The sequence below is a fragment of the Prinia subflava genome, chromosome Z (assembly GCF_021018805.1).
Source record: "Prinia subflava isolate CZ2003 ecotype Zambia chromosome Z, Cam_Psub_1.2, whole genome shotgun sequence".
Lineage (NCBI taxonomy): Eukaryota > Metazoa > Chordata > Aves > Passeriformes > Cisticolidae > Prinia > Prinia subflava.
Genome location: NC_086283.1, coordinates 65,528,253 through 65,672,431, shown reverse-complemented (window position 1 = coordinate 65,672,431; position 144,179 = coordinate 65,528,253). Strand labels below are relative to the sequence as shown.

Sequence of the window (144,179 nt, the reverse complement as noted above, 5' to 3'; positions counted from 1 at the left end):
TTGCATGCCCTGCATAATAAATTGCAAAACCAACAAAAAACGGGCTAAAGGTCACAAATGTCAAAATATCATTTCCAGTCTTCCCTTTCTACTTGATTTCCCTGTGTTCAGGAAAATAAGTAGCTGATTATTATGTTACAAGACAAGAGTCCAGGAAACATTCCTCACAGGCAGTCGTATCTCATCAGATGGAATTGCTTGGAGGTAATCTCCAACTGTTGCAGCACATTATCCTTGCAGCTGGATGGAAGCTTTTCCTGTTGTTTGTGTTATAATAACTTTTTATAATATATTTTAGATATACTTGGAGTCCTAGCTGACATAAGATCCTTACCATATTGTTTGCATGGCTGGGGGGAGAATATCCTGTGTTGTTTAAAGCCTGTATATAAACAATTCAAAATATATTACTCAGAGATCCACAATCTCTTCCCACAGTATGCTGATAGCAGTGGTTTCATGTGATCTCTTGGGTGCAATTATATGGAATTACATCAATAAGAATTTTTAACCTACCCCATTACCTCTGTGAATAGTATCATCCGTAAGCACCACAATCTGACTTGAAACTTGTGATGAATTTTCCTGAGAAGAAAACAACTATTGACTGAAATTTAATTCTTTCTGCTTGGGTTTCTAAAAAAAAAAAAACAAACCCTAAAACCAGAAAAAACCATCAACCAAAGTTTTGTTGCAAAATTTAAATACTCAAATCAAAAATTGTACTGGTTTAGACTGAAAATAAGGTTTGTCAGGGGCTTCATTTCACCCTTATATTTTATGAGAGCCGGGGAAAAAATAATTTTATGGTTTCTACAAAGTTAACAATATTTTTTAAAGCTGTGGGTCTGTTCTGTACATTAACCTGTCCCTGGTACTTTCAGAAAATGCCCATCTGCAATATGTTTCCTGGTGGAACTTACAGCCTGTCCGGAGGGGGGAAGGGAGGGGATGGTGGGAAGGGAGCACAAGGAGAGCGGGCATACCCTCCTCCAGTGCTTGGCCCTGTTTGCAGTCCCAGCGCTCAGTGTCAGCCCTGCCTTGCTCCAGCCTTGCCGTGTGCTGCAGCAGAGCTCCCAGCTCCCCCACCAAGGGCTGCCACAGCTCGTCCCCATCTGTTGTCGATTACCGCGCAAAACGTGCCAGCCTCCTGTCGGCAGGGGCCAGCACCCTGGAGCTTCTCTGCTCAACAAAAATACTGAGCAATCCCCAGAGCTGGATGGCATCCAGCCTCCAAGAGGGCTTGGGGGACTATCCCCTTTGAAGATTCTATAGCTTGGATGATGGATCCTTGAGAACAGCACTGTCAAACTTACTGGTTTCTAATGGGGAGTCATTACATCCAGTGGAAGCTTTATAGCGTCATCAAATGAACAAATATTATCAAAATGGCAATATCAAACAATGTTAGAGGAATGAAGACAAAGGGGAGCTTGAAGTCTACCTGCAGCATGGCAATGCATTTTGAGGACCCCATCTACACCAGTTTTGAGTCATTTACTGTGGAATGGAGTTACTTGGCAGAAGGACAAGGACAAGGACAAGGACAAGGACAAGGACAAGGACAAGGACAAGGACAAGGACAGGACAAGGACAAGGACAAGGACAAGGAAAAGGAAAAAAGGGAGTGTTTCGGACTTTGGAAAACTTATCTTTTTTACCTGTTTTGAACCAAATTATCAGGGATATAAAATATTAATATGGGTTAAAAGGTCTTAGAGTCTTGCTTAAACAGTTACCTTTACTTGATGGGGTCTGGCAGAATGAAAATGTTTAGTGACAGCTGATTCTGCTATCAGATGAGAATCTGGGGCATGACTGTAATAGTCTCAACCCTTCTAACTCACAACACAGTCTCTCTTGTAAGCTAACCTGCCTGTGCCTCTAAGTCCTGTTTTTGTAGCTGATGAATTATAAGCAATGGCTGGCTTTGCATAAAGCAGCTGGAAATTGCACTGAGCCAGATACAAGCACATTACACCCAAACTTCACTCCTTGAATTCCTGACTCCCCATGGTGACTGCAGTAGCATTTGTCAGCAGAATGATTGTGATGCTTCATAGAGCCAAAAGAGAGTTAATACTAGAGAGGCTGGGCTACAAAAACAAATTAACTTTCCAATTCTGCTAAATGAAAGAAAGCAGATCATTAAGAAAGACAGACTGATGTATTTTGTCTGACAACGACATAAGTAACCAGAGCATCATCTCTTCCATTAAATGCCTTCATTTCCATTTCTGCTACTTTTCTCTTTTTTCATCAGTAGGTGCTCTAGTTTTGGTAATGTTAATTGTTCGTAGAGATCTGTCAAATATAAATACAAAAGTCACAGATCATCCTAATCATAAGAGTTGTTACAATACAGCTAAAGCAAGGTGAGGACACTACAAATGTAAATTCCCAATAGCCTTTGAGCCCATAGAAAAATTAGAAGAATTTGACACTTTTCACTATATTCTATAGTTAGCTATATGAGCTCTATAACAGAGCTCTATAACAGTTAGCTATATGAGCAGAGAATTTCCAACTAAGATTTAAAACCTTGAGTGTCATAAAGGAATGCCCAGTTGACACAGAAATGCACTTTGTCTAGCATGATCTCCAGCAACTCATGTTGACCTGATTTTTAATATTGGTATTTCTGGTCACATCCAATTTGCCTCAAGGTTTAACCTTCTGCTGTTATCAGGTGCAGAATCTCTTCCTTCGGTGTGAAGGAAGTAGCTCATAAGCACTAGGACTAATTGCCAGTATCCTGCCTTTCAGATGATTTCCACTTTGCACATTTTGACTTTATGACTAAATACTATCAGAACTATTGTGCAGCTCATGCTGAACGGAATTCTAACATCCATGTGAAAGACAAGTAGTGTGCATAACCTGTCTTCAGGGAAGCCTAAATCTAAGCATGAGTCTTATGACTCCAGGTAAGAAAGAACCCTTGAAAAACAGGACATGGCCTCTGTTTAGTTTTTGCAAGTATATGGATACTCAGAACCACCACTCGCTGATGACTCCCCTCTGTCTGAGGGGCCAGTATAAGAGGGCAAATTGAGTTGCACCTTTTCCCTTTAAGAAGGAATGAGTATAGTTCTTTTTCTTCCACAAGCTGCCTCTTTCCACCAAACCAGCTGAAATGGAGGGCTACCTTCTGTTTAATTCAGGTGAGAATGGATGACAGACTTTAAAGCTGCTGGGGAACAGTCATCTAACTGTTCCCATCATGTACAGGAGGAATGTGATCACATACACTGAAACAAACAAACAAGATATGCATTTCTGATAATGTCTTTTATTTGTGCCAGGGTTGAAATGTTGGAAGATTGAACTGGTTTTACCTCTGCCCATGAGACCTTTATAGTATGGGAACATACTTGCTTCCCCCTTCTGCACAAAAAATAAGTACACACAAAGAAACATTTGTTATTATACTTAATAGGACAACATTTGGCTCTTGTTCCTTCCTATTCATGCTTAACATTGTAGTTTTAGGCCAAAATTTGAGAACACAGTATAACAGAAGTTCCTCAAGCATTCAGATTTTAAAACAAATTCTCTTTTATTGTCTCCAGCTCCCTATTGTATTAGCAAATATTTTAAGCCCAGCTTTGGCACAGGATGTGGGACAAGCCTAAAGCAAGGAGTATGTTTACTTCCTAGTATCTCCAATGCTTTTAAAACTAAACAAGTTTACCATTAAGTATAGGCATGAATCTTCTACAAGTGAGTGGTGTAGAACTTGTTCCAAACCCTTGTGGAGTCAACAAAAAGGGTTACCTTAATATTCGTGGTTTCAAAACAGACCCTTAAAAGAGAAAGCCTTGCTACTTCAGTGTGGAAATTTACCAGAAAGGAACTTCAAGCTGCAAAGCAAAAAGCAGAATCTCTGATGTTCTCTGGAGATCTAGGTTTGTAGTGAGGATAGGACTGTCTTAAGGCACTTTTCTGCTTGATTTTGGTGTCTTCACAGTCCTCGAGAAGTGAAGCTAAAACAGAGTCCAGCATTTCTGGAAATTCAGTCTTTATAGCCCACAAGTCAACAAATGGATTACACTTTCCTATAGAGACAATCCACTAGAGTGCAGGCTTTATCCGCTACTAAAAGAAAAGAAGTAGGTAGTCAGAACCTCTTCATGCTCCTCTGTTGCATGAAGAACAGCCAATGATTACCAAATGACTCCACAGCAGAGAGGAGTGCAGTGCACAGAAGTGCAGTGCACTTCTATTTCCAGGAAGATGCTGCTGCTGGCAGATCCTTTGGCTGCATGCCAAAGCACAGATGAACATCCCTCTCCCACAATGTCCTCTCTGATTTTAGGATGTTATTGCAAGTTTCACTAGGAGTCCTCCTCTGAGTCCAGCTCATTCCTAATTCCTCTACTTTTGTCCCCCTTGCTACAGGTCATGTTAGCTATGGGTGTTGGAAGTCTGTGTTTCTACTAAATTTTATGAATACCTTTTATCCAAAAGCATTTTTGAAAAATGCAGCTTTGCCAAAACTCCTTGTTTAATGAAAGAACTTCAAATTCACGAAAAGATTCCCTTTTCCCATTTTAGAAAAGACTAAAGGCTACATTGTAGCCTTTCATTTCTCTTAACTTTGTTGGGTTTGGGTTTTTTAAAGAAAAATCTGCTTTTCATCTTTGTTCTGCTTCTACTTCTTGATTTTTTAAGTGCACTTGTCTCAGAAAGTGAGGAAAGAGCATTGAAAACCTGGGAGAGGGATGGGAGTAAACAAAGAAAACAGGGAGGCAACCCTCTCTCCTTTCACTTTCCTCTTCCTCATGTTTTTTTTTCTGACCTGTATTCCCTCTTGGAAAAGAAGTATAGCCTCCAACATGTTTATAATTTAAGTCAGCTTCAAAGAAGTGGATGCAGGGTCCTTCAGATCTCCCTGCCCAGATGTGCAGAAGAGGGCTGCACAGCTGTATAGCCCCCTGCCAGCCCACTCAAAGTCTCCCAGAGCAGTGACCTGGGAGTGTCAGCAGCCCCAGTGTCTCATGTACCTCCCAGGCCCATCAGGATGTTAACTCCCCAGAGTGATCACAGTTTCCTCTGCCATAGCTCTCTTGCTGCCCCATATTCTTTCTTCCTCAGCTAGGCAGAATTAAGCCCACCAGGTTTTATGTAATCCTATTAGACACATATGTAGGGTAAGTTTCCTGTCCTTGAGAAAAGTATGAGTGGTTTTGGATTGTGTGCCCACAAGCTGAATTTAATTTACAGGTCTTCTGGACACTCTTGTCTGGCAATAGAGTAGCCATAGAAAGAATACGATATTTTGTGAAGCAAAAGTCTATGTTTCACCTACAAGAGCTTCCTGCCTTGGTAAATGTCAGGGTGATCAGGGAGTTTGGTTTAATAGAAGACCATAAGCTCAAGGCAATGAAATTTCATTTTTCAAATAACAACAGAAAAAGTACAAAAAACAGTTAGTGAAGTATTAGAACAGGTCACCATGACATGGCAAAGCTACCTCTATGTTTATGAAAGCAGTGGAAAATGAACTTTCATCACTGCTAGTTTATGAGGCTACCATTAAAAAGTAATTGCAAAGTAATTTCATCTGGTAGTGTAGATGTTTAACCCTAGCGTGCAACCAAGTACGGTGGAGTCACTTGCTCACTAGACCCAGCTTATTGGGAGGATGGGGAGAAGAATCAGGAAAAAGGCAGAACCTGTGGACTGAGATAAGAGCAGTCAATTCTGATAAGAGCAACACTTAATTATTGAAATAAAATAAAACTTGTAATGAAAAGGGCTCACTCTGGTGAGGAAGAGGTTAACTTTCAAGAGGAAAATGTGGCTGCAGATATGGGCTAATAAAATACTAGCAGTTAGCTTTTCCTATCATTAATTTCTCTACTTTTTTTTTTTTTTCATCTGCAACCCTTTAGTGCATGCAGCTGGTACCACTCACACACCATCCTGCTGATTCCTGTGATTGTGAAGCTCAGTGGATGGTATCATTTAGATGTGTAGCAGGCCAATTTGTGGGTGTGGAGCTGGCAGCAAGCTGTGAAGTGCTACCATTTGGCAGTCCTCTTGTGGAAACCCCATCATTAACAATCATGAGTGCACATCTATTGTGTTAGGAACATTCCTCGGAGCCTTTTGCTAATTTCACACCTTTGTTCTTTGTAATGATTAAGGTGCCTTTCACATTTTGTAAGGTGTAGACTCTGGTGGTGCCACTGCTCATTTCAGTCCAGGTAGATAGATTTGGAATAGGGCCATTACTTTCAGTTTTGACAAAATTAATTCCCACCATTAACATTCATAGACCACATCTGTTGGGTTTTTTCTCAATTTCTTTCTGGATTTCCATCATCTGGTTTTCAAGATCATAACTTTATGTTTGATTGTCAGTTATTCTTTTTTGTTTATATTTTATTTTATTCTTCTACACAATTACTGGACTGCCACAGTTTGGGCTTGATGTCTCTGCTGAAGTCTCCTTGGTTTGGAACTTGACACAAGACAGAGAGAAAAGGTTCTTCCACTGACTAGAAGATAATGCAATGAAAATTGAGTACCCACAGTGATAGGAAAAGACTATACTGAAAATTGTCTTTGAACAATTCTAACTGCATTTAGTGCTCTAGCATAGCAAACCTGCAAAAATAAATTATCTTAAAATTTACCTCAGTCTCAAAGCCCAGTGACACTGAAGTTTTCACTTGCTGTTTCTAGAGAACAAAAGTTCCTATTGTTACAATATGCATGAAGATATTTATTTGTATGTCTTTATTCTACATTAGGTTATGGGGAAAATATCTCAAAAGAATGGCCTATGAAGACTGCACATTTCTGGTTATTGGCTTGGTTTTTGGTTTTTTGGGGTTTTTTTTAATGAAATCTGCATTTCCACTAAAGTCAATCTGGATAACAACCATTTAAAACAGGTACTTTTACTGCATCCTGCACTATGAATTCCATATAATGCCCAGTATGTACTTCTAAAATTTGGACTCCTGGTGCCATTTTCTGTACTTCTGCTATGCAGCTTTTTAATTGATGGCTCCCAGTCCTCCCTAGCTGAGTACAGTTAAGCGAGCAGCGGAAGCAGTGCTACCAAGGGATGCACCAAGAGACCTGCACCAGGCTGTGTGTGCTGGAGGTATGATTGCAACATGAACAGAGAGCCTGAAGGTCTCCCCTTGTCCCTCCTTGCTGCCTGCCTCATCACGGGTGCTGAGGGGTCTGGTGGTGACATGCACCAGCCCAGGCCAGAGCCTGCTGCAGATGCCGTGCGCACACCTGCGCTGGGCCGCTGGGCTAACACGGGCTGCCCCAGAAACAGACCTCCAGAGAAAAGAACAAAACTGCACCTTGTCAGGAGGGTGATGGAGAGGGCTGGAGAGCAGAGGGGGAAAGCAGAACAGGCAAGCAGCTGACTGTCTTTTTTTTATGTTTTTTTTTTTCAAATGGAAGGCATTCTGTGCTTCCTCCAGCGATGTAAGAGGTGCTACTGAGGTGCCAAAAGGGAAGAAGGAGGTATAAATAGAAAGGTGAAAGGGACGCTTGATAAAGTAAATTAGGACCTATTTTCAAAGCAAACCTTCCCTTAACTATGGGGAGCTGGCCTGTAAGTCTAAACAGGCTATGTAATTTGCTGTAGCTCATACCCTCTAATTTAGCCACTAGGTGTATTTGTACAGAAATACAGAACTAAAAGCAATTCAGAGCATGTCAGGAAGTTGAGTGTGTGTTTCTTGGGACTCTGTCTGATTGAAGTCCACTTAAATACCTCTTTGGGAATATAGGTTTGGCAAACAGCATAGCCAGAAAAAGGAAAAAAAATTATTTTTACTTCAGAACTCCTCAGTTGTTAGTGAGCTGTGCTGGAAGCATTAATGAATTGCCATTTCAGAAGTTCGTTCAGAAGCTGTCACCACAATGTACTGTTTGAAAACCAGGGAAAAGGGAAAACGAAAATTTTCAACTTAAGAATCGGGTCAGAGGAGGTCAGAGGAGTATTGAAAAATACCTGGACATGCAAAGTCTTTGCTTGTTGCAGGATTTGCATTTGTCTTTTCATCATCAGGCTTTTTTTCCCTTCTATCAAGCAGTAACTCATAGACATCCTCATCAATCCTGTTATTTATGGTGGGACAGCACACAGAGACCAGTGATGCTAACAGTATGATTATCCTGCATTTCATTCTACAATGAGGAAAGAAACCACTGCAGTGTGTATTGCAGTGAGAGCCTGACACTGATTTGGTGGGGTTTTGGCAGCATTTTGAAGCAGCAGGTTGCTGCTGCAGGTGGGGATTATTTGTATAAAGCCAGTGCCTTCAAGTGTGCTTGATCCACACAGTGTGCAATGCTGAATGAAGTATGCAGTGAAAATCATGTTTAAGAGACAAAAATGGAAGTAAGAAATAAGAAACCACAAATGGGAACCAACGGGAAAAGACCACAAAACAGCAAGATCACATCAGTCAGGATAGAATGCTGTGCTTTTGGCACCAGTGACCTCACTCTCTTTAGTAAGGTCTTCCAGTACTACCTCTCTCAGTGCCATTTCCTGAAAAGGTCACACTACCTAAGTCACTATTCTCACAATACTTCACCCCAGATGTTGCTGGTCCTCTTCATATAGAAATGAGCACCCTGAGCCTTAAAATAAGGTCACCCACACTCACCATCACAAGTGTGAAATATCAAGCACTGTCAAAGTGCTAAATGCATTTGATTGGAGCCCACATCTGGTTTAAGGAGATTGCACCTGGATCAGCTGCAAGCTTTGAATTGGCTTATTATTTGGGGTACAGCTTGTACAGCAGTGCTGGAGAGGTTTTTCATGTATCTATGCACACAGGTACAGAATTTTCAACTTGTGATAGATGCAGGGTGTTGGTTTGTTGTGGTTAGAGCTATTCTATATTATTTTTTAATTTTGCTGGTGTATGCTGAATGTTAAATGCTGTATCTTGTGAGATTTCTTTATAGATTTTAACTACAAAACTCATTAAGGGGTTATCTGTCCAGCATATCTGATTAGACAGAAATGGATATGTAACAGATAATTTTTAATATAGTTCATATACTGGTCCAAAGTTAACTGTTATCAATTTTTCCATGGTTTATGGACTGTAGTTTTTACGTAGAATAAGGTAATACATTAGTCTGTAGTTAATAAATAACTGACATAGTTACAGTACCTGTTATTGACAGAAGAATATTTGCAAATATTAAGGCAACTTATATAATGCCTGTAAAAGCTTTCATTTCCTTAGCGTCTGTACTAAATGTAATCATGACTCATCTAATGGCCTGGAAGGGTGTCCTTTGTACACCCAAACACATAAGCTTATGAAGAGGATAGGTGAAGGGAAAAGTGGTGCGGTTTACTGAGGAATCCATTTCTGGCTGTTGTGTTTACTTGTAAAAATTTCCCAACAGGCTGAAAGGCAATTATCTGCCATTGGGTATGTACTAAAAATCTGTGGCATGTCAACAAAGACCATAATTCATATTTAAGAGGATGAGGTCTTGGCTGTGGTCACTTTCCTGGGCTCTTGATAAGGTTTGTGGATGGAGTGGAAATTTCTCCAATGTGATGGATGATCTTGGGCATCCACAGTAGGGACAAACCTGACAAACATTACTCTCAGAGGGGTTGGGGTCAGAGCATGGTCATTAAAATGTAAAATTTAAAGTAATTTCATGCCATCATCAAGAGCCTAATAGCAAAATATTTGACACAGTTTGCTTTGCTTCTACTTCTGTGGACATGGAGACACAAATAGTTTATGCCCTACTAAAGACATAATCAACAAGAATGCATTCAAGCAAACAGAAGCAGCAAAATTACTCCTTTGGTTTTCATCTCCATTCTTATCTGCAAGCCACTAGAAGAGCTGCTTGCTGAAGATGTTCTAAGGGCAGGATGATAGCGTCATGATAACAAGCACATATTTCGGCTTAAACATGTGTTTTTGTGGGAAAAGAGCACTGCTGTATTTCACACACATGGAATTCAGTGTAGGAGAAACAAATGGTCTTCCCTCAGTTTGTCTGCACATCAGAAGATCTGGGTAGGTATGGCCTCTCTGCAAGGCTTTCTGGTTGTCATGTGGGTCTGAGACAGAATTCTCAAGGACTGCTGATCCCACAGTCTTGTTTGCTTTCCTGAGACCAGGGGATTTCATGTTCTCTTATGAAACCAAGCCCCCTAAAACATAATGAGTTTTCTAAATTTAGGTGCCATCCTAAGAACTGGGAATGTTCAGATTTCTCTCCAATCGGGATGAACTTCCCTTTCATGTCATCATTTCATGATGACATGAAAAATTCATGAAGAATTTAGGCCAACAGTAGCTAAGGTGTTTAACCCATCTCTCAATGTGTTTAATGTTCATCTACAAGTTTTCTCAATCTCTAGATACAGGATTCTCTAAAATTTGGAGCTCTATTCCTATGCACTGGCTTCCCTGAAACCTGTGTCACTCAGTTGCCCCCTTTTCCTTGCATGTTTCACATCCCATGGGACAGTTTACAGTCAGGATACAGAACAGCTGCTTATTGCAGTCATTCAAGGCAAACACGTTCCTTCTCTATGCACAATTCTTCAGTGAAACACCTGCAGCCTGGACAAAAGCATCCCGGTAGTTTGTTCAGCCCTCACAGTGCTCTGTTTGTTAAAGGCCATTTAAAATTATGAGGCTACAGCTAAGGCTTGCCCGAGGGTAGTTGCAAAGGCCAGTTCTCCACACATCCTGGTCCAGAATATGCTCTTCCCAACAAGCCCACAAAGAACTTTTCATTGTTGGCACCTTCCCCATGTTTCCTGGGGCTGAAAGAGGACTTGATTTACATTGAGTTTCAAACTAAGCAGATTGACATCAAAGCAATGGAAATCAGGCCCCAGTAAGTGGTTTATAAATGCAGCCTAAGTGTTTTGAATCAAAACAGTTCTTTCAGTGAATTTGGAGGGGTACGTCTGTTGTCCTTGTCATTGTTAGTTTCTGTCTTGAAAACACGGAAAGGTCACTCACATGAAATCTACTCGGGGGATCATTAGAAAAAAGGTTTCCATTCCTGAATAAAACCCTTACCGGTGGGTTTTTCCTGTTCTTTTTTTTGCATGGTATTACTTGGAGAGGATAGTAATCTAAACAAGAAAGGTATGTATGGATTGTCTCAGAGAAACCTCCTGTGGGTTGTATTGTACAAAATCAGGGAACAGAAACTCGGCTCATGCATGCTTTTCTCATCCCAGACGGAGAAGACAGGGCTTTGCTCTGCAGTCTTTGCAAACAGCCTTGAGACTACTTCATATCCCTGAACAAAGAGCTTATGCAGAGGCACCCAGAGAGGACCAGATGTCTGACTCATAAAGTACTTAACTGAAACGACAGCAGTATATAAGTTTGCTGGATGTTTGTTTTAGTAAGTGTGCTGTCTCTATGTGTATATCTTTAAAATGTCAATGACAACATTTCCTTCCAAAGCTGAAAGACCTCTGTCTTTTTGTAGTACTGGTGTATCTATTGGCTGCACCAAACAGCATAAAACAAATACAATGTTACAAGGAAGGAGGAAGGAAAATCCAACAGCTTTTGACATAAACATTTTATGTAATTGGGCATCCAAAGCTTCATGGAGTACATGCGTAAACACAGCACAGAAGATAAGCAGAGTTTTAGTAAATATTTTGTATTACAATTGACCCAAACAATGGAATTACTTAAAATCCACTCTTCATACAGATTTGGCTTTTACAAATTGACCTGGGATGTCTGATCAGCTGAACTAGAAACATCAGGGTTGTTACTCAGGAGATAATGCACTGAGGTGCTCAAAAGAAGCGCTGTGCCTCAGAGCAATTTTGCCTTCTGTCTTCATCTGCCTGAAATGGCTGAGGAGGCACAGGGATGTCACCCTGCTGATGTGACCAGTAGGGGAAGCAAAAAATTTCCCTAAGGAAGAGCTTCGACTTTGATAAACTGAGGTAAAGAATGAAATCTGAAAACACAGAGGTGCTTCTGTCTCTTTCTGTCATTGAAACCCTTCAGAGATGGACACCAAGACTGGCTTGATGGATATGAGTGTCAATGCTGAAGGCTGTGTTTGCACCAGAGCCACTGCCCTCTTAGAGGGAAGGTGTCTGCTGAACACACGCTTTCTGCAGGAAACCTGAATCTCCAGAACCCTGAATCTCCATTTCACAGAAACATGTGGAATAGCAATATTCTTTCTTAACAGTCCTGCCCAAAATGGAGCCAGGTTTTCCCACGTGCTATGGCAATAGGACAAGGCTCTTACTCTGGTGGCTGTTATTTTCATCTCAAGCAGAAAACCAAGTTCTGCTCATCCCCACACTAATAAATGAAGCAAGGGAGATTTTTTTTCACCCTATCAAACAAGCTTATGTAGAGGATCACAACAGGAAATCATTCTGACACACAATGAAATTTCCCACCTATCTGTTGTGAAAACATTATGGATTTGGTAGATTATTCTCTCAGTTTCAGCTGATCTTTTCAAAATGTAAAATTCAAACAGTTCTTTTCCCCTGAACTTGATTTAGAAGAGAACCTCCAAAGAATAAGAATAATAATAAAATCTGTCACGACTGAAACTCTTCTCTGAACAATGTTACCAGTAAAATGTTACATTTTTTAACAGCCCTAAGGCAATGTCGCACCCTTTTTACGGTAGCTAAGAACAGTCAGTGAACTGTGGCTCACTGATGAAGTAAGTGAAACTGTATCAATATTCTGTAAATTACTTTTCACAATGAGCCGTCTGTCTAAGCAAACACTTGTGTTATAGTCCAGACAATACTGAGAACTTTCTAGCACTAACCTTAGAGAAGACATACTGCGTAGCCCAAATCCAAACATGACCAAGCTAAATGCAAGCAAACCAGGGGTGCTTTCCTTTCATTAGAATTTCTCCCTGACCTCTGGATGACAAGGGCATAGGAAAAGGAAGCAATTTTTCTTCTGTCCTTGGGGAAAGAACATTTGAAATAGATTTCCTGTGACTGGTCTACATCATCTCTGTGGTGCCTGATGTGAAACTCTGGAAGACCACCTTTTTTTAGCATCTATCACAAGCATTTATTCACTTTTTCTCCATGAAGGGCCCTGTGTGAAATTCAAAAAAGCTTTAGGTGGGTGCTGCAGGTGGATGGGATCAAAAAATATTTTAGCACTTTAAATACTGGAACAATTGTTCTAAAGTTAATCCTCCTAATCTCCTTAAATTTTAAACTATTTCATCTTCTTCTCACCAAAGGCTGTAAAGGTCAATTAATAAAGTTCAATGCTATATCCTTCTTTAAGTGTTTTGTTGAAAGTTTGAGAAAGCTCTTTTTCAATCTTATGATAAGTTTAAAAATATATTTAGCACCTCAATTTTTATCAGTTTAAGTTACCACTATGCATTATAGAAATAACACTTCTTGTGTATTTCCAATCCTTTTGAGTTGTGGCCTATTTAATTATGGCAAGGCCGAACTCTTTGCTCTCAGAGTCACAGGTTCCCAGGGGCCCCTTGGCTATGACCAGCAAGCCAGAAATCAGTGCTGGACCTCTCCAGATTTCCCTCTCTGGTGATATCCAGCTAAGGGCAATTTAGATTCTGCATTTCCTACCAGAAGGCCATTAGGAATGTGCAGCTTGCTGCATGTTAGAGTTTTCTTTTTGTTCTACCTGGAAGAAAGGATGCCTCAGCAATCTCTGTCTTCTTTCCTGTTGTGCAAGTTCCCATAAGGGAAGGAAGCACCCACCAAGAGTATGATCGTTTACATAAGTGTTTTACATGGTAACATAAGCAATGTTATCCTACACAGACTGCCAGCTGCATGAAAAGAGGCACTGAGTAAGGGAAACAAAGGTACAAGCATGGGAAAACAATTGATTACTACACTAAACAATTGATTTCTACAGTAAACAGCTAAGCTTTTTTAAATTCAGAGGTTACAATTTTATGAAACTAACTTGTAGTCATATTTCTCAGAGAAACAGATGTACATTCAGGGTGATGCCAGGCTACAACTATTACCAGGGTAGACATTAGGATCAGCATTAGGGTTTCAAAGAGGCAAAGAAATAACAGGCAATACTCAGGCATCCTAATTTTTTCTTTCCTTTGTACAAACTGGGAATGGTAAGAACATAGTTTCAGAGGCTTCAGAGATACAGCAATAAGAGTAAAACCAGTTGTAACTCTTCTAAGGGATCATGATGGGAAATATGGCTGGGATACAGGGGAAGGAAGGACCTGAAAGCAGGTTGGAATACATTAACATTTTGAGCTTCATATTAAAGCAAGTTTCTCGAGCTACTTTTACGAGTCAGGGAGATTAGGGAAAACTAGAAGTATAGTGAAATTGGGGGATTCAGGAAGCATCAGCTGCGCTGTGCTGAGAGCTGTCATCAGCCTGGGTTTTCTGGGTTTCAACCCCATTTTCTGGTTCAAAAAATTAGTGGTGTTATAGTACAATGATCAAGCGTCTTAGTGTGATTTACGTAGCTGGAACTGAGTGGTCACCTCTGATGAAGATGTTCAGGATAAGTTTTCAAAGCACCTGAAAAGAAATAGGTATCAGTTACAGGCATGCTTTTATGACCTCCATTTTGAGTGGTCTGTAGGCTATGTGTGGGGGTTTATAATTAGAATTTAGACTTCATAAAAGTGGTTAACTGGGGAGACAGATGTGTTTAAAACAATCACCCAGTTACTTTTTTTTTTTCTTTCCTGTTTATAATGGGATTATTGTCAAGAAAAGGACACTAAAATTTTGAGACTAAGAAGGCATTTAAGATTGCCAGGTAATCTTATTTAGAACTACTGGTAATTACTTGGCCCCAAAATTACTTTTAATTCTGGATTTCATGTGTATGCCTTGGACAAGTATCAGGTGCCAGGTGTTGGTTTAGGTAGATAATTGGAAGAAATTTATAATAGGTCACTAGATATGTGGGAAATTAGTATCACCACTATGCCCAAGGTATTTTGCTCTGAGGTTCATACATACCTGTGACATAAGGTTCACGTTTAGTGTATGCCAGCTTAGTGTTGGAATTAGCAGTGTTGTGGTATTTTAAGGAAGAAACCATCAAGAAAGCATAGAGTTCTTCTTTAATGTCACTGAACTAGAGTTTCACTTGCTAAAAATCCTCAACACAGGATGATGTTGTGGTTTGGGTTTCACAGAGATCACGAGACCAAAAGTAAAACTGTTGCTAAAACAAGGGCTGTGATTAAGGTTGAATTTCAGGGTGGGATAAAAAACATGGAAGGAAAAGAAAAGTCTAAGAATAGTACAGTAGCCTAAGTTAGGACCTTGTGTGGCTTTCTGCATATTTTTATCTCTTGCGTTTGTGGTGTGGGTGAGGCTTTGTCCTAGATTGTTGGTGATAATCTATTAGGAAAAGCAAGACAGTGAAAGACTACAAAAACAAACAAACAAACAAACAAACAAAAAACCAAAACAAAACAAAAAAACCCACAAATAAACAAAAAAAAATCAGAAAACACAAAGAGAAAAGGACAAGCAGCTCATGGACAGTGTTTGAACCTTGGCCAATGTTTTCTTCTTGCCTCATTCTCCTACTCTGAAGCCTAATGCTGAGCACTCAGCACCTTCCCATTAGTCCCATAGCTCTACCCAAGAGCTTCCTGATGTTAGTGGCCCAGGAAGGGAGGATCCTGGGCTCTGTTGAGGAGCACACCCAAGGGAGATTGGAAGGGAAAAACATTTAACATTCTAATATTCTCCAAATATTTATGGATTAAAATTAGTAAGTGGACAAACTCTTGCACTATTTCTTGATTCTGCCTAATTATGTGTTCTCTGCTTCTGACTCCACTTTAACACTTTTCTTTGATTTCTGATCCTAGCTGTAAATTAACTAGCCCATCATTAATTCAATATGTAAAAACACTGGAAGACAAGTACTGAAGGAGCTTTTATCTTAATTAAATGGCCTTTAGTTGTGATGCTGACAACACTTGGGATTTTTGTTTATCACAGTCTTAAACCAAGACATAACTCTCACAAAACCCCTAGATACAACTTTAGTCTCAAGGCAGCCAAGAATCTCTAGCCTAAAATATGACAAAGATCCATTTGGACATCAATCCTCATATTCTCATTGCAGATCAATTACCATCTTTTCATTACCAGAGTCTTTGAATAAGCAGTCCAACATTCTGAAAATCAGAGTTAAACTAACATAAACAAAAGATGTCATATGTAAAAAGGATTTGATACAAATGTTGGGAAAAATATCCCACTTCACACCCCATTTCTCCTTATCAGAAAGGTACTTGAAAGTGAATGCTGGTTAGACACCCCAATGGATGACAAGTTTAAAACTGAGACCCAGATCAATCACTGATTTCCTTCTTTAACATCTTCATGCTTTATGAAAATATTAGCCCTTATCTGGGTTTCAAAACAAATGAGGACAGGATGTTTGAACTATTGCATGCACTCTTGTTGGAAACAGCCCCCAGGATATTAATACAATTTTTGCATTGTAGAAAAACAGAACACCAGTCTATGGTTTTTGTTATTTCTTCCACAGTCCAATAATACCTAGAAAATCGAAGTATAAAAATTAATACATACACCTGTTGTGCAAACAATGTTTCCTTTAGAAGGCAGATGGTGTACCATACAGGTAAAAATATTTGGGGATTTCTAGCAGGGAGGACATATTTTCCAGCCTACATTTAGACATAAAACCTGGGAGCTTGAAAAAACTAAACATGTACCAAAGTCCATGTATGCGCAAGAACTCAAATTCATCTGTTTTATCCTGCATTAACCAGAATTCAAATTTCTCATAGAGTGAACCCTAACTTTAACTTGAAGTTTAGCCTCCATAGCACCAAGACAACTCCTAAGCTTCAGGGTGGATACATGAGAACCAGGATGAGTGAAATGCCATTACTGTTTCTGTAAACTTTGAAAAAACGTTCTAAGTCCTCAAGGGAGGAAAAAGCAATTGAAATCTCCCAAGGGGAGAAAAAAACAACTCAAAAAGCCAAGCCCATAAGATGCATGTCAAGAAGACGTGCAGGAGATGAGAGTTGTGTTCCTTGTGTCCCTTGCTCTCTTTTCTGTCCAGCAAAACCAGTGAGTCCTCCACTGGGCCCCATGTGAGAAGAAGCTTTCGTCCTCCCTCGGCGGGGGAGTCCCTCTCTCTTGGCTGCCAGCGTGGGTGATGCATGCTGTGAGCAGGCATTCTCTGCATCCCTGTAACAAAGCGCATTCCCGGCTGGATTACTCATACTCCACTGGCTTCTGGTTTTCTTCATGTGCACTCATTTGCAAGCCATTAAACAAGAGACACAAAGCTGTCTGTAAAACTGGGTCACGTGTGTGTTGCCCTGTCAAGCCATTGGGTTTGCCAAAACCAGGATTTTCCGGCCATCACAATGGATATTTTAAAACTTCATCCATTACAAAATTAGCAACAACAATAACAACAACAAAAACAATAGGGGGAAAGGGAGGTAATAAAAGAAAAATCTCCCCATTCCAAAAACCTATGGTGCCAAGAAGTAAAGATGAAGTTAGTACCTTGAGACACTTTTTGATATATTGAGGTACTGTTCTTCTTCATGACATTTAATTTTCAACATAAGCTTATGTTTCTTATTATGTTTAATTACTCTCTAGCTAAGATGCATGTGGAAAGATAATTCTATTTTTTACAGACTACTGGGTTTGTGCAGCAAAAACATCTCCTAGGCTGAACATGAACTGAGCTCTGGGATCAGAGAGTAGATAAACATTTACCCAAATCATATGTCAAAGTAGCCACTGCTGACATTCACCCAGGGCTTCAGATTCTGGACATACAGCACCCCTTCCTTTCCATGAACTACACATACTTTCTGAGCTCAGGGATCTCGCTGGCTTTTGGGAAAACCATGTCAGGTTCAGTGGAGTAAAAAGGGTTCTGGAATGATGAATTCCCTGAGGCAGGAGGATCTTAAAGGGAAGCAAAGGAATGAAAGCTTGCAAAAAGGATGTTGTAGGAATATTTTTGTTAACAGCAAAAGATTTTTGCCCCTGATAACAGGAGATTTACCCTAGTAAGTGAGCAAATCCAGACAATCTAGCTGTGAGCACTGCTGACAAACTAGTTAAGTGCCTCATACAGGGCAAAGGGGGAGAATGAGGCAAGTCAAAGGTTGTTCTGAGCCACACCTGGGAGATTTTACTTAGGGGTGGAGGAACGACCTGAAAAGGAGAGCAGCATTTTTATCCCTGTGTACAGATTTAGATTTCTCAGGAATTTGTGGGGAATTCATGCATTAATCCAATAGAAAATCTTAGAAAAATAAAACTTAGGGTTGCTGTTATCCCATCCCCTCAGAGTTGCTGTGCACCAAGAGACTGTGAGACTAGAAGTGTGATGGGAGCATTGGGCATCAGGACCAATGCTGTTTTTCTCACCCAAGGTAAACTAAGAGCAGTTGGTAAAAGTCTCAGCTCTGAATAGTTATGTACTGTCTCTGTGCTGACTATGAACAACAACACAAAGTTACTTTTAAGAACAGTAGTCCAGAACCTTAACATTGTCAGAGGTGTGCCTGTTGCATTGCACTACAGCCTTTCACTTTGTCTGCCCATCTGTTATCTCTGCTGCAGCACAAATGGAATACCAGAGAGAAACAAGTGAGGTCACGAGTGCTTTACTCCTCCTTTGTGTGGCACTAGCTGCTGGGACCAGCGAGGGAGCACTCTGACAAGGTCTCCATCATGAGTGTGTTCTGGAGAGCAAGAGTTGGCTGTTTCACATGAACCTGGGCCAGATCACAACCACGGGCAGGATTCATCTGAAATCAGAGAACATGTTTTGACATCATAATTTTGATGACAGATTCAGTTGTAGGAAAATTAAGGTCTTGCTTGGTTACTAAGCGTGCATGTGAAAACCTACATTGTCATCATCCAATAAAGAGACAAAACAGAACCCCCAATTTAGTTTTGCTCCTCTCAGAGCATGGGAGCTCCTCCTAGTGAGGTGAAGCTGCTGGTGAGCAGGCACTTCAGCCTGAGCAGAAAAGTAATAATCTGCTGTGAGTGCCATTTTAATTAGCATTAATGGTTTTGGTCTTCCCTCTACCTGTGAGATACATTTGTTCTTTTATAGGTAAGGACATCAGCTCCAGCTGAGAGATCTATGTAGCAGGACACATTGTACACATTATTCAATCTGGGGTTTGGACATAGTAAGTTAGTTTCGGCTACTGCAGCTATGCCTCTGTTGCTTGCCGTAAAATTACACTGGGATAAATTGAGTCAGTGTTTTTAGCAGTATCTCTTACATTCCTGTATTATATGGTGGGTGGGTCTGGAGGCATAATACAAGATATTTCATCTTCTCACTGATTCTTATTTCATACCTTTCCTTTGCTAGGCAGAAGTCTAGGTGGAAAAGCCAGGCAGGGCTGAGCCTTCCCCCACTTCTAGCTCTCCCTGGATTTGGATCAGCCCTGAAGAGAAGGAGTTGAGGGTGTTGCTGAATGAAAAATTCAACATGATTCAAAAATGTGCACTCACAGCCCAGAAGGCCAACCATGTCCAGGGCTGCATCCAAAGCACCATGGCCAGCAGGGGAGGGAAGGAAGTTCTGCCCCTCAGCTCCTCTCTGGTGAGACCCCACCTGGAATCCCCAGCACAAGAAGGACATGGACCTTCTTGGAATGAGTTCAGAGCAGGTCTGTAAAGATGATGGCTGGAGCACCTCTCCTGCAAAGACAGCATGGGAGTTGTTCAGCCTGGAGATGAGAAGGCTTCAGGGAGACCATGTAGCACCTTCCAGTATATAAATGGAGCCTACAAGAGAGCTGGAGAGGGACTTTGACAAGGGCATGTAGCGATAGAATAAGGGGTAGTGGCTTCAAACTGAAAGAAGGTGGGTTTGGATGAGATATCAAGAAGAAATTCTCTACTGTGAGGGGCTTGAGCCACTGGCACAGGTTGTTCAGGGAATTTGTGGATCCCCTGAAGTGTTCAAGAACAGGCTGGATGGGGCTTTGAGCTACCTGATCCTGTATAAGTTGTCCATGTTGAAGCAAGTCAGAACTTGATAATCTTTAACGTCCCTTCTAACCCAAACCCTTCTATAATTCTATGATTTTGCAGGGATGAGCAAGCAGTTAGACAATGCCACAGTGTACCTGCAATACTTCTGCAGTCCTGATTTGTCAGACTGCTCCTCTGGCTCTCCACAGATGTGTGCAACCACAGGAGGATCCCACACTCCTTGCTGCTGCTACCTAATTCCTGGTTTACCATGCTGAGCTTTGAATAGCCTTGGCATTCACTACTGAGAATGTCTGAAGACTCCTGAGGTTGGATGGACCATTCCATAGCCACTCCTCCTTCCAAGAGAACGTTTTCATTATTTCCAGTATCTATGACAGATAGATATCCCATGCCATCAAATAATAGACAATAGCTTGTTTTCTGACTGTGGGGGAGCCTGGAAGAAATCTTTACGTATTTCTTAGAAATCTGATAACAGAGTTAGCTTCTAAGCATGAAAATACATATGACCTTAAACGTCATTGTGGAATATCTTGCAGATATTAAGCACAGCTGCTGACCCCAGTGTGTAAGTGTTCAAAGGGTTCCATATGGGGCACAACCTTTCTTGGGAATGATTGTGCAGATTGCCAGTGCTTGTGTCATTTCCTGTGTTGTGGTATTGACAATCTGTGTCTGGATATGTAACTAAAATACAGCAATAGATTTTTGGTGAAAGAAACCTTCTACGAGACTAAAAGAGTGTCCTGAATATAGCAAAAATACCTTAACAAGGCTGAAGACCTGTGTCTAAATGTCTTACTGGCATATATATCTTTTCTTTGTTGCTGCTCAGAAGCCTGACCACATGCATGTACATACATATATACACATATGAACACACAAATGTTTATTCATTGCTATTATTTCATCGTGAAATAATAGCAAACATGCTACTCGTATCCATGGGAAGATGGTAAAACATGCTGCAAGGAAAAGGAAATGCTTTGCATGTAGAAGGTGTAAGGTGTACTTAGGAGTACATGCCCTGTATGTCTGAGTGTATCTGAAATATGCACACTTCCAGGCAGATTTTACTGTCACCATGAGCAGTAGTAAAAGTTGCACTAATAGGAAGAGGAACAGGATCAGACAGTGATGTCTTAGCATTTTAAGGTTTACAATGTACAGGGCCTGAAAGAAAATAGCTCTTCATTACTGCTGTGAATTTGGATATCATGCAGGCAACAAAGGCTGGAAACTACCTCTTGTGCCATCCTTTTGTGTTCAAACACTGGCTAGAGACAGTCACTCCAGACAAAATGCAGCCTTTTTAGGATAAGACTGGAGGAAATGGTTTTGTCTAAAGTTTGTCCTCTAGTCCCCAGAGGATCATTCTGAGAATGGTTATGAGTTTTAGGGTCTCCCAGAACTGATCCAGAGAAAGGCTGATCATCACTTGCTTGGATCTCATTGCATTTGTTTGACACTGCATAATTTCTTGGGCAGCTGATAAAATGCCATGGCTCAAAATAGAAATCTGGCAGTCCAATGAGATGGTCTGTTCCCCTTCAGTTGCTTTACAGGGTAATTCATGGTAACCACTGAGAAAGCCACTGAAACCAACTTGTTGAACTGTGTACCTCTCCAAGAGAAAATGTGTATTTATGAGTCTGGACCATATTTAGGTTACAAGTCTCTTAGTAGGATGGTTACAAAAACAGAAAAACTGTCTTTGGAGAGATTCAGCATGACTTTCCAAGCCAAGTTTTCTGAAACTGCAGAATGATGATGATGCATAAAATACACCTGTCCATTACTAAGCTTGTGTGTGATCTTCGATGTCCTCATAGAGGAGAGCTGGATGTGGGTGCGTTTGCAGAGCTCAGACATCTGAGCAACACTGATTCATGTGCTGGGAAGGCTGTCAGAAGCCTCCCAAGGCATCTGGATCTTCCAGAGGGGAAAAAAAAAATCAAAGTTTTGTAAAGGATTTCTTAGTTGTTCTTTAGCTGATTTATAATCTTTTAGCTTATTTACCATCTGCAAATATAGAAATCCTTCTTTTTCTTAATCTTCATATCTTACCAATTCTCCTTCTATTTTTTTCTCCTGTGTCATTTGGCAGTTTTTATGCCTGCAGGTAATTAAAATTTGTACATATACACTTCTGTTCTGAAAATGAGAAATAATACAGGAAAAATGAACATGTAGATGTAAATTAGCCATTACATTTTTTCCATTTTTCAAGTAATCTTTATGGGAATTTTATAACTCATCCAGTTTTGAGAAAATATTCCCTTTTCCTCTTCTGAGCCTCCCTCTCCCATTACAAGTTCAAACCAGCCATTCATAATGTAACTTACATCTGAAAGATCTTCATTTTCACATGTAAGACAAAAGAAAATTAACACTCTTCCTTCTGGTTGCTCAGTACATTCCCACATATATCAAACATGTGTGGCATGTCCCACCAGCCAGCTGTCTTTCACATAACTGTGTGTGTGCTTGGAGCCACTGCTGCACAGTATGTGTTACCTCAGTGTGACTATACTGACAGTTTACTGGGAGGGATGGCACCTCTTATTAGACAAACACATCCACCACTGACCAAAAACCAGATCAGGTGACAGGCCCACAAGCTTTCTCTATATGTCTGAAACCAAAACAACAGATCAGAAGCTAAGCATGTGTGGAAATTAATGCTCCATTTCCATAATTAAGACATTTTGTGTCTGTGGCACAGGGTGATGTCAACAAGGTTATAGGACTCTCAATGCCTGGGAGGGGACACAGAAAGAGAAGGCATTCATTTTTGCCTTGAGGTAGTGATTTCTGAAGTCATATTTTTTAACATATTTTTAATACATATTTGGGACAGCTATAGCATACATTCTCCCTGAGCCAGTGCACTGGCTTCTGTGCTCTGAAACACATTTGTTTTAGAAGGGAAGCTGAAACAACAGGAGCTGATCAGATAATGTCTCTGGATAGATCATGTACATAGGAAATGGGTCATTAGTCATCATTATTCAATGATCTTTGCAGGACACTCCTTTCCCCTTCTTCATTAAGGCTGCAGGTTTCATATGGCACATTCACTTCTGCACCATCCCAGGGTCGGCATTCCTGCAGGGTAATTGGAACCAGCTGTTTACCTATGAAAAAGACAGAAGGAAGAGGTCACATAAGTTCAGTTTTTGTAGCCAGAGACATCCCTTTGGAGAGAAGCATGGCTTTGACAGTGATATTTACCTTCTATTTGTCATTAAAACTGCTGCACCATTTTCTTTTCCTGGACACCCACAAGGTCTAGTGGCCCTATTTCTGTGAAGAGTGAGTGCATTTAAACTGCTTTTGGCAAACAGCAATGACTTTTTTCCCCTCTGTAAAAGCAAACCAGTGTAACAGTGGTGTCAGTGCAGTTGATTGTACATGCAATCATTCTCAGGAGAGGTTGAAGAAGGTGTTAACAGTGAAAGAAGACACTTCAAACTAAACAGATTCAGCTGGCAGACAAATCCTCAAATTACTTGAAGCCCAGGAAGCCTTGGCAGGAATGTGCATTTGCTTCCCCACTTTCTGAAATACAGAGACAAACAAAAGCCACAAGAAAGTTTGAAAATATTACCTGGCTTCTCCTGCAGACAACTAAGAATGCTTAATTTAGAGAAGGTGCGGCTGCACATAAACCTTCAAACCTTTTGTGCAAAAACTTGAGACATGAAGGATATGAAGCCTGCCTAGGAGGTGGAACAGCAAAGCTGATGGAGTGTCTTTAAGAGGCAGTAGGAAGTAAATTGTGGTTTCATTGCTTCATAGGGAAGCAATGGCAATTCCACTGCAGTATTTTCCCTCAGTGACTCCTTGGAACTTGCAGGGGGTGTTAAAAAGGACCAGGGTGTTTAGAGTGAGTGAAGGTGCAGTTGGTTGGGCTGAAACCCCACATCTATAATCCTGGGGAGAGACCCGGGATCTGGGAGAGTGGGGATGAAGTACCTGAGAGTGGATGCAATCTGGGCTGCAGAAGCAAAACAGGAGAGGAGAGAGCTGTAGCCAGCATTATCTTGCCTGTACTGAGGAAAGCACAATGAGCCTCAAGCAGCTCTTAAACACTAGGTGGGATCACTGTTGGTCAGGACTAGACTAGGAACCTGTAGACACTCTCACAGCTGGGAGTAGTGCTTGTCTGCCTCTGAGGCAACAAAGTTTTGGTTAGCATCATGAAATACATGCAGATGTCCACAGCATAAATCAGGAGGTTTTCCTGAGTTAGTGTGTTGATGGGTTCCACCCTGTCAGGCACTCTCTGAAAGTGACTGGTCTCTTCAAGCACTGTGGTGGCCTTCTTTTTATTTTAGGAGCTTACTTTGTGTCCCTACAAGGGGACAAAACGTTCCATGTTTTAATGAAGAAGCACCACTAGCATGCCGATTTCTTTAAGATTATCTGATATTGTTGATAATTGTTGATAATTCTCAACAAATTGCATTTGTTGAGAAATCTTAGGAAGCTTCTAGACAGAACTCAGTCATGTGGAATTATAAAGTAACTGAATGCTGCTAGTAATTTCAAGAATCTCTGTCCTTGGCATTTTCAGCAAATTACAGTCAGCAATTACTTCAGCCTTATGGCCCTTACCTAGATGGAATTTCTGAGATTCATCACAAACTCAGCTTTCTGAGCTTCACCACAAAGCTTTAGACAAGCAACAAATTCCATGGGAAAGTTGAGAAACCATCAAGCTTACCTAATTGTTTTTTAATCACAGCAATGGAAGCGACAACTTATGCTTTGAAAAGAGCATGAGCTGTATCTCCAACAACAGGCCTTTTTTTGATCCGCTTCAGATGCTGCTTCTGAACTTTAGGAAAAGTATTCATCCATTTTTGATTTTGTGGCAGCTCAAACACAGGGTATTTTTGTATATTCTCTGCTTTTTTTCCTTAAGCATTTCTTACTTAGCCAAACTTCACAGATTTATATCACTCTGTAAACGAATTCTGCAATGTTTTAGAACCACTCTGTCGCCTTTGTATGTTTTGCGTGGAGAGACGACAGCTGCACATGCCTTGGACAAAATAGTTCATACCTATGCAAAAAGCAGAAGATATTTCCAGTACAGAAGGGCAGTGGCCTGCAAATATTACCTGCAATCCAAGCAAGAAGTGAATCAAAGCAAATACAACAGTTTATGGATGGCTCAAATATCTTTTCAGTACCCCTGAGGTCTGCCCATAGTTGCCCTGCAACAGATGATGAAACCAGAGGCAGCGACATCGAACTGAAGAGGGGTTTGTAAAGCACTAACCTGCCAGGAGTGGGTTATTGGGAACAGTGGTCAATGTGCCAAGGGATGTTGACATGGAACTTACATGTTATTACTTGTTAATGATATTTCCCAGAAATGTGAGAGTGGACATGAGTAATGCCCACTGAAATCACTTAGAATATCTGTCAGGCTGACTGATGCAGGCTATGTCAGTGTATTTTCTGGGGTGCCTTGCAGCATGACTCTTTCTTTGAAGAAAATTATGGGGATTGTCTGTTCACCTAAATGATCTATGCCAGCAGCATTTTGATACTGTGTGTGTACGTCAAGGAGAGGAAAAGTGTTCAGCTTGGGCTTGGCTCCGAGACACATCCCGCCACAGATGTCTCTCAAGGAGATCCCTTGAGCACTTGCTGCTACAGCAGGTGTGCCTGAGCGCAAGGGCAGAACAAACGGTAACACACACTCCTCCCTTGAGAAATACCAAGACATTTTATCTACAGCAAACTCCAACTTAAAAGCCTGCCTCTTAGCACTTGAGGAAGGAAACAATGAAAGAAATCGTGTAAAATATTCAAAGGGGAAAGCACTAGACAGGAACTTCAGAAGTGGTTCAAAGCATGTTGCAATTACAATAGAAGGAAGTGAATGAAAATAACTACTCTAGCATTCTTGAGACAGTCTGGATTATTTCAGAAAAAAAATACATTGAAGCTATTTCTTTTAGTTAAAAATAATGGGATTCCAGGGAAAGAAAACCAAAACTGGTAGCATTAGCAACAAAAAATAAAACAGGGAGGAGGACCTAAGCCTAGCTGAAGTTAAATAAACAGCATAACCTAGGCTTTGTTTGCAATCCTTGAAGACTGAACATAAGATAATGTAATGTGTGTAATAACTGTTTAAGGGTTTCATGAAATAATGGGTTTGGAATAAAAAGATAATATAAACGGTGATAAACCCATGGAGGTCGCTTAGCTCTGCACTTGAACTGCTGAATGCGATTAATACTTTATCAAATTTGAGACTGTACTGGACAACTCAAAATGTTATTCCATAACTCAAAAATATTCCATATGTCTCTGTGCTATGTAATACGTCAAAAATTGTTACTGTCTCTTTAAGACCTGTTGGCTGGAAAGGGAATTGTGGAGGTCGGGAAATGCCAGGACCTTTTTTAAGGTCAGGGTTGCTCGGACAGGAGCTCTCTCGGCTTTATCTTTCATCGTTGCGGGGAGGCTGGGATGGTGCAAGGCACAAGCCTGTTTCTCCTCCCTCCGTTCTCCCGAGCAGGGGCTTCAGGCAGGTCTTGGAGCGGCAACCCAAGAGGCTGAATTTGGCAATCCTGATCTGTTTCAGGCAGGTTCCACAGTCCCTGTCCCCAGCCTGGAGCTGGGGCCGGTCGGGGCCAGGCTGCCGCTCTTCGGCGCTCGGTGGGACCACTTCCTTTCCCCTGCAACACAACAGCAGCTCGGGAATAGCAGTGCCAGCAGCTCTGGGTCGAGCTGGCCACGGGAGAGGCAGAGAGGTTGGCACTGCCGTGCCACTCACTCCAAGAGTTCTTCTGTCCCTGACTTCCAGACGCCGAAGCCTGTCAGCAGCTTTTGTCAATAGAGAGAATGACGGACAGCAGCTACCACCAGAGAGACTGAAGGGGGCATTTCCCTGGTCTTGGACTCCAGGTTTTCTTTTTGTTTGGTCCTTGTTCCCTGTTTGTTTTTTGGGGGAAGTGGGAGTTTTTTTCATCGCAGCAGTTCATTCTCTCTCTGTTCTCTGGGTGTCTCTTGGGGCGGGGGCTTCTCTGCTACCTTGTTTTCTTTGTTCCTGGGCAGCCTGAGAGAACTCACCACTTTGTGTCCAGTGATGGTTTGCTGTTATTTTGCCCGTTATTTGTTAAGGATTTTTAGTAAACTCCTATTTTTTCGCTTCCATCTTCTCACATTCGTCTCTCTCCTCATTGGTAAAAAGGGGCTTGGTTAAAAATAAAAGAGATGGTAATTTTGGAGTGTCTGCCCCTTCAGTTGTATTAAGCCCAGACAGGCATCCACTGTAGCCTAAGAGTTTAGAAATATTTAATGTAATATTTAATATATTTTCCATATTATTACCCACTTGAATCCCTGCTATGCTTTGTGGTGTTGAGTATGTCAGATGTTTAGACCATTGCTTCTTCTTCCTTGGGACCGGCAGAGAGGCCACTTTGAGACCCACAGGTGGCACAGTTCTCACTTGTCCTGCTCATCATCCTCTTGGATAGAACATTTCATAAATGGGTGGTGGTGGTTGCCATCAGGACTGGATCATGAGCCTTACAAAGCTGACAGATGCTGCACCATCTATCTGGGTATGAGAGATGTGATTTTGGGTTGTGTCTTGTCATTAAAACATCTGACAATGTTTTTTTACTAGCATATTGGTAAATGCAGTGCAAAGTAGAGAGGCTTTCTGCACTACCTCACATAGGAGCCTTTTGATGTACCTGGAGTTACTTTTACTTTTCTGGTGAGCAATGGTGCCAGTTGTGGGATCAGACTCCCCTGTGCTCCATGGAAACTTCCCACTCAGGCAAAGGCATTTTTGGCACTGTGGCCAAAGGAAAGTTTCCACCTGGGAGTACACGCAACCCAAGATGGAAATGGAACCAATCCTTGGCAAATTACATTGCCCATCATGACAAAAACTGGATATTAAAAAAAAAAAAAAGAACAAACCTCCCCAAGAATTCAGGAGTTGCAACAGTTTCCAAGAACTTGTGCCTCATTACTGCAGACCAGTGCTGGATGATGAGGTTGTCAATCACACACATTTCTTGAAAAAGTCACTGCCACCAAGGCATGTTACCTGTGGTAGTGTCAGCATGATGTCAGTCCACCACCACCACCACCATGACCGCAAGGTTCTTTTTCTTTAATTAGTGCTGATGATTACCACAGTATTACCTCATTACAAGTTAAACGGTGCAACAGGCCAGGAGCACACGCCTCACATCCCTTAACAGAGGCTCACGTGGATGGGTGTCCTTCCAGCCATTTCTGGACTGGAAGGGAATCAGTGGCCTCATGCAAAGGACCCTCTTAGCTGAGTGGCTATAGTTAGGGACACTCGACGGCAAGCAAAGCAGATGGTAGTTTGGTCTCCCCAGATTTTTCAAGTTTCACTCTATCTAACCTGCTGCAGCAGACATCGTTCCAAAATACCATAAAACCCCGAACAAAAGCATCAGGACAGCTAGATTATAAGAAAACAACTTTTGGTACTATGTAGTGACTTCCTTTCTCTATTTTACAGTTGCTAACCCTGCAGCAATTGCTTTACTCACATTTTTAGCTTTTTTTCACCACTGTGAACAGTAGAAACCTTGTAAAAATGCATTTCCTGGGGCTTCATTCATGTTCATTCATTCAGTAGAGCCTCAAGCAAACAGCTGCATGAGATGGAGAATGAACGAGAGAAATACAACTATTTGATGGGAAAAAAAAAACCCACAGGAAAAAAATCCAACAATAATGTAAAACAGTTTGCGGTTTTTTTGGTTTTTTTTTAAATTTTCAATTTGAATTTTGGAGTACATTTACTAACCACTTTTGCCCACTGCTGCATATCATTATGAAGGCTACAATGGCAGCAGCAATGCACAGCCTTGTGCTACAGCTGCCTGTGAAGTTCAAGAAAAACCTTTCTGAGCGGAGATGGGCTCAGGGCTGTGTATGGTACTCTAGAAAAGATGAAAAACTTATTGTTTGTGACAACAGGCAACCAGCTCAGGATCACAGCACCACAGAGTTCTTCTGGTGAAATTACATCAGTCGGACCAAATCCATTTCTTACTGTGTCAAAACAGATATAACACATTTGTGAGATATTTAACTTTTCACAAGAGTTGTTCAAATGGATTTGGATCTAAAACAAGCCCTAAAAGAGACGTAGCCTCAGTGAGGATTCTTTGTTTATTAATTTATTTAGTAATTTCTGTATTTTTTGAAAATAGTTCTTACCAGCTTTGTAGAGTTTTGACCAAAAAGCTGCAGGACTGAGATGAGACTGATGTCTCCTGATTTTTTGATGCCCCTATTAGTTTGTATTCAGTCTGAGATAGTCAGGACATGAATCAATGAAGTGCTGTAGCTGCACATGTGAAACTAAAGAACACTTTTAGAAATGCTGAATTTGGTGGTAAGTTTGTCTAAAAGCTTTGGCTTACACAAAGACTGTCATGACTGTTTTATTACTCAGTGCCAGGTTTGCTATTCCCTTAGCCCATTTGATCTTAATGAGACTCACATTGCAAAAACGTCATGCAGTCTGTAGGGAATACATACAACCTTGTGTGTTTATTTAATGTTAGTTACTTCAAGACCACTTAGGATTAGGAGAAAGAAGAAGGCTTGGTTCCTGCATGTGCAAAAGTAAAGGCATATACAAGCTGTGTTATGAGATAAGGGCATACTTGGAATTAATTAGTTTCTGCATTGCTTTGAGAATATAATATGCTGGTCTTGAGGAGTGCTGCTGATGTCATCTGCCACAAAAGCACAGCTGGAGCACAGCATGAAGGCATCAAATCCCTGAGACAGAACCACACTCTTGGTGTTTCAGCCACAGCCAAGTGTGGCTTTCTGGCAACTGGGCTGTCTTACAGAAAGGAAGTTTGTTTGGAGGCAAAGACACAAATCTGCCCCCACAGGTGGGAGGGATTCCTGCCCAAAGGCAGGGTGGCCATCAGACCAGTGTGGCACAGCCATGCACTGGCTCCCATGCACTCAGTCAAGCCATGGCCACTAGGGTCTGTCTGCACCTGCATACTGACCTCGGCACAGAAGCAAGAACTTTCTTGTGTCTGTGTTACAGAAATGTCTCTGTACCTGAGCAGGACAGAGGTACCATCAAAGCACATGGAACAATAGACAGGAAGCAGCAAAAAGGTGAGGAATGGTGGTCCCAGTTTAGCAACAGGAAAGAAATGTTTTGAGTGAAATGATATCACTCCTAGACCTGCATATTGCCTTGGACCACAGTCTAGGAATCTGAGCTCTGAAGGATGATAAAATCCGCACTTGGCATGTAAATCCTAAGCCAAGGACCTTCTATGCTAGGGTACGTCCTAACAAAGGAGTAGAGAAAAATATTTGGTTGAAATGAGGGCTAACTGTACTCTGAATGTTCATGGTTTAAAACTTGGAAAAGGAAGAAAAGGCATCGTTTTAGATCAGGCAGAGGTCAGTATAAATCAGAATTAGTTAGGCTCTACATTTATTCAGGGCAATATTACTGTAACTGTAATTAAAGCTGTGGAACTATAAGTGCACAGCAGTTTTCTACAGTGTTGCCTCACATCTTGTTGATGAGCAGCATACACCTTTCCACAAGCTCCCTTTTCTTATGACACTGTTGTATCCTGAGTCACTGTCTGAGTCCCGTCTTCTTAAGACAGGACTTCCTCTAACCCAGTGCAATAAAGAAGCTTTTGCCCAGGGGTCTATTAATGTTGTAGTGATCTTTTCAGAAGTGGAGGCAATTTTCTCCAGCTTCAGCCCTTTCATCTTCTAGATCTTGGGCTAAGCATTCTTCATACTGTAATGTGAAATGCTGTTAAATTCATGATATTGCAGATATCTTTACCCATATTGATGGAGTTATGCTTTCTCTTTTCCCATTCCTTCATAAAAGAGCAGCACGTCATCTGTATTTACAGCTCAGTAAAGACAATGTCATCTTTCAGTTGAAATTTGGCCGCACGGTGAATTGTTTTGCTCTTTTTTGTCTTTCTTTTCCTGCACAGCTGGAAATGGATTCCTCTCCAGTCCAGGAGAAGAGGGGAGAGAGAAAAAACAAAGCTGGCAAGGACAGTGCTTGTTCTAGATAAAGTGAAACAAGCTGAAGTTGAACAAGGCTGCGCTGCCTCTTCAGGGTTAAGCTGACAGTTGCATCAATACTGGACTGGTGGAGCACAGCTGAAGTGTAGGGAGCATGAACCAGAAGTGTTCAGCAGTTTGGTGAGAAGAGGGATGGCTGCTGGCCAAAGGTTTGGGCACAGGGCTGTGAAATGTGCACACGCCCTCCTTGCCCTGAAATGGGGGGAAGAGAGAAACACTCTGGTGTTTCACACAAGCTGTGGCTGACCCTTCATTTGCACTCACTAGAGGTGGTGGGGTTGTGTCTGGGTGTAGTAATGCAGCCACCTCCCTCCCTCCCTGGGAACAGGGTAAAAATTACAGCTCGTACAAGGCATTTGACACAACTGCAGATGATGAGAACACGCACTCAAAGTGAAGCTGAGATGCACAAGGCTCCTCCTGAAGCACAGCGTGGTGCTGCAGAGAAGCTCAGAGCGTGACTCAGACCCTCTCCTCCCCGCCACCACCGTCCGGGCTGAGTCACCAGCTCCCCTGCTTTCATGGAGCTTGCAGGGGAAGAAATTAAATCAGACCACGAATCCAGTGAGGTTTTATTGGAGTTTTGCTTTTGGAAAGTATGCTGTGGGTTTCTGTTGGGCCTGAAGTTTTTCCACAAGCCATCTCAGCAGCTTCCCTGCCTACTTCTCCAGCCCGCTCACTGCACATATACATAGCTTGAATGTGTATTCTGCTACCAGCTCAGAAAACATAAAGCTTCCAATTAAGATTTTAAACTTACAGTCTTAATTGGAAGCTTTATGTTTTCTTTTAAACTTACAAGCAGCAGAAGCAAAACCAGAAAAACAGAAGTACTGGCTTAATTACCTTTAGAGCAGAAGCTGTTTAGAGTAATGTTAAGTGACACCAGTTGTGAAGATTCCCGAAGGTTAACCACACTAATTGCTTTGAACTTCTCCACTGTTCCTGCAAAGAGAACTCACATCTGCAAGGGCTGATAGAAAGAAGTCTGAGGAGTCACAAAGAATGGACAGCAGGCTAACAGAATGGGGAAAATGTGTAGCTTGTTCAAGACAGGACATGGCAATTAACAGGAAATCCTTAAGGTTCCATAAAGCCTAAAAAATACCAACTCATGCTTTCAAATGCAAAACTCTGCTATTTTCTTTTGTTTGGCAACATACTACATGCTTATTAGAACACAAGTCCTCTTATATTAAAATAGTCGTAATGTTGAGCTCTCTGTTCTTTCAGCAGCTCTTTACATTGAGAAAATTTCCTTGCAGTGGATACTTGTGCTTGAAACCCAAAATCTTGTTCAGTCTATGTTGCTTCCTTAGACTGATGGGAAAAAATGGCACAAAAAGAGAAGAAAAGCAAAATAGCAGAATATAAGCAAGACTCAAACACAGACGCTTGGTTTTGCCCCATCTCTCCAGTTTGGGCTATTCCAAGCAGTGAAAGGAGAACTAAAAAGTTTAGAAGAGACTGTCCATCCTTCTTTTTTAGGCATTTACAGAGATTCCATATTGATTTAATTGTTTAGATAAAAACACCCACCAAGCAACACTGGCCCAGGATTCCATGCAGACAGAACATACAGAAAAGAGGGAGAAAGAACCAGAAATTACTGATACTCACCTTTAATTAGATTCACTGCAATGCAACACTCTTTAATGGTCAAAAAGAAGGAGTCATCAGTGAAATCTTGAAAAGGACTGAGATTCTCACTTGAGTTGACTATACTATGAGAACACATTGCATTCTTGTCCTTTGATACAATTTTCTTCTCTTTGTAATAGCTCCATTCATTCATATTTGACTTTACACTGTCATTCTTAATCTCATCTATATTTTTGCACATATTTATTCCTGAATATGTTTACTTGCCTTTTTTTCCCCAGAGCTCTCCAACAAACCACTGTCTTCCATTCTCAAGCAGAAGAACATACCAACAAGGTAATATAGCCATATATTGATAGCCATAACTTAGAAGAAGTCTGGCAATCAATGGCTGCCTGTGACAGCTATCTCTGAGTGTCAGTCTAGCAGGAAAGGAGAGGTACTTGCTTCTGTGACCTGCATGTGACTGCCACACCACTTATTTAGGGCCCAAACAAACAAATTTACACTGCACTACTGCAGGTAAAAATGACACAATGTGATATTTTGGGGTTTTTTATTCTTCACCCATGATCCTAAAATCCTCACTAGGTTTACAAAAGTGCTTTAGACCTACGATTCCAAAACTATTTCAGTGCCTGTATCATCATCAAAATTAACAGTTTAACAGGTAAAACTGTTCAGCTGTCATAAAAGCATAAAATAAGTGTCATCACCCATGTGTGTGTGCAAGGAGGTATTTTCCATCACCAACTGCTTTTCTAGTTTGCTGTCACTGTGTGAGTGTCTCTGGATTCATTTCCAGTAGAGGGCAGAAATCAACATGAGGTTGACCAGGCACAAATTTTGGTTTTGCCAGAAATGCTCATCAGAGATGTACCCAGCCTGAGATTTTGCATCCCAAGGAGATTTGGGAGAGTTTGGTGTTGCATGTGGTGCTAATTTCAGTATTTGCTGCAGTAGCAATGATCTAATGAAAAGTTCTTCATCCAAACATCACCATTCTTTGGGTATGTTCCAGTTTGAACTTGATTCCCATTATCCAGGTCTCTCAGCTGTATAGTTCCTTGTTTCCAGAGAAGTGAAAAGCCTTTTTTTTTTTTTACACTTATTGCAGATAATGTATTTTTAAGTTCTGAGACATAATGCCATTATATGATCTGTATAGCACACTGTTCAATGCCACCTTTCAGGAGTATGGTACTTGTAGCATCTAGACCCTAACAAGTCAGAAAACAAAGAAGGAGTTACATTCCAGAAAATAGTGTTTGTACAAAGCAAGTGCTACCGAGGCACAAGCATTTTTCATGCAAACTATACTTCCAGAAAGCAAAGTAAAAATACATATGTGAGAAACTCCACTTTGGGAATGTCTCCTTTTCCCATGAGATCCTTTCCCCATATATCTTTGCTTTCATCTCTTGCCTACTAGTGGTGACCCTGTCACCCTTGCACCAGAAAAATAAAAAAGCCCCACAGAAGGTGTTATTTCTACCTCCAAAGACTACTGATGACCTCAGAGAGGCCCAAGATCCTCACAAGGCAGCAAATTCTCTCACCCTGTTCCCTGAAAAATATTTCTTCTATAATATGGTTAAAAAATATGCACAAAGGGTAACATATAACTTATATAACCTAAAAAAACCCCACATGAATATGTAAGTAAATTGTATTTCTAAAAATTATCATCATTTTCTAAAAGTTTGGTTATTATCCTTAATATTGTGTATAATCTAGAGTCCCTGTAGCTCTTAGTTTTACCTTCTCTGTGATCTCAGGCTTGCAGGCTTCCTTTCACAAGAGCACTCTCTTGTTTAGACTTGGCAAAATATGGAGTGAAAGATGAACCATTTGTTCATGCATTTGTTTTGCAACTTTATTTGGTGCAATTCTTAACTGCATCTGTTTACTTGTGGTAACAGTGGCTGATGGAAAAATCAATAGCTGAAGACTTTCAGCAGCTGAGGTAATAAAAGGCCTTCAAACAGAAAGGAAAAGGAAAAAAGCCCCTAAAATGTGTCTAAAATAAGAAGAGAAATTAACTTTTTTCTCTTCTAGAATACAAACTTGATTCCTCTGTTAAAATGAGGAGGAGGCACTCTTCAATAAAAATTCTTATTTCTTTATATTTTATAATAGTTTTTTCTTGCTTGCATGCAGCTAGTCACTGCACATGAGATCAGAAGTCATTATCCTCACCTGTGAACAGAGAAATGTGTTTCAACAAGACATTTTGGAAAGAAAATTGTGACAGGGTTCTTCAGTTCTGTTTCTATGACTAAAAGCTTATTTCTGACAAGCTTGATTAGCTGTGGTGCTCAAGCTGAGGGTTGCCTCTTCCCAAATACTTTGTGGATGCACTTCTGGGGCAGCTGGTGTTTGGAAAGAGGCAGGGAAGGCACTGCTCCCTCACACCACACTTCCTCCATCCTTATCAATGGCCTGTAGATCTTGGTGTCCGCATCCCCCAATTTTGCCAGGAAAACTGTAGTCAGAGGTGAGTGTGGAAGAACACTTTGCCCACATTGACTCACCTGGTTTAGTCTACCTGTCTGCACAGTTAAGAGCAAGGGTCCAAGGCTGCTCTGCCCTGATGTTAAAGGCCACAGAAGCCACACTGGCAGAGGAACTGATACCTAATGTGACCCTGCTGATGTCTCAGATACACAAGACTTCCTTTTGTGGTGCAAAGACTCATGCTGCAGTGCAGCACTGTGTGTGGGAAGTGCACTGCGGCCATGTAACAACCATAAGCAATTGCTTGGTCATACATAATTTTGCAAACGAAAGCCATTTTTGTTCTCCAGTGGTAGTAAGCAAATGAGATGGCAGGTGATTTACCAGATGATGCTAGCACATTTGTAAACTTGAAATGTCTTATAGAGTCTGAGAAATTTTACCAATTTCATGGAATGAGGCTAAAGGAGAGAGTTGTATGACATTATGTGACTCTATCTCCTCCTGTCTCAAAGTCTTCTTTCCTTCTTTCCTTTCTGCCTTCCTGCCTTCTTCCCTTCCTTCCTGCTGCCTTCCTCCCTCCCACCCTCTTGTGGTAACTGTAAATATATGAGATTATATGTGCTTAATACCCTGCGCAGAGTTTACTTCCCTGGTTCACACCATGTGTCAAACTGGTCTGTCCAAACCCACATAAGTTCTGCTGACTGCTCCTCTTGCTTCTCTGCCCCTTCTGATGTATTTCACCATTTAGGCTTTGCTCTGAATACAGGACTGGATGATCCATGGCAGCCTCCACTCGAACAGGACTGCCAGTCAGGCTCTAGGAGCCTTCCAGCAGAGGTTATTTGCAGGGAGCAGCCTTTGTTCCATGGTGCAGGAGCAAGAGAGCTCGGCAATTAGCATGGCAGTAATGACAGTTGTAAGGGGGAGCTTTTTACAGGGCTAGAGTGATCTTTAGTAGGGACAGGCCTGATGACAGCAACCTCAAGATGTCTGAAATACCACAGGGATCCTCTAATGGGATGCAGGAATGCCTTTATCCTCATTGACTGGCTACAACTGGAAAGACATATGATTTTAATTTTAGCTAGCTCTGCACCATTTCAGAGAGATATTTTCAAGAGTATAAATAGACAGAACAGCTCTGCACACCAGCTCATTGAAGTACCCCAGAGCATGACCCCCCCCAATGCCACAATACAGGACCTACATAACACCTGATGGAATGGACAAAAACAACCACAGAAAATTTTCATGCTTAACACATGTGATTTCATGTACTTTTTCTTGTCTGAGTGCATTTGTGCCTCTCCACGGGACAGACAGTGGAAGATAAATGCTGAACCAGGCATCCACAAAGGTAGTTTGGTTTTTTTTTTAAAGAAACAAACACATAGGCTGCCTTCCCCTCTAATAATTTTGTTAGATCCTAGAACGGATCTTTTATTTATTTATTTGTTTGTTTATTTATTATTTTAATAAGTGTTCTTGTAGAGTTGGTATGGAATTGGAACACCATGATTATACTGAAGGAGACAGCTGAAATAATATTCACATTCCCTGTGGCCACAGAAATGATAGGCTGTTTTGAGGAAGGTGGCCCTACTAGTGCAAACCTGAAGGCTTCTGAGAACTGTAATGACAGAAGAGAAGCAGAAAGTAAGTCACTAGCATTAAGAGGATCCCACTTTGGAACAAATTAGACTTATTGCATTAGCAGAACAACTACAGAAGTGTGTCTGAAGATATGTAAAACCTTCAAGGATGGGTTGCTGTTGGTGTACCTCCTGGTGTCCAGAGCAGAAGGGATGCCATATGCTTTGTGAATTAGTCCTGTTAGCCAGAAACGAGGCACAGAAGGGAAAGTATCTCAGTCCTGTGAGACATTTTTCAGAATTTTTTTAGCTGGCTGTGTTTTGTCTATGTAGTCAAAATCTACAAAAACAATAAATACCATTTTTAAATAACATGTTGAAAGCATTGGTCAGCTCCCTCACTGTAGGACTTTTCAGTTTTTCAGTCACGGCTGATACATCTGACTGATATGGCTTTCTTGTTAGGAACTGAACACTCTTCCTAAAAAAATACTTTTTTTTTTCGGGTTTTTTTTTGTTTTGTTTTTGTTTTTTTTTTTTTTTCTTTTCTTTTCTTTTTTTGTTTTTTTGTCTGACACTGGAGAAACCCAGCTCTTCAGGGAGAAGACAAGGCTCAGTCTGAAAGCTCATACTGGAGCTGGACACCAGGGAACTTTGCCTCTGGCTGCTATCTTGCTGTTTGGAAAGACATGTAATTGTCCTTAAATTTTATTATGAAGAATATCTTGAAACAGTGAGGGGAGAAAAAGAGCACAGCAGGAGGACATTTGGTTCATCCTCTCAGTAGTCTGGCGTTTTGCAAAAAAATGAAAGCAAACAAGGGATAAGGGGATTTTATTGGTCTTGAATTGCAAAGATCTCCTTTTACATCCCCCAGACCAGACTTGCCAGCACACTGTTCTGTCTTTCCTTATCCTTCTTTTACTCTTTGTCCCTGGAAAGACAACTAAAAGAACTATCTATCAGCCCTTTGATGTTTTTTTCAGCAAAGTGCCACCCCACACCCAAGCCTGGCCACTGCAGCAAAACTTGACCTGATGCTGTTGGTCACTGCTTTCTGTTACAGAGGTCCTGAACCTCCATGCAGTACCTAGAGAGGATGACATGAAGATTGTGCTGGGGCAAGGCATTCACCTGCTTTGTGGACTTGTCTGGCAGGGCTCTTGCTGTTCAACATTCCCATTTTTGCCTCTGTAAGAGGGGCAGTTGTGCTACTCCAGTGTACGTGGGGTTGTGAGTTGGGTGAGATCACAAGCATAAAAGCACTCAGACCCTGCAGCAAGACAGGTCACAGTGCTTCGGACAGGTCAGGTAAATTTAAAATCTTAAGGGAAAGTTTATCTTGTAGAGACTAATATGGATAAACAGTGAATGGCTGCAACTTACCTAGCAATGAGCAGTGTCTAATTTGTCCATTCAAAGCAGGGAGCAAAGCACCAACATACTCGGTGACATGTGATGTCACATCTTGACTCAGAGTTGTAACTCAGTGGGAGGATCACTGTGGGAAGTTTGGTTATGCTTTTGTTTTGTTTGAATGAAATTGTGGATGTGCTGCCTTATGCACACTGGTACATATGTGTGCATTCAGAAACACACTTGTATTCCCAGGAATGCTGTGACTTGTCCCACAGAGCTGGGGAATCCCAGCCGCTCCCAGTAACCCCATTCTGCAGGCAACAAGTATACAAGTGGTACTAGAGAATGTGCTTCCTAGAAGTACTGAGTTACTTTCAATTCACAATTAGTCAAATTTACTGGAAAAGTCAACAGAGTGTCAGGGGTTTGTTAGCTTGTCTTCTTCCAAAGGACTATTTGGCAAAGCACAGCACCAAGCAGCTAGCTGCTTCCTTTAGCCCATCAGCACTGAATATCAAACAGGAAAAGATAACTGGGTTGACTCAAAACAGTGTTTGCCATATGGGTAATGCTTCAGTGAAGACAATGTTCTTTCTCAACAGTTAAATTGCTTTATTATCTGAACACCCACTACTGCTAAAAACCCAAAGACGAAGTCACTTTAGGCTTTCACCACTCAAAACTGTCAACTTTAGCCATAGCACTCCCTTACAAAGGAGATCCTGAAATGAAGGCACAATCATCAAGATATCCAGAGAATATCTGCAGCTCTCAGGTAATGGGTCTCTTGGGTGCAGGGAGCTGACAGCAGAACGGGGTCCTGCAGCATTTAATGGTATATTGCTAGTGGAAAGCACTGGGCAAAGAACAATAAAATTTTGAGGAGAAGTTGATTTTGGAGAATCCTTCCTCAGTGCCTGATCACAAAACTACAGGGCCATCAGAGTCCCTTCTGATGGTCATCTCTGAAAGCCATTCAAAGGAATTTAATTGTCCAAGACAGCAAGCACACAGACCTAAGAAGACAGAGGAAAATTACTTGCACTGGCAAAAACTTCCATTGTAACCATTAAAAAGTAACTCAGGAGTCAACACAGCAGTGCAGGGTCTCATAAGAGTGTGGGAGAATAAACTCACCAGATACTCAGGTGCTGAAGCATTGGAAGCACAAAGAGACCAGGAAGGGCCATCACCCAAGAGAGCAATGCCACAAAAGTATGGCAGGTCTGGGTCAAAGTAAGGGGGCAGCAGTAAATCCCAGTATAGTTTTGGACATAGTAATTCCTGAAAATATTAAGAAGGAAGACATGCCTTAGGTATTATCTACACAAGAGCAGCATCAATGGATAAGCAATATATTTACAGCTTAGTGAAGTAAAAGCTGTACAGTGAGAATTGGACTTCTGTTAGATGAGAGACCTCAGATGTACTGAACACTGTACCCATGAGGTTTCTTAGCGAGAAGAAACCTTTATTTTTCCACAGGTATGTAGATACCACCCAGTAGGCTGAGGCTTGGGTACAGACCAACAAGAAGAGCTGCCCAAGTACTCAACTAACCACTGGACAAAACTGTTTTGTTGAGGATAAGCACAAACCAAAAATTGAGGTAAACACAGACAGATTCTTCCTAGGGAAAAAAAAAAGAGGAACTAGTTAAATACAGCCACTTATGATAACACAAATAAATAATATAATGATCAGACAGTGAAAACCTCCTCTGGAAAAATGTTCTTCTGACCTCAGGTTTACTGCATGCTGAGCTTCTCATCAGCACGTACCCTGAGACCCCTGCTTCCTTTCAGAAAAAGGAAAAGATACTACGGTAAATAGAATAGTCATCTTTCCTCATATTTTGAAGTTTCTAGGAATTTAATTACTAAGTTTCAATTATTTTTTGTTTATAAAATTATATTTTCTGGTTATTTTTTGCATTAAATATTAGTATTCAATAAATGAAATCATTCTGTTGTGTTTCCCAATTATCTTTTCCAGTAAAAATGTTTCAAAATCAATTCTTTAGAAATTAATCATAGAGTATTTCTGGGACAACCAAAATTAGGTTTATCAGTGAAATAATGAAGGTGCCACTGCTTAAATGATGGCTGGAATTAAGATTAATTTGCAGCTTGTGAAGGTCAGGGCTGTACAGCAAAATAAAGTGTACCACTGCAAAGCAGATCCACATTAAGTTTATGAGAGCAGACATTAGATTTGGAATGAAAAATTAAAGATTTTGTATCTCTGTAGCAAGCATAAATTTAGGAAGAGAGTTCAGGAAGAAGCAATCAGCATGCCAGTCAGTAGACTTCATGGAACAAGACCTTAAGTCTTACAATAACAAAATTAGGAACTAGAATAGGAACTCCATTTGAAAGGTCTAGAATTAAGTTTATAGAAAGGAGCCTGCCAAATAAATGTAGTACAAAGCTGCACCATTTTAAGAGAGGAACTGCAAAAAAGAAGGAAATTATAAAGCAAATAGAAATATTTAAGGCAGAAAAGGCAAGGCAAGGCAAGGCAAGGGGGAGGAAAAAAAAGGAAGAAAAATTTTAAAAAGAGGGGGAAAGGGAGCCTACAATCAGCCAGGGAGCTTTCAAAAAAAATGGAGTTAGAAGCTGAAGTAAACTCTGTACCACTGCTCAAAAAAACCCAAAGCAAAATAAACCCTTCATCGTTCACAGTCTGTAAGAGTTAAAAAGCTTTCAAAATGAAAACATGGCATTTAAAAGATGGAAAGGTTACTCAAAATAAAACAACAGGAAAGTTTTGAAAAGGGATTGAGGTAAATTGACAAATGACAAGTCAGTCAGTCGGCTCTATAATGCATAGGGACATGCTCTGGAACATCGCTGACAAAAGCAGATATGTTCCCACATCCCTTCTCAAAAAATTTAGGACTGTATATTTCTTCTCTAGAGTTTCTGAGAAACTTCTCAGTCGTCTGTTCATCAGTCAAGCAAGGGTTAAGATAACCAAGCCAAGCCGAAGCAGGGGGATATATTTATTGTATTCTGCCCTGTCCCAACTCTCCCTACACTTGTAAAAGCCCCTCTCCCTGTGTTTTATAGCCCCCTTGAAGTTCGGGACGGTGCTATAAGGTCTTCCTGGACCCTTCTCATCTCCAGGCTGAACAGCACTGACTCTCTGAGCCTTTGCTCATAGCAGAAGTGCTCCATCTCTGTACTCATTTTGGTGACCTCTGGACTCACTCCAACAGGTCCATGTCCTTCCTGTGCTGGGACCCCAGGGCTGGATGCAGGGTTCCAGGTGGGATCTCCCCAGAGCAGAGCAGAGGGGCAGAATCCCCTCCCTCCCCTGCTGCCCACCCTGCTTTGGGTGCAGCCCAGGACACGTTTGGCTTTCTGGGCTGTGAGTGCTCATGGCTGGGTCATGTCCAGCCTCTCATCCACCAGAGCCCCCAGTCCTTCTCACAGGCTGCTCTCAATGAATTCTTGTCTCAGTCTGTACTCATGTTTGGGATTACCCTGATAACAATCCTTCAAGTAGAAGAGGTAGAAACTTAATTCTACAATTGCCACTTTCATTCATGCAATTTATACTTAGCTTAGGATTTATTTTTTAATTTGCTAGAGTGATATTTAAAGAACAATGGCAACAAAAAGGAAGCAGTAAATCCCCAACAGTAGATTTCTGCTTCCAACAGACAGAAATACAAATTTCATTAGGCATCACTGTGTTACGTCTGAGTCTATGTTTAGTGTTAGTCCAGGTACATTAAAGAACAATCAGAATAACAATAGTAAGGATCTCATGGGAAGACAGAACCTTAGGTTAAAAATGTGGGCTGAGAAATACGTGTGATCTATAGAGGACACTATGCCAAACTTCTTTTGTTTGACTAGTCCTCAAAGTACATTCAGAATAAATTTCTTTTTAGTATCATAGGTTTAAATTTGTGTTTCCATTTGAGTTATATAAAATGAAGAGGTTCTAAGAAAGCCACAAAAGTTAAGCTGTGGCAGTTTCCAGGATAGTGAATTTATGTCTGAGAATGAGATGTCTGCCATGAGAAATCCAGGAAAGTGAAAACTCACAAAGTGGCAAAATTCTCTTTTTAAAAACTTATGTGGGACACATATGTGGGATTATTCCCATGGATTACTGTGGAGCACCAAATGGGCACACTATGTTCTCCCCACAAAGAACCCCCTACACCTTAGACCTTTAAGCAGTACTGCACCCAGGTGGATTGCAGTGTCTACTTCAATAAAGACAAAACTTGCTTTTGGTGAAGTATATCCTCAATAGCAGAAAAAGCTACACATCTTCATAACAAAAAAGAAAATGACAAAATTCCCAAAAGGGCTGGATATAGTGCTTGCTTCATGTTCCCTGAAGCTGTCTCTCACCTCCAAAGCAAACACGATTAAGATGGTTATGATGTGTCTGCATGCAATTTGCAGAGCAAACTGTTCTTAGTTGCCTGTCTGCCAATCTGTGACTTCAAAAGCTTACCTTACATTTATATTTAGCTGACATGGAAGCTCTGTTGCACCAGTTTTTACATGCTCTCAATAACTGCAAGCAATTATGTTCTTTGTCATGTGACACAGAAGGTTAAAAACCCCGGTTTTTCTTATTCCTGAAGCCCATTTTTTTCTCTTATAGCAAAAGCAAAAAAATTAACTCTTTATCAACTGAATCTTTCATAACAAAACCAAAAATTTTATCTCTTTATCAATTGAAACAGGTCCTTTTTATATAACTAATGCCTTTATTGAGCAAAATACAATTTCTTTTGTTAGTGTTGTTTATTTCCCTCTTGATGTTGGAAGTTTGGGTTGGATCTTCAGAGTAATTATTTCTGATGCTGAGGGAAAACTTCCACCTAGGGATTAGAATGGAAAGGCTGTATAGCCAATTTAATGCAGAGCTCCCCTTGCAGTTTGCATCTAGTATCCACTTGAGTACAGCTAAGTCCAAAGGGGGTTTGGTGCTGTAGAAGTTATTTCTGTTATTTCTGTTGAGAAGGTTTGTGCCATACACATGGGAAAGAGAATTTGGATGGAACAGATTTTTATTTTCTAAAAACACCACCCTTTTTTTCTTCTTCTTTTTTTTTTTTTTTTCCTCGCAAAAGCATCTCATGTGACAAGAACTCTGGCTATGAGCTTTTAGGGAATGAATGGGAACCACAGAGATAGACTAGAATATATTAGTCATGAAGCTGCTCAATTGTGGATTGTGAGTATTGGTGAGGTTGTTATTTCCATACCAACAGTTTTTGCAGCACTCTTTCTCTAAAGCATTTCTTAGATAAAGGCTGCAATTCTAGGGAACCTCAGACTGGGCAAGACTTTAAATTAATATTGGACAAAGAGAACCCAGGGCGCTAGAGGGATTTGGACTTCTAACAGGAAGAAGAAACTAAATTTACTCAGAAACATCCCATGCTGAAATTTTGGAATTCTATGATTTTCTTAATCTTTTGAGTAAATTCAAGATGGGGATATGAAGACAGAGAAAGGAATTGTTTCCATTTGGAGCAATTTGTTCTTCCAGACAAATTAGTCTTATAGAAAAACCCAATATGGAAGAATTTGTTTGCATCACTCCTATCCCAATTGTACAGACTGAGATTCTGTTAGGCATCTGGATATTTAAATGCTTTTCCAAACACAACTCATATGCATTGAGGTTGCAGATTACTCCAGATCATATACAAATCACTACTGAAGTCAGATGGAAACTTGCTACATTCACATGTTTGTAATTGCTCCATATCCTCATGGAACTATGCAGCAATAGGACTTCAAATGGCATGAAAAGTATTTGTGGAACTGTGATTTGTTACACTTGTTACCTCTGACCTGCTCGTAATTCATGCTGAAGGCACAGTGCTCACTCTTACTCATGACCCTTTCCTGTGGCAAGAGTCTTTTTGTCCTGTGTTTCACTCTCATGCATATCTTATTTTCCCAGTACATCAAAAATATTGTTGACCAGATGCAAAATTTTGGAATATCACAGTGCCTGAACAACATCACATCCTTCACTGAGGAATCTGTGTCCAGAGATTATACCATACTTTCTTTGCTTGGAATGTGACTTTACTCTGGAACATGAAAAAATGTAATCTCCATTCCTTCCTTCTGTGTTCCTGGTCTGAACTTAGACTTATGCTTTAGTCTAAGTCAGGATGCTTTAGTGAAAAAATATTATTTTTAATTGGCTTTCCTTCTATCCAGCACTGACGAGACACCCAGGGTAACCACGAAGGAGCCATCTTCAATTATTTTTCTACCTCGGTGCACAATAGGTGCTCTGAGGAATATGCTGTGAGTCTTGGGGGCGGTACTATGCAGGGCTAGGAGTTGGACCTGATGATCCTTTTGAGTCCCTTCCAACTCAGCATATTCTGTGATGTTGTGATTTTGTTACTTTGTTCATTAAATCAATCAAACTAATACCAAAGTGGCTGTATTGCTGGGACAAACAATATCCAGAGAAACAGACTTCTAACTTCTTCTAACTTCTTCTAACTTCTTCTTCTAACTTCTTTGTGCGTGAAAAAGTTTGGGCTTGTTTTCATCTGATCAGTTCTGCGAATATTGAGAAAGTTTTGGCTGATACACCTGCTCTTAGGATACTGTCCATCTTAGCTGATGAAAGGAACAAAAAATGATGGCTTCTTTCCTGGAGGAAAATTACATATGTCATAAAGCACTCTACTGGGTGAAAAACTTCTTCATGCTAACAACTGGCAGCCTCTTCCTACTCTTTCCAGGTTTTGATCAGCTAAAGAAAGTACTGTTAAGGCACACAAGCAGTTTACACATTTTCCTAGTATCTTGAAATCCTCTTTCAGTTCATTGGTAGTACAAAGTTTCCTTGCAAATCTGTTTTGCAGAAGCTGCTGAGGTCATGCTAGTACATCAGAAATAGTTCTGCATGCATGCAATAGGCAGAGCTTTGCTCTTTGGGCTGAAGATCGAGGCAGAAAGGAAGGAATGACTTGTTTCTTCATGGGATGAGCCAGAGGTATAAAATTACCCTGTGTACTCATTATGTTCAGTGCAGGGTCATGAGTGGCAAAGAGGGGGTTTTGTGGTGTTATTTGCATGAAGAACAAGCAGGGGTCTTCTTTATATGACTTCAGTTTGCAAACTGTAAGGAGATTCCCCTTTAAGAATTTGGGTTCTGGAAGATACAAGGAGAGGCTGAGAAATTCAGACCATTTTCTGTTCTAAACAAGAATTTCCTTCCGCTACTGACTGATTAAATACAATGGTTAAATACAGCAACCCAGCTGTTTGGAGTTCTAAGGATTGGAAGGATTTAATTAATTTTAGGATTGTCAGTTATACAAGTGCAGCATATAAGTGATAATTAGTTGGTAAAAAGCAGTGAGGCAAAGCAGGAATAGTAGCCTTTCTTTCTCCCTCTGCTGACAAGCTTCCACAAAATGAAAAGACTCAAGGCTGTGGAAATGTCCATTACAGAATGTGCTCACCTTTTCTTGCCGTACCATGGTTGTCCCACTAAAGCCAGTCAGTGTTTTGACGGTGTATAAGTGTTGGAAATAGAAATGCTAGCAGTGGCAGCTTTGCCTGTTGCTTCAGCAAAAGCAGAGCTTTCAGTCCTAGGTGTGACCCCACTATTCCCTCAGGCTCTGTTGTCTGTATCATAAACTGACAGAGGAAAAATATCCATCAGGCAGAAAGAGCCACCTCCCACAGAAGTCCACATGTTCAACACATGTTTTCCTGCCTCACCCTTTGAAGACTCTGCTGGGAGCATCTGTAAATGTTTTCTGTCCATATTGGAGGAGGCAGTGAATTCTCACTTCCTTGAGTCAAACCCTGCAAATTCTGCAAGACTCTCAACCTGCTGCTGGCTTAGACCTCCAGTGTTAAGCAGCACCAGCAAAAGGGCAGAGATAACTCTCCCCATAACCTTTCCCCAAACTATGGACCTCGTTACAAATACCAGTGTGTTAATAAGAAGATAGCTAACCTGGTGCACTGAAGTGATCACAAAATGAATATGAGAAGCTGACCATCACATCTTATATACATTCACCTGTTCTGTGAATTTACCTGTTCTGTGAATTTACTACTCACAAATGCCACATTGTAAAATGGACAGGAAAAGGAATGGGATGGATGCGAAAGGACTGCATCCATGACAACAGTGGTCTGTAGCCTAGCGGGCTAAAAGGCAGTAGAGGAGAACCTTAAGAGATATCATGAACTTATGGCAGCTCACCTGTCAGTGACCTGTGGCTAAGAAATCAGGAAGTGCATTTATGACAGTGTCCTCCAGGAGAATAAGCACACTTCCATTGTGTCTGGCAGAGGAATGCAGACGACACAGTCAACTAACAACAGCTGGAATTTAAGCCTTACTTGGATCTGATAGTATTTTGTAACCAGAAAATGAATCTGTCCTGTGAGTAAGTGGGGGTTACAGGACTCACCACAGTGATAGTAACTTGATGTTTGCTGCTGACACAAATATATTCAGCCTACTGTCAGGTGCATAGATAAGAAGAGGACAGTAAGAAGTAACTTGCATGTGTTATTCTGATGGCTTTCTGCCCTCTAGTTTCTCCCAGAGGCCCTTGAAAGCATTCAAGAACTTAGCTCTGCACATGCACAGCCCAGTCAACTTGAGGATACATGATAACCCACCCCTTCAAGGAACTACTGGATGCTGAGTACCTGAAAAAGGTGTAATCACAGGTCACAGCCATGACATAACATCTGTCTTTCATACTTGGCCAGAAACACTGGAAGTTTTAGGATGGTTATTTTTGCATATATTCTTCCAAAGAACCATCTGTGTGGAGTGCATGCACTCTAGGCAGCCATGCAGACACAGGCTGCTGAGACCAGCTGAAGGAATGAGTTCAACATGGCCGAGTGCCAAGTCCTGGTCTTGGGTCACAACAACCCCAGGCTGGAAAGTGGCTCAGCAGAGAAGGACCTGGGGCTGCTGGTCCACAGACAGCTGAACATGAGGCAGAATTTGCCCAGGTGGCCAAGAAGGCCAGTGATATCCCGGCCTGTATCAGGAGTAGTGCAGCCAGCAGGACCAGAACAGTGACTGTCCCCCTGTACTTGTCACTGGTGAGGTCACACCTTGAGTCCTGTCCCCAGTTTTGGCTCCCTCACTACAAGAAAGACACTGAGGTGCTGGAGTGTGTCCTGAGAAGGGCAAACGGGAGCTGGGAAAGGGTCTGGAGCAGAGGTCTGATGAGAAGCAACTGAGGGAGCCGGGGCTGTTTAGCCTGGAGGAAAAAAATGCTTGGAGAAGACCTTATCACCCTCTGCAATCACCTGAATGGAGCATATAGCCAGGTGAGGATTTGTCTCTTCTCCCAGGTGACAAGTGACAGTACAAGAGGAAATGGCTTCAGGTTGCACCATGTTTGGAATGGATATTAGGAAAAAAAATATTCACTGGAAGGGTTGCAAAGCAACAGAACAGATTTCCCAGGAAAACAGTGAAGTCACTATCCCTGGAAATGTTTAAAAAATGTGGTGTAATGGCACTTGAGGACATGGTTTAGTGATGAACATGATGGTGTTTTGACCTTTACAGCTGGGTGATTTTAGGGGTCTTTTCCCATCTTAATGATTCTGTGATCTAGCCCTCCTTTTATGACCACTCCTGAGAATTTGGGCACTGTGACACAATGTGGCAATGAGTTGTAGCTAGGGATATTTGTGCTGCCAGAAGTGCAGATGCAGCGTCCACACTTAAACATGCTTAGTATTGTCAGTGCACACGGATACTCTCCATCCATGACAAATCCCAGTATCAATGGAAAGGAAAAGCAGCCACATTTTAAGGGGTGTTTATGCTAAATCACTGTTTACTCTTTCTCAGCAGCACTTGACTTTTCCTTACTGTTAGGAATAACAGCAGGCAAGTTTCTCTAGGACCAAAAGAGTCAATAACAAAGATTTCTTCAAGCTATTTTGAAATATTTTGAAGTTTTGAAACCAATGATTTGTTCTGTATATATATCCACAGTGTGCTAAGTGGATGTATCTAGTTTGTACAGGGCTAAGCCTATATCCAAACTATTCACAAAACTTTCCATCCACTGCTCCTTTTGCTTCATGGACTGCAGCACTTGCAGAAAACTTTTCAGATTAGATACAGTTCACGATTTGTTTCCATACATCGTGGTTCTTGCAATCCCATTTTGGAGCATTTTGACAATAATTTTGTGTTTTCAGTGTGCTGTAGGGATCTCTTTTCTTTCTCAGGCATCACTGCTGAGCTCTGCCATTGTTTCTTTTAAGTTGTGGATGTCACATATCCTTATCACTAATGCTAATGCTATGACTTTTTTGATTGCTGCTCTGTCATTTTTCATCTTCTCAACTGCAGCTTGTATTGATGTACATTTCTGTTAGAGTAATATAAATGATATCTTGGCTAAGTTCCCAGATTTCACTGGATGTTGTATTAAGGGGTAACTAACTCTGTTTGGAAGTCCCATGTCTTTGTTTTGTTCTGTCTGGCTTTGTTTTGTTTTGTTCTACCCAAATCTGAGGACACTTTGGTTTCAATTCATCCGTTTCTTCTTTTTCAGACTCTCACTTGAGAGAGGGCTCTGCATTTACCCACTTCACTGTAGTTTCTGCTTCAATCATTAGCTCTTCACTTACTTCTTTTGCTTCTTCACTTACTTCTTTTGCTTTACTGTTTCCCTGCTCTGCCTGCTTCCTCGGGCATCTCGTTCCCCCATCTGAAGTCTTCCAGTGAGCTGAGCAAGAGTTTTCATTGTGTTTTTTTTCCTTTCCTGAGAAGTTCTCCACAACTCTCTGTTTCTCATATTCTTGTTCACTAGATTGATATCCAATTGTTCCACATACAACTTGATGTCTGCTCTGTCTGGATAATGTCAATTATTCTTCCAGTGTGCCTTTTCTCCTTTCTCTCAATCCGTTCCTCAGTAAAGGAGCTTTCTGCAGCACTGTCTTTCTTTTCCAGTACACATTCTGCCTTATATATACTGCTTCTACTCTGCATTTTCCATGATCTGATTTTTCTTTGCAGGAGCCGAGCTGCAGTGTTAGCTCAGCTCTCTCTACCATGTAACACTCCTTAAAATAAAATCATGCATTTCTGAGAACTGACAGTTCCTCTTACTGTGACTGTAGGAACAAAAGTACAACATGATTTCTTCGTCACAGAAATTATAATGCCTTCTGGCTGAAGGACAGGAGTTCTGTTTCTGCTTTATGGGTCCTTCTGCCAATGTTATTTGTGCTGAGTAGTGTCTTGCTCAGCTGATTCTGCTCTTGAAATCAAAAGAGGAACCTCAGAATGAGGAAGGGCAAAGGGATCAGTCCCAGTGTTACATTTATTACTAAAGCTTTTGCTCAAAGCGCTGGACATTCTTCACAAACCTTAAAAAAACCCAAAAACCAAAAACTCTACACCAGAACCAGAGCATTAAGAAACTGTTCCATTAGGAATTCAGCAGGAAGGTGAAGAGTTTAAACAGGTGAAAAACAGAGTAATGGACAGCCATTGGAGATTGTGGTGTAGACACATTTGTACAAAAATATTAATGAAGTATGTTCTGAAAGACGTAATACCTCTAATCACCCATATGTAAACAGGCACAGCTTCAGATGAGCAAACCAAACTTCACCCACTTAAACAATGATTTCTTCATGGATGTCTATACACAGAATCTGCACTTGAGAAAGGAGGGGTTTTATTGGTGCATGTTTTGATATATATCAAATATAAAAATATTTGAGTTTATTTTTAAAGTACATTTTCATGTTCTGTAATCAGAGCTCAGCAAATTTTGGACAAGTCTAATTTCTTCATTCTGGCACTTGGGAGCTACAGAATCCTGTTTTCAATTGCTAGCTCTGACAGCAATTACATGGACAACTTTGAGCAAATCACTGGATCCCTCATTCCTTAATGCAGTATATACCCCTTTCCTGTCTCCTGCTCTCGGCTTAATTAGAGTGAAAGCTTTAGGAAGTATGAATATCTGTTCATATCTGGCAGAATACAGTCCTAACTCCCTTGGGTGGGGCCTCAGAGGCAGGAGAGATGCTGCGCAGCAGAAAGAGTTTCCAGATCCACCAGCAAAGGACTAAGATGCAGTGAAGTTAAGTAAGCAAGCAGGTGAGCAAGAAACAAGCACTTCAGTAGCCATGGCTCACAAAAGCTTTCATGCAACCTATTGCTCACTAACAGCACAAGACAAGGGCTACACACTTTAAGATTAAACAAAAAAGCAGAGATGTGTTATTCTTAGTGAATTTGGGTTTGGGTTTTTGGGTTTTTTTCAGCATAGAAATGCTGCTATGGTTTGGTCTTGTTTAAGTGTTTATAGCTATGGCTCTCCCACTCCTACTGATAAACGATCCCTTCTGCCAAGGTCAGTACTAGTTGCTTCTGTCAGAGCATACCTCTCCAAGACACGAGAAGGTGGTATTGTCTGTAAACCACACTGGAGGACTTTTACTACAGGAGATATTCAGTGTGACAGAGGTGTTTATTAGACCTAGCTTAGAAGTCTCTTTCATAGACTAAACTGACAGATAAAGGAGGTAATCATGCTTTGAAAGGAAGAGACCCAAGTGAGAAGGAGGAATGCGTGTCCTTTAGCATGTACATTTCTGCTTCAAGCACTTACCTCAGCCTTTGAAAGCCACTCTAACTTTTTTCACTGAAACGTTCAGATACACAAACCCTGTATTGATCAAATCTTAACATGAAATCTAAAATCAGTCATGCCTATAGGGCAAAACAAATCTTTTACTGCTGGTAGGAGAGATTTATGGCATCACTGATTACTACAGTTTTAAGAAAAATGAAAGAGAAATATGCTTGCTTTTAAAACATTTATCTTAGGTGAGCTTGTCAGGTATGGTCAAAACATTTTTTTAAAAAAAGCAGAAGTCATTTGTTCTGCCCCCGGATTCCTGTAGCTTGTAGATGACTGGAGAACATCACGGTTCTTAGACAAAAGGGAAATTTTGTCTTTTCTCTAGATGATGTTGTTTGTAAAAGGAAACAGTGAAACCCATGGGATGATACTGAAGACAAAAAGCATTTATTATTATCATTACTATTACCATTATTATTACTATTGTTATTATTATTATTATTATTGACATTTGGTTTTGCCAGCTTCATGTTCTTTTGCTTTTTAATAAATTTTTGTTCTAAAATCTCAGAACAATACACAGTCTTCCAACATTTCTGCTCTATACCCAGTCTTTTCCTTCCATGTGATTCAGCCCAAGGCATCTCCTTGGCACAATTTTTCTGAATGGCAGCAGCACACTGAATGGCAGTGGTTAAAAGAAGTTTCGATAGCCATTTTGAATCTTTGGTGTTGTCCCCAGCACCAAGCTATCCATATGTCAAGTGCTTCATGGACCAGAGGAGGAGGAATGTTCAGAGGTAGCCTGCTTTCAGGTTTGCTGCAGGGTGGAAGGGGAACTTTATGGGTAACAGCTGTGCTTATGTGATGATTTCCTGGCTCTTTACAATTCTGCCACCCATGAGCCACCACATCTGCCGTTGCACAGCAGTGAGTGGAGCTTTTACAGAGTGGCTCCAAGCTGTGACATGATTATTGTAAAATCCCAGCACTGGATTTGTTTTGCTGCTGGAGATTGACTGTCTTTTGTCACAGAGGCCCCTATTTTCCCCCCCGTGTTCTGTGGCCTTGCACTGCATGTCCTGTGCTCTGCGTCGTTGAGAGCCAGGCGTGACATTTGCACTGCCAGCTGGCAGAGCAAGGCCAGTCTTGTGGCTGTGATGTCACCAAGGAGCTCCAGTTCATGTCTGTGTCATTGTGGCAGTGACACACTATTTGTCATCGTGGCAGTTTACACAGAGCTGGAAGTGTTCTGCACAGACTGAAACCAGGACAATGTCCATGTCAGTAAGAGTGTTTAGCAAGACATGGTGAGCAGTAAGGATACTTTATGCCAATGTACCTTTTACCTCATTTGAAACTCCAAGCCAGGAGTCACATGCTTCCAGCAGCTAAAGATCTATGGAGTGGCTGTGCGCCAGCTGCATTTTTGTTATTTGCTTTAAACTACAGCACTTGTGGGTTCCACTTAAAACTGATGTTTCACTCTTCTGGAGACTGTCAAAGCCTGGTTTCTGCCTCAAAGATTTTACAAATCCTAGTGTTGCTTTGACCAAGCTTTGCATTGATCCATTTAAATGGAACATTTGAAATGAGAATTTGTATTTTTTGTTACTAATTTCAGAGTTTTCAAGGCTTCCCCTTAATTACATATTCTGAGGGACTCTCTTCTTGAAACCTCTAACCCTGGCATGCCCCAGAAATCCCGGGAGCTGTTCTGGACTGCAGCAGTGCCCAGCTCACAGATGGGTCCCAGAGCCGCATATGCCACCCTCCTCCCCCACTTCTTCTCCCTCCACCCTAATCTCCACTACCTCATGTTGATGAGAATTTCTAAGGATGATGGCTTTTTAGAAAACAGATTTTTTTTTACAGGCAACCATTCACTATCCACCTGAAGATAATACTCCTCTAGATAAAATCCATATGCGGGTAGAAGAGAAGCAGATTCACTGTTCTTGGTAGACTCTTGGAGGCAGAGTGGAAACTAGAATGGGATAATACAGATACAGAGAGGGATGGTCTCATCATTCCAGGGATGCTGAAAGGAGTCTTTCCTGCTCTGCACAGGCAGCATACTTGTACTCAGTACAGTCTCTTTCTTGTACTCAGAATATTTAGTACTTACAGCAATGTAACACCAATAAATTTTTGGCGTAACAAAGCCCAAGCTCCTGACTCAGTAGGAAGCAGAATAGGCAAGTCCTGCTGCCTTTTATTCTCAGGCTTCATCCCAGGGAGCACGGGTTTGTTCTGCTGAATGAGCAGTGTGAGGAGGTCTGCAATTTGAGGAGCAGCACTGTGCGCGAGCCTCGCTTGAGTGACTGACCAAAAGAGCATCTGGAAACCACCGGCCCTGAGTCACAAGGAGCGCGTTGCTCCAGGCTCTCTGTGAGTGTGCTAAAATACAGGCTGTACTCCTATTTTGAATATGAGGGATATTGTTCTCTCACACTCCATTCAGGTATTTATGGGAGTCACAGCCCAAGCTACCTAGGCACGCAGACAGTGATGTGGACACTTTCATAGAAAAGCCACTTAAATTACATTGGCCCTTTACTGACACTGAGAACTTGATTTTGACCCCTAATATTAACTCATCATTGCCTGGATGACCTTTGTACTTTGTGGTAGTTACTGATTCCTGGAGTTCACGCAAGTTATATATGTAGCTGTGTGGATGACTTCATGGTCTTCTTCTTAGGTAACACCTCTCCAAAAAATGTAAACTTTTGCTTACTGTAGTAGGTAAAAGCTTGGCTGAATCACACTTTGAGGTACAAACAATGAGTCACAGTTCAAAATGGAAAAAGAGAATAGTAGGGTCCACAACAGTTTGGCTGAGAATGGATTCTTTAATGTGACAAATTTAAAGCTATCCTAACAAAGTTCAGGAAGGTGTAATAAATCATGGTACTCAAAAGGCTTACTTAGCACATTGTACAGATTGTTATTTAAAATTTAGAGAATGTACACAATGCCGGTCCTCTTATAATTTTTTTTAATCATTCTGCATCAGGATTTTTCCTATCTCTCACACAATAGGTAACTTCACTTATTCAGTGCTTATAAGCTCACCTTATCTGAGTTGCAAGAAGATCCACTACTATGGAATAGTATTCACCCTTAACTGAGAAGAGCCCAGAGAAGTGGATTTCACTTGACTCATCTAGCTGCTCATAGTCCTCACACACACCTTGAAGAAGAAAGATAGATTCTTTGCAGTTATATAAAGGGAATCCTTCTTTTTTGTCATTGCAATTTTCAAAGACGTATTTTTTACTATGCGTCAGAAAGTAAGATGTATTTCTGGGATGATGGATCAATGATTCAAAACAGTACCTGAAGGATTTTTTATGAAAAGAATGATTATTTCTGCTTATTTCTGCTTATTTCTGCTTATTTCTTTTTCAGGCTATGAATCTTGTCCGGTAGATGCCAGCCAAATGGAAAGAGGCACAGTGATACTGCTGTTTCCAGTGATTTAAGCCTTACTCTACCTGTGTTAGGAGTCATTCTTTGACCCAGAGATTGGGCCAAATCCATGGCTTAAGCAGTTCTTCCCGACTAGAACAAATTCAACAGTCCAAACAGGGCATATTTGTGAAGCCTCGATGTTACATAGCTTGAGAAAGTGTCCACAAGTGTGTGCAATTCAGCAGTAAGGCTCCCACTATGTAGAGAAAAACAACCTTGCACCCTGACCTATTTCTTCCCGTTCAACCTCAACATTTTGCAACTTTTTTTGAGAGTTGCTGCTGAGAAGGAAAATCACTAAATTTCAATATATGTCTGTAATTGCTGAAGACCAGATTTCTGGTTGACCAGTTTAATAATGTGGAGTTAACCCTCCTGTAGGGCAAATGCCTCTGCAGTTCCCATTTACCTTCACAGGGCACATGCACCTACCTCAAAGAAAGAAAATGTCTTTGTTTTCAGATTTCATGCACAGCTTATGATCTGGAGACTGAATTTTGGCCCAGAATCCTCTGTGGACAGGTTCCAGAACAATTGGAAGAGATCAGTCTCAGGTGGTGTATTAAAGATTTCCTGTTGCATTTGACTACTGCATCCACTTAATGATCATTCAAATGGTGCATGTTCCTCTTCATTAATTATAAAATAATTTTTAAATTTTTAATTTTTTTTTAAATGCTCATAAAAATTACCATTATTCTGCTGATGTTAAATGCAAATACTCAATTACAGGTTTGTCTCCTGACTCCTATGGGGAAATAAATTAATTCTCATTTTAATCACTCACTGTAAATTTCTAGTTGTTAATTCAATCCCCAAACTAGTGAATACCTTTGTCTATTCTACTCTGTTGGATAGTAGTAGTGGGTAAAACCATGCAGCATGGCCTGTTTCTAATTATACTCTCATGTTTCCTCCTAATGAACAAAAAATCTCCATTTGGTACGTTGCCTGTTAACCTCTGTAGAGGTCAGTGCCTCGTTCCTGTAATGTAGTACACCTTTTTCCCTTCCATTTAACACAGTTATTACTTTCTGGAAGGCAGGATGTTTCTTGTTCAGGCTGATGCACAATCAAGCTGGCTCTTTTCATTCAATATATTATGTACTTCTGTATTTGAAGGCTCAGGGAAAAGTAATTTACCATCTCTCTTCAGAACGGCAAAATGTTTTGTTATTTCATATTCATTTTTTATGCTTGTGGACAGTTAATTTGTAAAAAAAATAGTTTTTTTCACTTTTCTCCAAGAAAATCTTTTCCTGAACCAGTTGAAGGAGAGGCCACTTGAATTTGCTATTCTAAAGGGACAACATTCAAAGATTTTCTCCCAAATTTGGCCTGAACCAGGACAGTAATTAAGTCTAACCATGAGTCTTGCCACAGAGGTTGCCTTGGCTACTCATCCTTTGTGTGCAAAATTGATGACTGATAAAACATGTTTTTCATAAAAATATATACATGCTTTTGGCTTGAAGATCTTAAGCCATGGTAGAGCAAGGACTTGAATTCAAATATTGCTAGATCTGAACAACCTGATATCCATTACTACCATTAACAAAACTATAGGTATCAGCAACCCATGTACTTCTGCCTACCAAACAGCTTATTTCCATCATGGTCTAAAAAAACCCCCAGTTCTGTGACTGAAAATCTCCACCAATAAACTCTATCGCCAATTAACAAGTTGCTAGTGACCAACTCTGTACTGAGAAATAAATAAACACATAGAGAAACATCTCAGCTTTGCACCTGACATCTTTCCTCCTCCCTTTTTACTTCCTTTGTTGTACTCAGCCCCTTCTGACATGTGGGTGATGACACAGGGGGCATGGTTATTACTCCTTTCCTTTTGCTTTTCTCGCTCCTAACTTCACTGCCCCAGTATAGGGGGCACAGGCTGTATGCCCTCCTGAGCCTCCTCCTTGTCCCTCCTGGGTGACAGTTCTGTCCTGCCTGAGAGCCTCCTGAAGGGAAAAATTAAAAAACTAAATCTGATGGGGCCCCAGGTTTGTTTTATGGCACAGCTTAAAAGCCAGAGCTGGAGCTATTTTTTGTTTCTCTCAGTGCTCAGGAGGTCACCATCAGGGCAAGCATGTCTCCGAAGAGTTACTATGGAAATTACCATGCACTTTGAACACCTTTTTCCTACTGAAAGGAGAGCTGGGCATCTAGAAATCTTGGGAAATCAAAAGTCCAAGCCAGCCAACCTCTGGCAGACAGTCAAAAAAGTAGATGTGCCACCAAGAAAGGCGTGCTCATCTTTTAAAAATATGGGGTTAGACTTCCATCAGGTTTAAAGTGGTTTTAGTTGATGAGATCAGGGACTCTGTCCCCACACTTTCCTGGCATTAAACAAATGGCTTTCTACTTGTTTTCTGTTGTAGCCCTTTACTCTGCCTGCCCAGAGAAAGAAACACAAAGGAACTGCAAGAACAATTGCAAACAAATGCTGCAAATACTGCGTGTGGGATTGTAAACACAAGCAGTGATTCAGCCCTGAATGGCAAAGGGAATTAGCAGGCAACCAGGCCTTCAATTATTAACTAACAAGGCTGGACTCACCCCAAGATCTTCCTCTGTGCTTGTGAGGCAGAGCGGGGGCATTTCACCGAGTGCACAGCACCCGTGTGATTGGGAAAGCAGTGCTGTGGCAGCCAGCCAGCAGAGCGCTCCTGAGGGTGCAGCCCAAGGACTGCATGGTCTTCCCTCCTGCGGAGCGGAGAAAAGCCTTCGGATGTCTTGGTCATCCTAGCTTATTCTCTCTGGCTGAGAAACTGAATCCTACACATCTCTTTCCATCTGCGGTGTCCCAGAGCGTTCTCACCCCCCATTCCAAAAGACACAGAAAGGTTTCCCGCAGCTTCCTCGTGTGCCCAGCACCTACAGGACGGGTGTTAGATAACCCATCTAACAGTGTCTGTGGAACAAGTAATGAGATGGTGTGAACACCATTCTTATAGCTGGAGATCATTCCCTGTCCTTAGTGTCTCTAAGACATGACACTGAAGTTCAGGAGAAGAAAATCTGACAGAGCATCCCAGGAAAAACCTGGACTGTTCTTAGTGCCTTGAAAAATGGGCTTCCACCTCTGTTAGCTGATATCCATGTCTCCTGCCTTCATGCTAAGGAGGGTTGACATGAAAATTTCCCCCTGCCACCTGAGCTCTTCTTTCTAGGTGTGGACCTGCCCAAAATAGCAGTATCAGACATATCTAATGTCTACCAACACTAGCAGGAGTTTGGAGGAACTAGGTGATAAAGGAGGCAGAGGAGTCCCAGGGAAGAGAATAACGTGCCAGCAAGTGTCTTGTGAGCAGTCTGCATCCACACTTGTCTACCTCCACTTTTCCCCTCCTGTTTGTTCTTCATAGGGTTGTTTGTTTATTTGTTTGTTTTATTTTACTGTAATTTTAGCTTTAATAACTGCAATCTTAAATGGACTGAAATAGAAGTAAAATAAGAAGTAAGAGAGACCTGGTGTTACTTCTGACACTAAGGATTGGAGTCTTTCCAGCCTCTCAAAGACAAGTGTAGAGCAGAAGCCCTGCTCCGACAAAGCATTTGCTCACTGCTATATGCTAATATTCTAGATTTGATTTTCTTTTTTCTTTTTCACTGTCCATTAGGTGTGTTCAGACATGAGGATCAGCAATGAGCCACAAAGGTCAGAAATATGTTTGTCACCTAACCACATCAGACTTTTTTGTGACGAAAAGTGTCTTCAGAGCCACAGTGAAGATAAAGTCAGTGTTGGAGTTGAATATTGGAGCAGAGGGAAAGTTTACAGAGGAGTTGTGTAAGCCAGAAAAATTAATCTGCCTGTGGTAACAGACACAAGAAGTGGATTCCTAGACTGCTCATTAATTAAGCTTGGAGACCGGAAAGATTATTGCAATAGGAATTATGCTTAATAAAGGAGGCATCTGCTCTGGAGGAAAAGTGTATCTCCTAGTGCCTGACATTGTTCCTGTATTTGCACATACCTGGAAGGAATTTCTCCCCACATACCTACAGCTATGATTTTCTTTTGTCCTACATATCCATCACAGGATAACCCTGTTGACTATAATGGAGTGTCACCTGGCATGCATTTTCCTGTGCCTTGGAAGAATATATTGTGCATGGATCCTGCATATGTTGTTTAAATGGAAGAACTAAGAAAACAGCATGAAATGTGTTCATCAGTTTGACTGACAGATGTGTTGCACACCTGCAGGTCAGTGGAAAGTGGGGACAGAGACATCACCTCTTTTGCATTCTGAGGAATTCTGAGGTTATTAAAGGTTTTTAATGATGCAATCAAATCATTATAAGCAAAAAGCTACAAAATCAAATTCAGAACAATGAATGCATCAGTTCATTAATGGGACAGTTCCAGCCATCTGGTATTCACATGTTCTACACTGGGGCTGCTATTGTACAGACATAAATGACCCAATCTTACCTTCCAGCAAGAGCTTTCATTAACTAAATACATCCAAATTCTTTATCGTTCAGCTAGTATTACAGGCCCTATCCTGTGTCTTGGAAAGGCTGGGGTTTTTGGGTTGGTTTTGTTGGGGGTTTTTTTCAGTTTTGATCAGTTCAAGCTTCAATCCCACAGTATTTCCCCTTTGGGTTTGTGTGTTTGTTACCCATCCCATTGTGGCCATGGCACTTCTTAGAAAACTTTTAGTGACTTCTGCTGCTGAAGCTCTAGAAGAGAGAGAAGGGGTCAAAAGTAAAAATAAAAACATTAAGACTTTAGTAAGAAATACTGTCTCTTGAAGGAAAAATTCCAATGTAGCTCTGAGTTTTTCACTTGGCATTATTTACTTTTTTCAAATGATACCTCCAGCAGCTTTTCAAAGCCCACAGAATCATAGAATGGGTAAGATTGGAAAGGACCACAGCGGGTCATGTGGTCCAACCTCTCTGCTCAAGCAGTGTCATCCCAGAGTACACAGCACATGGGATTGTGTCCGAACACTTCTTGAATAATTCCACTGAAGGGGAGTCCACAACCTCTCCGAGCAGGTTGTTGCAGTTCTCAGTCACCTACAGAGTCACGTTCAGATGGAAATTCCTGAGCATCAGTTTCTGTACATTGCCTCTTGCCCTATTGCTTGGTACCACTGGCACCACCAAGAAGAGCTTGGCTCCCTCCTCTTGGCACCATCCTCTCAGATATTCATAAATGTTGTAGAGGTCCCCTTGCTGTTGTCTGTTATTGAGGCTGAACTGCTCCCTCATCATTTCCTTGTAAGAGAGATGTTCCAGTCCCTTTGTTGTCCTTTGTGGACTCATTCCAGGAGCTTATGTTAGACCTGACATTTAAACAGACCAAACTGGGGTGCAAAGTTATACACAGTACAGAGGCATCCATGTGACTTTTTCTGAGCAATTTTTTTTTCCAGCCTGTGAATGAGTATGGCACCTTTATTTATACGTGTACAAATATTCAAGATTCAATATTCAGTTCAAGATGAAAGGGTACAGACAGGCTAAATTATGGATTTTAGATGCTGTCCATTGACTAAGGATCGCAGCTGGAGCAAGATTTTATAATCTTTGGACCTTGCAGTTATAGCCAAAGGGGTAGGTGCTGGAGCAAACTGCTGGCCTCTGCAGTTGCTGGAGGTACAACTTTCCTTGTTTCCCTGCATCCTCATGAGAAGGGGGATTCCAGTCATTTCACAGCAGGCTATAGCCCTGTGCTTGATGAAAAGACAAATCAGAACAGCATTCTCTACGCAGTCATCCCTTAACACAGTACAAACAAATTTTTTTTCAACAACCTGGAAAACAAAAGGCTGAATGGGTAGCAGTGTTCAGGCAGCATAAACACAGAGCTTCTCTGAAACAGTGGTGGTGACCCAGCCCCAGGCTCCAGCACAGGTGTTCCCTAGAGCTGAAGGGGACCTAGGAGTGTTCAGTGCTGCAGCCATCCCATGAGCGATGCCCTCCCCACCTTCCCTCCATGGAACCTGCAGCCATCCCTGAGCCTGTGCTTACCACAAAACCATAGCTCCTCCTCACTGTCTCGCCTTCCTCATCAGAATGAAGTCACAACAATCAGCTTCCTGGCCTCCCATCTAGGAGCCTCGTGGCAATTTTCTGCCCCCATGCTTGCCCCAGACAAACCCCATAAGCTTCACAGAGCCATCAATTCTCTTTAATGCATCTCACAGCATGTGATTCGTGAGACTCTTAACAGTAACACAGAGATTTATGGTTCTGTATGAGTCGTTACTGAATTAGTCACTAATGCACTGAACTGCTTTGCATCTCTGGCAGTAACTACTGAAGCATCTTGCAAACCCTAGTCCAGTAATCTCAGGGCAACATGGATGTTACAAGTGCCAGGACAAACCCAAAACTTCAAATAAGAGCCCTGAGCCCTGGTCAGATATTGCTCTTATTTCTGGTGCAGGTGTTGTCTAAACAGCCTGATCTGACTTAGATTTTGCCATAGAGGCTATGATAATCAACCATCTCCTCTACTTTTGTGGATGTATTCCTAATCCTCAATATGCTCAGGCACCTAGGGGACCCATTTTTCCTTCAATTCTGGCCTTGCAGTCCTGCTGTTAGGGGCTGGGCATGGGCAGAAAGCCATGAGAGCCAAAGCTTGGCTTCCAGGAGCACTATGGACACATTAACTTTTCAGCCATCTGCTATACTTCAGAAGGATTAGAATATCCTCAGGTCCAGAGAATAGGAGGCTGAACCAGGGAAAGAAAGAGTTTCCATGGAAAGAGCTTCTCTTTTGCCTTGAAAACTTAGAGGTTGTAGAATTTGGGGCTTACAGAATGTCATGAACTGCTGATGCATCACAGCAGGAGCCCGGAGTAGGATGAACCAAGGCAGAGGCACTGCCACAGAACAAAGATGACATAGCTTTATGGATAGGGATGCTTGCTTTCTGTGAGATTTCTGATGTGTCTGAAGTTTCTCTATAAAACAGCATGTTTTCTAACTGTAGGTAATATTATTTGCTCAGACTCCTCTGCATCCTGTTCTGAACAGAGATGCCCAGCATGCCAGCACTAGGCTTCAGAGAGTATGTATATAACAAATGAGCAAAAAGTCGAACTCCAGAGAGTGCTTTATCCTTTGTGAATTGTTGGAGCTGTTCTTTGTAATGTACACATGCTTTAGCAATCTACTACAAATGGTGGGACTGTAAGAAACAAAAGCTGAAATAAAAAGTGAAAATACTGTTCAAGGTCTCTAATTATTCCTATCTCAGATAGTGCTGAAACATACCATTTTTTTCCACAGGAATTAGTAGTGACCTCATAGAATGTTTCATTCAAAGCATCCATTGCACTGAAAATTTCATCACATTTCCAATCCAAAATGAAATTATCCATTGCTACCCACACCAGAGTATGCTGCATAGAGAAGTGACAGAGTGAAGAGATAACTTAAGCGTAAATTCCCAGAATTTTTTTTTTTTTAATTAAAAACACCAGAGGTACTTTCCAGGCCTAGATTAAAGAGGAATTAGCCATTTAACTTTTCTGGGTTTGTATGACTAATCTTGCAGCCACTCAGTTGAAACTGTATGAATGCTGAGAATTAAATATATCAATGTCTTCTCATGTTAAGCATACTTATGATTTGAACCAATTTACTAAATTGAGCACATGGAACTTACATGGTTTGTCCTGGAAACAGAAGTTTTTCCAGACTGAAGGATGTGAAAACTACTTCCCTATCTAATGCAATTCAGTACATCTGTGTGTGATTACATAAACATCTCAGACCACAGAGTACCACAGCCAAGTCTCATAGCAGTTATATTCTTTAAACATGTGATCTTCCCTGGACCTTCAATATTTGCCTGTTTGTAAGATTTACTGATTATTCCTTATATTTTCTATTTAGAGCAAGAGTGACTGACTGAGAATTGATGACATTATCCTTGAATAAATGACAAGTCAATATTTCAGGACTGAGCGAGCATGCCTGAAGTCACTAACAGAAAACAAAAACTGAAAAAACATTGCTGCTTTAACTGCATCAGTTTGCTGAAAATGGACTCAAAATAGTTTTCTTTAAAGTGCTTGCTATCATTTTACCTTCACATAATTCCATCTGATGCACAGATCAGCCTTTTCCCATGAGTTCAGGACTGCTGTTTTCTGCTGTTTTCCTTCAGGAATCAGTAGCTAGAGTTGGTGCAGAGGGACATCCTAACCAGCAATTTTTGAGTTACCATAGGGATGCCAAGCAGCGGTGATTTCCAGTTTGCAGATGTAGCAGCTCTTAGCAGCAAGCACTGTCCTACTGAAGAAGACTCTGCATGCCTGAGGTTATAGGTCTCTCCCACGGAGATGTAAATCTTGTCAGATCACCCTTTGCTAGAAGCTTTGGTTCCTTTCAAGTTAATCTTGGTTCTTATAGTGGTATCTGGGCAACTGGCTGGGGACAGGACAGACATGTACAGGCAGTTTGTGTCCCCAAAAGATGAGTAAAACCTGGTTTGTAATGAAGCTACAGCAGATATACTGCCACAGGACTGAACGAACCAATTTTGCATTCTGAAGACCTGCTCTCTAATCAGTGATTCCTGTATGTCATCCCTTTTCTACCACCAGGGGAGGGCACTTGCAGTTTGAGCACACCATTCAAGACTGCCCTTGTCCAGCCCAGATGTGGCCTGTGCATAGGTGAGAAAACTACTGACCTGCCTCCATAACTGGTGTATAGATGCTAAACCATCTATAAGAGATTGTAACAGAACATACTTTCTGGTCACCTCCTGCAAACACTTGGTAGCTTGCTTTGAAGGGGTAGAAGATGAAATCCAGCACTTCCCAAAGTTACAAGCCTGGTGAATACTTAAAACTTCTCAGCATGTTGAAGTGTAGTCTCAGTGCAAAATTACGATGCTGAGTACAAAAACAAGGTCTGTGTGGTGTCCACTTCTTCCTAAAGAGAAAGCCATGACAGCAAGAGACCTGCTGTCACTGATGCCAAAAACTTTGTTAATAACCATATCTTGGTGCAGCAGATATTGCCAGTAGCTATAGTAGACATTGCATTACTGAGTTGATGACACACAAGCAAAGATCAGACTTGAGAATTGTCTCTGATGCTTTCTGGTTCCTTGAGAAATAGGAGTGCTCTAAATGGGTTTGTTTGGTGCTTCATAACAGGCTTCTGGGCTGCTGGAGGCACTGATGTCTTGTACAGCTGTAGGTAACCTCCTTAGAAATCTCACTACAGGGGTTAAACAGGCTTAGCCATTTCAGCTACTGAACTCTAAGCGTTCTGCAACGTATCTTTTCACTTGATGCATGTGCATGCAAAAGTGTCCTCTACATGCTCCAGCAAATCAATTAAGTCAGACTATTTCACAGTAAAAACTTATGAGGGGCACGTGGTGAGGAAGAAGAAGTAATTTGAACCTGGCTTTGTATGATAAAATAATTCTTCTAATCTGGAAAACTACATATTCCAAGGATGAGTGCTGGGTGGACCTGCAAATTGACTGTTCCTATGACTGGGGGTCCCGACATCTGCAAGAGGTTCGGAAGTTTCACAGGACAAGAACTGGCTGCTCCAGAAACACCTTCACAGCACCGCCCCGCAGCCCGAACCCCACCGCCCCGTCCCAAGGCCGGCCAAGGCGCCTTGGGGCGGCTGAGCGGCCGCAAGCCGGGCACGCGTGGGCCCCGGGGCCGGGCGGGGCGGGCACACCTGGGCCCCGCCCGGCGGAGCCGCGCAGGCGGAGCGGGGGCGGAGGGAGCCCGGCCCGGCCCGGCCCGTCCCCTCCCCGTCCCGTGCCTTGCCGCCCCGCTCCGCTTCACTCCGTTCTGCTCTGTCCCTCCCCGTCCCACCCCTCATTCCTGCCTCCTTCCCTCCTTCCCTCCTTCTCTCCCCTCCTCCCTCCCTCCCTCCCTCCCTCTGTGCGCGCCGGCGGCGGCGGCGCCGCGCTCCCTCCAGCCGTGCCCGCGCAGCCCCCGCAGGTAAGCGCAGCGCGGCGGGCCCGGGGGCGGAGCGGGGAGGGGGCTCCCACCATCCTCGCCCGCGGAAAGGTGCCCGCTCCCCGTTCCCCGAGGGCTCCGCGGGCACGGCGCCCTTCTCCCTCCTCTCTTTGGCTTTTTCTCTCGTGTTTCCGAACCTGGTCCAAGTCCCGCCGCGCGCAGTGCTGTGCGGGGCGGCGCGCCTTGCGGGGGCCTTCTCCGGCCAGGGGCTCCTTCGGAATGGGCTCGAGTGGGTTCGAGGCGTCGGGTCAGGCTGCTATTCCTGCTGAACTTACGTCTCCGGGGCTGGCCTGGAATAAGTGATGGGCACTTGTTTGATTAAGGAACAAGGACAGGACTTAGGGTCTGAACTCTTTTTTTTTTTTTTTTTTTTTTTTTTTTTTTTTTTTTTTTTTTTTTTTTTTTTTTTTTTTCCCCTCACCTCTTTCCTCCCGAAATCTCTTTGGATTTATTTATACCAAATTAAGGTAGTGGAAAAAGTCCTAGATTAAAAAAAAAAAAAAAAATGGTTGCCACCTCTGTCTCCCGACTTCCTCGGTCCTTCGGACGAAGAGCCTGCTCAAGTGGGATGGGAGTGGTGTCGGTGTTACCATGGTGTTAGCAAAGGTAAAGGACAGGGAGAAGATGAATGAGAAGCATGAGGGTGTGATTTATTAAAGAAAGACCGGGAGCGGGGGGAACAGGAGGGAAACTAGAGGACAAAAGCCGTTAGCAAACTGAAGTGAGAAGACGAGGTGGAACCAGAGGGACCAAGTTTCTTCCTCTCACTTCTTTTCCTATGTTCTTTTTAAATAACTCCTCAGTAGGAACCATACCAAAAAACTGCTTCCTATGGAAATATGTGAAAAGTTTTCATTATCACAAAAATGTTGGAATGTCAATTTTCTTGGGGATATATCTGTGAAACAAGCTCACACCTTCATGATTTCATGTCTGTGAGTGTTAAAAGCTGCCTAAATCCCCTCTTTCTTCTTTTTTTTTCCGCATCCTTCTTTGCTCCAGGTTTGAGTTGGTTTTCTGTGCTTTTTATTTATTTATTTATTTTTAATTGTAGTTGTTTGCTTGTTTGTTTGGGTTTTGTTATATTGGGGTGGTTTTTTTGAAGTTTCAAGGCAAAATAACTTGAGGGAGATCCTGTAGGCAACTTGTGTTCTCAAAATGTGGGGAAATTGGGGTAGCTGCAAATCTTTTTACTGCTAAGAACTGCTGCAACTCTTTATCTTTTCAAAGAAAGTTTTTGCATGCTAGCTCAGGTTTGGTGTGTTTTACCGTTTGGTCTAAAATGAATCACTCTCAGGTCAGGGAGTCATGTTTCAATTTGGCGGCCAGGGCTGTGTGTTACTCTTGTGCGATGGGCCATACTGCAGTACTAAAATAATATTTCTGGCAATTCCAGCAGTCGACTGAAGCAATACTCTGTGTGCACAGGCGTAAGTGAAGCTCTGCCCTGCAGCTTGCTATTACTGGCTATAGGCGTGCCACATGTTTTTCCTTAACTGATATGTGCTCGGACTTACAAAGCAACTTGATAGGTCTGTGTTTTACTGTTGTCTTTATTAAATATTAACCACACCAAATTAAACGCTGTTTTGCTCCAGAATAAATTGACACTGCCTCATCCTGTGCAGTTGTACATGAGCGGTAGTTGTTTTCCTTTTTGTATGGCAAATAACCAAGGAAATGTTACTCAGGGGTACTGAGAAGCACTGCTGTATGACCAGTGTGGTGTTGTCTTTAACACTTCCTATTACAGATTGCAGTAGTTAGACCATTGGCGGCTGTAAACCTTGTTCTGAGAACTTTGCAGTAGCAGTGCTGGTTGAAGAGAGGAAAACATTGGCTGGTGTCTGCTTTCTCTTCCTCCGCTCTTCAAAACAAATATTGAGGGTCAAAAGGTTAAATGGCTTTTGAGACGAAACACATGGAAAATGCAAAATTAAAGTAACGCTACACTGCGTACCCAGCTTTAATATGTGAATTCCACGTGTGAGTAACAGAGCATCTTATCACTGTGAGCAAAAATACTTTATGGTCATGTGGTTTTCATCAGTAGCTCTGGAAGATTGTGACTAAAATATAATCCCTTCTCTGCTTAAAAATTAGAAAAAAGATTTGTCTTTAACTTGGTCTTATTGTGTCACTCAGTTGAACTCTTTGGGGAATCCAGGAGAGGTTGTTGAAGAAAGTGTTTTGCTCCGCTTTGTACTTACATGGGATTCACTTTGGTATCACTGTGATGAACCCTTAATAACACCTTAATGGATAGTTAGCTGTTTCTCAATGGCCTCTCCATATTGAGCTTGCTTTGTCTCATATTCAGAGGTTTAAATCAAAAGGCAAGTAATTCTTCTGAGCAGTTTATTCCTTTGGGAGACCACCACCATCTTTGCTTTGAGTACCCAGCAATCTGATCTCTCTCAGAGGTGAGCTGCCTTCTCTAGATGTCAGAAGAGCTGGCTTTGAGCACCTCTAGGTGGTGACCTGCCAGCACTTACTGAGCACTGTTGCTGTGTATCTGGCTTTTTTAATCAAATCGATGCAGAGGAAAATTGTGTGCAGCCCTTTTGCTGTGAAGGCTGAGTGGGGAACTCTTCACAGGCCGTCACTTCTGGTCTTGGTGATGCTCAAGGATACAGGGAGGAATTTGAGAGTGGGAACAGGTACTGTGAGGCAGTTGTCGGTTTCATACTGTTTCCCTCACAAAATTAGAATTTGCTACATAAGTGCAATTTCCTTCCTTTCAGAAAGGAAAGTACATGTAATTTAAGAGATATTTAAAGTCAGCTTAAATTCATGGCTGTTACACATAATGCCAGGGGAAAGATGCATTTAACTGTTTTACTGAAAGATGGATAGAGCAATCAATATTTCAGCCCTCTGGCATCTTTTGTTAGTAGATTAGTTCTTTATATATTGTGCATTTCACTGCTTCATCTTTCACAATGGGCTGTATTATTTTTTCTATCAGTTCAGTAAGGTAGAAAGAAATCCAACTTTTGAGAAAATTAAGTGTGTCTTTTCATTTTCCATCTTCCCATGTCCTTTTCTTTAAGATTGCTTTCAGTTTAAATATGGTCCTCATTTGTTGCCTTAGGAGTTTTGATAATTTGAAGGAAGAATTATCCCTGCAGAGATGCTGGGATCGTGAAATCTGCTGGTGTGCAGAAATGTTTGATTGTGAGGTGCTTGAGGCAGTAATGGCTTCAACTGGCAGTGGTTGTTTTGCATCTGATGTGTTTTTGACTATTCTCTTCCAGGTGTCACAAGTTGATACTACAGAGATGTGGTGCTGCCCAGCAGCGCTGTATTAGGGCTGAACTTACACACTCCATGTTTTCCCCCATGTGTTTTTCTTCATAGCTAGAGCAAAAGCTTAAGGCCCATCCACGGGCCATAGATGCCAATGGCAAAATCTGTATTGGCTCTGAATGACTTTGGATTAGGTGTGAGGCTAACGTGTTGCTTTGACAGAAATACAAAATTATTCCCAGGGCAGAAGAAAGTTTTGTCAATGAAGTGAGAGCTACTTTTCTACTTACATGGCAGGGAACTTGAATTTTGGTTTTCTTCATTTATATTTCAAGCTCAGTTTCTTTAAAACATGTAGAAGCCTTGCCTGCGCGTTCTTGCACTTCCAGTGATGTACTGGTGCATATGACAGTGAATGTCTGAATGTCTGGTGCCTTGGTTTGGTTTTTGTTGATAGTAGAGGAGAATTCTGAGAAGTGCCTGTCTTTGTGTACCCAGACCTCTCCTTCTCTCCTCCATTGATGTTTCTTGACTGCCTGACACTCTTTCCATACTCCCAAGCTGATTAACAGCACACCTGGCTTGCAAAGTCTTGGTAATTGTTTGGCTGAAGGTTACGCTCTAGGATCAATTTTCATTTTTTCATGACCGGTGTCTCAACTGTTGAAAGTACTGTTTCTATTTGTGCAACACTGAGCACCAGAACAGAAAAGAGCCTGTGTACTGGAGCTGGTTTAGATAGTATCTTACACGGCAACTCCATGACCATGACATTTCTCTTACATATTCGTGACAAAGAACTTTGAGATGGTTAAGGCATTGTATTTCTCTGCAGAGGAACAACAGCCTTGCTTGGATTAGTGCAAAGTATCTAGAATGTCCTGATGGCACAGCCTGGAATAGTTTGTTGACCATGTTTTTTTCAGTCCTTTACCTATTTCCTACTGGATCTGTCTCTTTCCTGACCCAGGTACTGTAGGCAATTAGGTTAGTGCACACAAAGAGGAGATCACTGGTGCATTTACCCAAGAAGTAAAGAAGTAGTTCTTCTTAAAAAGAAAGTGAATCTTCCCCCTTTGCCCTGTGGCAGGCAAAAACAGCCACAGACTTGCAGGGCTGCTGTGGTTCTAGGAGTCTGGGTAAGGCATGCCTGCCCCTGCCAGCAGCACAGCCCAAGATGGGGAAGGAACCACATCCCTCCTCCTCAAGCCACTCCCAGGATAAATAGCTTGGAGAGGGCTCTGGCCTGGGGTGTGTGCAGAGTGTTTTGCTTTCCAAGTGCCTCGAGGATTTGTGCTGGTGGACTTTGTGATAGATAATGGCATGGCTGCTGGTCGTGCTGGGGAAACAGGAGCAAAGTGTTGTGCCTTGCTGTTTCCCACTCACACATTGCAGTGTGTTCTGCTGCTGTGTTGATGGTAGGCGGTGTGGATCAGTGGCACAAGAAACGCCTTCAGTTGCAAAAGTGGGCAGGCTGGATCTCTTTTAGAAGGAAGCGTATTTTGGGAGTACAGATACTGTATTGCTGAGAACCGTATGTAGATTTTTGTACCAACTGAATTATCTTTATTTTAGATTTCTTTAACTTGACAGGCATTGGAACTGCTGGTTTTTTGGTCTTCCATGTGATATACTCTAGAGAAAATTTGGATGTCCTCTCATTTTCTTTTTAAAAATACAAAGGTGATAAATATGAGAGCCCAGTTTTATCTTTCTGGGTTTACTTCTGACTGTGACTAAGAGGCAAACACCTCCTGAAGTGGATTTTTGAAACTGCTGAAAAAAAGTCTGTGGGTTTGATAGTCATATATGATAATCCTCAGTTCAGTGTAGGCCTCATGTCACCATATTACAGACCATTCTGGCTTTTCTGTAGGAATTTACATGCCACAGTGACCTTTGGAGTAGGATGGATTTCACAGGCACTTTATGCAGTACATCCATTTCTTTGCCAACTAGAAAATATATTGCATATTGCAGTGCTTGCAGGAGCAAGCCTGAAAGCATTGGATTGACATCAAAGGCGAGATCTTTCTGTACAGAATGCTGGAGATTGTAAGAGTGGTAAAAACCTGGCAAAGGCAATGCATACTGTTTTTCATTGCAAGCCCCTTTCCCTCTCTCCTCCCCATCTTTTTAGAGTATGTATGGCAAATATGAAAGAGTGCTGGTACATTACTTATGGGAGAAGTTTTTCTTAGAAGTTTTTTTTTGCCATTTGAGGATGATTGTTTTCACCCTGAGTGGAAAAGTATGCTTATAGTAGTATCCACTTTTTATTAAGAAGAAATTAGCTACAGCAAAAAAATGTCGGATGAGTATTGAATGTTTACAGCATAGAGAAATCTACATCTTCTTTCAGTAAGTGGGTGATTATTTAATAGAAGTGAGCTGAATGTGAAAGCTAGCAAAGAGTTACTGGAATCCAGGGAGTCAAGAGAGATGCTCTGCAGGTCCCACCTGTTTTTAAGTGGTTATACTTCAGGTGGGTGTTTGTAAGAAAGAAAAAAGATTGATAAACTCTCAAGCTTTCTTATCTACATAGATTTCAAGTGTGGCAAGTGTTGTTTTTTCTGTTGTGAAGGGGTATTGATAAAGGGTCTGTAGCCACTGGATTTCACTAAATGTTTAGTCTTTGATAGTGCCGTCTGGTTTTGACTTCTTGTGGTTGTCACATCTGCCAGACAATGTCATGAAGCCTTGAGCTGCTGCTGCTTGCTGAGAGCTAGGGAACTGGGGTGGCATTGCACAGCTGCGATGTGGGAAGGGCAGCATGCTTCCTGGAGCCAGGATGTGGGTGTCCACAGCCAGGGCGTTTGTGCAGAGGAAAGCTCAAGTTTGTTTGCTACTCAATTCTGAATCAGCTTTGCTGGCATCAAGTGAGGTGGAAGGGCTGAAGGAGGGCTGGAAGGTGCTGGAGATGCCACCAGTTCAACAGTCACCGTCCCTTCAGCTCACAGCACAGAGGGCCAGTAGTGTGAGCACTCCTACCCTCCTGCTGCTTTGGGTCAAGGAGAAGCAAATTGTTAGAGTGGCACCTGCTGCTGCTAGTTGGTGGCTGGTGGCAGGAGACCTTGGTGGAGGACTGCAGGTTAGTACCTCAAGCCAGTGGCAGTGTCTGGATAAGGTCACCTTGGCCCTGAACATTGCCTTGCACTGGGTGGTCATTACTGTGGTCAGATTTTTTTTGATTTGTGTGTATGCATTAGGTGCTCACTGACTCTCTTGGTGAGATCTTTTTTCTTGTGGTTACTGTGGTTTTTTTACAATCTCTTAGTGCAACAGTGGTGTCACTTCTTGGGTCCTAGAGTTCTCAAGGTTTCATGGTTGTGTTACTTGTAACCAAATATGAAGTAGCAAAGGGTGGCAGCATGTATGTGTGCCGGATGTTCTCTATCTTCACACTTCTGAGCTCTTTCATTGATACTCCAGTTCATAGAAGTAAATTGTGCACTTTTGTGCATAATTGAGTTGTGGTTTCAATGCCTATTGTGACAGGTGTGTTTTCAGTGATTGTCTGTAGAGACTGGATCAGTAGTTTTACAAGATATGTACAGTCCTCTTATGAGTTGCAGTGGGAAGGGCTTCATGTAGTAGTGAAGCCGTAATGTAGGATGTAAAGGGGAAATTTGGCTATCCTGCCTAAGGTTGTGCTTATAGGAGTAAACTTCATAGCACATTTCTGTAGCTGCATGCTAACTTTGAATATATAAAACTAATCATTGAAGTAAAAAAAGCATTTGGGAATTTGTAAGGGAATGTCAGAGAAGCATACACTCAGACTGATAATGATAAGCTTGTCAGTCCCAAAGGGGAGTAAAGCACAGTAAGGTCTGTATTAATACTGTGTTGTTTGTCACTGACCAGTGCACTTGGAAGGTGTCTTTGCAAATGGGTACACAGCCCTGCTAGGGTGTTGTGTGTTGTATTGGCAAATCATCTGTACAGGAGAACAACTTGAACATTCCCTACATCCATGTGAGAATGTCTCCAGGCATTTCTGTCCTGTCAGGATCAACCAGACAACTAGTAAGAGCCTGTTGTCCTACATGCCACAGTAACACTGGGATGTACTAGGAGTGGTGTTTGAGCATATGTTAACCATCCACGTAAGCATTAGATTTGGTGGAGGAGCAAAGCCTGGGCTTTCAGTGAAGAATTCATTGGGATTTCCAGCCATTTCTATCCATGCGTCTCCCTGTTTGTTGCTACATTCCCTCAGACACAAGTCCAGTGCATCAATAGGTCACTGCCCCTTCATTCCTCTTGTCAAGGAAATGGAATTCACCAATTGTTTTCCTGAGATACTGCAGTGGGACAAACAACTTCAGAGAAATGGATGTGTGGATAGGTACCCAGCATTCAAGGAGTATCATCTTGAATGTGACTTGTACTTGATAGATACCATTATAGATGTCTCAAGTTTATCGGTCTTTCTGTCTGTCCTTTTCCTTGCTGTCCCACCCAGAATGTGTCATACATGGAGAGCAATTCTGTGGAAACATGCCAGGTGTCTTTGAGCTGCTCTGGGCACGGTTTCTGCACAGGGCTTGAGAGCTGTCCCAACGTGGCTAGCAACATATCAGGATTGTTTTGCTCCTCCTAAATCTTTTGATGGAACTACTGAAAATTTTACCTCAGAGCAGTATATTTCCCTGCACAGAAGCCTTGCAAACAAAAGAAGACTTTTCTGAATTAGTGTTTGCTCCCCATGTCTTTTAGCCTCTTGTTTACAGTGGTTACAGTGTCCTATTCCAAAAGCCTATGCTTGTGGGACTGGAAACTGACACTTCAGAGTATTACTGTAATCTCACCAATCCTGGTATTTAGTGAATAGACTAAAAATCGGTCTCCAGAATTATTCAATTTTGAAAACAGTTGATAGGACTAGCATGGGTTAGTGCCTGCTCCTCCAAGAAGTACAGTGTGTTTCTGTTTCCCGCTTTGGATTGCTTAAGTTTCACATGCAAAAGCATCCTAGGAGGTTCAGCCTAGCGGAGAAAATTCAGGAGGGAATGTGTAAACTGATGACAATCTGATGACAGAGGGGAGTTACACGATTGTAGAAAACATAAACGCATTTAAAATAATATGCCTGAGCAAACATTTATGCCATGATCCTGCATATTTCCATCTCCAACATCTCTTACACAAAGTTTCTTGCAATCATGTTGCCCAGATTTTTATGACAAATTTCTGTTTTAGAGACTTGTTTACAGCTTTTTCAGTTCTTCTTTCTACGTTGTTCCTAACGTGCTATGAATACTCTGTGAGGGGATCTTTGGTATAATTTTGGTGTGAAAACAGTTACTTTTTCTCTCAGAAGAGTGGCACAAAAGTGCAGGAACAGCTTTGGCAAAGAAGCCACAGCCTGGTCCTTCGTGTTTCATATGCGAAAGAAGAAGGGGAAAACACTGATTCTTCTTGGAGCTCCCAAGATGAGGTGACATTTCTTGGTTGGTGGGAAACCCGCATGTGCACTCACCATGCATCTGCCTCCAGCAACTGGGCCAGAAGTCATTCTATGTTCTGTATATCCCTCTGGCTGTTCCTCTTGTGGTTTGACCAGCTTTCCTCCCAAGACCCTGCAAGTGTCATCTGCTGCTTGTTTGTGTAGGCTGTGTCTCCGCTAGAGGGGGGGGTGCCAATATTGCTGTAGCGGGAAACTTTGAGGATTTGGTCACTTATGGTGCTTTACTCTTCCTTCTCACCTGGCAGTGTTGCTCACTGGACTGAATATTCTTGGAAGAAGGCTGCTGCAAGTCTGAGGGCAGCAGCTGACCAAGTTGTAGGCTTTGGGTTTCTCCAAAACACTGCCCATTCTGCCAGCATATAGTGCATTTTTATAGAGAGTCACAGGATGATTTGGGTTGGAAAAGGCTCCCAAGGCCCTGCTACAGGCAGGAACACCTTCCACTAGACCAGGTTGCTCAAAGCATTGTGCAGCATAACTTTGAACAGTTCCAGGGATTGAGGTATCCACAGCTTCTCTGGGCAACCTGTTCCAGTGTCTCATGACTCACAGTAAATGATTTATTCTTAATATTCAATGATATATACCCTCTTTCTGGGTCAGTTACCCCCTGTCCTATCACTACATACCCTTGTCCCTTTCCAGCTTTTTTTATAAGCCTTCTTTAGGTACTATAAGGTGCTATAAGGTCTTTCCAGAACTTTGACTTCTCCAGGCTGAGCAACCCCACCCTCAGCCTGTCTTCATAAGAGAGGTGTTTCAGCCCTCTGATCATTTCTACGGCCCCCTCTGCACTCACTCTTTTTTCTGTTCAGAGATCCAGAGCTGGATGCAATAGTCCAGGTGGGATCTCCTGAGAGTGGAGAAGAGGGGAAATGTAAGGTTGGCTGACCTTAGTGTAAGAGAGGCTCTTCAGTAGCAGGAGGCTGAAAATCAGGCCTGGCATGCCTAAGTGGGCTGTGTCAGGGATGAGAGTAGCTGTGCATGGGCCTCAGGCTTTAGTGTCATGGACACAGCTGGTGTGAGCAATTGTGGGATGCCTAAAAAATCTGGTTTGTGGGTGGATTTCAGTACATTCTCCTTTTGTGGCCTGGATCCCTTGAACTTTTTAGTTTATTTGTGCGGTCACAAAAAGAGTCTTAGCGGTTCCCAAGTAATGCTTTATGGCTTACGCTTTTGTTACAAAACTGTCTGAAGGAGGCTTTGAAGTGCGTATGTGTTTAAAGTTTGTACCCATGCTAAATGTGCACCAAGTTCTAACAGAAGAGCTGGAGGCAAACTACTAGTTGGTTTTCATTTTCTTTTTTCTTTGAGAATAATCCATGGATATTCAGTTGTGCTTTTGTCCAATAGAATTGTTTTTTTGCCTTTCTTACTCTTTAAAAGAGATGTAAAAGGAGTTTATCTAAAAAATGGTGAGGCAGACTAGATAGTGCTTGGACTAGATAGTGCTGGGACACTAACCTTTCTGTCATCATATGTGTTAGAAGATAAGGGGGTTTTGTTTTGTTCTGGTTTTACATCAACTCCATTCTGCCTCTTGGATTTCTGTTTTCACTTGAATTTGTGGCATCTCTCAAATAATTCTGATTGAAATATTTGTTGTTTCTGTTGGGCATTTTATATATTGAGGACCTAGTCAGAGAAGCTGTATAATCACTGAAGTATGGTGTGAATTTACAACAGCCTACTTAATTCATATGACCTCTTGTATGCACCGAGAGCTTGTCTGCTAAACACAACTCATAGTTAATCCAAGTCAATTCTTAAAGTGAATTAGTCAAGCTGTGAGCTAATACTCTGTATTTACCTGCTTGTTCAGATAAGCAGCAACTTAAGTTGCTTTAAACTTGATGATTGAAAGGGGAAGGGTCGGAGGGAAAGGTGGTGAAGTCTGGTGTTTTCTTCCTATCTCTCCTTTCAGCGCATATTTCAGTAGTGCTTTGCATTTATAAATATTGAATTCATAGAATGATCAGCATAAGCTTCCCCAGGCCAAAACCCAGTACTATGATGCAGTTCTCTACCAAGCATCTCTGACAGCTGCTGCTGCTGTTCCCAGGGTATTCTGGGGAGTGTGCTGCTTCTCGATCATCCATAAAAACCGTTCCACAAAAAGTCCAACCAATTGAGTTGGCATACTGAAGACAGCAGGGAGCATGATGCAGACTATAAGGACTAGGAAGCCCTGTCGACCTCTGCCAAGAAATTAGTAACCAGCCCCAATTTTACATCAGGGATTCACAAATTCTGGGTGTATTGTTCTGAGCACACCAGATACTTGCATGATGGAGTAGAAGTAATTACCTTCATTTGTCAACATCAGGATTTTTGTTGTCTTGAGCTACTGGGTTTGCTCCCCCTTCATTTTGACAAGATCAAAGGTAAGATCTTATTTCTGGGTCACTGCTGTCCATCAGATAAGTTTGTTTGTGGCCTTGGGAAAGAGCAGTGACATGAGAATAGGGAATTTAAATCCTGTCATTAAGAGAATTCTTTCTTATTGTTAACTCTAAGTTCTTTAAAACTTCTTTCAGGATAACTTTGCAAAATACAGCACTGCAGAAAGTGTCTGCAGAACAGTCAGTTGAACCAATGCAGATCTTGCATAAATATTTCTGAAGGAGCCTGACTGTTATTTCTGGTTTGAGGGGTTGATAAATAGTTCCTGTGTCTGCTTTGGTGGTGACTTGAACCACATTAAGTTATTGCCTTCTTTAATATATTTAAATCTTCAATGTATTTTCAGGAGTGGGGGGAATAAGTGGAAAATTTCTATTTCAGATAAAGTAAATTAAACTCCTGTTTGTGTATCATTGGTCATGGTGCATGTAGATCTATATTGAGATGATGCCTTTGTAATTTGGGATCTGGGGTTTGGCCTGCTTGACTGTGAACTTCTTTGGCTTCAGCATTTCCTGGTCATTGTACTGTGTGGTGGTTTATTCTGCCTGAAGATTGAACATCTGTTTTGTGGATGTGGGGTAAAAAGGAAGTATTCATTTTAAGGCTGGCCCCCCTCAAAGCTGCTTAGAGAATTGTGACATTTTGTTATCATCCAGATGGTTTTTTTATCTAGCAAAAGGATATTGCCTGAATGTTTAAGTACAAACTTTTTTTTAGAAGAGTGTCTGCCTATTACTGCTTTTCTGAGTTTAAAAGAAAAGGTGGGGTTTACAAATGGAGTCACTGTTGCTGATCCATGCAAGTCTTGAATTGTATATTGCTTTGTTATTTCTTATTGGAAACTAATACTATTTTTTTTCTAAGTTGTTTAGAAGATAAAGTTCTTGTTGCTTTTTCTGCTGGGGAGTGATAGTTGGAGAAAAGCGTCCCATTTCCTGACATGGTGATTTATACATTGCTAGAACCATAATCATAAAATGTCTTGGAAGGGACCTTAAAGATCATCTAGTTCCAGGCTGGCTGCCATGGACAGGGGCACTTTCCCTAGACCAGGTTGCTCAAAGCCCCATCCAACCTGACCTTAAACACTTCCAACGATTGGGCATCCACACCTTCCCTGGGCAACCTGTGCCAGTGTCTTACCACCCTCACAGTAAAGGACTTCTTCCCAACATCAAATCTAAAGCTCCTCTCTGTTGGTTTGAAGCCATTTCCCCTTGTCCTGTCTCTACATGTTCGTGTCAAAAGTCCCTCTCTGTGTTTCTTGCAGGGTCCCTTCAGGTACTGGTAGGCTGCAATTAGGTCACCCTGCAGCCTTCTCTTTTCCAGGCTGAACAATCCCAATTCCCTCAGACTTTTCCTATAGGAGAGGTGCTCCATCACTCCAAACATCTTGGTGGCCTTTTCTGGACTCAGTCTAACAGGTCCATGTCCTTCCTGAGCTGGGACCCCAGACCTGGATGCAGTGCTCCAGGTGGAGCAGAATGCTCTCTGTCCCTTGCTGCCCACCCTGCTTTGGATGCAGCCCAGGACACATTTGGCCTTCTGGGCTGTGAGTGCTCATGGCCACCACCAGCAACCCCCAGTCCTTCTCACAGGGCTTCTCTTGATTTGTTCATTCCCTGGCCTGGGGACTGATACTGGGAGTGCCCTGACCCAGATGCTGCACCTTGCCACTGGCCTTGTTTAACCTCATGAGATTCCCATGGGCTCATTTCTCAAACTTGTCCAGGTCCCCCTGGATGGTATCCCTCCATTAGGTGTGTCAACAGCACCAATGACCTTGGTGTCATCTGCAAATTTGCTAAGGGTCCACTCTATCCCTGTGGCTATGTCATTAATAAAGTTGATACAAAAGTCTTTGTCCACTGTTTTCTTCTTTAATTATATTGATTACTAAGCAAAATAGTCATGAGAATGTATTTAGAGCTAAATTCTGTCCACTACCCTTTCAATTCCAGTGTTCAGAATAATTTTAATGAGCATCTTCTTGTTCTGTCACTCTCTTTTTCTTTTTTTTTCTTTTTTTTTTTTAAATAATAGAAGAGGACAAAAGCACGAGCCATACTTGATTCTTTTGTACACACATGTGCACTTAATGCTGGCAACAGTTAATAATGTATCTTAAATGATGAGCTATCCATGGTTTACTTTGAACTTTTCTGCCTCTTAGTTGACTACATCAAATTTCATGTCTGTCAGTAGAAATAAACAAATTTAAAAGAGTTTCAGAAACTGTTTTGAAATTACTTCTTTTGTTAGATTACTTCTTACCGATTAGAAGTAATCGGTACTAGAGGTGTCAGTGTGATGAAAGTGTATTTTGAAAATACAGTCGTATGACAGCAGCTTCATTGTGTTTGTGCCATGAGAGAACAGCTGTATTGTAGTGACTTGTTTGCATAAACCTGAGCAGATGGGCATTATTCTCCCGGAGTTGGTGTCTAGCTGCATTTTTCCTATTTATTTTCTTGCGATTCTGGAAGACTAAAGCAGTGATATAATGTTGAAATCAAGTGATTGCATGAATTATTATTCTGGAGTCTTCCTAGATCATGTTGCTTTTACTCAAAATGCAAAAATTAAAAATTCACTTTCAGAGATACCTTAGCAATAAAAATACTTACTAATTAAAAAACAGTGTAGAGCTGCTGCTACAGTTGTTTCTTGAAGATGGTGCTGTGGCTAATAGAGCTGTTTTAAAGCAATTTTTGTGTGTTTGGTGGGATTATTTTACATTGGCCTGTTCATTGTGTTGAAGAGGCTCCTAATACATCCCAAGAGACATGCGTCTACCAGCCAACATCCCTTGCATTCAGGCAGGTGCTCACTCTTTTCCCCCAGAGAGTGGGAAGAGATTCTCCAGCCTTAATGAGTGGCAAAGGAACAATCATCTCCAAGCAATTCCCAGCAAGGGAGCACTTTCAGAAGTCATTAGGTGAAGCTAGGTAATGACTGAAATAATTCCAGGGTTGCTGGATAGTAATGGGAAGACAAACCTGAGGTGCCAGCTTCAAAGAGGAAATGAGAAAACTGAGGAAGCCATGCAGATTTTTTTTGAGTTTTCAGACAAAACTCAGCCTTTCAGAGAAGTAGGAGGCTTCAAGTGAAAATGAGATATCATTTTGGGTTTAAAAAACAGCAACAAAATGCTCCCCAAGAGATGGGTGTGGAATAGAGACAATATGGAAATAATCAGGAAAGGAGGTTTAGCGAGTGAGAGAATTGCACAGGATGGTGCAAACTGACCTAGGTCAGGGAAGTATGGAAAGGATTCTGGAAAAAGACAACTATATAAAATAAGTGGAAGTTTTATCTGACTGCAAATGAGATTAAGTGCCTCAATCTTTAGCAGAGAAAAAGCTATCGTGTATTTAGAAAGGAATATGATTCAGTTTTGGAGAGAAAAGTCATTACAGTTTTAGCAAGAAAAAAGCTAAGATGTTAATAGAAAATTAGGAGTGTGTCTCTTCTTTTTTTTTTCCTCTTTATTTTGGTAAATTCCTTTTCACCAGTGTGCAGAGAAACCTGATGTGTTGCTGTATCCCTCGTGGATTAGCCTGCTGCTGATGTGAGTCCAGTTTGTATAATAACTGACAGGACTTAGGGTGAACGTGTTCATGATTTCACAGGTTACAATGTCAAACCCTATGGGTTTGTCCTTTCAAAGTATGCTTTCTGTCACTTAATAAAATGTGACATTTTCTTCTCCCTCCAAAAAACCAAAAAAACCCACTAACTCCAAGGCAAAAACAATTCCTGAAAGAACATCTTGTAATTTTGGGAACAATCTACTCACTTAAGATCATTTGGGGCTGAACCTCAGAGCAGGTAAAGGAGAAAGGTAAACATGTGTAGTTTAATTACAGGCTCTTGAACTGCCTGCCCTTTGGTGGAACCCAGTGCATGATGGTGGTCGATCTATTTTTGTCATCCTCAGAAGGCAAATTAGAGTGGCATATGGAAAAGATTTCCCTGCACGATAAAAGCTTGAGGTTATTATACTCTCAACTGGTTTATTTGGTTATTTTCATTGAAATCTGGGTCTTCAAGAGAGGTTTTTGTCCTTTTATATGTTCAAATTGCTTTTCTGCTTTTGTTTGGGGGTGTGGGCAGGATCTTCCACCTTTCCTTGGTGGGATCACTGTGAAGGTATCTTTGCTGAACCATGTTCTTTGTGACAGCCTATTATTTCTCTGAGGGAGTGCAACTGCATGATGGTACTATTTTATTGTTGGAAATTAATTCAGTGCATGATAAATTATTAGCTGGCAGATAGCTCCCTAATCTTACAGGGGGGAAAAAGGACAGTTTCACACAACACTCCCTCTGGCAGAGTTCATGAAACTATTTAGCATGGTTAAGGGGGCTCCACCTGGGGCATCTTTGCTGAATTTGCAGGCTCTAGTCTGTCATGGGAAGCCTTAGCAGCAATCTTATAGTACTTGTATTAGTGAGGCCAGAACAATGATCTTCCTCAAATTAGCCACAGAGCTTCTATTCAAAAAGGTTTGACTGATGTAATTATTTTTTTTGTTTGGAGCACAGACTGCACTGTGAATGCAAATGACTTAGATTTGAGACCTTTGTGGAACCTTGTGTTGTGGAAGAGTCCTACTGAATCTAAGGGAAGTTTTTAAAATTTTTATGGGAATAAATTTCTGCCTCAGACTGCTACTGAAATCTTCATCTTTTTTCCTTACCTAAGAAAGGCTAACAGCTGAATTTTGAAAGTAAAGACTGAGGTAATGCAAACTGGAAGCCTCTTTAAGTCCCACGAAGTTGCAAAGTTCCCTGCAGCAGCACCTTTGAAGTGTAGAGGTGTGATTTGGTGGAAGGCAGGATGGTAGATAGGAAACTTAAGTTTCTTCTTCTTTTTTTTTTTTTTCTGGTTAGGAATATACTTTGGGACGTCTGCATTTTAGTTTGACCTTTAAGTGAGCTCTCATGTTTGTTTTGTTTGCTTTCATTTGTTTTTTTTTTTTGTTGGATCCTTTTCAGGTACCTGGGCATCTTGAAGTTAAATTTTCCAAGATGTTGTCTGTTATTTTGTTTTGGTTTGCTTAGATAAAAGCTGAGTGCTCTGGCCAGCTGATGCTGTTTCAGTAAAGCAATCTGCAACCTGATACACAGCTAAACATGCTGCTGTCCTGTTTTTAACGCTGTTCATGGCTAAAGGTGTCCGTTGCACTTAATATTACACTGAATGTGTGCCTTGGCTGACAAACTGCAATCAAAGCAGGCATCATACCAACACAAAAGTAGATGTATTACATCGAACCATAGTGGTAATAAAATCCCTGACTCTTTGTTGTATCTTTGTAACACTGAATCACTTCCAAGACAATTGTTCAGGGCATGGTCGTTCTGAAGGGGCAGCAGTGATGTAGGCATTACCTGTTTTGACATGTTCGGTGGTTGGGTTTGATCTGTAATTGGGAGAGATTTTTGTCCTGTTTTTCTGGTTGTCAAAGTCCTGAGTGCTCAGATTACAGAAAGCAAAGAAAAAATAAATCCTACACATACACACACACACACACACACAAAACCAACCAGAAAAACCCCAAAACAAACAAAGAACCAAGCCACAACAACAACAACAAAAACACGCCCAACCCTGAGAACAGCCATAAACAGATTATGTGCGTGGGATAAAAGGAAGGTGGTTTTTAATGACCAGAAGAGCATACTGCCATTTTTGTGATTTGATCTGCTTGGCTGTCCATGCCATTTTACCCTGGCGTCCCCTGAAATTTTGAGATGGGTCAGGTGGCATGCTGGAGATCAAGTGCTGGGTAGTGATGGCACTTGCTGTCTGGTGGTCTCGCTGGAGGCTGTTCTGTTCTCTCTCAGTGCCTAGGCAGGAGGCTGTCTCAGCTGGCCTCACTGACAGCCCTCCTGTGATCCGTCCCCGATGCACAGGACATCCTGTGACTGCAGCTCTGGATGTGCTTCTGCAGATCGTCTACAAAATATTGTGCTACATACAGCCAAAGAGTGAGGTCAGGAGAGAGGGTTTAGTACCAACAAGTTCTGAGGTTTGGGCCAACCAACTCAACTATCCCTTGAAGTTTCCAGTTTATTTATTATTGATAAGTCATTTATTGATGGCAGTGAAACATTTAAAACAGTCCATTATTCTTGTTGCAGGTCTCCTTCCCTCCTTTCCAAGTCTTAATGATATTTTGTTTAGCCAGTTCCTATGTTTTTCCTTTTTCGTGTCAGGTTGGAAAATGATCCTTTTTAATAGTTGCTCTGGATATGTTTGTGCTGAAACAGAGCAATGCTTCATCAGAAGGAGTTCTGTGAGCAGAAGTGGTCTGAATAGAAATTGATGCTGTTGGATTAACATTCTCAGGCTGTGAAAGGAAATTCTGATCTCTTAAAAAATATCTGCAAGGAATTGACATTTAATGTCAAAGTGAATTAATTATGGACAACTGCAAAGAAATTATGAGGTCCATAGGGGATTCCTCCACAGGGACAGGAATTTGATGGAAAAATATTTCAAGATATAAATTGATCTCCAGTCGTGGTTTTGGTAAATATATGCACTGTGTTTTGAGGATGAGGTAATATTTATATAAGCATCTTTTATTCTGTATAGTTATTGGCTGTCTTCAGTGCATATGTAAGAGGTTTTACCCCTATATAGCATGCTAGTCCAACAGCAGCATGAAGAAGTCACCTTGTTTCCTGTGAGGGTCTCAGTTTCTTCTGCAGAAGTGAACAAATAAGCTCAGTTTGGTTGTACCTTCCGTCTGTCTTTGATTTTTATTCTTAAACCTAAAAGTCTGGCCAATATCTTAGGGCTGGTTGTAACTGTTATGCAACTTTTGTCACTCTTGATACTGGAAAAGGGCAGAGTCAGGTATGTTTTACTCTGGGGTTTTGTTTTGTTTTGTTTTTATTTCAATATTTGCAAGGTAGAGATTTCCAATGTTGTGTCTTAACCTTTTCATATGTTAGCAAATTCCATTCTATTTTTTTAGACAGTGAGTTAGACTCAAGAAATGTCTGGCTTTACTGGCAGGGACTGTTTTCAGGGAGGTTGATGGTGCAGCCAGCACAGGAAACATGGTGAACTTGTCCCTCGTTTTTGGCACTCCCTTCCCAGACTTCCATGACCCCTCAGTAATACTTCACAAATCCATTTTCACAGTGAATTTATTAGTTCTTATGAAGAGCTTCCAAATGGGCAAAAAGCTGTAGCTCTGTAGTGTTTTCAAGCAGTCCAGCTAGTCATCAGAAACAGCAGACAGGAAAGCTTTGTGGGTGGACATATTCGCAGAACTGGTCTTCACTGGGGCGATGGAGGTGTTGCATGTGATGTAGGAACAGGTGTAACTTGTGTAATTTTGTTGGTAGTTGTACCAGTTTGATAGCAAACCACTGAGAGGTTCCAAGTCAGATCTACAATTTAATAGGAAAATTGAGATAAAGGCAGAAAACACTGGCTTAAGCTAGAGTCAGAATACAACCTGACACCTGGTTGTCAGGGCAGTGATAGCAGTCCAGTTAAATGGTGGATGTGGTTCTGTTGAAGTGGTGCTCCTGTGGTAAAGTCTGGTCCTTCTCCAGTGGTGGTTGTCGAGCTCTGGGAATCCAGTGGTAGATGCTCTAGTGTTCTGTTCTTCAGATTATATCCAGGTAGGAATGCTTGGTTCCTCCCCCTAGGCAGAGCATCTCACAATAAGATGATGTAATTTTATGTCATGCAGTGAGACCTTTATGGCCCATGAGCAGAAGATATCTATTGAAGGGAGTTATCAGGGATATGTCATGGAAGAGGTAAAGAACACTATCACACCTGGTTTTAACAGCATATGAAAATGGTAATAGAATACTTACTTTGGTTGCATCTTACATTGTAACTTAAGACAGTAGCTGGTCTGAAGGTGTGCTGATTAGTTGCAGTCACCACTATTGAACGCATTTAATCAATGTTATGTACAAGATCTAGTTCAGTACTCATTGCCATGGTAATAGATAGTGGATGTGATGACATTCTTTGTCCTGCTTTCTGGAAAAAGGTGTCAGGTAATAGCCCCAGTAATAGGTAATAAATGATACCAATCCATGTGCAGAATTTGCTCTGTTAAATATGTGTATTCAAACACACCCTATCATCAAAGTTTAACCAGGACTGTTAATTTTGTGCTAGCTTCCAAACTGCTAGTGCATCTGCTGAGGCAAGAGAAATTATAGTCTCTTTGCTGAGACATCAGAAATTTGATGGGGGAGATGGTGGGGAGTCTCATTAAATGGATAAAATTTGCTCACTGTTGTTCAGAATGCTTTGGTGGTGTCCTGATTTTTGGTGAAGTGAGATCAAGGGATCTGCCCAGGAAATTCAGCTTTTAGGAGTAAAATGACAAGATAGACATTGTCAGTTTCCAGTGGATGAAATCAGCAAAATAGCAGCTATGTACCCACCAGCCAGCAAGAAGGAAACACAGACTTTTTTAAGAATTGTGGCTTTTTTGGAGGATCCATATTCCAGAGTAGAGTCAGATTGTAAGCCCTCTCTATCAGGTGACATGGAAGAAGAATGATTTTGAGTGGAATACTGAACAACAACAAGCTTTTGGAAAAATTAAACAATAGATTGTTCATACAGCCCTTGGGCCAGTCGGGATGGAATGGGATGTAAGAGTGTGATCTACACCGCAGCCAGGGAGGATGGACCTTCCTGGAGTCTCTCGCAAGAAGTGCCTGGAGAGACTCAAGGACAACCCCTGGGGTTCTGAAGTCAGCGATACAAAGGATCCAAGGCTCGTACACCCTGGCTGAAAAAGCATATCTTGCACCTTATGAAGGGGATCATTCTGCTTCTGAAGTGACTGGCACCAAAGTATAGGTCCTCTTGGCATCCTATCTGCCCAGTGCTGGGCTGGATATTCAAAGGGAAAGTCCCTTTCACACTTCAGGTCACTGATGTTACAACACTGATGGAGTTGTGCTTGATCACACAGCAAGCTCAAATAGGAAATCCAAATCACCAGAAGTCATCATGGACTGGTACAAAAGCAAAAATTTCAGGTTATGATCAGAGGAGGAGGAGGTAGTGGTGTTGTGGGCTGAGGAGGTCTTACCATATAATCAGCTACCTGAAAATGAGAAGCTATATTGTCTCTTTACAGACAGTTTGTGCCATATCTTAGGGATATGTCAAAAAAGAAAAGCTGCTGTATGGACTCCTATATGGCAAGTTACAAAGCCATTGATGGAGAAGTTGGATCAAGTTAGTTGCAGAGCTTAAAGCTGCCCAGCTGGCTTTGGATATTGCTGAATGAGGGAAGTGGCCAGCGCTCTACCTCTGCACTGACTTGTGGATGGTGGTAAAAGCTCTGTGGGGATGGCTGGAACGATGGAAAATAGACAATTGGCAGCATAGAGGGAAACACATCTGGACTTCTGAACTTGTGGCAAGACATCTTTGCCTGGATAGGTGAATTGCTGTAAAAGTGTGCTGTAGATGCATATGCACCCAAGAGTCAGGCTTATGAAGGGCGTTGCAACAGCAGACAGATGGATTAACTGCCAGGGCTGAAGTGTATTGGGTGGATCTGGACTGGAAACAAGAATCACTTCTGGCTCAGTGGGCCCATGATGCCTCTGATCATCAGAGAAGAGATGCAACACACAGATGGGCTTGTGATCTAGGGGTGGATCTAACCATGGAAGTATCTCCCAGGTTATCCATGACTGCGAGACGTGTGCTGAGATAAAGCAGACCGAGAGTGAAGCTCCTATGGTATGGTGGGAGGTGGTCTAAATATAAGTCTAAATATGGGGAAGCCTGGCAGATTGACTACATCACCCTTCCCCAAACCCGCCAAGGCAAGCGCTACGTGCTGACCATGGTGGAAGCCACCACTGGATGGCTGGAAACCTACCCTGTGCCTCACGCTACTGCCAGGAACACCATCCTGAGCCTGGAAAAGCAAGTCCTGTGGAGACATGGCACCCCTGAGAGAATCGAGTCAGACAATGGGACCCGTTTCAAAAATAGACACCTGGCCCAGAGAGCACAGGATTGAGTGGGTTTATGATAGTCTATGCACCTGTCTCTTCGAAAATTGAACAGTGCGATGGACTGCCAAAAACCACATTGAAAGCAATAGGTAGTGGGACCTTCAAACATTGGGATCTATATTTAGCAAAGGCCACCTGGTTAGTTAACACATTGTTAGAGGCTCCAAAATTTGAGCTGGCCCTGCCCAATCCAAACCTCCATATACATGTAGAAGGGGATAAAGTCGCTACAATGCATATGAGAAATCTGTAAGGGAAGTTCTGATAGTATTGCCTCAAAAAAACCCATCCATGGGATTGTTTTTGTTCAAGGACCTGTGGTGGGTAATGCAGAGGGATGGGGAAACATGGTGTGTTTGCATTTTGGGTGAGAAGAGTCTGTCATGTTAAATTAAATAATACTGGTTGCTGAATGACACTGCCACTGTATGCCATAACTACCAAGGACAATGAGTATGCATGCTCCAGATACACCAGCTGTGAGCTCCTGGTAGAGCCCACAGTTGTGGACTAAACGAACACAACAGACATCTTGGAGGGATGGCCACTGGCTATGGAAATTATATCTGTGTTTGTGTGTATCTGTATATGTATGTGTGTAAAGTTGGAAGGTGTAGGACTGGGACATGATGTAGATGGCGTAGAATAAGGGGTGCACAGTGCTTGTTTTTTGGCCAGGACAGAGTTAATTTTCTCACAGTAGCCATGGGAGGTCAGAGCCTGGAGCCCTGTGCCTAGGTGGTTGTTCTGTGCTATGCACATCACCACAGGGGACTGGAAGTAAGGGAATCTTGCTTCCAAGAAAGGTGGGGGCGGGGAGGCTCACAGTTGGGAAGAAAGACATGGGCACAGAGCATGGTTCATTGTCTCAGGGGCAGCATGGCACCAGGTCAGTCTTTGAGCACTTCTGCATGTAAATCACCTTCTTTATGTGTACTTAATATTATTAATATTGTTGCTGTTACTGTTCATATTCTTATCTCATTGCTGTTCCCAGTAAATTCTTCTTATCTCAGTTTGAGACAGCAGAAAAATGCTTGTTATGTTTACTGTCACTTCGACAAGTAGCAAAATGAAATGCTAGGCAGGACGAGTCATTGTTGTTGCTCTTCTCTGGATGACATTCATTTTTCTTTGTGACTGGTAAGGCTGCCATGGTGGGTTGATGCATTTATTTGTGAGCTGAATGAACTAATTGCAAGCAGGATTGTTTAGTGAAGGCTGCCAGAGATGAGCGATGCCAAATTAATACTTTCAGATGGCAAAATTTCAGATGTGACATCTGGAATTGTGACATTTGTGTGAGACCTTTTTCTTACTTTCTCACCTTTTTTACATGGTGTTCAAATGTTTTATTTTCTTTGAGTTTACAGGACGTATCCATCTGGGATCAATTAGTACTTTACACTGTAAGCTGAACAGACTTCAGAATTTTTTTCTTATTTTATCAGAGTTTTTTTCTTTATGATGCTCCCTAGTAAAAATGTTTGTTTCCTCTCCTTTTTGTATGACAGACAGGATTCTAAGCATACTTTTGGTTTTGATTTAGACAGCATTTCCTAAAGTCAGCTTCAACTGTAATTTTTTCCCACCTTCCTTATCCAAAAGTGGCAGCATTTCAGGATTAAGAGGAAACATATTAAAAGAAAATAACAGTGACACGCTGTAAAGTTGGTGCAGTGAAGCTGGTGCTTTTAAAAAGACCATGAGAAGAACAGAAAAAAAGAGTCTTCTGAGATCATGTTTGAGTTGCAGTTGCAATAGGTCACAAGACGCTGATGATGTACGTTGGTTGAGGATTTTCAGGCTGTTCATAGAGTTTTACTGAAAATCACTGTCAAATTGCAGAAACTTCTCTAAGTCAGAGTTCCAAGTTGATGCTGTTTCCCTCATCTGGCCATAGAAAAAACAGTGAATTTCAAAAAATTAGTTCAACTCTCATTTTTGAAAGAAAACAGGAGGCCTGAAGGTTACGTTTGTTCTTTTACTTTTGAGAACTATCTTGGAGAGATGCTACGTCTCCATTTTCTGCCCTGCCCATGAGTATAGCAGAAGAAAATTGGAGCAGGGAGTGGAAAGAATGAAAGGTTACTAGCAAGAACTGAGTAGGAAAGATTAGGGGTCACTGGAAAGCTATATAAAGATGGAAAAAGTGATCCTAGAGCTTGGAAGATGAGACAGCTACGTGTGACGTAAGGCATGTGGGGATGTGTTGAAATGTGAAGCAGGCATTTCAAGATGATGCTTTTTAAGAAGGAGGAATAATTTCCACAGTGGCGTGCAAAGGCCGAGTTTAAATTAACAAGACAGGAAAAAAAAGACATAACTGAATCAGAAAAGCATGTGGAGCATAACTTTCCTACAACACTTATCTGTTCTTTCTTGGCTTGGTAAATATTGTCTTTGGAAAAATGAACTTATGGCCAGGAAAGATACTGGCTTTGTCTGTGTAACTATAGCATGGTCTCAGTTTGAAAAATACCACTGAAGTTTGGAGTAATTTTTGGAATGTTTATTGGATGCTGATTACACTTTGCACGAGTAGACTTCTGCCATGACTTGCAGAATAGGAAGTGATTGGTGAGGACAGAAATAGGTATCTCTCCAAAATCCTTTCTATGGTGACTAATTTGTGGGTTGTGTTGTACATGTCTAGTCTCACTAAAGGAAAAAGCCAACAGGAGTCTTAATCTAGAATTTTTTAAGGGGATTAATATCTTGGACGTTTACAGGAGGTTTTCCCCTCCACCTTTTTGTTTGTTTTCTTTTCACACAAGAGTAGAAAAACAAAAGAACATATCTGTGGAAGCTGGACTGCCCTTGATAAACATGATAGCTATGGAGATAACTTCATTAAATTGAATCTATTTAATCAATCTATTGATTAAATCTTACAGTTCGGTATATTTGTGTACTGCAAATCTATGACTCCCTGGAAAAAATGGGTGTCATATTTTTAAGTCATAATATGTAAGTTGGTTTTCTTAACAAAAAAGAAAAGTTCATATGATCACTGAACTGAGGGAATAAATGTATCCTGAATTCCAGCAAGTAATTCTATGAATATTATTTTGTGGGGATTTTCTTTTTTCTTTTGTTGTGGTGGGAACAGAATTCAAAAGCTCTGTAGGTGACTATACGTCCTTGCAAAAGAAAAGCAGTCGCATTAGCCTTCTTGCTGATTTCTGTTTGTGTCAGTCTAGTTGTGTTTGTGTTTCCTGTTCTGGATCAAATTCCAGTATGCCTTTTGAAACTTTTCCTGAAAATCTGTTGTGAGTGGTCGTGTCAGCAAGTGGGGCTGCACAAACTCAGACTGGTTTTGCAGCAGCCCAGGGTCTTGGTTGTTGACTGCCTACCCAGTTCTCTTGATATTCTCACAGGTTTTCTTTCTTTCTTTCCTGTTAGGAGTAAATATCAGTATGACTAGATTCTGAGGAAGGGCTTTTGTGTTCCTACCAAGAGCTTGCTGGTGCAGAGGAACAGTGCAAGGACAGCAGGGGCATTTTGAGCTACCATGGACATCCCCACCGATTTGGTGCCGTCATCCATGATGTCCCAGCCTGAGGTGATTGAGGTGAGTAGACCACGATGAAACTCCAGCAGATAACTGATTAAACCTCTTTCCTGTTTTCTCATTGAATCCTAGCTTTTTCTTCTCTCTCATTTTCAGTCGTCAGGGGAATTTTCTGGAAATACTACAGTAAAGACACTCATCACTTACTAAGAGTGTTGTTATACTTTGATACGTGACATTGCTATGTTATGGTACTATTTGCAGAAGAAAATCTATGGCAAAATACTATCTTTTTGACTTCGTGCAAGTGACCACTGCACTACAGCTTGATTTTTACTGTGTTTAATAAATACAAAATAGAGGCTGTAATGTGGATAAATTGGAATAATACCAAAGGAAATTTCAGGTTCAGTATTCTTATTCAGTATCAGAAAAGTTTTAAGTGAAAAGCAATAGTAAAATTAATAACACATTTAGCATTACTAACACACTAATATTGCTTTCATGAAACCACTGTGTGTTGCAGACTCATTTATAAAAGTGATTTCTTAGCTTCTTGTGCTGAACACCAAGTACTTGAGTATTCTGATAAAGTAAAAACTACAAACAGAAAAGGAGATGCTCATAACAGTCAAGATTTCATTTCAGAAAAGCATTTTCCAAGTCTTTTTGATTTCACAGAGACCCAAGTGCCTGTTACAAGTTAAAACATTTAAGGATGTATCTTTTACTGAGAAAGGCACCACAATAATTAAGATAGATATCAGAAAATTTGATATTCAATGTTTATTTAGCTTGGTTTTTTTGTTATTCTTGTTTGCTGTAGATTGTTTGGCTCAGGAGACTATAACTCTCATAAATAGGCTCTGAGAAGTGCCATATTTCAAAGATCCTTAGACTCTATGAATTTAGAAAAAAAACATGTCCGCTACTGCGTGATGATGTGATACGAGCTAAATCCAAAGTCTGCTTTTGAGAGACTTCCTAGCACTACTCTTCCTCCTGTGTTTCAAATGGAGAACTAGTGTATTTTTGTTGCTTTTTGAGTCTCTGTTAAGGTTCCAGAAGGATTTTGGTTTTTTATAGCACAGCAGAGCACCTGGTAGGAGGTGAATGCTGCACACTTGGGTCCCAGGCTGCATAGCTACTGCCAGACTCCTCTCCCTTTGTGGGGAAAGGTTCCTGCAGGCCATCACCATACATTTACACCCCTGTCTTGGTGGATTGCCTCTTCAGAGCCTTCTTTATGTATTAGTGTTGACCTTGGCTGAGCACCAACTGCCCATCAAGCTGCTCTATCAATCCGCTTCCCAGTGGAACAGGGAAGAGAAAAATAATTTGGAAGACAACTCTGAGGCTGACATAAGGCAGTTTACTGAAGCAAAAGAGTGAAAGTTTGTGTGTCTGTATAAGCTAAGGGAAAAATAAATTAATGACCTTCCCATCTGTGAGTGATGCTCAGCCACTTTCTGGGAAGCCAGGCTTCAGCATGTGGAGCAGCTGCTCTGGAAGGCAAACACTGTAAAATTACTAATGCCTCCCATTCCTCCTCCTGACCTCCCTCAGCTTTTGTGTCTGAGCTGACACCATGTGCTATGGAATATTGCTTTGGTCAGTTTGGCTCAGCTGGCCTGGTTGTGTCCTCTCCCAGGATCTTGCCCACCCCCAGCCCCCTTGATGGAGGGAGGAATGTTGGAGAGGCAGAGCTGATGCTGTGTCAGTGCTGCTCAGCAATGGCCAAAACACTGGTGTGTTACCAGCACCTTTCCAACTATCGATGCAAAGCGCAGCAGCTTGTGGGGCTCTCATAGGGGAATAGGCTCCTGCTCAGCCAGACCAAATATAATCTCCACCCCTTATTCCTTACCATTTATTTTACACTCAGATGCCACATAATTCACATATCTTCTGACTGTTCCTTTGTATTTATTTCTCATGACTGGAACCCCTTCTTACCCACATATACAACTCAAACTCTACATCCTTAAACCATCACTCTACCAAAGATACATTTTCATTAACTACTGTTTCCTGCTCTTTCTCAGATAGATATTAGTTTCCAGTTTCATGGGCTTCCTTTATCCCTCCAGATCTCCTGTCCATCGGGAGGAGTGGTCAGGACAGGAGAAGTGTATACTTGTTCACTGGGCACCAACACCTGCCCAGCCTGGACTGCCATCACATTCTCCTTGCAACTCATAAAATTCATTCTTAATCAATTCATGTCACTCCTGCTACTTTACTTCTTGCAACATACAACTTACACTACAGCATATTTTACCCCAGGATTAAACCTCCTTGAGGCAGACACCATGTCTCCCCATCCTTCTGCATTCCCCACCAAGCCATTACCCACCAAGTACTCCTAGGTCCATGGGCGAACGCAATCCCACAAATGGGTTTGCCTTAGTGGGAGGAAAAACCCACACTGACTACCCCAGCCACTTCCCTGTGTAGTGCAGGGATTGTATCTCCTCCCACAGTCCGAAGGGATTTTGTTTGGGCAGGACCAGGGCATTCAGCAGATGCCCTAGTGTTAACCAGCCAAATGGCTTCTGCTAAATTTGCATCCCAGTGCTTCCATGCCCCGTTACCTAGCACTCTTAACATGGTCTTCAGCGGTCCGTGACACCTCTGAATCTTCCCAGAGGCTCGTGGGTGATAAGGGATGTGATATATCCACACAATGGGGTGTTTCTTTGCCCAAGACTTCATGAGGTTATTTTGAAAATGAGTTCCATTGTCTGATTTGATTCCCTCTGGTGTACCATGTCGCTGCAAAATGTGTCTTCCAAGGCCTGAGAGGGTCTCCCAAGCAGTGGCAATGGTTTGTAGAGTATGTTTCCAGACAGACATTTGTTACCTCTACTGTGGTGAGTATGTAGCTCTTGCTTTGGTGTATTTTTGGCAGTGGTCCAATGGAGTCAATTTGCCAACCCTCACCATATCGGAAACCCAGCCAGGCACCATCCTCTATTCCAAGGAGATTTCACTCACGTTTGCTTGACTGCAGCATGTTTCATATTTGTTTGTATCAAGGGATTGTTGTTCAGGCCTTCTCAAAAGGTAAATAAGAGCAGCTGTAGTGTGAGAATGAGCTGAAGAAAAGCTGTCACTTGTAAAGAACTTGATGATCAGCATTGTCACCTTTCTGTTGTGTTGAATAAATGTACATATCCTGTGTCTGCAGGGAGTTTTCACAGAATAAATTCTGCCTGGATTTATATCATTAGTCCAAAGACTAGAAATAAAGAGATGATTCTGGTCACTGATGAGTAATCTAGAGGTCTCCCTCCGCACTCAAGTTTTAGAAACTGTGCTTCAAGGATATTTGACTTGAGAGGCAAAAAGAAATGACAACAAGAAGAAAAGACTGGTATCTCAGTGTAGGAGATTATGGTAGAAAAACACCAATTTCCTATCCTCGTGTTGTAAAAATAGGTTCAAAATTGGTATCTGTATGAGAAGACTGAAATGCTTGCATGAATTCCCACAGATTTCAGTAGATCACTGTGGATATGACAGTTGATAAAAGTCTTCAATTATATATAAAAGAATAACATCTCCAGACAATCCTCTGGGAGCCATCTTAGAGTAAGGGAGACCTTTATAACAGACAAGGACATAGTCAGATATATATGTAAAGAGACAATTGCTAGATTAAATATTGAAGTATAGCACTTTTTATACTTTGGCTGGATAGGCTTTTGCCTTTCATGTTTGGAATGAATTTTTGAATGCAGTTTAGAAAACAATATTGATTTTTTTTTTTCTCCAGAGGACATTACGTTGCCCTTTGAAATTGAGGAGATGCCACATTGTGCTGCAGAAGTAATTTAGAGATTGGTGTTTTAAGGAAGGATTTTTTTTAAAACTTGGAAGTAACCTTGCATGCCTTTTACATGAGCTAGATGGCATCTTAGTTGCAAAAATAAGAGTTTTGCTACTTTACTTTAAATTTTTTTATTTTTGTAATCCTCATCTTTAAATTTCCTTTGCATTGCCAGCATAGTTGGCTTCCTTCACATTAGGTCGATTTATACTCAGAAGTATAGACTATCTATTTTGTATACCTAGAAATGTATATGCATATGTGCTTATACATTGCAGTAATAAATACTCCTCTGCTTATCATCAGTCCTTGAACTGCACCAGGCAAACAAGCTTACTTCCCCTGGGTGAGAACCTCAGAGACCTCAACAAGGTCCTTTTTTTAAGCCAGAGCTCCTTCTGAGAGGTTTTTGCTTGGACTGCAATCTTACAGCTGCTCATTGTGGCACCACAATAAGAGAAGGTCCTGTTAATTTAGTGGCAAATTGTATTTTCCCAAGATTTATACTCTGAGTCAGGTAGCAAAAGGCTCACATCCTAAAACAGTTTTCAAAAGTCACTTCTGGGTACCAGATGTGAAATTGCTAATACTGTCTTAAATATTCTTGTGGCTAGTGTGTCAACATAGGACCTGTTTCTGGTGCTTTGCTACAACCCTCTGTTGGGGTTGTAGCACATTTGCCTCAGTCACGTTTTTTCATTCCCTCCCAATGCACTAATTTATTCAAATCTCCCCGGTCTTTTCCACCCCTGTTGTCTTGCTACCAGACACAAGAAGTGGTGATTAGGAGTGCAGGCATCCTGGTCATGTGTGAATATGAAAGATGAGTTTCAAGGTAGTTTACCTGTTTGTAGCTGTGATCTGAAATAGAAAATAGTTAGAGGACAGCATTCACAACATGAAGTGAATGAAGTCAAAGATGTCAATGAAACAACAACAAAAAAATCCCAAATATGCTTTCAGCTTTTTGCCACAAGACTTCATTGTAAGGAAAAAAAGATGTCAAATTAATCACAATTTAGTGATTTCTTATTAGATAAGCTGTTCTGTTCTGTTTTTAAAGAGAGAGAAATAAAACATAACAGAACTTTTTGATTTTTAATTTGGAGATATTTTGTATACATGTTATGACTTCTTACCTCAAATATGGATAAGTAAAATAATCTCATAGAAACCTGACTAGTCTGATAATGCATTAAACAAATAATTCTGTAAGATGCATTTAGCATCCCAGAGGACTTTGCTGTTTGCCAAAAAAAAAGAAACATCACAAGTGGTGACCCATACTGATGAAAGTATTCTCTGAAGTGATTAGTGGTTTCTCTCTTTTTTAATGGCATGAGATGTATTCTGTTGTAAAAGCTTTGAAGAAATAATGATTTGAGCTCCAGTTACTTAATGAACCAGGGACTTCCAACAGTGCCTCAGAAATGCTTGAAACAAGAAAACAACAAATTCATCATTCTCTCTTTGCTTTTGCCAGCAGTGGATCCTACCAGCCAAATACTAGAATCAAATGAGTACATTTAAATAACTGCCTTGCAGCTGTTCCAAAGAGAAATCCGGAGCAGTTTCCATTAGAATGACCTTTCATGGCCAGAGCCAAAAACCATGTCTCCCACTCTGTGCCCTTGAAAACATCCCTATTTTCTCCCTGTTCTGTTTGAATTGAAGTGGAAGAGATTTAAGCTATCATTGCCACAGAATGGTTATCCTTCTCATAATATGCTTGAGAACAGGCTGCTGTGGGCTGGCACAGCTGCTGTCACTCCTTTCCCCAGTGAAGTGTCACACAATTTGCATTTTGGATTTGGTGCCCAAGTTTCTGCACTCAGCAAGTGTGTGGATTTTTTTATCTCCCTTGAGCTGAAGAAACAAATTAGCCTTGTTACCAAAACAGGCCTCTGGTTGTGGTAAATTCAGCAAACAAGAGAACAAAAGGAAATGGTGAGTCTGGAAAAAACAAATTGCTATTAGAAGTATATCCACCCAGTTACAGACATCATAGGGAAAAACTAAAAATACCAGTACACTTTTCTAAAAAGTTACTTTACTAGATGAGATTACTGGAGGTTCAAAATACACCTCCATTCTTTTTTTAAGTAGACGAATACTGCCTTAAAGACAACAGCTCAATAATGTGTTAGTTATACAGACTCCATTGTTTCTGAAGCACCGAGACAGAGATTTTTCTATATTCTTTTTATATATTTCACAAATATTTCAATATATTAAAGCAAAATAAACACAAATTGTTTAACATATATTTAATGAAAAAAATGTATATACAATAAGAATAGTCTTCTTATTTCCATCTGTAAATCTCTGTTTCCAGTCCCAGAATGACACTTGCTACGCTCATTGACATAAGCATTTTTGCTTGTAGGCTAAAGTCTCCCAAGTGCTCACTTTGCTGGTTTGCTTGGTGAAGAGCAATGGGAGGTGTGCCCTGGAGGTGGAAGCAGCCCTAGTGTAGCCCACAGCATTTTTTCAGCATAAAATTGCAATCTTTGAGCTGCTGTAGCCAGTAATTAACTCCCATCTTGGTTTACTAACTGGGCCTAAAGGATGCATGTTATAAATCATTATGCATAAAACTCAGCTAGGAGGTTATAGGTGCAGGGGTTTTTTCCCCTCTGACTGCTTCCACTCTGGCTTCTGAAGTGCACGGATAGGACTCTGTGTGCTTCACCTATCTCCAGAAAACCCCTCCCAAGGTGGGGGTATTTGATAAGGGTCTGTCCTGCACTGCACTGATCCTCACAGCAGCATTCAGGGACTCACAGCAGTTTGGATTTCTGTCTGTGATGTTCAGGTTGAGGGTAAGGCAGATGGGCAACTGGGGGCGAACTGAGCAAGATATTGGAGCAGCCCAATCAGCATCATGGCAAGACATTTTCTGAAGGCATAAGAGGTGGAATATTTCAGTCACTAAGTGAGATAGTGGAATATAATTGTCTTCTACGTCTCTCACAAAGTGTTGAGCCTGTGCCCGTGTTCGGCTAGTGTTTGTGAAGCTCAACTTGCCATGAAAGCTATCCCAAAGGAAAGAAGTTTCAAGAGCTTTGCAGAGGCCATTTCTATACTTTGGGCTTAAGTACCAAATTTGGACTCACTATGCTGTACCTGCTCCACAGCAAATTATTTTAGTTTTGCAGTATCTCCACATTACAGTGAGGCTCTCCCTTTGAAAGGAGCTGGGAAGGCAGAGATGATGTGGCAGAGAAAAAATAAATTCTTAGTAATCAACATTTATAGGCCGTTCTAGGAATGTAAGTGAGGGTGTGATAATGTAGAATTGTGCCCTGATTCTAACAGTTTTCATTTCCTCCTCTACTGGAAAACTTTCCTGTGAGCATTTATGTAGTACTTCTTGTGACAGACAAAGCTTATGTGAAAATGCTGGATCTGTGGAAAAGGAGCAACAATACAACAGTGTGTGAATTGCTGGCTAAGTTGTGGATGGATGAGGTCACTCTACTCTGTCCTTTTTTTTCTTTTTTTTTAATTCTTCTAGATTTAATTTCTTAAATTCTCTTTTGCTTGCAGAATTTTGGAAGGTCAACAACGTCCCTGGTTTTATGGCCATGCTGTGAAGGTCATAATCATAGTTAATCAATGGGATCTGTGTCACTTGTGAATTATACCTTCTAAGAGTGAAACTCTTTTCATACTGTTGCTGGTGACTGAGTCTCTTTACTACACTGAGTGCTTAGATATGTTGAGCAGCATTTCCAGGTATAAACTACAGGATACAGAGAATTTCTCAGTTTGATTTCTAGTCTTTGGGACATTTGTCAGCTCTGAAACTCTGTAGTAATACAGTCTGCTACAAAAGCATCCTAAAATTATTGGATGCACTAACTGGTGCCACATGATCCTTAAGTAACTTTATGCTTTAGGATGTTTTAATAGCATTAAAGGGATCCCCTTGCAGAGATATTAATTTTCTCCTGTCTTGTCAGCTTTGTGAAGGGCAAAATGAATCTAGTGAAATGAAGTAACCTGCTGTGACAGAACCACCCCATCTTATCATACAGGTTTATCCTTAAGTCAGTTGAATGGTTACTTTGGGAGATGCAATTCTGAAGAGGAGGAGCCATTCTATGTTGGGGATGGGGTTTCATACTTGCACTGCAGATGAAAAATATGTCTGTGCTTAAGGCTATAGTGGATCAGGACCCTTGTCTTGTGAGTTCATGATTTTTTTTACTTCTCCTTTTATCTTTAAAGGAGACACATCTTTTCCACGTTATTTTAAAGCTTTTCTTTCATGTTCTGCAGCTTGAAAGGTAGTCTATGTTTTTCATTAGGTAATGGACAACCGTTTTTTCATTTTTTTTTTTTTCCTCATCTGTTACAACTTTACTTTTGTAAACCCCATGTTTAGCAGTTTTGGCTTCACTAAGTATTTACATATTGATTCAATTATGCCTATACTTACTTGCTTATCCTTATTTTAAAGCTATTCTTAATTTATACACTTCTTTGGGGATTTTGAAGTTGGTAATTCTCTGAAGTTTTTCAGCCTGACTTCTGGTACATTGGTAAACTTAAGCTATTTACCTAAGCTGAAAGCAGTGGTTCTGATTGGATTTCCATTCACTGCTGCACTAAATGTAAAGATATTAGACAGATATTATGGTTTTGTAGTCTTAGTTTACCACACCAGTATTAGAAAAATGAATTGCTTTTCATCTCCTCTGTATTCTAGGTAAGAAAACAGCAACATGTGGAGGTTAATTCAGCAAAAGACAAAAAAGAGAGGGGCAGAGTGTATTTGGGATGTTTAGGGTTAAAATATTTTTAAGAGATTTCCTGGATATGGACTCCTTTTTTCTGGCTTACAAGTCTGAAAAGTGCTGCAAAAGTCAGACCTTAGTATTCAAAGAATGTTCTGCTCTGTTTCTCTCAACAAGAGATAGATGCACCCCCAGTGCATGGGTACTGGGGGTGGGGAGATGTGGCCTGCCTTTTTTGTTTCATGGATCAAGAAATTCTCCAAACGCTGAGATTGCAGAGGGGTTTGTAAAGTGATCATCTTCCCCTCAGGCACTTTGTGCTAATTCATGCTTTGTTTAGGCAGGATCAATCCATACTATTTCAAAACGTCTGGATTTTTTTTCCACCCCAAGCATCTCTCCACTCACAGCCCTCACCAGGTGAGCTGTCATTCACCATGCAGCTGGCAGGATCCAGAGATCCCGTCTCACCTTCTGCTCCAGGCAGCCAGTGTGTTCTTCCCTCCAGTCTCTACCCCAGGAGGGGCAGGTAGTAGTGGGCTGCTCTCCCAAGGACATCCAATGGTCAAGCTGCTGTGCATCCAAATCCTCACCCTGTTCTTTAGGGTGTGATACAGAGGTGGGGCAGAAGCAAGATGAATCAGGCACAAAACATGGGAAGGTTTACGTGAGCTCTTCCCAGTGGTGCCCCTGTGGTGTGATCCCTTACAACCAGAGGAGAGGAGAGACAACCAGGCAGATAATGCCTGAAAAGGCCACTGCCAAGGTCAATTGAATGACTAATTGCTGAAGAAGAGTGAGCTTTGTTTATTAAGTCCAAGTACCAAATTTCCTGATCTGTCTGCACTGTGCTGTGGTTATAGCTATGTCTCATGACATTAAGAGAATTAATTCCATGTACTTGTGATCTTTAATTTGGGACAACTGTGTCTTAGGTCATCTTTGTATGGTGAGGGGAGACTTGGCTTTTAGCCTGCTTTTGCTCCATTTTTCTTTATCTGTCTTGTTGGTTTATAACTCAGTGTTTACTTCTTCCACACAGATGCATCCTAGAGGTTTAGTTAACACGGGCAATTTGCAGCTCGGTGTGTTTTAAACTTGTGTTGAGATACGCTGAATGGATGAGGTAAATCTCTGCTCACCACACATCTGGCTTACACAGGCAGTGAAACACACTGAGTGAAACTTCAGGAAATTAAAATATAAACTTCCCTGCCCCTTTTCCTGCGGGGCAGGAGAGGGGATGGGGTCTGCCTGCTTGCAAATGCCTTTGTGATGTGTTAACCCTTTGAGTACTGAGAGATACAGTGCATTTCTCTCCTGCTTGAGCCTTTCCAGTCAGCATTACAGCTAAATGTGATGCCTTGGGATTTTTATATTTGTGACCTGGGAGGTCAAGACTTTCCTTTAAGATATACACTTGCATCCGAGAAACTGATTATCTGGAAGTCCCCTGTTTGAACTTTTGCCAGCAAACGATCTCATCTGCTTCTCCTCTTTCCCATGCTGGGGGGGGGAGGGTGGCGAGGGAGGTGTGTCTGAAAAGATTACTTTTACAGGAGATCCCAGGTTTTAGATTAGACTGCCGTAAAAACAAAACTTCTCCAAAATCCATTACATTCTGATAAATGAACATAGCACTTTGCATTTTTATCTTCAAAATGAGAGAAGCAGCAAGTGAGCCTCGTGCTTACCTCTGAGATTTCTCAAGTGTTGTCCTCCTTTTAAATCGAACAAGTCTGGCACTGTAGAATTTTACCTCCTCTTATGTGTGTGTGTATATTCCACCTTGGCTGGCATTTTGTGGATAAGTGTATTTTTTGTCAACTTTTGTTTCAGATTTCAAATTAAAAGGTAGGGCAGAGTATTGCACAATCAGGGAATAATTCACATTTTAAGCCCATGAGCAAAACAAAAATACAAAGAAAAAAAGAAGGGAAAAGAAAGTAAAAGCATAATACCTGCCACATTTTAAATTTCTGAATTAAAAATATGTGTTTTTCCAGGTGTAGCAGGCCTCTTTCCATGGGAGCAACAGTGGAGCAGGAATGATTACATGTGGGCAGCAGACATCTGAAAGAAAAATCAGTGACAAATACACAGGCAAAGGGAATTTATTCAAGATCACAAATATCCATTAAATCCTGCATTCAGATATTCCTACAGAGACTAAAAATCCTGTGCATTACATAATTAATGCAGATGTTGGCAAGCTTTTATAAGGGCCACTAATTCATTCATATGACTTCCTCTCCCCCTCAAGGGTTCTTATACTTGACCTGTTATTACTACACGGTCTTTAACCAAAGAATTAAAGCCAGATGTCTTGTAGCTAGGTCTCCTTTTGTTAAATGTCCCTTATAAATAATTTTTTTATATGCAACAGATCCTACATGAGAACTTTTAGAATTTCTTAAATAATTAATGCTAAAAGGCTTCAAACCCAAGGGCGGATGTATCCTAAAGGAACAATAAAAGTATTATACTCACTGTGCTGAGAAATACTGTTTACTCTAACTTTTTACTATCCTGGGCCTGCAAATGTTTCTGGTCAATGTTTAGGCTGGAGGTAAAACCTTTCTTAAAGACCTTTTTCTTTAACATAAATTTAAATGTCGTGTAGTCCATTTGGGATATAGGTGGAAAGTTTTGTATATTGCTTTATTGGAATTGGCTTAATTGCATTGACAAACGTAGAAATGAAAAGAAACAGAAACAGCTTTGGGTAATTCTAAGGAGATCTTTATCAGATACTATTTTCACTTGAGTCAAGTTACGAATTTCATTTCCCAATTCTGTACATTTTTGTTTTCAACAAGAAGGCTAAGTTGGCTGTAGCACTTCCTGCAGAGTAACTGTAGCTGTCCAAAACATATGGTTTACTTTGTATGTTGTAATGGGAAGAAATTATCATCTTTTAGTGTTGTTGATCTGTTCCTTGTTTGGACTTCTTACCTGCATTGCTAAAACTGGTCCAGTTACTGTAAAAACTCAAGTTTAGTTGATAGAATGATAAAAGCAGAAAGGCAAAGGCAGGTCTTACAGAAAGAGACTTTTTTGTCATGTGTTTCTTGGTTTGATTTTTTTTACATTATTATTTTTACATCTTTGTTGTTTACCCATGCTAAACAAGGAGCCAGAGGGGTTTCTTTTCTTAAGGTTTTCTTTTGGGACTTGCACCTTGAGTAATTGAATGGAACGAAGAAAGGAAACTCATTAGGCATTTTCTGATAAGCCAACAGTTTTATCCAAAATGTCTACATTCTGGTGGACTATGGGCTTGTTTGTTGCCCCCCTAGCTGTTCTCAGTGGAGTACTCTGCAAAGAAAATGAATCATGTGTTCTTTGACATAGCCATGACAATATTTAATGCAGGAAATAGGGCTGGATGCTTTTAACACTAGTTAAGCCAAATATTACTTTTCTTATTTCTTGGCTTACTCCTATTTCAACTTGGAATAAGTCAGTTCTGGTGAGTTATATTTAAAAGCATTGTGTATTTCAAACTGTTTCTAGAAAGGTGGCTGGGGCTCATAGAAATGCTATGTCATCCTTCCTTTATTGTTCATAAAAGCAATTTTTATGGACATACATTGTCCCTGTAATTCACGGTCTCAGAGCATACTGACAGTCTTTATTTAGGGTGCTCTTCACACATCTTAAGACAGGACAAGAAGGTATACCCATGATAGAAAATGGAATGAGTTAAAGCCTGCTCAGAAATGTAATGCACCTTTCCTCCTCTTTGAAGAGCTGTTCTTCTGCTACAGCAAGACAACGGTTTTGTGCACTGATAACATAAATAAGGTGACTAGCAGAGTTAATTTTTCTTAATTATTAATTGCATGCCTTTCCCTTTAACTGAAGCAGGTCTGCTTGGCAAGAAGCTCATTTTCTATGCAATTTACAACTACATCAGAAATCATGCTGGCTCCCAGAGCAGATGAAGCTGTTTCTGGTTCTTTCTAATCTGATTGCTGTTACTAGATTCCTCAGGGCAATTTTTTGTGAGTTGTGGAATGCCATTTGGTCTGAAAAATAAATTTGTTCTAAAGCGTGTTCCTTTCCTGTCCCTCCCCACTCTTTGAGTATATCTCATCCATGAAGGCAATCATATGTTTTCAGTTCTGATGTCATTCTGGTTTTTTCTCTCTCTCTTTTTTTTTTTTCCCCTCTTCTTTCAGTCCACAGCCATGAGCGAACCACAATGCTACTACAATGAAACCATTGCCTTCTTTTATAACCGAAGTGGAAAATATCTGGCCACTGAATGGAACACTGTCAGCAAGCTGGTAATGGGACTGGGGATTACCGTCTGCATCTTCATAATGCTGGCCAACCTCTTGGTTATGGTGGCTATTTATGTCAATCGCAGATTCCACTTTCCTATTTATTACTTAATGGCCAACTTAGCTGCTGCGGACTTTTTTGCAGGGTTGGCCTACTTCTACTTAATGTTCAACACAGGACCCAACACTAGAAGACTGACTGTAAGCACCTGGCTTCTCCGTCAGGGCCTCATTGACACCAGTCTGACAGCCTCTGTAGCCAATTTGTTGGCCATTGCCATTGAGCGGCACATCACGGTTTTCCGAATGCAGCTGCATACTCGGATGAGCAACCGCCGGGTGGTCGTGGTAATTGTTGTTATCTGGACTATGGCCATCGTCATGGGGGCCATACCAAGTGTCGGATGGAACTGTATTTGTGATATCACTCACTGCTCCAACATGGCACCGCTCTATAGTGACTCCTACCTGGTCTTCTGGGCTATTTTCAACCTGGTCACTTTTGTGGTCATGGTGGTCCTATATGCTCACATCTTTGGGTACGTTCGCCAAAGGACTATGAGAATGTCCAGACACAGTTCTGGACCCCGCAGGAATCGGGACACCATGATGAGCCTCCTGAAGACTGTGGTCATTGTGCTTGGTAAGTGCTTACTTTGCCCACCCTGTTCTCCCTCCTCTGTTTCTTGTCATGTGATTTCAGTAATGCATGGTCAGCTCCTGGGGGTCAGCAGAATTTGGAAGACACTAGAAGAGGTGCGGACAATAAGAACACCTAGAGTTCGCTACTGTGACCACTGGGACTATCAAGTTTATTGATGTAACATGGTCACTCAGCCCTGTAACATGACACGGGTGAAAATCCAGGTGTAATGTGGTGGTTTTTTGCAGCAACATGTTTAAAATCTTTTGTAGCAACCTATTATATGCAGTGTTTTTCCTTTTGCCTTTGAAGATGCCAAATGGCTTCAAACTTAAAACCACACAGGGAAGGCTCAGTATTCCACTGAAGGACCTATTGTCTCCTTTTTGCCACCCAAAAGGTGTTGTGTGTATTCATGCAATATTCCAGTATGCGGAGAATAGTTAAGGGCTACCGGCTATCACAAAAAGATTGAGTGTTAAGCAGGACTGCAGGTACTCAGTCCAGTAGTGTTTGGTAGCTATTAGTATCTGACCATTTGCTAATACAGGAAAGTAGCATGTGAGATGCTGGTGTGCTTCAGCACATTGCTCAGGAGGTGCCTAAGCTTTAGAGCTTGGCATGAAGGAAATCACACAACACACTTGGGATTCAGGAGGTTCTTGTCATTTTGTGAGTACCTTTACTTGGGTTTTTGTTTGGGGCTCCCAGCTTCCTTATGCAGAAGCACAGCCTTAATGCTGGGTACCATTCTCTGGTGATCTTCTTTGCTGTTTGTTCTGGTTTTTGTTGCTGAAGATCACAATGAGCTGAAGGCAGCAAGGATGGTGCAGGTTTTCTCCTTGTCCCAATATGTGTTCTCACCCATGAGGACTTCCAGTACAATACACGGGTCTTTATGTATCTGAGTACCCTCCTACATCAGGTGATTGCCCCAATAGTCCATAAATGCAATTGTTATGAAGTCCACAAAGCTGAAAACTTAGCCTCATTTCTCTCCTTGACATTATGGTTCCCGCAGGTTTATGCTGCAACTTGTGCTTTCTATCCCAAATGTGGCAGAATGGTTGCAGAGATATGGTGTGAGTCACTGTGTCAACTCACTTGTTAGTTTAACCATTTACATCTTGTACTCTGACCTAGTGATTTGCTTTTTAACCAGAATATGAATTGTGCAGTTAACTAACCTGTCAAGCCATTGATAAGATGTATTCCTCAATGTCCTGCTCTTCTCTTCAGGGAAAGAACTTCTATGAGTTTTGCAAGGGAGACTGTAACAGTTGGTAAAACCTCTCCTGACTTCCTGGTGGTTCAGAAATCTATCCCTTCCCATCTCCATGTTTTTTATGGCAGAAGGCAAAAAAATGTGGAAAATAGTAGGCACTTCTACTGATGCAATGTGGAGCTGTAGCAATAAACATTGAATAAATAGCAAATGTCAGCTAATCCCAAGCATGTATGGTACTAGAGGTATGTGTATGCAGCAGGAAGGATAGGTGGTGAAGGCACACTGTCCTTCCTTCTCCTGTGAGAAAAGGTCAGAAGGAAGACATATAGGCCACCCACTGTGGCCACAAGGAAAATAAAGTGACCCTTTTTTCCCTAATAAGTATATTTTTTCAGGTATTGTTCTAGGAAGAGTGGAACAACTCCAGAGGTTAAGGGGCATTAGCTAAACTGAAAGTGGGTTCACTTTAGCTGCAGATGTAGTTCAGTAATACCTCATATTCCTCATTAAGGTGAGATTTTCAGGACTGTGCAAGTGACACATGTTGACGCTTTCTTCAAAATTCAAACAGGATCTTATTTCTTGTTACTGCTGCACTTCATTCAGAGTTTTGCACACACTGTACTTAAGCTTCTCTTCTAATCTGCATAAAATACCATTTACAGAAAATAATAACTTGTTGTTTTATTAAATCTGTTTACAGGAAACAGTCACTTGTAGGTTGGGACATTCTTCATCATTTTTGCAGCTCCCACCTCGATATTATTTTGCAAAGGATTTGGCTTTTGGTTCAGTTTGTTTTTTTCCCTAAGCAATGTAATTTCTTGAGGAAAGCTAGAGGAGGTCAGTCATAGGCCTGTGGTGTAAAGAAGCAGCAGTGCTTTCACCTGCTTACCACCAGTGAGGCACAGTTGCAAGATACAGATGGTTGGGAAATACCTGGGGGTTTGTTGTGTGAATTCTTTTAATATAAGAAATAAAGAATAGGCTGAAGTCAAGGAGTAGGCTTTGGGGTAACCACAGAGAATTTTGGGGAGTTAAATATTTGTGTATCCAGGTGTTACCAGACTGCTAGGTGCATCATGAGAAATGTTCATTAGTTGCCATCATCTGGGGAGTACCATCCCATATTGCTGAATTTGCACTTCAGGGGAGGATAGTTCTGTGGTTCTAAAGAAGAAAAGCTAAGCATCACTTCAAAGCACTTCTGAGCAACACGTCTCAGATAGCAGCAGATATCTCTCAAGCAAACAGTGTGGTCAGCATGTTGATCAGGGAGGTGTGTGTGCTGGTGCTCTATCGCTGTTTGCAGTCTACTTGTAAGTCTGGCTTAAAGCTTTCTTAAGCAGAAGTTTGAGTTTCAAGGATCATACTTCCTGACCACCTTGTTGAAAAGGTAGTGCTAGAAGTTGGTCTACTGGAGCTTTGGGAAGGGTAGGAAAGCTGAGTGTCTTAGGCTGCACGGAGCAATTTGCTGAACAGGTATCTCGTGTTATCTGGCTTTTTCTACATCAGTGAACCTCAAAAACATGGAGGAAGAGAACCCCTGCCTTTCTTAATGGTGCAGATCAGGGTGATAATATGTTACTCAATACATTAATTTGAGGCAGAAACCAACTTTTTTCAGAAGTGAAGATAGGAAAGAAAGCAGATTTGAAGATCCCTTTCCCTCCTCTCCTATTCCACGGCTGACTGGGGAAGGAGCTGGTTTGTGTCAGCCTACTTTACCCACGAGAAGACAATTCATTTTGGAGAAGAGGGGGGTACCCTGGGATTGAAAGAGAAACAGAACTGAGGCTCTTGGTAAACCAGTGAGCATTGGCATAGGGAGGTAAAATCGTTCCTCATCTTAGAATCTTTGTTAAAATGCTGCTCAGCCGTAAGTAACCCCATTGTGAATTGGGCAGCAGTGAACTATTCATTTGACTTTTAAACTTCCATAAACGGGTGTCCTGGAGTTGTCCTGCTGGCTGTACTCCCAGGCAAAGCCGTGCTGCTGCTGCAAGCAGAAGAGCATCTTTCCCCCTGTCTGCATTCTCACTGTGTTTGGTGGGCAGGAGGGGGGAGGGAACAGCACAAGAGCTTCTTGTTTGATAGCTGCCTAACGCGGCCTGCCCTCCTAGTGCCTTGCTGCCTTGCTCCAAGAGGAGCAGAGCTGGCCCGAAGGGGTGCAGTCCGCAGGCAGTGATGCTGTCAGCATGTGCGGGGAGGGTGCCAGCTGCCCCTGACAAGAGGGCGATTGTGTGGGGAGGGCCATGGCCGCTTGACGCACTGACTGGAGCGGTCGGGATCTGGCACGCCGCGTCATCCCACAGAGCGGGTGGGATGCTGAATCCTAGGAACAAGTCAAAAGAGAGAACAGATTTTTTTTTAATGCCCTCTTGTTTTTTTCCTTGAGTAAAATAGTTTAAACAGAAGGAAGTGATTTCATAGCTGAGCTCTTTTTTTTTTCTTTTAACAAGGCTGCTTTTGAAATCTTTCGAAAGTAACAAGGAACATAAAGCTCTTTCTCTAAACCATGCTTTTCCTTTGCATTGGAACTAAGGAAGGACTGATCTGTGCACTGCACATAGCCATAAAATCATTTCTGGTTTGGCTTGCAGCTCAGTGACAGTTTGCCTTTCACCACCACCATGTGTTCCCTTTAAATGAGCAATCAGGGAACAGGCAGAAACTGAGCAGATACATCAGCTGAAACTTGGCATCCTCTCGTCTTTTCTCCACTTTTTCTCATGTTACATTTAAAGACAAAGCTAAACTGTTTTTCTGCTGGGGATCATCGTTAGACTCTAAAAGCATTTGTCTGGGCCAGTTGTAGGTTTGGCCCCAAAATGGAAGACAGTATCTAACTATTGTTTCAAAAAGTAGTGAAAGCACCAAATTAAGGATTTCAGAGCCCAGGCCTGGTTAAACTAGCTCTGTTCTGGATTTCCTTGGCCTGGAGTCAGTCATGAACGGCTAGGGTCTTTCAGGTATTTTCATATATTTGTAGAGAAGTACTGGCTTAGAATGTTACTGTTGGAAAGTCAGCCTGCATTTCTCCTACCTAAAAGCTGATTAAATATCCGTTCTAATTTGTCACCTCTTGTTTTTACTGGGTAGATACCTCTGCCATATACTTCTATATGCATCTTTGGGCATTCTTCTCTATTTAGAATTTAGGCTGTGAGATTGTTATGCTGAGGGTTTACAACTGAATTTCAAATAAGCACAATACCAACAATCCTTTTTATTTGTATTTTGCTAATCCTGATGATTAGCCTGTTGAGTGAGTTCTCAATATTGTTTGGCCAAAATTAAGCATGCCTTTTGAGCCAAGAACCACAGCTAGCCCCCACGATGTAGGAGGACCAAACAATGAATTCGTAATTGTTTACCCTTTATATTCCTGGGAAGTAAAAAGACACATAGGACTTTCCTGCCTGTAGAATCATCCACTTTGTTTGCAGGAATGTGGTTTACTCTGTGAAATTGGGAATGTTGGCACAGATAAAAAAGGTGAAGGTTCTTTTTGTATAAACTTTGAGTTTGTATAACTGTTAATTTAAAGGATTCTCACTGTGTTTGAAGACAGTCCTTTACTTATTATAAAGAAGAAATAAATGTAAGAAAAAGATCTGGAAGTTTGGTATAAACATCTGGAAGGGTAGAACTGCTCAGCAACAGCTTTTTTCCTGGCCTCTCTGCTGCAGTTATGAATTGCATGAGACTTATTTTTGTACTTTTGTAGCTTTTCTTTCGCATCTAGGTACCAAAAGGGGTTGGAAAACAGAAAAAAAACCTGTTAATGCACAAGTGCCCACATATGCTGTAGCTATACCACTGAAGCAAATAAAGTGTGTTCTTGATAACTTTAACCTTTCTGACTGGTTGTTTTGACATGCAGTCTGCATCTTCACTGCCTTTTCCTTCCCATGCAGCAAAAGCCCTTGATTATCAGTGGAATAGAAAAAGACTGTGAAATAATACTACAACCTGACTGAAAACACATGGTGTCTTGACTGAGGCAAGTCTTTATTTCCATATCCCTCATGCATCATCAGGTAATCAGCTGGAATGGCTTATCTTTGTTGGCCTTAAGGCTTAAACAATATGAAATATATTTCATCAGTTAACAAGGCTGTGGTCCTGGACTGAGATGAAGGTGATCATGTCTAGACAGTCCTTGGTTATGGTGTCACTCAAACTTTGACAGACCTTCCCTGCCTGTGGAACGTTATTCCTGCTGGCTAAAGGAAGCATCACCCCTATTTGCACAATGAAGCTTATAAGGTGATCTCCTGGAGAAGCCAGGTTTAACTCTGAGCCCAGTGACTGTAAGAAGACAAGTGCACCTATTTACCTCCTCCTTGAGGAGTCCTGCTGCTGTTGAGAGACATGAGCTTTGCAGCAGCATTTTTCCTGAGATGAGAAACTGAGGGTGTTGACTTAGCTTGGGGATGTCCTTCCATCAGGTAACAGTGGCCTCATGGGGAGAAGAGCAGCATCCAGTCAGGTGTTTTTCCTTGTAATTATTACATTTTCCATAGAGAGTTGGGCTGGGCAGTAACATCAGGCTGGAGTTCAAATGAGAGCAGCATTTTTCACAGCTTCTTCTCTGGAAGTGGTGCAGCATGAAGCCATAAATACAGTGTTACCCTGTGGTCTGCACAGGGGGCCAGTTCAGTCACCAACCCCACCTGACCCCCGCATCACAGAAATGTCGCTTGTGTATTGATTTAATCCCAGCTGGAAAACAGGGCAATAAACTCTGGAATTGGTGAGGCAATACAAGTCTGGGCATCAATGACTTTCTGTTCTAGCACACAGGTTGCAGTTATGTGCAGTCCCAGGGTTTTTAGATAAATATATTTTAAATGTTCATAAACAGTGAATTTAACCCTACAGTCAAGTAAACTGGGAATTGTTGCTGATGGCTATAGTCTAAATGGAGAGCTCATAAAATTAAAGGATAAAATCTTACTACATTGTTTGGAGAGCAAAGGTTTGTAATACATGACTTCAGAAATGCAGTGTGACAACACTACTTTCAAGCTATATCATCAAATATTTGCACAAAAAAGTGAAATTTTGATTAAAATTGTTATTTATAGCACACCTTATCTATCCTACTGGATTTTGGATGACTTGGACTCCCTCTCCCCTCTCCCATCTCCTCTCTCCCCCTTCTCCTTTGGCTTTAGGAGTAGTTCTGACTGCTCCTCAGAAGCTTCCTTGCAGGAAAAAAGATGCAGTTTAGGGAGCTGGTGGTTTCTAGGCCTTGCCATTTCCACTTACTGTGTATTATGTATTATCTTTTTGGGTTTTGTTTTTGGTTTGTTTTGGTTTTTTTTCCCCATGCATCTTAATGACATTTTAGTATTGACTTAAGTAACTGTGTACTTTTAGCTTGTTAGTAGATGAAGTGGAATGAAAGTCTTCATATTATTATTCATTCATATTTGATCTGAAATCATTCAGATTTAATAACAAGAAGTTTAACTCTTTGTCAGTGACTCATAACAAGTTTAATAATATTTTTATGTTTGTAAATGTAAATGCCTGTATTCTATTTTCTTGATAAATACAGCTTGTTCACTATATTATATAAGTCTGGCACTGTTTTTGGAAGACCAATTTTCACAAAGAATTATTTAAAGTCAGGTTTTCTTTTTTACTGAAAATAAATTCCAGTATTTTCCTCCATTACTTGAAAATAATGGAGGCATGAAAACTTGCCAGTGATCTATGTACAATATGTACATAATTATGCAGTGATTGTAGTGTGTTTTAAATTTAACACCCTTTGCAGGATGTTTCTTGATTGCTTGTTATATTTCATGCTGCTAGTAAAAGCAGTACTATGTGTGCTTCAGTGTCAAAATCTCAGTCACAGATCATTTTTATTTTTTGTAGTCCTGCAAACGAACTCTGGTTGATCTTCTTGATTTTTTTCTAGTAGTCTCAAACTAAATCTTTTCCTGTTGCTGGTTGGTTGGTGAGGATTCTGAAAGGAAAAATAATAAGGAAGCACAGAGTCTGGAAATTACAGTGTGGTCAGTTTATTTGTATGATGTTTCATAAGTAGCTTTCTTTTCCAAAACAAGCCCTTGCAATCTCCACTTGATGAAGCTGCCTTGTATCCAGGCAACTCTCTCTGAACCCAGAGTATGGCTGGATGTGTAAAAAGTCTCATTCTAAGTGTTTTTGCTTAATTTCTTCACCGACTCTCTCAGTTAATTTTATTGCATCCACGGTTAAAGCTAGTACATCCCTGGTGACTGTCATTTCTCTAAAGTATTCCAGGTATCTGTAAGGCATTCAGTGCTTCACCCTGGGGAAACCATTTAGAAGTTTTCTCCTTTTTTCCCCCTACAGTTAAGAATAAGAATTATTTATTTTCATTCAAGATCCTTTGAAAAACTTTGAGGACCTTCCACCCTTCCCAAGACAGGAATGTAGTTTTATTTTATTCTATTCTTGAGAGGGAAAAATGTCTCTAATAAATACATTCCTTTAAGTATGATGAAAATGAGGCCTTGTTTAACAAAAGTCTTTCCCCTGACTTCAGTATAATTTGTTACTTTTTCAGGGGAAAAATATATTTAAAGGGCAGCTGAAAGCATTCTTCATTTTTCTGGGAATGGCCTGAAAGGAGTAAATTTTAAGTAGATCTTAATAACTTCACCTTTTGATTAAAAAAATTATAAACAAAAATTTAATTCCTGTTGGTTGCATATGTTTTGTCCTTTTACCAAGAAGCTTGTAAAAATTAATTGCAATGGCAAAAGTAGATATATTTCTCAATACACCCTGAGAATTGATTTTTATTTTCCTTTAATTTAATAATAGGATTTGGAAATCACACCTTGACCTTGAAATATAGAATCCAAGATGTTCACTTGGGTTTGCTGACTAAGGAGTGGTATTCACTTACTGGAAATCCACACCAAATCAAAATTAATTGGTAGTCTATCTTGCTCTGAGATCAGACTCCACTTAACAGTGCTACATCCATGAGTGGGTGTTCATCAACCTGGGCATCTCCAAAATGCAGATGGGCATGTTTCGTGGGACTTTTGCTCTAAAACAGAGGCCTTGGTAAACTTTGCTGAATACCCAGGGCAGAAATTGTTACCAGGAAGAAGTTTTGAAAGTCAGCGTGTACAAGAAGGCTTACTGTAAAATGCCAGAACATGACCAAGACCTACTGATCTCTCAAAATTTGAGAACTTTCATTTTATTGGAAGAGAAGATGGGAACCTGTCCTTTCTTTAGTAGAGGCAACAATAGTGCTTTTACAAAATGGCTGCTCACAACATAAGATTTTTATCCTCTAGGAAGCACATAGTTGCATGGAGAATTTGCTTCTAAATGTTTTGCTTATTTTGGTCACTGGCTTTCCAGATTATATTTCTTCCCCCCTCAGCTAAAACTAAAATATCCTTGGAAACTCTTAAAAGAAAGCATTTGCAGTCTGAAGGTACCGGGAAAGGTCCATGTCCAGCCACTGGCTTCTGTTTTCACCTTTGTGATACCATTTGTCTTTCCAGTGTTTCAGCAAACACCACTCAAGTGCTAAGTCAAATTTACACCTAGACCTCCGCTTCAGAAATTATGTGAACTAAAATGCCAGCTGTTAACTTGTCTCATTGTAAAGCTGCATTCATTTGGGCACTGAACCATTGTTTGTTTCCCCCAGTGGAAAGCACTGGCAACAACAGACTGTTTTGTGCAAGAGAAGCAGTGGTGCTCCTTCTGCATTGCTTCATTGCACGTGAGCAGTGTGATTAAGTATGCTGGGTTTGTTTTTTCTGGGTTAATCTACAAAAACAGAAGAATAACAATTTTCAGTATCAAGTTATTTTTGCCTTTATAGTTTCAATAAAACTATGGCTCTTAACATCAAATCACAGAGTTACTGCTTATGGAAAAATCTTGCTGAGACATCTGAGGTACAGCAGCTAGTCAGTGCAGTGCAGTACAGCAGCAATTGATAGCTTTCAGACAGCAGCCATGCTTCCATCCTTCTAGCCTCAGCATGAAAAGAATGTTCCTCAAAAAGGCATAGTTTCTACAGTTTTTAAAATAATTGTATTTAGCATCTGAATGTGAAAGGAAAATATGATTCTGAGTTCTTCTGGTGGGAGCACAACAGCTTCCTCTTTCCATGAGCTCACTGACGGTCTACTTTTACTTTCTTTTTTTTCTTTCAAAGATCTTTTTAGGATTTTTTCTTCCCCCCCTCCACCCCTTTTTTTTTTTCCCCAGCCAGTCCAATGTACGTTTCTCTCACAGACTTACACATTTGATACCCTTCTTTAAAGCTGGAAGCAGCAACAGTAGCAACAGATCCCCATCCTTTCTGTAGTTCTCATTTGGGAAAACTTTGTGTCACACTTCTACTTTCCTCAGCGTAAGAAAATGTCTCTGAAGTTCATTTTCCTGGATCCATATGGAGAGGAGCTGATATGATGTCCAAGTGTGCTGCTGGTGTAACATGGCAGGTCCACTGCTGGACACATATCCTTTCCCATCAATGCCTAGAGAACAGCTAGGGCTTGGGGCTTGTATAGAAGGTCATGAGACTTCCCAAGCTGTGCCATCATTTGTAAATCTGAGATATTCAATTTCCATGCTCTGTCCATCACTCTTTAGTGACTATTTAGTGACTTACTGGAGCAAAAGGAATTGCTGTAAGTGAAAATCCTTGGTTTCCAAACAGGAAGCCAATTCCAAACAGGAGGAATTTGAACAGGGATGGGTGCTTTGAAGTTTGTGCATAGGGTGATCTAAAGTTTTGCAACGGGGAAAGTGAGAACTTTGTAAAACTGCCCCAGACATACCTGTCATGGGGGTGGCCATGTGCTGCTCTTGGGAGAGTAGCCTCTTGTGTGCTGCAGAGATTGAAGTAATTAATTCCTTGATGCTGGCATTAAAAGCATATAAGGTTACTGTAAAGAAAAAAGGTTGAGACATGTTTGAGAGGAGTGAGAGAGTAATTCTGTTGCATTTTTTTGTGTTTGAGTAAGAGTTATCTGCCTGGGTCTTTCTGTTTTAATAAAATACTTGGTATCTGATTACAAGTTTGTTAATATAACCATAGATATACGAGAACAGTTAAGATTTTTGAAATATCTTCCTTCATGAAAGAAGTCATCTCCTGAAGAAAAGGGAGGGGATTTAGCTGTTAAAAGGAGGAAAAGCTGCCAAGCTCCCCTGGATTCAGTACCTTCCTTGTTCTTCTAAAAGCAGTTTAGAGGGAGCTGTTTTACATCTTCTGGTATTGATATAACCTCAGAAAGAACTTGTTCCGACATATGGCATTGATAATTCTCATCTCCCTTGTTTTAAGTTGCTTTAAGATGCTCATTTTTTACTTTTCTAGGGAGGTACAAGGAAGAATTTAGAGGTTAATTTTCTAAACAAAATCTCAGTATATAGAGAGTAGAAAAATATTGTGTAAAACTGTTGTGGTTTTGTAGAATGGTTGCCACTTCTTCGTTTAACAGACTAAAATTGAGAACTGGAACAGATGCCGTGTTGTGGGACATAGCTGTAAGGGTGCTGGGTGCCCAGGGGTAATCACTTGCAGCCTGCTTCCAGCTCAGAACTCAGCCATGTGAACACACCTGGTTGCATTTTGTGTTTATCCTCCTTCAACAAAGAGAGAGTAATATCAGAGTATGTTGTAGCTTAACTTCTTTCCTGTTGTTGTCAGATGCACACACAAAAGAAGGGTAAAGTGAATTCATATTGGTTAATAGACTGTAATGCCCCTGTAGACCATGGGGACTGAAAATGGTCCTTTTTTTGAGAGTGATTTGCGTCTGAGCCTTGCCTGTTTAGCCAGAGTTTGCACAAAATGAGTTGTGTGGGTTTCTGTCTTTCCAGCAGAAAAGTTTGGCTTGGTTCACTCTATGGGGAGGAGGGATCAGTTTAAGTAAACAAATCAAGCAAAGTGTTTAGCTTGAAATAAGTAATGTAGCATTCTTTAGATGAACTTTCAGCCAATTCAGCCGTCAAATACCTGAGTACTGCACTCCCTGTGCGCAGTCCTGTTATAGAGAAGAAGGCTTTCAGGTACACTGGCCATCCACAGCAAGTAGGGTGAGAGGTGAGGATAAAGCCATATGTGCTCCAGAAATACAAGCTTTTAAGCACATTCCAGAGAACACAGTACTGATTGATGCTGTTTCCCATGAGGTTTTCCTTTCTTCTTTTTGTTTGTTTGTTTGATTGATTGATTGATTCTTCACCCTCCTGCCTCTCCTTTTCCCCTGTTCCCATCTCTCCCATCTCTTTATTTATAAATTACTCTGCATGGTCTTGTCCCTGTTCAGCTGGGAGGCAGGAGCAGCACCTCTGGCAGCCAGCCTTACTGCCAGGATAATTCCTGGGAGCCTGAGCTGTCAAACGATGTTCTGGGACCTTCACACTAGAGACCATCCTGTCCTGGAGCACCAGTGGCCCCATCTCATGTGCCTCTGAGCTAGATTGGATTCCCAGTCTATCCTGGCTTGTGGCATGGCATAGAAAAACAATTCCAGGCCTATTTCCAGAAAGCAAAGTGTAGCCACCTTTCTGCAAACCGCTATCGTAGGCATAAATATCCAGTGTATAGGAATTTACTCTTAGAAAGAAGAGTAAATTTTTTTTCCTGAATTATTGCTTAGCATTCAGAGCACTCAAGAGCTGATAAAGACACCTCTGTGATGTTCTCACACCAAGAGTAAGGCAAATCTTCCTGACACAAGAAGAGTAAGCAAATTTAACAGGAAGATAGATGCTCTTCTGTTTCAGCTGGTCCTCAGATATCAAAGGGGCTAGTGGTGGCTGGGCTTAGATTCTGGGTCATGGACAATTCCACACTCAGTAACAGAAATACAAAGGCAATGCAGCACTTCATATCCAGCCCTGTTTAATAAGAACTACTCTGATTACAAACTCACAGGTAGAACAATACCATACAATACACTGTAAGCCTAGTCATGCCCAGTGAACCCTCACAGCCAGAATGGAAAGATCTGATGGCATTCAGTAACTCTTACGGCCAGGTACAAAATAATGTCATCTCGTGAGCACCAGAGATGCGAATTCTTCTTGGATTGCTCATTGTCAATGCACTGTCTGTGAAGGTATGTGTGAATACTTAAAATACAAATAATACAGATGGTGAAAAATGCAGTAACTTTTGAGGTGAGTATATGCACTAAAAGCGTGATGGCAACATGAGCTACCTTTTTGAATTTCCCTTAGTATAGCTGAGTCTGACCCATAGGTGTTCCTAGGGATGAGGAGATGTGTACAGCCCATTGACCATCCCTGGATACACTGAGAAAGGACAGCTAGGGACAAAGAGATGGCAAGTTACATATGGCTCTGTTCTACGATAAAACAACTCTTGGGGCTGTCTCTTTCCACCTGGCTGGCACATCTCAGCACAACATTTCTCTGGAAAAGATTGAGTTTTAAGTGGCATCCAGAAACTTTTACATGTGTCTGTTGCAGTGATATGCAACACTCTTCCAGGCATTGCTACCTCTGCCTCTCCCTTTCTCGGTGCTCATGGACAGTGCTCATATGGTGTCCCCTGTATATTGCCATCTCACTGCTTATCTTAAAGCCTCCTGACAATTAACAGTCTACTGCAATTAGCAAACCCATTAATTTCCTGACTTACTGATGAGTTTGCTCTTGCCTATGAACATCTGAATTTTCCACTCAGAAAAGCTTGTATTGCAGTAACATTCGAGCTCAGACTTCACACCTAGCAGGGTTTTACAGCCACAACTGAACCTTGGGAGATCTCTGCATTCAGCCCTCTCCCATCAACCCTGAACTTCTGCACAAAGTAACCCTTAAGAATATGCGAATTAGTTTGTCATGCAGAATAAGAAGTAAGACATGAAGAACATCCAGGCTTTGGATCAGCTACAGGTGCATTTTTTGTTGGTTTTTTGTTTGTTTCTTTTATGATGAAACATATTGCTGTAACTGCAGTAACATGCTGCCATAATTGCACAAACATAGACCACACCAAAGCCAGTGAACATCAAAAACGTGGATTTCAACAGTTGCAGTTTTAATCTCAAGGGCCTCTCCCCTGGCCCACAGAGAAAACACAACACTCAATACCATCTGAGATAATAACACTGTTTATAACTTACTGGAGCAAAACTCTCCCATTTGGTGAGGCTAAAGAGAAGTCCAGCAATACTGCTTCTCCCCTTTCTCATTCATTCCCTTCTCCAGGCACACACAGTTTGGGTTTTATAAAACCCCATGGTTCACTGATACTGATGGGCACTGATGCAAGCTTTCCAGCCATGGGCCAGGTGGGAGGAGAGCAAAATTCACATCAAAGCTGTGTCAGTGAGAGGGAAGGGTGTCTGGATTGTAACCAGGATGATATCTTGTGCAGTGGAACTCACCAACCCAAGAGACTCATATGGCATCCCAACACTGCAGGCTTTCCAAAGTGCTCAGCCAGCTTCCTGCATGAGCTCCACAAAAAGTGGATTAAAGTAGCAGGGAGTGAAAACTGTCCTGCACAGGCCATGTTACTTGCCCCACACCTGTAGCTTAGCCACTGATGCTGTATTCTTAAAGGGATTCCAGCTGGTGAAATTTGAATAAGCCTTTACTAAAAAGTGCAATTAAGAACAAGAGTACAGGCAACAAAAAATATAATGAGTGGGTGCTTGTTTTCAGAAAAATATGTGCTGAAAATACTGTGAAATCGACAAATTTGCAGTACCATCAGTCTGTTTGTAGCTATGTGTTCTCATGCTCTTACATAATGAGCACGATTACAATATCAGGGTTTTGGTAGCAGTACAACTGCAAGAACACCCATACCAGTAAAATGCTTGTGGTGTCACTGGATGCCTAAGGGAACTGAATGCTCATTATTTTGGAGGGCAAATAAGTGGGCTCCTACCTTGTTGCTTGCCTCTTCTAGAAGATACCAGGGACAGAGAAATCTCTGCTCTTTTTCTCCCTTCAGAACAGTTAGAGCCCAGCAGAAAGAAAACTTGCTGTGGTGGTTGGTTTAGCTCCTTATTATTTAAGGCACAGCTGCGATCAATCCCCAGGCTATAGAGTTATAAAGAGAAGGAGCGGAAAGCATGGGCTTTTCCTACAGCACTGAAATGGCCCCTCTGTCCTGTGTTTGTCCCTCATTTAGCTAGCCTGACTTTGGTATGGCTGCTGCTCTGAGCTCTGTAGAAAAATGAGGAGAAGTCAGCAAGTATTACCAGGAACTTCAAATGAAGTCCAGCGAAAGCTGATCTGAGTTTGCCTCATTTTTTCTGAAAAAGGAAAAAAGCTTTGTATTTTATTCTGAACAGCATGGATACTTCTTAGAAACAATTAATTTGCTGAGTAGAAGGATTTTGCAAGCGGTTTTCTTACCATGTACTAATTGCTTGTTTATCTCTTTTTTTTAAATCCAAAAATTCCTCAGTGGAGGGCCTTTTTGCCTGGAAGGTCTCATTTTATCTCATGCAGTTTCCTGTTTGCTTTAGGCATAAGCCTACAAGTATCTGCTAAAATGAAATTAAAAACCACAATCCTGGAGAAGTCTTTCAGATTCATATATTGGCATGTCTGTCCCAAAATAATCTGACTTGAACTACTGTAAGCCATGATGAACTGAAACACCAGAATGATCCCACAGGTACTATTTGGCTGGGGGGGTGGGGGGGTTGGAGGAGGAGTAGTCAGTGGAAGTGCTTTGATTAGTTAGCATTGCAATAAAACATATTTCCTGTGACCCCAGATTCTACCTCCTGGTCATGTGCTTGGTGGGCACAGCCTTTCTGCTTGGTGTGGTACATTTTTTTAGCATGGAGCAATACGAAAGCTGGGAGCAGGGGACTTGAGGAGGTGTCCTTTTTTTTTGATCCTCTCAGGCCTGTTTCACCCCTTCTGCTAGTCTTGTCAATTTGTTGCCTCCTCAGCCCCATGGGTGAGCTGCAGACTGCTGAAGTGGAAATTGTCTTTGTGGTTTGGTAGCAGTCTTGGTCCTTTGGTTCCTCTTCCATCAGGTGACCACAACTGATGTTGCGCTCCTTCAGTTTTCTGTTTCACAATCCTGCATCCGCCGTAGCGTTTAAAGCAGAAGGACATGATACAGTAGATGACCTAGGCATACTAACACCTTCTTTTGAGGACAGGTAACTTGGCCAAAATTTCTTGTGGCTTTCCATGGAGTGTGGAGGAGTCTTTTGTTTTCCTTTCAGAGGCTAGCTTTCAATGCAGCTGTAGCAATTGCGACTGTTTGTTTTTGCAATTGCTTGTGGGAGTGAGTGGAGTTAGAGTTTCTTTGATGGCTGACTCCCTGCATGTACGCTGTCCCCTCCCTTGGAGCAGACATCCCAGCCCTGCACCTAGAGCCTGTTCACACGGAGAGGTCAGGGCAGCGTGCTCCTCAGACATGTCTGGTGATGGCACAGGATCAGTCAGAAGAGACTAGACAGCTATAAGGGCCGTCAGATGAGACAGAACAAATTAGCCTTGCTTTCTGGATGCTTCATCACTGCCAGCGTGAAGTCTCAGGCATTCCAAGTGTGAAGCAAGTGCTTTCACAAGTATTTTCTGTCTCTTTCAGCCATTGGTTTGATCTGCATTGTACGTCATTATCTGCCACATCTGGTGCAACTGTTATTAGGGGTTATTTTTAAAAGTAGAGTTCTACCCTGCTGTACATAATGGTGATTTGCATTTTTGCCATATCACCTTGGTCTACATCTTAAAGAAGTGTTTAAGCTGTCTTCTGTTTTGAAAAATTCTAGATTGTTGAATTTTCAGCTGGCAAAGATTTTACATTGGATGGCGTATAAATCCCTTATCACTTAAAGACTGAAGTCCATGGCAAGCAAAGAGTGCTAAAAGGGGAGAGTTTTCAAGTTCTTGCCCTGCAGAAGCAGCATGTTCTCTGGCAGGTCCATGGGGAGCCCCTGTGGGAGCACAGCCATGAGCTCTGCCCTGGCAGCAGCTTCTCTTCTCTGTGTCACTGTGAGAAACAAGTTGGCATTGCCCTTACGCTGAAGACAGGTGACAGAATAGACTGATTACTGCTGTCTCTGACAGTCTGTTTAGAGAGGCCAAGAGTTCGGTGGGAACTCATGCTCATGCCCAGTAGCAGAAAACCCAGGACAAAGCAAAGCAGCAGGCAAGGCATGCTACAGAGAAAGCAGCAATGTTAACAACTCTGGTTTCCTTCCATGGTAGATAGGGGCTGGATCTAAGTGACCTTTGTCTGGCACTTCTCATGAACACCCCTGAAAGAGATGAAGGTGGCTGGGAGTCAGCGCAATTTTGGTACAGACAGTTATTTCAGTTTTCTGCTGCTATTCAATTGCTCTTTCATGAGAGGCTGGGAGTAAGGGAACTGAAAGTTAAGAGACTTGGCGCCTTTTTTTTAACTTCATCATTGTTGTGCCTTGTTATATATAGCCAAAACCTACAGTTTTTTACAGGGACACTGGAGCAAACTGTCTGCCAGGGGTCAAAGGAGTCACCTCCTCAGAAATATGCAGATTGAGTAACCTTCAAAATAGCATGACAGTGTGCTTTTTTGTGGTTTCAGAGGTTATTTATATGATAATCTTTAAGCCAAGTGACCAAGGATGTGGTGCTAACACAGTCCAAGCACTATTCTTGGGTGCTTTTAGGTGCCATAATTTTCTTAGCAGAGGTTAAATTTAGAACAGGAGAGCAGACTGCCAAAGGTAGAAGACTGTTCCTGTAAGCCAATGGAAACATAAGGATCTGTTCTGTATGCCGAATCAAGTTCACATCTCCAATAAATGCAGTGATTTTGAGGCAGATTTTTTCCCTTTAGTCAAAGGGAGGAGGGAGAAGTCACAGGGAGAGGACATATCACTTCTCTAACCCAGGAGCAGTTTTAATGACTCATCCTCTAAGTGGATGAGACTAGGGTGTCCTCATTTGTAATCATGAGCGTGTAGCTACATTTGCAGTGTGTACTGCTGAGAGAAGCAGCTAGCTGGAGATGCATCTTTTTCCCCACAGACAAAGCATGATTTGGCAGTGTGATTCTTGATTATATGACTTGAAAGAGAGGCTAGATTTTGTTAGAGCTCTCTTCTGTGTTTGCCTGAAAACTTTGAATCAATCTAGATTCTGCTATGGTAAATAAAAAAAAAAAAAGAAATTTCAGAGAAACTGCCCCTGGAATCCCTCAGCAGCATGAAACATTTTCAGTCTGACTCACTGAATTTCTCATTTGAAGTATGGGAAATACTGTTGTTACCACACTGAAATTATATGCAGCAAAGCAGCAGGCATCTTAATGGGGAATCCAGAGGTATCTGTGAGAGCCAAAAGATAGCTGCATCCCTTTAAAGAGTGTCTCATCTTTACAGTGTGGAAATGCAGAACAAAACTGGTATTTTCTGCCCTAGATACCGGCCTCATCTAGATCATTTTAACAGATACATATAGAATTAAGAGCTAAAACCTAGAATTTACCCTTTTGATAATCTGTAAGTATATACTTACCACAATCAAAACACAGGTGGTTCTTCACTCAGTGCGTCTCTTGTGATGTGCAATGCCATATCTGTCTGCTTCCCTCTGTTTTAGCAGTGCCATTTGTAGGTGCCTCCCTGATGGGCTCATAGCTGAGTATGTCTGAATGACCTTAACACTGCTTGGGTGGTGAAGTGTGCAGGCAACTCAATATAGTGCCACTCATGTGCAGTTTGTCCAAGGCTGCTTCTGCTCTAAGGCAATAGTTTCATTTGTTATATTTAGGTGAAGAGTAGAAAGACTTTTTTAACTTGTCTAAACTAACTCGTCCAAAGAGAGAGAGATTTTTCCAAGCAGACTTCAGATCCTAGAGTGGCATTCCCTTATCCATAGAGGCTTACCCTGTTGCCCACTTCGGAGCTTGTGCTCTTCGTTTCCTCAGAGAGGCACAGCTGTCAGCATGGATTCTGCTTCCTGGGTTTTGTCTGACCGATCTTAATGCAGCTCCCTCAAAGGATGTCTACCACAGCTTAACCAGATAGCCATAATCAGATAAATGTATGGCTAGTTAGTATGACTGTATAAACTAAAAGCACACAGAGTTTTCTTGCAGTTGAGGTAGAGCTGGTAACACTTGGTAACACTTTCTCCTATCCAGAGTCTGGTATTAGCATGAGAGAAACAAGTTTTATTCCTATTAAGGAGACCAACAGAGGCTAATATTTTTCTTCTAATATTATTAGTTTAATCTTATGTAAGAATCAAGGCAGTCCTTTACATATTAAATTGCATCCACCCAGGCTTCATTTGGACTCTTGTGTTGCAACTGGAGCTTATCCAAGCATAATACCAGTAACACTTAATGTCCTTAACAACAAAGGAAAATACAATTAAATAATCTCATGTAGCAGTTGTTTGATATCTGCTAAACATGCTGTGTTGTTTGAGCATAGAAATCTGACCATTTCTGGGAAAGCAGCAGAGTACTGCAGAAGGTGTATGGATTTCTATAGGAGAAGTGGGCAGAACAGGGCTTTTTCAACATGGCTTTAAATTATTTTTCTGTGATTGGGAGCTGCAGCTCCTAGAAAAGCAGCAAAATACCCAGATCCCAAGCACACTTAATGTACCTTGCAGAAGCAGGCAGAGGAGAGTCCAGTCTGTGAGCCCTGCTTGTAGGGTGCCAGCTGTCCTGCTTCTACCTCACATGACCTCTTGCAGTGAGCCTTCACTTCTGCAGAGGCATGTTCATGTTTCAGGAGACCTGCTAACCTATAGCTGCCCCACATCCAGGACCTGAAAGCCTCACCCAGACCCTTCAGACAGGGTCCTCTTGCAGTTCAGGGAGAGGTCTGTCCACCACCTGAAGTCCCAAGTCAATCCTATGAGCAATCAGGGCTCCTAAAGAGAATCCTAGCTGAGTTCAGACTAGGGGGTGAAAACAGGTTGCCAGGTATAAGCTAAAGGTTGTTTCTTGGACCCACTAGAGCAGATTCAGAGAAGGGCCAAGATGATCAGAGAGGGCTGGAGAAGAGGCTGAGAGCATTGGACCTGTTCAGCCTGAAGAAGAAAAGGCTCTGGAAAGAACTTACAGCAGCTCTCAGTACCAGAAAGGGACCTTCAAAAACACTGAAGAGGGACTTTTCACAAGGGCGTGGAGTTATAGAACAAGTGGAATGACTTTAAATGGAAAAGGAGTAGATTAAGATTAGAAATTAGGAAATTCTTTACTGTGAGGGTGATGAGGCACTGGAAAGATTGCCCAGAGAAGTTGTGGCTGTCCCATCACTGGAAGTATTCAAGGACAGGGCCCTGGGCAACCTCATGAAGTGGTTGCCATCCTTTCTCATGGCCAGAGCTTAGAACTAGATGATGTTTAAGGTCCCTTCCAACCCAAGTCTTTGTAGGATTCTACGATTCTTGCTTCTAGTTTTCCCCAGACATCTCTTGCCTGCTTTTCTTTGTCCTGTGACCCTTATCAGCTGGGCTTACATGTTTATTTTCCAACCAAGATACCAGAACTAATTTGGGACTGTAGGAGTATTTGCTTTCAAGTTTGAGCATAAAGGTTTGTCCAGAACACCCCAAAATTGAAAAAGACACCAAAATTTCCTGTGTGTCAGGTTTTTTGGCAACAGAGAAACTCCACAAGGACTACTGTTTGTCTTTACACAGAGATAAAGAATCAGATTGCTTTGGCAACAGCCAAGCTTTTATTCAGACATGAGCTTCACATATCTTTATGAATTTAGAAATCAGTCAGAATGCTGACCACTGGCATTTAATGACTTCCTGTTTTTGTCTGAAATGCTTTCTATAGATAAAAGCCTTAGTTGCACCATCTCTCTCCTACAGTTACTAGATCAGGAGCATATTCCATTTTTCTTATTTTGAGGCATTTGAATGGATACACTTAAAATGCAACAGGATTATGCTTTTGCTTTTATTTTTGAAGTGTGCTTTGCACATTCCTCTTTTCAAGTAGTTTTTTAAAACCACTACAAGTATGTTCTAAAAGAGGGCTATTCAAACTCCTTTGGTTTGTAGATGTCAGTTGAGAATCCCTCCTGGTCTCCTCCATTTTCATTAGCACTGGAATTCTCCTTCAAAGATGTCAGCTGTGGAATACTTGAGGGCGGCTGGGTCAGCTGGCCAAAAACCAGTACACTCATTTGCAAGACTGCAAGCATCAGGCAGGGAATTGCATCAAGTGTTAACCTGGGCTAGAGTTTGGTGACCACCCATGAAATAAGCAGGTCAGTTCTGGTGGCTTGCTACTGCCCAGATTCATTTTCTCTTCAGTTAGTTTTATTTTATTATTTGTCCTCCCCGGGCTTTTCTGGTTTTTTGCTGTTTCAAACTTCCAAAGCTTTAGATGCTACAGGGGGACAAAAGTGCTAGGAGTGTGGTATTGGAAGTACCTACCTCTGGTGCCAGGCTCTATGGAGAGCCCACCTGGTGATGGCTAGGTGGGAAGACATGCAGCCGATGGGATCTCCAGAAGGAAAGCCAGGAGTGTGAGTGTCAGCAAACCCTGCCACCAGCACATGGCAGGGAGCACTCGGGGCAGTAAGCACAAGGTGCTGCAGAGAGCAGGCTCACAGAGATTCCCACAGCTGCCACGTGTGAGTCTGGCTGAACTACACTTGCTCCTCTTCACTCTGGTCTGGACTTGCAAAGTCAAGCAGGAAAAGAAGATGAAAGGTGTTGGCCCACCCTGAGATAAGGGAAGGTATGATCACTGTAGATGCAGCCCTGCTGACCACAGGCGTTTTGTGTCTGAGTACCTCCATGCTCAGAGACGATGGTCGTGCAGCTAGTGGTGCCAATGGAATTGTTGGCTAGTGGTTGTTGTCAGCTCCCTGTGAAACACTGTGATAGGTCAGATGTTTCTTCAGTTGACCCTTTGTGTAGCAGGTATAGGTGCCAAAGTGTGTCTGGTTTCAAAGAAAGGCTTTGGCCTAAAGATGTCACCAAAATATTTGTGTATTTTTAATGATAAATTGTCAGGGGCGATGTGGTGATGTGAGTGTCGGAAGAGAACAGGTAGAGCAGAGGCCAGCCTAGGTGCCAGCAGAAGTAACATTGGTAGTCAAGATGGTGTGTCCCCTTAGAAAGAGTTTTTTACTTTATTTTTTCTGAAATGAAAGAAGGTGATGAGGGTTGGATGGATGAACAGACACACATGAAATACTAAATACTAAGGCCCAGAAACAAGTGATGCTAACATACGCAGGACTTCACTCTTTGGGCTCAAGGCTTGCTACTCCTCTCACCCCAGCCAGAGCACAGGCAGAGCTCCAAGATGCTTTCATGTTAAGTTATTAACATGTTTTAAACCAGACAAATGTGTGAAGATGGAAGCAGATGGGTTCCTCAGAGAAGGGATGGTTTGTTGATGAAGATAGCCATGCCTTAAACACCAAAAAAATTCTGTACACCTTCAAAGGTGAATACAGATGTTTGAAGCAGACACATTCTGAATTCCTGCTGAGAAGAGGAAACACATTTTTGAGCAAGACATGCTTTCTCTGTTCCTACACAATCCAGCCATTATTTTGCACAAAGTCTGGGCAAACTTGCTAGCTGAAATTTCTAGAACAAGATTCAGCAAGAGGTTGGACTGTGTCTGTGCAGATAGCTGTGGAAAAGGCAGGAAATCAGGGATCTGATGAAATAAAAGCAGAACCAGTTTATTCTAAAATTCTTTTACAAACCATGAGTACAGTAGACTGGAAAATTTCCCAAACCTGTCAGTTACAGAATTCATGTGAGTTAAGATATTTGATAAACCTGAGGATAGAGTTTTATCTATAACTTGCACATTTAGAGCTGCTCAGCTCCCAGTAGACTAGAACACGGATCCCTAGGGACAAGGCATATGTAGTGTTATGAAAGAAAAACTGGTGGCTTGTATCACCCAGCTCCTTTCATATGCTCTCTAGTTGTGTGTTCTCTCTTATGTGCTCACATCCTCTTGGTTCAAGTCGTCTCAGAGAAGTATATGTAGGATAGTGTTGCATGAATATGAATGTAGGTTTCATTTACCTTTGCATTGTTTCTCATTTCCTGTTTTACACTGCTGTCCCCTCTTTTTTTCTGGAGATATCTCCTCTTTCTTCTACACACAGCCCCACCAGGTAAGTGTTTGGCTTGAAACACAAAGGCACCCATAGTGTTGAAGTCTCCCAGAGGCACATCAGAGAAGACAGCATTTTACAATCAATCAAAAACTGCAGAAGGGATGTGCTATGAATCTGCCACTCTTTCAGAATTCATATAGCTTCCTTAAATAAAAGCACCCCGAATAAATGAAACTGTTCTGATAGCACCTTTTTCAACATGGCCATTCTTACTGGTACCCTGTAGGCAGCTCTCCTCTACCTGGGGTATTTTTCAAGGACTTTTCTTCACTGTCATCCTCTTTAAGTCTTTTGGAGTCTGTGGGTGGAGAGGCCAGCCTTTCATATATGAAGTTCTTCAGAATTTGCCAAGTTTAGCATACAATTATTTTAAATTTATTAATCTTTATTAATTACTAGTGGTGGTAGTCACATTTTATTTCTTTACATGAAATTTCTTCTACACAAAATTCCATGGGTGGAAGCAAACATTACCCCTATGTTAATTATTTCCAGCAGAAAATGCAAAAAACAACAACAGTTCTTTCATCCACCAAGAACTATCAGCTATATTGTAGCAATGTTGTATCAAAATTGGGAAAAATTAGGTCAGACTAGAATTAGAAGAATCACTCCTACACTCTGTATGTTTACAGCATGATAAATGCTCTTCGTGATCTTTGGCATCCATAATCATTCATTCATTTTAGATTTCATGCTGTCATGTTTGCATCAGGGGAAAACAATACATAGCTGTAAACAGGCACTATTGCTTGCAGTACTTATCTCTGTTCATGCTCTGCACAAGATACTGCTCAGTGTGATAAGGAGGATTATTGATACCGTTCACAGATGGCTAGGACACGAGGAAGTGCAGTTGTGTTGCAGCTGATGAGCTTGCACCTCAGCTAGCATAGTAAGTGGCTTTCCCTGCCGAGGGTAGGATTATATCAGAATGTGGAAAATACCAGGCACTTCTGCAACCCTTCTTGGCTATGGTTTTGTTAATTTAAAAAAAAATCATTCTCCCAGAGCATTGCTTTTAACCTGCACCAATTGCAGAAGGACTCTTCTCCCTGATAGCAGTGATGTTCAGTGTCCTTTCCTCTCTCAGTCACCGTTGTCCAGAGGAAGAGGGGGTGCAGCTGCCTGTCACAAGTGCCACTCTGACGGCAGGAGGGGATTTGGAGAGGACAGCAGGTGGACAAGAATAGGAGGGCAACAGCAGCAGATTATAAATGTTCCTGAAGTTCAGCTGGAATGGATCTTTTCTGTCTTTAGTATGCTAGTTCCTTATCCTATTCGTGTAATCTTAAAAAAACAGCAAACACGGGAGATTTTTTTTTTCTTCTCCCACTCCCTAGAAGAGGCCCTTTCAATATTTTTCCTCTCCACACAGACTGAGGAATTTGCAGGGTGAATGTGAGCCCATGCCAGATATCAGGGTTAACACACAAGATGAACAGAAGAGAGCACATGAAAGGGACACAGTGTGGTTAAGGCAGAGAAAAAGGGTGTTTCAGAATAGGTGTGCATTGACAAGACCTACATCCCTCTGGAGCTTCTGAAGGACAGCAGTGTGTGACTTGGCAGAAGCAGAAGTGCTTCTTTTATTTTTCTCTTTTGAGTTAGAGGAAAACAAATATTCACAGAAGAACACAGACATAGGCTCTCCAAGGCAAAACACACACACACACACACACACAAAAAAAAAATAGTGCTGCTTAGGAAACACTTTGCCTGCTAACACAAGAAGTTTCATGCGTAGCCATCCAGTCTGGTATCCTAGTAATGAGTGACTAGTTCATCAGTGTTTATTCTTGTGTAGCTTGTTTCTTTTCTGCTGCTGTTTTTTGGAGTTGTTTTCTCTATTGTTCTTGTACTCACTGATCTTTGTGTGATTTATCATGGCTGGTTTCATGTGGTTTCATACTCTCTTTTTTACTTTTTGATTGCGAGAGTTTTTTATTGCGATCAAACCTTGCTGTGAGGCCCTGTCTCATTTACCCAAGGATTTCCAACATCCAGCTGCCATGGAAACATAATCTGCACTAATGCACCAGACAAGAGTTCAAGACAGATGTGATGTAGTCATACCACGATCACTGGAAAGCCTTCAGTGGACTTCTACCACAGCTCTGCAAGGCAGACAATGCATGAGGAGTTGGAGTTTCATTTCTCATTGAGATGAGAGGTATCACACAGAAGCAGAAAATTAGATTAGGTCATAAATGCTTTTTTGTAACTCACATTTCCTGCTGTAAAACACACTTCTTAGTACATAGGGACCCTTCAATCTTTTAAGAAGATGTGCTACTTCTCTGGTTCCCTGAAGATTTCCTATCTAATGGCTAGCCATTTACTCCTCAGCCTGATGGGCATCTCTTCTTCACCCAGCCCTCTGTGGCCTGACTCTCAGGACAGACCTTGGCCATGCTCCATGGGAACGCTCCTTCTGCTGCAGCTGAAGAGCTCATTTAGCTTCTTGCAGTGCCATTGCCTTCGAGGAACTGCCAGGGCTGGAGGTAATATTCCAAAGTGCTCTCTATCCAGGCAACTGTGCTCTTCAGCTACCCAAGGACATAAAGTCTGCATTTCTTTTTGAGTACGTTGGGCTCTCCTAGTGCCTTGGTTTGGCTATAGCACATCCACAAATGTTCAAATCACTGATTGCAACAGATCCTCTTTGTCTGTCATTGTAATTTAGGTTTGACCGCGTTTGTGAAATATTAAGACGCACCTGGAAATTACCCACACTGTACTTTAGACTGCTCTCAGTCCTGATTCTGAGCAGAAAAGCATCAGTATTATAGTGTATGCTTAAGGCTTTTCAGTATATGGCAGCAGGTAGCTTTTGGATGTTACTGTTTTATTAAATGTGATATTTTTAGATCTGCATTCTTGATTAAGGCAATTCACAACAGAATTCTGGGAGGGGAAGAATTTAATCTCACTTCCAGCTTACTTCAACAAATATTCTAAGTAAGTGGGGAGAAAAGAAATTTCAATCCTTGTTTCCCTTCCAGAAAAAGAATTCCACATCTAAGTGATAAATGCTACTAAATCTGAAGTATTAAGAGCCTGACATTTATGTTTTCCTTTGTATGTAACTCAAACACATCCTTGCCATCAGTGATGCTTCTCAGTATTTTCCAGTGTACCAACAGTTAAATAAAAAGTCAGCAATTTTTTGTGTCACCATTTTTGTGTCACCATTTACAAGCACTTCATAAGCTGCCAGAGCCATTAGCATGGGGACATGTTTTGCTAGGAGTAGAAAGGTGACAACTTGTGCAATAGTGACTTCCTTCCATACCTAGGTGAGAAGGCAACCTTTGTTTTTATCATTTTTCAGTGTAGCTTAAGCTGCACAGAGAACCTAGTCGGTTGCTCAGCCACAGTCCACTTTTTCTTGAGTGCAGCCAATCAAGCCTCAGCACATAGGTTATCAGACCTGTCTGAGATACTGAGGAGCCCAGAGAGGCTCAGGAACTCCATCTGAGACAAGTGTTCAACACAGTGGGCTGCATGTGGATTTTTCTGGGTGTCTTTGGGACTTTCTCAGTAGGAAATTCCTATCTGCCTCACCATAAAGCTTCTTGTTGCTGTTTCTAACATATCAAAAATTATGCCAACAGAATGTTCTGTTATTCCTCAGCAACAGATTAAAAAAAAATGGAAAATTGGAAGCTTTCAATTGCAACTTCGAACAATGCTATGAGAGCTTTCCTGCTAGTTCCATTGTTTCCACCTTGGACTTTTCTGCTACAGGCCTGGTGAGAATGCTGTCATTGTCTTTTGTCCTTCACTGTAGATCCCATGACTTGCAATGTTCCCCTCTCTGATGTTGTTCTCCCAAGGCAGCCTATAGTGAAGAAAATATATGCTTAATCTAGAATAAAGTCCACTGCTGCCTTACTAGCTAGAAGGCTGAACACTACATCCACAATTTCAACAGTGAGTGGTTGAATTTGAATTATTGACTTAGTTTCTGGAAAAACCAGCTCAGCAGAGCTTTTCTGTGCAGGGGGAAGATTCTATCAGCATGGACAATACTGCAAATAAAGAGATGCAGTTTTCTACTCTTGTGGCAACAGGTACAAGGAAGGGACAAAAGCCTGTAGTCCCTTGCATGGGTTTCAAGTACTCTTTTCTAGGACTGCTGGAATCCAAAAGAGCTGCAGACAAAAGCTATGAAGTGGTTCATGTGTTTGCTGCCACCTCAGCATGGGAGAGTTTCATCCTTGTGCTGTCAGATTGCTGCCAGAGACCCTAACAAAATCATTTGGTGAAAGGGCTTGATGTTTTGTGCTGGCAGCTAGCAGTTCACCCCCCAGCTTCTTTCCATTGGCGAGCTTTGTTGGTCTACACCATTAGTTGCAAGCAAACTCAGTTTAGGGGTACTTTTTCATGTGTAAAAAGCCTCTGTGTGTGGTTTCTTGGTTGGTAACCAGTGTCTGTCACCTGGAGTATATTGCAGGCTTGCAGATCCCTTCAGAAAATCTTCTTCTATTCAGTCTAGGTGGGTTTGCTGTCCAAACAGAAAGGTGTCCAACAGAAAGCTTACAGTTGCCACTGCCCAAGCTGGAAATTGCTGGCACCTTCCTGGCAGGCATGGCAAAAAGTCTGCATGCTGTGGGAACCGACTTAACCGCTAGCCCTGCAAGAGACCATCACTCAAGAGAAAACGGGAGCAGTATGTAAACAAATAAATACCACGGTGACAGGAGAACCAGTTTGGAAACGGCACTCACTGTGTAGTGCTGGGAAGCCCTTACTGCTGCTGCCTGTGCTAATCCTGCTCAGTGATGAAAAGACGTTGGTTTCCACCTCAGTAAAGCAGCCTGGAAAATCTCAGGAGCCCTGTCTTTGTTGTGGCATGATTGGTGTGTAAGGGTTTCCCCAGCACTGCTTATATTTAAAGCCTCTCTAACCCTGCAAGGAGTTACGATCCTCCTTTAATTCAGTACTTCCAATAAAGTACAAGGCATTTGATTTAATTTCTGCATTGGGCTCTGAATTTTGTTCTGGGCTTTGTTCTCCTCAGACCTTTGGAAAACAGAAAAAGGAGGGGGGGAAGTATTTTAATCAGTGTAAGACTCTTGGGCTTTGACACTACTGAAGCCTGATGAGCCTCTGAATTTCGATTGAATAGAGCCCTCAGAAAAGAAGTAGATTTGTTGAAGGATGGCATTTGAGTGCAAGAAGGATGTGTGTTTAGAACTTTCCATTACATAATGGGGCTGAAATGGGTTAACAAGACCCAGGCTTTCTTTTTCTTGAGAATTGCTGCCTGCACCACTCTTTTCCTATTACTGATTCTTCAGTCACAGCACTGACAGAAGGGTTTCCTTTGTTGTTATTAGTTTGAGAAGTAAATTGCAGTGTTGTTTCTCCTGATCAAGAGATTGACTAGTCAGAGGTCTCTAGCTGAAGGAAAAAATGTTCCTCATTATCAACTTTAAATGTAAATGTATTTGCCAAGCAGAACTGCAGATGGTGGGGGACTGATGCTTGGGGGTGTGTGGTGCTCTTTTGATGTGCTGCCCATAACCATTTACAGATCTTTGAAAGGCAATCCTCTCATCGGGTCAGTGAAAAGAGAGTGTGGGAACAATGCTCTTGAAAGAGAAATTAACCATTGCTTCTTCTGTCTGGATGGTTCTTGTGATGTTTTGATGAGTAATGGTGCATTAGTATATTTGTCGACTTTGTGTTTTGTCCATTCTTTCTCTTTCTAGGTGCTTTCATAATCTGCTGGACCCCAGGATTAGTCTTGCTGCTCCTCGATGTTTGCTGTCCCCAGTGCAATGTCCTGGCCTATGAAAAATTCTTCCTGCTCCTGGCAGAGTTCAACTCTGCCATGAACCCCATCATCTACTCCTACCGGGACAAGGAAATGAGTGCCACGTTCAAGCAGATCCTGTGCTGCCAGCGCAGCGAGAGCGCCAATGGCCCCACCGAGGGCTCGGATCGGTCGGCGTCCTCCCTGAACCACACCATTCTGGCTGGGGTGCACAGCAATGACCACTCCGTGGTGTGAAGCCACAGCCGGCCCTGCCACCGACAAAGAGCAGCGGGCTGTGGGGCAGAGAGGTGCCTGGCCCCAGGGAAGGTAACCCACTCACCTTTTCTCAAACACTAATGGACTACAAGCGCATCTTTTCCGGGGGGCCTGACATGCCAGCACAGACTGCCCCATCCACAGGACTGGCCGTTCTGCAAGGCCTTTGATTTCTACTTTGAAAAAGTAGACCATAGTTGCTTTGCAGAGGTCATCAATGGCCCTTGGAAAGCCTTGCTGAGACTGTTGGACTTTGCTGCATCTTGGTGCCAGTCTGAATCAACTCTGATTAATTAAGCTTATACCTGCTTCACTGCATTTACATGTAGCCACTTAGTATTTTTAAAAAGGGAGTAAAGGGGATAAAAATATGCCTATCATTTAATAGACATGTAATATGTATCACCATCAGCATGCTTGTGATGAACATTTTCTGTGCAGGGAGTAAAACTGTCCTCTAGTCTTTGTATCTTTAGACACACTGTCATAACTACAATAAAAAGAAAAGGGTTTTTTTTCTAACACAGGCAACAGGAAGATGAGGGAAACTGACCCTTCTTACCTTCTTTACTGGCGTTAGAGAATGCATGTTCTGTGTGTATGCAAATTGTTTTAATTATGAAAAAAGCTCTTTGTAAAGTCTGCTGGAAAGTAGAAAAGCATAGACTGTATTCCAGTGTTTGTTTAGATTATGAAATAAACAGTACTTTAGTCACAATGTATATAAGGTTCATCTTTGAAATGCAGTATGAAATTTGTAACATGAGGGGTACCAAGTTTTTTATGGATAAGTCCTTAAAGTAGGAGTCCCTAAGGCTCTTGAAGGGCTACAGTCAGGTCGGTAGACTGCAAAAATTGTATTTATGGCACATTCTTGGAATGCTTTTCTTGTTAATGGCAAAAAGCATACGCATTTTTAATGGGAAAAAGGTATGTTTTAATGGAACTTTTCTTGTAACTGAAAACAAAACACTTTCTGCATTTTTGCACTGAAAAGTATATGTAGAGTACCGTTCAAATGATGCCCCTTTAATTTCAAAAGCATTGGGCTACTAAGAACCAGGGCAAAATTTTATTTTGTAAATCAACACTTCACAAGGTAGTTATCCATTGCAAATAACTGGACCGTACTACAGGTAGTAGCCACACATGTACACTGTTATAAATACCTAAGGTAACAGGTGTTTTTTTTTCATGTGAGACTGTTTTGAAGAGAAATCTCACTCATGTGAATATCAGTTGCCAAGAATTGCTGATATTAAACAAAATTCATTAACAGGGGTAAATGTGAGCAAAGGTGGGATCTTGCTGATAAAAAACTTGGGACCTGTTTCCAGGAAATTATGTGTTCTGCTAACAATGTAAAATATATCAACAGTAAATTCCTGGCGCTGTTTTCATCATTGTAATTTGTCTATAACAGAAAAACCAAAGAAAACAAAAAAAGGGGGGGGGGGGGGGAGACCAGGAAAAAAAAAAAAAAAGAATGAAAAAATCCACACTCACAAAAAAATAACCCAAAAAACAAAAAAACAGAGGTATATATCCTTCATTGTACCATACTGGAATGTAACTTAAGGGATGATATTCTCCCGCTTGGGCAGGGAAAAAATGGAAGGTAGAGGGTCATCCCAGAAAAATGCAGTATTTTCAGCATCTCTTGCTTTGAGGAAATGCTTGGGGTTTATGCTTCCAAGCATAAAATTGTTTGGAATAGGCAGTTCCTTGCTGAGAGTGAGAAGAGAAACAAGTGAACAAACCTGCCTCCACTGAATAAAGTGAGAGTTTTGACACTCCTTTCAGTAAAACTGAAATCCAACTGAACTGTCAAGCTAGTTTTGTGTGGACACTGTGGAAGGTGGAATAGACAGAGAGAATAAACACAACATGGTCTGCCAGTTGGCCAAGGTTTTGAATATATCTGCTTGCTTTGAACAAAAATGGTCTTTTCTTCTTACTCTATTTGAGAGCAAGCGAATGTACAGGTTGATTTGGTTTTATTCACAGAAGTGTACTGAGAAACAGAAGACCAGGCTGTATGAACTTTTTCATTTAAAAGCAACTGCTTGCTAATCCACTCATAATTTTTTCCCTAGTGCCTGCTTGATACTTCAACTAGTGTAGGTAAGCAGAAGAAAGGAGAGTGTAAGACTGCGTCCAAAGACAGGGGACCTGTGACAGAAAAACGATTTCTCAGGAGTGCTTGGAGTTCCTTTATTCCTTGGGTCCAGCAAGAACACTTTTTCCTAACATCCCCACAAAAGTAGAAGATCATAGGGTTTTGGGAGGTTTTGGGCTGGGGAGTTGCTTTTTCCAAGTGTTCTTTTCACTGCTGTTTGCATGCTTTTATTGAACCTCACCTGAATAGAGTGGGAGGATGATGTTACAAAATAGCAGCAAATCATTCACCCTAGTTTAACCTGCTGGAAGTCTGGTGGGTTTTGAGAAGCCATGGGTGAATAACTTGAAAACAGGAATGCTGTTTTTGTTTGAGACATGGGTGGGTCCAGAGACCTCTTATGAAGACAGATGCCCAAGGAGATTTTCTGTCATCGTTGTGGTTGTAACTGATGGCAGTTGCTGTGCACATGCATTGATCAACCCAAGGAGGAACTCAACAATTTAAGAAGCCGAACCTTTTGAACTCTTAGCAGCAATTAAATTTCAGTTAACAGGAGTATTAATCCAGGAGCATATCTAATAACAGGTGGCTTTTCTTCTAAAAGGTGAAGTGCAATGTTTCAGATCAAATGCAACAGGAAGAAAATTGATGGAATTCCACTAGAGGAACTTACTGAGCACTTGGCTACTGTAAAAAAATTGATTAGTGCTTTGTGTTGTTGACATGTCGCTCCTATATCCTTAAGAAATCTGATCTGTGAATTGAGTACTTCTTCACAAACTGATGAAATTAAAGCTCCAATGAGCAGAGAGAATAAAAACCGGAGCATGGACTAGAAGGATTCATTTGCTCTGTTCCTTAGAATGGTTCCCGGGCATTTGTTTTCATCTCAGAATTTTTTCAAGTTTTGCTCTTCTATTCATATTTTCCAGCCTCATTGTGCAGTGGTAGAACTCACTTCTGCTATGTGAAAACATGGTGCAAAGTACTTAGGGAATAAGATTGCCCCACTTATTTTTACTTATCTCAAATTCTTCAAAAGGTTTTAGGAGACTTCTTAAAATACCAACGATCCTCCCACAGTCATTAAAATTCTTTTGTTGCTGATTGCCTCTGGTCCAAGTAAATCCTCTTGAAGTTCAAATGTAATGGTGTTTGTGTCAGCAATTGCTGTGGTGGGGAGTTGTGTATTAAAAGGAATATTATTTGCAGATCAAGGAAAATTTGTTTTCCTATTTCTTGTATTTTCAGTGGCAGTATAAATATGAAGAGTAATTAAAAAGATAGCCTTTGAATTTTAATTCCCTGTTGCTGTGATATATAGAGGCTAGGTAACTCATTGGTCAGAAAAAGCACAACCTTTTTATAAAAGATTGAAAATATATTCTATGTATTTTGACACATTGGTTTTCTTGTCAGCCCCTTTTTTTGTTCTGAGTATCACTTGACAGCTTCAGGCTGGCTTCTGACTGAGATACTAAAAGCTGGGCGGAAAGAAAAGAGGGCAGACCAAAACAAGGCTTTTTCAGTGATTCCTACAACTAAGCTTACCTCTCTGTCCATAGTGCACCAGTAACGAGGCTTTTTTTAATAGTTGCCACAAGATTCACCGATTCACCTTTTTTTTTTTTTTAACTCTGCCAAGTAGCCACAGCTGTAGCAGCATTTAAACAAGAGGGCAACAAAGGCTTGGAGCAGGCTACTCGGCAGAAAGGGCAGGCCAGCTATCTGCATGGGGCAAACTAAGCCTGGGTAACTTGGATGTCAAAGAGGAAAGGACATGACTTATGTCTAGTGTTTTAGTTCTCCTTCCTCTGCTAAGAATCTTCTCTCTATCAACCGAGATTTGTCCCAGTATGGGATTGCACTGAAATGAAAATTTTTGGGTCATTCCATGGACTATCTTTTGATCTGTACTGGTGAGGTGGGCAGGGGTTCAGCCATGGCCAGTCTGGGTCCCAGGAGCAGTGTGTGAGGGGAAACCCAAGTGGGCTCTGCCTCTGAAGCAGGTTTTATAGCTTTTTCTGGTCTTTGTGTTGCCCCAGAAGTATGCTACCAGATACCATACTTAACTACTGTAAATACCCCACCTGGGGTTTCTGTCTGTGACACTGCTACAGACAGAGCTGTCTGCAGTGGGTATCCACAGACAAAAAATATGCAGCTTTTTCTGTGAAAGAAATAAAAGTCCACCCTGCAGATTGCTCTTCCCTGGTGGGATTAAAAAGATCTCTACCAGATGGAGAGGCCTTGATGCAAACACTCCTGGTCTGCCTTCCAGTCAGTCTGAATCAAGGTAATGCAAAGCAGAGTGGGCAAAGGTGTTTCTCCAGGGCATTGTCCCCACCCCTTTGGAGGTGTGACCCATTCCTGGTGTCCCTGTCATTGTTTTGGGTCCCTTCTGACTGGAAGACTGGATGTAGCTGGCAGAGGTCAGTCCTAGCGAACCGTCTGGGTTTTTTTCCACTTGCTGCAGTGATAAATACAGGCTTTTCCTTCTTCTGATCCTGTTAAGGGCTTTCCTGTTATTGCAAGTGTACCTGTCATGTCCTTTCAAACCAGCTGTGAGGCATCAATCTGTGCTATACACTGATGTCTTTAAAGAGAGGATTTGCAACTGCAGTCTCATTTGTTCAGACAAATTGCTTGGGCTTTACCATTTGATTGGAGAGGCCACTACCAATAGAGAGTTACGTTCAAAAGTACTGACGCCCACAGCTGTCCAGCAACAGCGCCTTAAGAAAATATGCCCTTATCTTCCCTTCCATTTTCCTCTTAGAGGATTTTCTCAGAAACTATTCACCCAGCTCCTCCTTTCTAAATCTATCAAGGAGGAAAAAAAAAAAGAGGTTGATATTTACAGAAAACAAACAAAACACCCAACCCAAAACAAAAAAAATTACAACAAAAACCTCACAAAACAAAACAACACAACAACAACAACAAAAAACAAATGAAAAACACAGAGCACAAGGATATTAAACTACGCTGCTGTCTTCTGCGGTACATGGAAATCCAACACACTGATAGCTGCCAGCATTTTAACAAGAGCCTCCATGAAATGTTCCCATTTGCCTGTGATAAAATTCTGATAACCAGAAGTGTATGTGGGAGACTCAGGAATCTGTTAGTTTTTCCTGTTTAAATAAAGCCGTGTTTGTAATTCAAAAGTATTGAGAGAACCAGTGAGCTTTGGCAAACAATTTTGTTACTAAGTGCACTTACTGTAAATGTTTAGAAGCTGTATCTAGTACAATAAAGTATTTGGCATGTGTAATATGGAGTGTGAAAGAAATACCCTTTTTTGGGAGAGCTGGTATTTTTGGATGTGGACGGGAATTTATCAAAAACTGTATCAAAGCACAGGCTTGTCTCTTCCAGGAGACAGCATAGGGCTAAAACACAGGGACAGCAAAGGGACAGGTTATTTACAGTAAATCACTTAATCCATCTGTTTGTGATTCTTATATGCCCCCCTTCCTTTCTTTAGAGTCCACATTTGCACCATTTAACCTGAGACTTCATCTTGTTGCTATAGAGAAAACCTTTCCTGCACAGAGAAAACAAACTTACTGCTTCTTTTCCCACTTCCTATTCCTTCCTTCTTCCTCTGCTTTCCTCCTTTTCCTTTTGCTCTTCACCTTCCTTTCCTTCTTTTTGTGCATGAACATGTTTCTCCTTCAGTATGTCCCCAGTTTGGATTTTACCATAGAAGGTTAACTAAACCAAATCTGGTTGGCTTATGTATAGAAATGGATGTGTCCACACGTAGATCTGCCATAGGAAGGGGACAGAAGTGAAATAAAATTATTCTTTCAGTGCTGTTTGAGTGCACGTCTTTAAAACTCTATTTTTCTGCTAAATCCTATTTCACATTTTGAAGAAAAGAGGACTTATGTAAAGGGTTCATTTGCCCCCTGCCTTTTGTTAAAGAAGCCAATCACACACTGATGGAAGCCAAGTGTCTGCTTCAGCAAAATGACAGAAAAAGAAGCTGGTGTTCCTAATCACTCTAAGCATTATTAAGTATAAAAATTAAAAATGAGAAGAGTTCAGGTTTTTTCATCTCCCCAGATCCTGGTGATTCATGACCAATGCCTTGGTGCTGGGCTTTCCATGGCATGGCGTGTGTAATGTAAAGCAGCCCCACAGAGCTTGATTGCTGGACATAATGAGCAGAAAGCCAAAATACACAATTGGAAAATAAATCACGTCTCATGAAAATGCACTGCAATACCTCTGGGATTTTCTGCTTAAGCCCTGGATCACCATTTGCTGGGAAAGCCAGACTGTTTATATGGCGATCTGTTAACATTAAATACACAACACGTGCAGCGCCACAGTTTGCAGCCTCAGCGTGCACAGAGCAGGAGCTCTGAGAGCAGAGAGCCAGCACATTTGAGATCACAATGCCCAGAGCCTGCAGTGCACTTCCCTGCACCGCCTGCTCCAGCAATCCCTTCCGGCTTTGTGCCTTTTTGTGCCCCTTCAGAACCGTGTGTCTGGATGGGCAGCACTGCCTCTCATGAGCTGGACCCAGCAGGAGCAAATGCAAGTCAGCCTCCTTCATGTTTATCTAAAGCCTTTCTGCCCTTAACTGCTTTGGCTTCACATGGTTACAGAGCTGCTGCTCCCTCCTCTAGTCCTTGCATGCCCAGCCTCTTGCTGAACATTCTTGCCACCTCAGAGTCCTTCCAGTTCCTCATTTGTGTTGCCTTTCTCTGTGCCTCCTCCAGAAAACCTGAGCCATCTTTGTAGCAAGCTTCAAGGTGACAGCCAGGTGTTTTACAACACAAATGCAGTTCCCTTGTAGTTCCCTGGAGGACAGGGTAGAAATGGAGTTAAAGTCAGTAGGGAGCGTGTCACAAGTGGTGTTCCCCGAGGCCCAGTTTTGGAGCCAGTTTGGTTTAATATCTTTATCAACAATGTCTAAAGGGTGTCACTATCCCTGAAGATACTTAAAGGATATGTAGATGTGGCACTTTAAAAAAATTGTGAGAAGTAAGGGACAATGCAGAAGAGACTCCCTTACCTTCTGTGCAGAGTTTGGTTTATAATCCTTTCAAAGGCTTTCTGACAAGTTCAGGAAAGAATTCTTGGGTGCGGCTTTTGTTCAAGAAGAAAGAATACTGCCCCTTCCATGGCACTACATTTTTATTTCTGATGAAAATCTTTGTTGTTTCAGGTGTATCTAATTTATTAAGAGATCAAAAGGCCAATTGAAACAAGGAGAAGCCTTCCCATTTACCACCCACACTGAGCACAAAATTGAACTGTTTTTTATATAAATGGTGTTTTACCACTCAAAAGATTGAAGGATGCTTCAAGGATCACTGATACAGGGGGAGGTTTCTCTACTTCTCTGTTTTTCCAAAGTTCATGATATCTGGATATTTTGCTGCTTATTCTGCCACAGATTTTTAAGTTTGTACATTCTTCTTGTCCTCAAGTGTCTCTTTGCAATCCTGCTTTTCAAAATATGTAAACACTCCTTAGTTCAAGGGAGTTACTCAAAAATGTGCCTGGTTTGAGCTACTCCAGCTGCTACTGCCTTCCAGACCCGTCCTGTCTGATCACAGTGATGTCTGATTTTGAGCCACAAATATATGCTAGCAAGTGACAATTATTTTGTTTAGATGTTCTTGTGTCAGGAAAAATGTCAGTATGTAAGTATACATTCTCTTCAGCTAATGCAATGTTCTTCAGGGGAGGCTGCTGCCCCTATATTGTTTCTTAAAGAGACTCATCAGGGAAACAGACTTTCCTGAGCTGGACTAGGTCAATGGCTTGAAAAAGGTGACTGACCTTTCTTTTATTTTTGAAACATCATTCCTACATCTTTGCATGAATATGCTTAGAGGTGAGCTGTTGTTTAGTCTTGAGATCATCTGTCCTTTCTCCTGCTGTTCAGACATACGCACACCTGTTTGTGCTGCTGAAAAAGCCTGCAGATCTTCTGTAAAGTGGAAAACCTGGTTTTCAGCTCATATGCTTAAAGGCACGAGGCATCCACACCTGATCTACCAGAGAGAATGCAGAGGAGGGTGAAACCTTGACTGTCAGACCTCTTTTCTTGGCAGCTGGATACATGCACAGTCTGTGTTTTGATGTCTCTTAGTCTGAGAAACCAGACATGTTCAATGATTTATTCTAAGGTCACACATAAAACAGTTGTGACATAGGCAATGATTTTGCTTAGCCAAACTGCATGAAAACTTGCAGGATTGCAAAACTTTCATTTGAAGGGTGTATTTTTTGATTCCTATTTTTTTACTTCTGTGCAGAAAACTGGGAAAGAGTGGGCAGCATTACTTTTTGGGGTTTTTTGTAAGCAGAACATACCCTGATTCTAAGTAAGAGTTCCAAAATCCTGGGAAAGCTCAAAGAACAAGACTAAAAGGAAAAGTTACTTTTTTTTTTAAACAGCAATCCATGGATGACAACTTCCTTTTTCGAACAAACCATGTTTAACCTAGCTGCTGTAGGAAGATTACTGCGCTTGAAAACTGTGAAAACTGCCAGCTTCTGCACCTGACCTGCACCCTGTGAGCTCAAGGAAGACGGAGCAGTCAGGGAGGTTTTGTTCACCCACCGGCTGTGGCTGTGTGGTGTAGAGGGCAGCAGGGACCAAAGGGGCTGTGGAGGGGAAGTCACTTTACTCTCTGAGGTGTGAAGTCAGCCCAGGTGTGGGCAACTGTGTCAGGGCAGCCCCACCAGGAGCAGCAGCCACAAACGAGCCACGGGGCCACATTGCAAGAGGGACCTGGGAAAAAATGGTTGCAAGTAGTTATATGAAATAGAGACAAGCTGAACTACCCTCTTGTCTGCCTCTAGCACTTTACAAAGAGATGGAACCCCAGTGGGGATACAGCAGAACATCACTAAATTGGGATTGAAGGAGCTATATGGTTATAATGAACCCATAAAATGGATTGTAAGGATTCAAGACCTGGCCCAGAGAGCAAGGATATAAATTTTGTCTGGGATAAGGCTTGTTGTCAGGAGGTATCACAGTGCTCCACAGTGAACTCAGGATGGGATCCTCTGCATTGTCCTTAAATCATGCTCCATGACTATAACTCAGCCAAAAAGGACAGGTCAAATACTTATGGCTTTGAAAATATGAGAGGGTCCTTCCAGGTTTGTGTTAAAAATAGCAGCCTGCTGGCCCCTCTGCCTCTCCAGTGAGTACTGAACAGCGGACAACTCTGGCTTGTGTTGCCTGGCCCAAAGGCTGTGCTGTGGCAGCAGAATCCATCCCACAGCAAGTACTGCCAGCAGGATGCATGTATCTTGCACACAGAAACAGGGTATGGGATTTTCTTTTTGTCTAGGGTTTGAATAGCATTTTTAAAGTTTCTTGCAGCACAGAAACAGCTACAGTAGACATTTTATTCATTAGTGAGCACCAGGCAGTGGTGAAAGAATAAACATCCAAGTCATCTACACAAAATTCAAGTTCTTGCTTTTTCTACTCGTGTTCTAATGAACAGTGGTATAAAAGGAAGTTTTTATAGCACTGTTGGGGTTTTTTCTTAATGTCTGTGCTCTGTTCTTTTACTTGCAAAGCTAGCATTTTCAAAAAGTATTTGCATAGCTGAAGAAAAGTCAAGTTTTATTAGGGTAATTTGGCTCTTAAAAAGTCAAAAACTATTTTCTTCGCAAGTGCCTTAAATATGCACAAAGGTGGTTGCATTCATTTTATTGAGTTTGATGGAAGAGACACAACTCAGCTTGTGTCAAGATATCTGTGTTAGTCTCCTATTGCTTGTGCCAGTCCAGGTTAATCTGGTTCAGGAACTAAAGGAAACTGCACTAGTAAAAGGAACCTTTGTTCTAGTGTCTTGTATGTCTATCTGAAGGTGCAAGCATTGAAGGAAAAACATTACATCCAGTCCAGCATGTGCCAGTGAAATTTTTCTGGTGTAAGCCATGGACTCCTAAGTAGCTCAGACACTTTTGAAAATATTGCTCTTCATCCAAATAAAGTAAAAGAGCAGCCAATATTCAGAGTAAGTGGCTTTACTAGTAATGTTGCTTAAAGTAACCTCCCACATGCTTCACCTTCAGTGAGTAACTCCATAACTGAAACGTCTGGAGATGGTCCAAACAAAACAGTGTGTTTTCCATTAAGAGTGGAAAAAAAATTACACAGCGTATAAATTTACAGTGAAGCCATGTTGTTTGCTGTGAACTAGCAGTGACATACATGTGATTTTAGCAAGAAACCCCATAATTTCATTAGTTAACACTGTGTGCAAGTCAAGCATACAATGGAAAACAAAGCAGATCCAGTCATTCATCAAAGAATTGTCCATCAGTAAAGCTCCTGAGCCTTTGCAATCCCACCACCGGCCTGGGTGGGCTTCTGCCTCCTCCTCCTCCTCCTCCTCCTCCTCCTCCTCCTCCTCCTCCTCCTCCTCCTTCCCTAATCATGCCCAGCCCATTGGCGGCTGGAGTCGCCCCCACAGTCGGCAGTGGAGCACTGCTCTGAAGAGGGCTGTGGCTCCTGCCCCAGTGCTTGCCCCTCTCCTGGGGCTCAGTGCCGATGCACAAGGCTATCACATGATGGGATGCAGCAGTCCAGACACTGAGCCACCCCGTGCCTTCCCTTCTGCTCTGCCTCTAATCCAGACACCCAGGATGCAGTCAACAAATGCAAGGAATAATCAAAAGAAAGAGGAAACACAGGCAGTTGAATAAAATATTGTGCCAAGAATCCAAACACAGAAATTACGCCTGGCTCTGCCACACATTATACACAACTAGGCAGTTGGCCCTCAGTATTTAAGTTTTCCATTTCAGTAAGGGGTATTAAGTTTATGCCCTCTGCTCCCTTTCAACCATGAGTTCTACAGTATGGGAAATACCTCTTTGTAATGTCTTTTTGCAGAATCCAGAGCAATAAGTTAATGTGTTTATGGGAAAACATTTCCAACAGCAAATGAGACCATTCCTGCATCAGGATTCAAGTCGCTCTGTTAAACAACTCTATCATTCAGCTGACTCACTCTAAAATTGGGCGTGAGCTGGTTGGTAATCTTTTTTACCTCATTCTTGGAGGAGAGTTTGGACATAAAAAAGAGAATTACGTAAGAATGCAGTTGGACACCAAAAGTAGTAACGAAGGAGGAAAGCAAAACATATGTTCAGGGATTATAAACTAAAAGGAGAATTGTAGAAAAAAATAAAATTAATGGATTAAATGTAAAGGTGGAAAACTCCTTGTAATTAGGCTTTGCTGAACCACAGACAGAAAACTAATGGGCTGCTAAGCTTGATTTTCTGCAGGCCTGGAAATGAGGAAGCCATCAAAGGACCTGCTGAAAAGTGGGATGCTGAAGTAGAGTCCATCAGGAAATGGCTGTGTTTCCTGAAAACCTGGAAGGGTTGAGTTAGTCAGCAGGTTTATCCTTTCAACAAACCCAGACCATTACAGCTGCTGAGGAGGGTTACGGAAAATCAATGGGACCATGTAGGCCTGTGGAGGGGTGTTGAAGGGGAGTCTGTGGTGCTTGGGAGGAGACAAATAAAGGAATGGGCTTTGCCTGAAAAACAGGGAGCAGAGATATTCAGCTCCAAAATATGACTAAAACACAGAGCAGCATTTGTTAGAGCAGACATAGGTAACAAGAGATCCGTTATGGAGGATCTTGGCTGGAACCTGCAGCATCAAACTCGCTAGTGGGTGAGATGGCTGCTGGATGGGATCACAAATCCACAACACTCTATGAAAAAACATGACCTGAATTTTCTCTGGTTTTCTCCCCAGGGGTTATGGTCCTTTCAGGCATGAAGACTCCCCAGGGGCAACCAAGAATTTTCATTCATAAATATTAAGATAAAAAAGGGAAAAAAAGGCTCTGGTGACCATGTCAAACTGAGCCTCTGTGTGCCAGCTGCAAGCTCATTGGGACTGATTTCCACCACACTCTTTGCAGGATAGAGGCCAAGCCATCCAGCTGCCAGCCCCAGTTTCCTGTTGTGTTTGGTTCAGTTGGACTTATTTCTTTCCTCCCCTTTGTGATGGGCTGCTGGAGATGGATCTTTCCAGAAATGATCCATCATACATTGGCATAGACATTTCAGGAGCACTGACTGCATTTCCTATTATTTTGTGAATAATAACTTGTAGTTGTTGTGGTAAGGAGAAAACTTAGCTGAATAATGGCTCTAGGAAAGGGATGTCATGACAACATTCACAGTATGGTGAGGTGTTAATAGCAGGAAGGGAGAAATTTTTGGAAAAAGGAAGTGTGGGACCTATAAAGAGGAAATGGCAAAAAAGCACAGCCTGCATAGATGGAGGGTTTTGTCTCTGATTCAGGCACTGGTGTCATTACAAAGAAATTTGACAATTACTGCTTTGAATATTCCAATCAGTGCAGTTTTCACTCAGGAAAATTTCTCTTTCATATAGTTGTTTAAAACTACTTCCTCATTATTTCAGAGGTGCCTTTTTCCATTCGATATGGCACTAGCCTGTTTCTGAAATTGGTGCTAGAATGCCACTACAGGTGAGGAAAACAGCAAAACCAGTACAAAGCATTTGTTTGTTTAGAGTATCATTCATCAACTACTGTGGGATGGAGAAAGCCTTTAAGTCATATGCTGACACAACCCAGACACCAGTGGCCAGGAAATGCTTATGAACCCAACTGAAATCTGAGCTACCAGCAGACTGGAGAGAGGGAAAGGCAGGCACACATCTGTCGTGAGGCAGCTGAAAGGAAAAAAGAAACATTGATGCAGCAAGTAGAAAATGTCACCATCTTCCACCAAGAGGTCCTTGCATGCCAGAGGGCCTCAAAGCACTTTACAGAACATCTATATTGATGCCAGTCCCCCAGGATGACTGTGGACCTTGGGAGAAACAGATCAAACCTTGTGGGTTGGCACAGGAGGATCTCTTCATCCATAGCTGTCATCTCTCTGTGGTGAAATGGGAGTATGGAAATCCACTGACATTGCATACCTTAGCTCTGCATCCAGAACAGCCAGAGTAATCATCTAGTCTGTCTTCTAAATTATCTTAAAGTGAATCAAAACATGTGCTCCTGAAGAAACGGCACAAAGCACCATAGGCATGTGAGCTGTGCTGTAAAAAATCTATCCCAGTACTTGGGGCTGCTCATATTGACAAGTCTCTTCCTGCAGCTGGAAAATATATAATTTTCAGCAATGTGATGGCCAAGGGATTAGTGGAAATTCTTGTGGGACAGGTTCT

General features: G+C 41.5%; 1 protein-coding gene across 2 annotated transcripts; it reads left to right on the top strand.

Annotated features, from left to right (window-relative positions):
• The first annotated feature begins 64,135 nt into the window (after positions 1–64,135).
• LPAR1 (lysophosphatidic acid receptor 1) lies at positions 64,136–136,229 on the top strand. Of its 2 annotated transcripts, none has more exons than XM_063422057.1 (4): positions 64,136–64,233; positions 88,823–88,991; positions 101,690–102,437; positions 130,508–136,229. In XM_063422057.1, the coding sequence occupies exons 2-4, from the start codon at positions 88,932–88,934 to the stop codon at positions 130,807–130,809; spliced, it is 1,110 nt and encodes a 369-aa protein (XP_063278127.1). In that variant the 5' UTR covers positions 64,136–64,233; positions 88,823–88,931; the 3' UTR covers positions 130,810–136,229. The 2 variants fall into 2 exon arrangements, with proteins under 2 accessions (XP_063278127.1, XP_063278128.1); XM_063422058.1 differs by lacking the exon at positions 64,136–64,233 and adding an exon at positions 64,724–64,857.
• The last annotated feature ends 7,950 nt before the right edge of the window (positions 136,230–144,179 follow it).

What these genes read in the sequence shown, in the direction of transcription:
- LPAR1 (XM_063422057.1), top strand. Translation starts at nt 88,932, where the DNA reads ATGGACATCCCCACCGATTTGGTGCCGTCATCCATGATGTCCCAGCCT. An exon ending in CCCAGCCTGAGGTGATTGAG is followed by an intron (nt 88,992 to 101,689) that starts GTGAGTAGACCA and finishes CTCTTCTTTCAG; the next exon opens with TCCACAGCCATGAGCGAACC. An exon ending in GACTGTGGTCATTGTGCTTG is followed by an intron (nt 102,438 to 130,507) that starts GTAAGTGCTTAC and finishes TTCTCTTTCTAG; the next exon opens with GTGCTTTCATAATCTGCTGG.